This window comes from Ranitomeya variabilis, chromosome 4, assembly GCF_051348905.1.
Source record: "Ranitomeya variabilis isolate aRanVar5 chromosome 4, aRanVar5.hap1, whole genome shotgun sequence".
In the NCBI taxonomy this organism is placed as follows: domain Eukaryota; kingdom Metazoa; phylum Chordata; class Amphibia; order Anura; family Dendrobatidae; genus Ranitomeya; species Ranitomeya variabilis.
This window is the reverse complement of record NC_135235.1, coordinates 212,866,197-213,010,375: the sequence shown is the minus strand read 5'-3', so window position 1 is coordinate 213,010,375 and position 144,179 is coordinate 212,866,197. Positions and strand designations below refer to the sequence as shown.

Here is a 144,179-nt window from a genome sequence, read left to right as displayed (position 1 = left end):
GAGACTGACATAGCCTTCCAGTCCAGGACTGGATTATGGGTCTGTAACCATGGCAGCCCTAAAACAACCAAATCATGCATTTTATGTAAAACCAGGAAACGTATCACCTCGCGGTGTTCAGGAGTCATGCACATGATAACCTGTGTCCAATACTGCGGTTTATTTGCTGCCAATGGCGTAGCATCAATACCCCTAAGAGGAATAGGATTTTCTAATGGTTCAAGAGTAAAACCACAGTGCTTAGCAAATGACAGATCCATGAGACTCAGGGCAGCACCTGAATCTACAAACGCCATGACAGGATAAGACGACAGTGAGCAAATCAAAGTTACAGACAGAATAAATTTAGGTTGCAAATTACCAACGGTGACAGGACTAACAACCTTAGCTATACGTTTAGAGCATGCTGAGATAACATGTGTAGAATCACCACAGTAGTAGCACAAGCCATTCCGGCGTCTATGAATTTTCCGCTCATTTCTAGTCAGGATTCTATCACATTGCATTAAATCAGGTGTCTGTTCAGACAACACCATGAGGGAATTTGCGGTTTTTCTATCACATTGCACCGAATTAGGTGTCTGTTCAGACAACACCATGAGGGAATTTGCGGTTTTGCGCTCCCGCAACCGCCGGTCAATTTGAATAGCCAGTGCCATAGTATCATTGAGACCTGTGGGAATGGGAAAACCCACCATAACATTCTTAATGGCTTCAGATAGGCCATTTCTAAAATTAGCGGCCAGTGCACACTCGTTCCAATGTGTCAGCACGGACCATTTCCGAAATTTTTGGCAATACACTTCAGCCTCGTCCTGCCCCTGAGACATAGCCAGCAAGGCCTTTTCTGCCTGAATCTCAAGATTGGGTTCCTCATAAAGTAAACCGAGCGCCAGAAAAAACGCATCAATATCCGCCAATGCCGGATCTCCTGGCGCCAGCGAAAAAGCCCAATCCTGAGGGTCGCCCCGTAAGAACGAAATAACTATTTTTACTTGCTGAGCAGAGTCTCCAGATGAACAGGGTCTCAGGGACAAAAACAATTTACAATTATTCACAAAATTCCTAAACTTAAACCTGTCTCCGGAAAACAGTTCAGGAATCGGTATTTTAGGTTCTGACCTAGGATTTCTGATAACATAGTCTTGTATGCCCTGCACACGAGTAGCCAGCTGGTCCACACTTGTAATCAAGGTCTGGACATTCATGTCTGCAGCAAGCATAGCCACTCTGAGGTAAAGGGGAAGAAGAAAGAAAAAAAAAAAAAAAACTCAGAATCTTCTTTCTTATAATCCCTCTTCTGCAACGCATTAAACATTTAATACTGGCCTGGCAAACTGTTATGACCCCAATGGCGAGGGTCTCAGAGGTACGTGGAAGTCTGCAGAATACAAAAATCCAGCTCATAGGGCAGTGGTAACTGGGTTGACCATATATCTACTCCTAACGCCAACACTAGAAGTAGCCGGGGATCATTCCTACGTTGATTCTAGATGACACGCTCCAGCCGGAGAATCTAGCTACCCCTAGTAGAGGAAAACAAAAGACCTTTCTTGCCTCCAGAGAAGGGGACCCCAAAGCTGGATAGAAGCCCCCCACAAATAATAACGGTGAGGTAAGAGGAAATGACAAACACAGAAATGAACCAGGATTAGCACAGAGAGGCCCGCTTACTGATAGCAGAATAAAGAAAGGTAACTTATATGGTCAACAAAAACCCTATCAAAATCCACACTGGAAATTCAAGAACCCCCGAACCGTCTAACGGTCCGGGGGGAGAACACCAGCCCCCTAGAGCTTCCAGCAAAGGTCAGGATATAGATTTGGAACAAGCTGGACAAAAATACAAAACCAAAACAAATAGCAAAAAGCAAAAGGCAGACTTAGCTGATATAACTGGAACCAGGATCAGTAGACAAGAGCACAGCAGACTAGCTCTGATAACTACGTTGCCAGGCATTGAACTGAAGGTCTAGGGAGCTTATATAGCAACACCCCTAACTAACGACCCAGGTGCGGATAAAAGGAATGACAGAAAAACCAGAGTCAAAAAACTAGTAACCACTAGAGGGAGCAAAAAGCAAATTCACAACAGACCGCACCACCCACCAGGCTCCGTGTAGGCAAGGCACCGTCATAGCCTTTAGACTCCGTGGGGGTTGGGGCTTCATTAAGGAGCCAGGCCTGTATGCAGAGGTCTTTGTAAATTGGAGAGATGTGGAGTCCCACCTCAGAGAAGGCCACCCAGATCGAGATCTTTACCCGGGAGATGTGGTCACCTATACTAGGCATTTCGGGGAAAAGGGCTGGTTTGACCTGAACGTACACAAAAAGCAAGATCTTGTAGCACCTCCAACCAAAGCGCCAGTAAAATTGTCTCCAGTGGCAATGGTGCCCCCTCGTGGTCAGGCTACCGTCACTACAAAGACTACCATGGTTACCCCGACGTGCACCATCATTAAAACCACGACCTGTACCGTCGCCACTACTACCACTGTTGTGGCAAAAGAGTTGACCTCAAGGATGGCTAGTGCCCCAGCCATCTCAGGACAAAGAACTGTGGGTACCCAGACCCCCGTCTGGAGTTAGGGAGTTCCTAGTATGACACCTGGTGGCCGCAGATATCCGGGCAGATGGCCTCGCCCATTGCTACCTGCAGAGCTCCGGTCGCCAGAACAAGAATAAACCTCGGAACCCCCGAACCATGTATATAGTTAACTGTTTGTTTTTCTGTTTTGCTGCTAAAACCCGCTTAGGGTTATTCTTAAAGGGATCCCTTTGTTGACCCAGGATCCTTATTGTTTTTGAGTTTGCACAAGTTTTTCTATTTTTGCATCAAAGAACTGCTGGGATCATGAACTGCAAATGATTCACAAACTACTTGTACATAGTTTGCACCTTCTTAAGGGTGCCCCCTACTGGTTTTACAAAAAGAAGAGCTTTTTGAAGAGACTGTTCCTGAGTACAGCGCAGAGGTTCTTGCTTTAAACTGACTTGCAAATAATTTGCACTACCTCAGAAGAGACTTGGTTTCCTCTTAAAGGGAATGTCTAATTGTTGCACTGAGCCTAAACCATAGTGTGCCTTAAAGAAGTTAGATAGTAATAATGTTGATACATAGTAGTAGTATGTAGTTGGTAAGCCAATAATAAGAAATGTTTGATGATGTTGAGAAATAGAAACTGAGGACAGAAGAAAAGTTGAAAGCCGAATTTCAATGAAAGTGAACCCGTAGGGGTTAGTGAGTCCTCTAGAGAGCCATAGATAGATGGTTGATAAATCTTGCACTTAGGAACATAAAGAAGAGTTAATTTGTACTGTAGCGTTAGATAATATACCTTTAGTGGGTACTTGCCCTTACGCCCTTAAAGGAAAAGTTAAATTATTGTTCAAGAAAAGTTTGCACTTAGTAGAAAGTAGATAGTATGCCCGGTTGGGTAATGATAGTTATTTATAGTTAGTTAATTACAAGTGTTGTTTAAAATCTTAAGCACAATGTAATTATGTTTCTGTTTGCAACGTTCAAGTGTCCTCACCTCACATAAAGGGAAGCACTGTTAAATTTACTTGTTTACAGCATGCCAAAATTTTGTATGTCTTTTGCTAACATGTAGTGTTGTTCTTCTTTTCCCAGTCCGGGAGTACTGGATTTAACGGGGGGGGGGGAGTGCAGCACCCCAGAGTCCTGGTCATTGCAGTATTGTCGCTCTTCCACAAGGGGGAGTGATGGTACGTCTGATGGCACTAAAGGAGTTCACCTGACCGGGTATCACAGTCACACACTACACTTCACACTCCGGCCACCAGGGGGAGCAAAAGGTTCAATGTATTAGGCCACTCCTCACACTCTGGTAAAACTGGGAGTCGGATAGGAAGTTAGGAAGAAGCTGACTGGGCTTTGCCCAGGTAACATCCAGTGAGAGATAGAGTTGCTTGGGAAGACTCAGGGAGGTCCCTGTCAGGGGTGGGATCCTGACAGTGGCCTAGCACGAGACAGATCATTACGGAGCTGTGCCTGCACCTCATTGCGGTGGTATCCTAAGAAAGGACACGAAGCGAAGTATATTGTGAAGAAGTGAGAAACGAGATCACAGCACAAAGGAGATAGAACCAGGGGGAGACGTGCCCCAAGATCGGCAACATCCTTCTGAGGCGCGTAGCCGGCGGCCGGAACGCCGAGGAAGTAATAGACTACGCATTACTTTGAACTATGGCAGGGCAGTTAACTCTAGGTTGGCTGTCTCACCTTTACACCTAATGAAGACAACGGAAGCAATTGTGGGAGAGGGGCGTCTCTAGGGTCCCTATAAAATAACTCCAGGCCTACCCCGTCATACGGGTGCGTCCTATCCAAACCATCTGGGGGACGGAGAGAGAGAGAACAGAACATACATGACAGTTGTGAGGACTATCCCGTGGTGCTCAGCAGGGAAGTACTACAACACACAGGCGCTAGTAGGAAGGCTACTGATTTCCACCTGCAAAGGGAACTCCGGATGTGCCTTCGGACCGGCCGGTCTCAGCCAGCCCTCTTAGCAGTGCTCTGGATTGTGGATGCTGAAGCCTCAGTAAACAGGTAAAGAGACTGCAACCCTGTGTCCTCGTCATTTACTGCGACCTACACCATTACCATCTACTCATCAAGGGAAGCCCTGGGGACATACTTCACCTGTGGGAAGTTACAACATCTAGCTGCCATTCCATCACCCCATCGGACCCCTAGCAGCGTCGGTCACCCTGACCGAATACCACAGGTGGCGTCACGAACACTTGACAAACTCTCACCTACACATTTATTTGGGCGCCCCTGTTGTGAATTCCGTTCTCGAACTCCCTCCTGTGGTCATGAATGGTACTTCGGTGAGTTCTGTCCTTGGACTCCCTCTGGTGGCTGTGAGGGGAGCTGCTGGTTCTGAGATTCCTTCCCCAGCTGCCCTCGTTTAGGGCTAGGCTAGGATTCTCTATTTAACTCCACTCAGATCGTTACTCCATGCCAACTGTCAATGTTCTAGTACTGGTTCAGATCTCTCCTGGATCTTTCTGAGGACCTGTCTACTCCAGCAAAAGCTAAGTTCTGGCTTGTTCATTTGTTACTTATGGTTTTTCTTGCTAAGTTCTAGTCCAGCTTGCTATCATGAAACTGCCTGGCTAGCTGGAAGCTCTGGGGGTGCAGAGTGGCACCACCGCACCGTGAGTCGGTGCGGGGGTATTTTTTGCACACTCTGCGTGGTTTTTGTAGTTTGTTGTGTTGACCGCAAAGATCCCTTTTCTATCCTCAATCTGTTTAGTTAGACTGGCCTCTCTTTGCTAAAGCCTATTTCATCCTGTGTTTGTGATTTCCTCTTAACTCACAGTCAATACTTGTGGGGGGCTGCTTTTACCTTTGGGGAAATTTCTCTGAGGCAAGTGAGGCTTTGTTTCCTTTCTTTAGGGGTAGTTAGCTCCTAGGCTGTGAAGAGGCAACTAGGCAGAGTCAGGCACGCTCCACGGCTATTTCTAGTTGTGTTGATAGGAGTAGGGTTTGCGGTCAGCAGAGTTCCCATTTCCCCAGAGCTCGTCCCGATTCCGTGTTTAACTATCAGGTCATTCCTGGTGCACCTAACCACCAGGTCCATAACAGCCCCTTAGCAGGGCCACGGACCGGGTCGGGCCACCATGACACCCCTAGAATCGAGACCGAGGAACCCGGTACCGAGTACCCCGCTGCCCTGCGTTTGGGGGCTGCTCCATATCCATTTGAAACCAACTCCACCAAAATGGACACTGACTCCGACTCGACAGTCCTGCTGCTTATAACATGATACTGTATGGGGATAGATTGAGCTACTAGTGTTCTGTTCCTATTATTCTTCATTAGCCATTGTAAAGAGGTTGAGAAACAAAACCCAAACGACTTCAATATTGTCGATCACACTCATTGAACGGCCTGAACTCAGCGCATGTAAATACAACCAAAATATTTGAGTGTCATGGTGCAATATGTGAGTATTCGGGGCCTTATTTTATTTTTTGCCTAGGTCCCCAGTTTGTCTAAAACCGGCCCTGCCAGTAATTGATGCAAAAGGAGCCTCGACCAAGTACTGAGTGCATTTACTGAACATACATTTCAGTAGGCCAACATTTAGGGTTTTAACTCCTTAAGCCCCGAGGATGGTTTGCACATTAATGACCGGGCCAATTTTTACAATTCTAACCACTGTCCCTTTATGAGGTTATAACTCTGGAACGCTTCAACGGACCTTGGCGATTCTGACATTGTTTTCTCGTGACATATTGTAGTTCATGATAGTGGTAATATTTATTCGATATAACTTGCGTTTATTTGTGAAAAAAATTGAAATTTGGCCAAAATTTTGAAAATTTCGCAATTTTCCAACTTTGAATTTTTATGCCCTTAAATCACAGAGATATGTCACGCAAAATACTTAATAAGTAACATTTCCCACATGTCTACTTTACATCAGCACAATTTTGGAACCAAAATTTTTTTGTTAGGGGTTATAAGGGTTAAATGTTGACCAGCAATTTCTCATTTTTACAACACCATTTTTTTTTAGGGACCACATCTCATTTGAAGTCATTTTGAGGTGTCTATATGATAGAAAATAACCAAGTGTGACACCATTCTAAAAAATGCACCTGTCACGTGAGACCTAGGTAGGATAGAGCTAATAACCCGGGCCCCTGCGATTTCCCTCAGACTAGGGAAACCCTGACTGACCCTCTACCCAGAGTTTACACTGATGGTGTGCATGTCTGGGCCTCCACCCTCGCCCTATCTCCTGTTTCAACCCTAGGCTGAAACCACCACCCAGTGAAGAGATCACACTCCAATACCCACAGTTAGCACAGACAAGGATAAAGGAAAAATAAGCACCACGCCGCAGTCACTCAGGAATACACTAAAGTGCAAAGGGCAACACAAATACAAATATGGGAAGGAGAAAATAAGACAAAGGGAAATACACCACCAGCAACGATACTCCAACTACTAGCACACCACTCCAGACAGAGATAACCACGCACAAGACAGAAGCTATAATCGGCGACGCCCAATGTTCAGGAGAACTATTTAAAGGCAGTGGGCATGGCCCAGCTTCCAATCCGAGCACCAGGTAAATTAACCCCGGACCAGCTAGATAAAATCTAGCCGACGCCAATGAGCACATAGTGGACAAAAGTGGAATTACCGCTGTCTGTCGGACGACCTGGTCTGAACAGCGTCCGACATGACAGTACCCCGCCTTCTACGAGGGACCCCAGGGCCCTCACGGCTTATAGGACCCGGCTTGTCCGGATGGCGGCGGTGAAACAATCTGACCAGCCGATCCGCATGAACGTCCGAGGCTGGTACCCAGGACCTCTCCTCAGGCCCATAACCATGCCAGTGGACCAAGTACTGTAAATTGCGGCGCACTACACGAGAGTCAACCACCTTGGAGACTTCAAATTCCAAGTTACCATCCACCAAGACTGGAGAAGGCATTGGTGTCCCGTCCACAAGACCCACCACCTTCTTTAACAACGATCTGTGGAACACGTTGTGTATTTTATACACCGTAGGAAGCTCCAACCGGTACGCTACTGGGTTAATGACAGCGGCGACCCTAAATGGACCAATAAACCGTGGACCCAATTTAAGGGATGGTATTTTGAGTCTTATGTTTTTTGTGGATAACCACACCCTGTCATCCACACTCAGGTCCGGACCTGGCACACGCCTACTGTCAGCCACACGTTTGTACCTAGCACCCACACTCAACAGGCGCTGTTTAACTCTCCTCCAGACTGATGATAATTGTGCTCCTAACTGGTCTTCCTCCGGGACGCCGGAAGAGCCCCCCTGACTCAAAGTACAAAATTGAGGATGAAGCCCGTAAACACAAAAAAACGGAGACTCCCCAGACGACTCCTGGCGGTGATTATTGATGGCAAACTCAGCCAAAGGAAGAAACTTTGACCACTCCTCCTGGTTATCCGAAACAAAGCAGCGTAAGTACTGCTCCAAATTTTGGTTCATACGCTCGGTCTGACCATTTGACTGAGGATGAAACGCCGAAGAATGAGACAACTTGATCTCCAGCCGTGAACAAAATGCTTTCCAAAATTTTGCCACAAACTGAGACCCCTATCAGAAATGATGTCAGATGGAACCCCATGAAGTCTGACCACCTCCTGCACAAATACCTGAGCCAGAGTCTTAGCGTTAGGCAACGAAGGCAAAGACACAAAGTGCAACATTTTTGAGAACCGATCAACAATCACCCAGATGACCGTGTTCCCAGCTGAGGAGGGCAAGTCAGTGATAAAATCCATGGAGATTTCCGTCCATGGCTTACTAGGTACCTCGAGAGGAAGTAGTGTGCCAACAGGACGGGAGCGGGGCGTCTTAGTCCTAGCGCACGTGGTGCAAGCTGACACATATGAGACCACGTCCTGTCGGATCTTGGGCCACCAAAACCGACGTGACACCAACTCCAAAGTACCCCTAAGCCCTGGATGGCCAGCCAGGACAGTATCATGATGCTCCGCCAAAACCTTTAAGTGGAGATGAAGCGGTACAAATGTTTTGTTGATGGGAAGCTCAGATGGTACCTTCTCCTGGGCCTCGGCAATCTCAGCCTCAACCTCGGTAGTGAGAGCCGAAACCACAACACCCTTTTGGAGGATGGGTACTGGATCTTCCCGAGGCTCTCCTCCCGGAAAACACCTGGACAGAGCATCCACCTTAGTGCTTTTAGAACCAGGTCTGTAAGTGACAACAAAGTTGAACCGCTTGAAAAACAATGCCCAACGAGCCTGCCTGGGAGACAGACGCTTGGCAGACTCCAAATAAAGCAAATTCTTATGGTCGGTAATAACAGTAACCTGATGAATCGACCCCTCCAAGAAGTGTCGCCATTCCTCAAAGGCCAATTTGATTACCAACAACTCTCTGTTGCCGATATCATAGTTACGTTCGGCGGGGACAGTTTCTTGGAAAAATAGGCGCATGGACGCAAACCGCTCAAGGATGAGCCTTGTGACAGCACCGCCCCCACACCAACCTCAGACGCATCGACTTCCACAACAAAAGGTTTCGATACATCTGGCTGCACAAGAATGGGGACCGAAACAAACCTGTTCTTAAGAGATTCGAATGCGCACACAGCAGCCTCAGGCCAAACGGAGAAATTGGTACCCTTTTTAGTCATGTCAGTTAGCGGTTTAGCAATGATAGAAAAATCCTTGATAAACTTCCTATAGTAGTTAGAAAACTCAAGGAACCGCTGAAGTGCTTTTAGGTTATCAGGCCGTTCCCAATGCAATACCGCTTGCACCTTAGCGGCATCCATTTTAAAACCAGAAGCAGACACAATATAGCCCAAGAAAGGCAACTCCTGTACCGAAAATACACATTTCTCCAGTTTTGCATATAGCTTATTCTCTCTGAGAAGCTGTAACACCTGCCTGACATGATCTAAATGAGTATCACGGTCGCAAGAATATATGAGGATGTCATCTAGGCACACAATAACGAATTTCCCCAAAACATGCGAGAACACATCATTTATGAAATGTTGAAACACTGCAGGTGCGTTTGTCAACCCAAATGGCATCACCAAATTTTCAAAATGACCCTCAGGGGTATTAAAAGCCGTCTTCCACTCATCACCTTGACGGACTCTTATGAGGTTGTACGCCCCCCTGAGGTCAAGCTTGGTAAACCACTTAGCACCTGCCACCTGGTTGAACAAATCCGGTATCAATGGCATAGGGTATGGATCACGAATTGTAATCTGGTTTAACTCCCTGAAATCCAGAGACGGCCGTAGTCCGCCATCTTTCTTCTTAACGAAGAAGGACCCTGCTGCCACAGGTGAGGATGAAGGCCTGATGTGCCCTTTGCTCAAACTTTCAGCAATGTAATCCTTTAGCGCTTGTCTCTCCGGACCGGAGATGTTAAACATCCTTGCTTTAGGCAATTTAGCCCCTGATAGTACAGTCATAGGAGCGATGTGGTGGCAACTCTGAACAACCCTTCTCAGAGAACACATCCACAAAATCCAGAAGTGACTCAGGAATGCTTGAAGTCACAGCAGCAACACATGTGGCCAAGCAATTCTCCTGACAGAAATCACTCCACTGAATTATGTCCTGAGTTTTCCAGTCAATAACCGGGTTGTGTGTAGACAACCATGGAAAACCCAGAACCAATTGCGCCGGAAGACTCTTGAGCACCTTACATGTACCCTGCTCGAAATGAAGAACCCCAATGTGAAGTTTAACCTCAGCCACAAACTCAGTAATCTCCCCCTGTGGGAGAGGAGCAGAATTGATAGTGACCACGCGGATAGGATGAGGCAGTTTTTCGATCCTAAAACCAGCAGTGCGCGCAAACTCCTCATCAATGAGACAACAACTTTGGCAGGGAGCATGCACTGAGAAACCATCATGGAGGATATACATAAGCTCAGATTGGACTCCTCCACACCCTCTGAGCTTAGAAGTTTTTCCGCCGTTGCGTTATTCTTTGACAGCGGAGGACAGATATTAATAAAATGACCAGATTTACCGCAGAAAAAACAGGCTCCCTGCTTCCTGAGTACAGGAGCACGATGCTTAACATGTGATACCCCTGTGATTTGCATAGGTTCCGTGGGCTCACCTGCAGCAACCTCACGTGAACCTAAACCTCCTCCCACAGGTGGCGTCTCAAGCTCCCTCAGACACAAACGGCGATCAATGCGGACAACAAGACTCATAGCGGAATCTAGTGAAGTAGGAGTCTCGTACATCAGGAGGGCTTTTTTAACCCGATCAGAAACTCCATGAATAAAGTAACTCCGCAGCGGGGAATCATTCCACTGAGTGTCGACCGCCCAGCGGCAAAATTCAGAACAGTAATCCTCTGCAACACGCTCCCCCTGGCGAATAGTGCGTATCTTAGATTCTGCTAGCGCCATTCTGTCAGGGTCATCGTAAATGTGTGCAAGAGCAGAAACAAAACACTCCACTGAGTTAAATGCAGCAGGATCAGATGGCAAAGAAAACGCCCATGCTTGGGGATCCCCGCTTAATAATGACAACACCAGGCCCACACGCTGAGCCTCATTACCGGAGGAGATCAGACGCATCCGAAAATACAGTTTGCAAGCTTCACGAAAAGTAACAAATTTACTGCGTTCCCCAGAAAACTTTTCAGGCAAAGGAAACTTAGGCTCAGCAACTTTATCTGTAAGTCCGGCTTGCACATTAGATACTGCTAGTCCCTGTTGCTGCACTGCCCCCCTCAACTCAGTGACCTGTAGGGACAGCACCTCCAACTGGCGGGTTATGGAAATCATGGGATCCATGGAAATAATGTTGGCCGATTATAATGTCACGGGAGACCTAGGTAGGATAGTGCTAATAACCCGGGCCCCTGCGATTTCCCTCAGACTAGGGAAACCCTGACTGACCCTCTACCCAGAGTTTACACTGATGGTGTGCATGTCTGGGCCTCCACCCTCGCCCTATATCCTGTTTCATCCCTAGGCTGAAACCACCACCCAGTGAAGAGATCACACTCCAATACCCACAGTTAGCACAGACAAGGATAAAGGAAAAACAAGCACCACGCCGCAGCCACTCAGGAATACACATATAAAGTGCAAAGGGCAACACAAATACAAATATGGGAAGGAGAAAATATGACAAGGGGAAATACACCACCAGCAACGATACTCCAACTACTAGCTCACCACTCCAGACCGAGATAACCACGCATAAGACAGAAGCTATAATCGGCAACACCCAATGTTCAGGAGAACTATTTAAAGGCAGTGGGCATGGCCCAGCTTCCAATCCGAGCACCAGGTAAATTAACCCCAGACCAGCTAGATAAAATCTAGCTGACGCCAATGAGCGCATAGTGGACAAAAGCGGAATTACCGCTGTCTGTCGGACGACCTGGTCTGAACAGCGTCCGACATGACAGCACCCCTCAAGGTGCTCAAAACTACATTCAAGAAGTTTATTTACCCTTCAGGTGTTTCACATTAATTTTTGGAATGTTTAAATAAAAATGAACATTTAACTTTTTTTCACACAAAATTTATTTCAGCTCCAATTTGTTTTATTTTACCAAGGGTAACAGGAGAAAATGGACCCCAAAAGTTGTTGTACAATTTGTCCTGAGTACGCTGATACCCCATATGTGGGGGTAAACCACTGTTTGGGCGCATGGCAGAGCTCGGAAGGAAAGGAGCGCCATTTTACTTTTCAAGGCAAAATTGACTGGAATTGAGATGGGACGCCATTTTGCGTTTGGAGAGCCCCTGATGTGCCTAAACATTGAACCCCCCCCACAAGTGACACCATTTTGGAAAGTAGACCCCCAAAGGAACTTATCTAGATGTGTGGTGAGCACTTTGACCCACCAAGTGCTTCACAGAAGTATATAATGCAGAGCCGTAAAAATAAAAAATCATATTTTTTCACAAAAATGATCTTTTCGCCCCAAATTTTTTATTTTCCCAAGGGTAAGAGAAGAAATTGGACCCCAAAAATTGTTGTGTAATTTGTTCTGAGTACGCTGATACCCCATATGTGGGTGTAAACCATTGTTTGGGCGCATGGCAGAGATCAGAAGGGAAGGAGCGCCATTTGACTTTTCAATGCAAAATTGACAGGCAATGAGATGGGACGCCATGTTGCGTTTGGAGAGCCCCTGATGTGCCTAAACATTGAAACCCCCCACAAGTGACACCATTTTGGAAAGTAGACCCCTTAAGGAACTTATCTAGATGTGTGGTGAGCACTTTGACCCAACAAGTGCTTCACAGAAGTATATAATGCAGAGCCGTAAAAATAAAAAATCATATTTTTTCACAAAAATGATCTTTTCGCCCCCAATTTTTTATTTTCCCAAGGGTAAGAGAAGAAATTGGACCTCAAAAGTTGTTGTCCAATTTGTCCTGAGTACGCTGATACCCCATATGTGGGGGTAAACGACTGTTTGGGCACATGGTAGAGCTCAGAAGAGAAGGAGCGCCGCTTGACTTTTCAATGCAAAATTGACTGGAATTGAGATGGGACACCATGTCACGTTTGGAGAACCCCTGATGTGCCTAAACATTAAAACCCCCCACAAGTGACACCATTTTGGAAAGTAGACCCCCTAGGGAACTTATCTAGATGTGTTTTGAGAGCTTTGAACCCCTAAGTGTTTCACTACAGTTTATAACGCAGAGCCGTGAAAATAAAAATTCTTTTTTTTTTCACAAAAATGATTTTCAGCCCCCAGTTTTGTATTTTCACAAGGGTAACAGGATAAATTGGACCCCAATAGTTGTTGTCCAATTTGTCCTGAGTACGCTGATACCCCATATGTGGGGGGGACCACTTTTTGGGCGCATGGCAGAGCTCGGAAGGGAAGGAGCGCCATTTGGAATGCAGACTTAGATGGATTGGTCTGCAGGCGTCACGTTGCATTTGCAGAGCCCCTGATGTACCCAAACAGTAGAAACCCCCCACACGTGACCCCATATTGGAAACTAGACCTCCCAAGGAACTTATCTAGATGTGTTGTGAGAACTTTGAACCCCCAAGTGTTTCACTACAGTTTACAACGCAGAGCCGTGAAAATAAAAAATCCTTTTTTTCCCACAAAAATGATTTTTAGCCATCCAAATTTTTATTTTCCCAAGGATAACAAGAGAACTTGGACCCCAAATGTTGTTGTCCAATTTGTCCCGAGTACACTGATACCCCATATGTTGGGGTAAACCCCTGTTTGGGCGCACGGGAGAGCTCGGAAGGGAAGGATCACTGTTTTACTTTTTCAACACAGAATTGGCTGGAATTGAGATCGGACGCCATGTCGTGTTTGGAGAGCCCCTGATGTGCCTGAACAGTGGAAACTCCCCAATTCTACCTGAAACCCTAATCCAAACACACCCCTAACCCTAATCCTAACGGTAACCCTAACCACACCCCTAACCCTGACACACCCCTAACTCTAATCCCAACCCTAATCCCAACCGTAAATGTAATCCAAACCCTAACCCTAACTTTAGCCCCAACCCTAACCCTAACTTTAGCCCCAACCCTAACCCTAACTTTAGCCCCAACCCTAACCCTAACTTTAGCTCCAACCCTAACCCCAACCCTAACCCTAGCCCTAACCCTAACCCTAGCCCTAACCCTAGCCTCAACCCTAGCCCTAACCCTAACCCTAGCCCTAACCCTAGCCCTAACCCTAATGGGAAAAAGGAAATAAATACATTTTTTTTAATTTTATTATTTTTCCCCAGCTAAGGGTGTGATGAAGGGGGGTTTGATTTACTTTTATAGCATTTTTTATATCGGATTTTTATGATTGGCAGCTGTCACACACTAGACGCTTTTTATAGCAAAAAATATTTTTGCGTCTCCACATTTTGAGACCTATAAATTTTCCATATTTTGGTCCACAGAGTTATGTGAGGTCTCGTTTTTTGCGGGATGAGTTGACGTTTTTATTGGTAACATTTTCGGGCACATAACATTTTTTGATCGCTTTTTATTCCGATTTTTGTGAGGCAGAATGACCAAAAACCAGCTATTCATGAATTTCTTTTGGGGGAGGCGTTTATACCGTTCCACGTTTGGTAAAATTGATAAAGCAGTTTTATTCATCGGGTCAGTACGATTACAGCGATATCTCATTTATATCTTTTTTTATGTTTTTGTGCTTTTATACGATTAAAGCTATTTTATAGAAAAAATTATTATTTTGGCATCGCTTTATTCTGAGGACTATAACTAACTTTTTTATTTTTTTGTTTATGATGCTGTATGGTGGCTCGTTTTTTGCGGGACAAGATGACATTTTCAGCGGTATCATGGTTATTTATATCTGTTTTTTTGATCGCGTGTTATTCCACTTTTTGTTCAGAGGTATGATAGTAAGGCATTGTTTTTTGGCTCGTTTTTTTTTTTTTTTTTACGGTGTTCACTGAAGGGGTAAACTAGTGGGACAGTTTTATAGGTTGGGTCTTTACAGACGCGGCGATACTAAATATGTGTACTTTTATTGTTTTTTTTATTTAGATAAAGAAATGCATTTATGGGAATAATATTTTTTTTTTCTTTATTTAGGAATTTTTTTTTTTTTTACACTTGTGGCATTTTTTCTTTTTACTTTGTCCCAGGGGGGACATCACAGATCGTTGATCTGACAGTTTGCACATCACTCTGTCAGATCAGCGATCTGACTTAGAAAGCTGCAGGCTTACCAGCGCCTGCTCTGGACCCGGAAGTAATCCCTGCAGGACCCGGATGCAGCCCCGCGGCCATTTTGGATCCGGGGCCTGCAGGGATAGGAGGTAAGAGACGCTCGGAGCAATGCAATCACATCGCGTTGCTCCGGGGTTCTCAGGGAAGCCCGCAGGGAGTCCCCTCCCTGCGAGATGCTTCCCTATACCGCCGGAACACTGCGATCATGTTTGATCGCAGTGTGCCGTTGGTTAATGTGCCGGGGGTGGTCCGTGACCGCTCCTGGCACATAGTGCCGGATGTCAGCTGACACCCGGCCGCGATCGGCCGCGCTCCCCCCATGAGCGCGGCCGATCGCTACGACGTACTATCCCGTCGGTGGGAATTAAGGCCCATCCCACCTCGACGGGATAGTACGTCATATAGGATTAAGGGGTTAAAATCAGTTTTCAAGCTGGTGTTATAAAGTATTCTAATTTACTGAGATAATGACTTTTGGGTTTTCATTGGCTGTAAGCCATAATCATCAACATTAACAGAAATAAACAATTGAAATAGATCACTCTGTGTGTAATGGCTCTATATAATATGAGTTTCACTTTTTGTATTGAAGAACTGAAATAAATTAACTTTTTGATGATATTCTAATTTTGTGAGATGCACCTGTATATTTGGAATATGCCATGTCTAAAACAAAACTTTTAGCCTGAATTATTCAGATTTCCACCATTCTATATACTAATTTTTCAGGCTTTCACATGGTTAAAACAACATGACTTTGCGTAATCAAATTTTTAAGATAAAGGGGGTTGGGTTTTATTTCTCAGTATCAAGAGTGTTTTTGGTGCGGTTATTTATATCGCTACTTACCATACCATTTAATTTTTACGGTCTCTTTCATACTGTCAGAAATGATTACAATGTTTGTATTCAGATTTATTTGTTTGAAATTGACAGTTTTGTGTATCGTTAATATAGGCATTAACTGCTCTGACTTGATTTACATACTTGTCATTTCATCTACCTCCTTTGGCTATGAATATTATATTTGCACACGCTAGATGCCTCGATATTTATTATCTGCATTTTGGTTACTAAGAAACATACCTATGTGTCATACACGGCACGAGGGGGCGTGCTTGATAATGGGTGTCCTTCATGCTATTTTTTCCGTATGCATGCGTCATGAAGGGGCGTGTATGGGAGCTAGTTTCCTCCATTCTGTGTGTTCCGTGAGTATTGATTGGCAGGGATACCGGAAGCTCCCCTGTGACACGCATAACTGGCACGCATGTTAGATCATACCGCTCTGTCACTGATGGGCGGGCGCCTAAATGGGAGATTTTCCTATGATACGATCGCGAGAATCTATCCATATACTTACCGGAAGTTTTGTGCTGATACGCATAGTTGAGACGCACGCCAGTCTACATGATGGTTACTAGAGGGCGCGTGAACAAAATAACCCGGAAGCGGCACTGCTCTCAGGTTTACAGCTTATACGAGGTAATCAGTAGCGTACTTATTTAACGGGCGCAGGTGAACTGCTCTTCAGCATCATATCGGAATGGGGGATTGTCTCCAACAACTCTATCTTACCAAATCCATCCACCTTGGCTCGTATCTTGCAGCTATGAGATAAGTACCGTGGTTATACCTTTTCTCCTGATGAACCTCGGTAGAGGGGAAACGCGTTGAGTAATAACAATTGAACCTGGTACATGTATTAAAAGGTTTTTTCATAAATCTGGGAGTCGGTATTGGACTCAGATAACCAAATCGGTATATGATAGAGAGCCTTATGGGCTGTGTTTACTGTGAAACACCATTTTGGTTTTGTATGTTTTGTTTTTGAGGGTGATGGGTATTGTTTGGTTATATTTTGTTTCTTCAGCTGGCCGCTATATGTGTAGAGACCTCTATGCGGAGGAAGGAATTTAGTCTTGTGCCATATGTAGAGATATCAGTAACGTGGCACTATACTACGAATATGTATATACAGTATGTATCATCATTGTGTGGTCCAACTGATAGAGGTCACACATCAGAATTTCTACACATATGAAATGATAGGGAAGTGTGTAGTATACTTGTTTGTACACACTATCTAGTTTGTTTACATGCCTTCATTATACATAGGCCTCAGGATATTATCCATCTGACTATGTGTTCTAGATAGTTAGTTGTTTATTAGGCTACTTTTCTGTTACACACTATCTAGCTCAATTCATAATCCTTTACTATATATAGGCCTATTACATTATCCATCTAACTATGCATATTTTGTTTTCTAGTCAGTTGTTCATTAGGTTATTCATATGGAGTAAGGGCTAATAATCTCAGCTAGGAATTCTTTTCATAGCTATCAATAAGTAAATCCAGGATAGCGGTCTAATACAACAATTGTTGTCCTTTTCTATCAGATTCTTGCTAGTGTACGACATCTTATAAAAGAAAAAGATCCAAAACACCACTTACACACTTCTCTACTTTCTCACCTACTGTTTCATCATCTATTGCACCCCCTGCCACCACAGGGTTTGATAGGGTGAGCAGGGACAGCCGCCGACGAGTGGGGGCGCCAGTGCGCAGGTCTAGGGTGCCAACCTCCGCTGTTAGGTAGGTCGAGATAGGCCAGCTTAGGGGTAGGCACCCCCCCTGGTTATTTTCTGCTTTGGGTGTTGGTGTGATGCTTATGAGTTATGGTACTAGATTTTAATATATTATAAATAAAGATTTATTGTTTTAATTGTAAAAAACTGAAGGGATCTCTGTGAGCTAATTTATTTCTCACATGCAGCGTCCTCATTCTATATAAGAAATGAAAGCGAAACACGCAACAATCCATTATCTGCAATGAGGGGGTTTCTAATAACAGGTAAGAATTATACACACACCATTATATTATTGATATAATGATAATTTGCAAGTGACTGTCATCCACTAGCTACATATCTTTTCTATAAATAATTGAGTTTCATTTCTACAGAACCCCATACATGGTGATAATATAATGATGGCGCTCTGTGTTCAGCCGATGAGACAGAAGATACAAGTGTAAATGTCAGCCAGTTATTTTAGGTGTGGGCAATAGAGTAAACAGTGTTAGCGTTAGTTACAGTGAATTGATGAGAAAATATATTACTTCTTATATATTTTATACCAGTCTGAGGCCTTTTGAAAATAATTTTTATTCCATAAGCCACTCTTTTCTGTGCATCTTGGTGCCCTCATTTGCAAATGCTAAATCTGTTTTTGGTGCACTTAACAGTATAATTAGTACAGGAACTACCCTGAATCTCCTGTTCCATAACTTGCCATTTATACTCTTTTAAGTTAAAATTTAGAGGGGCGTCTCTAGGGTCCCTACAAAATAACTCCAGGCCTACCCCGTCATACGGGTGCGTCCTATCCAAACCATCTGGGGGACGGAGAGAGAGAGAACAGAAACATACACGACAGTTGTGAGGACTATACTGTGGTGCTCAGCAGGGAAGTACTACAACACACAGGCGCTAGTAGGAAGGCTACTGATTTCCACCTGCAAAGGGAACTCTGGAGGTGCCTTCGGACCGGCCGGTCTCAGGCACCCTGGTAGCAGTGCTCTGGATTGTGGATGTCGAAGCCTTCAGTAAAGAGGTAAAGAGACTGCAACCCTGTGTCCTCGTCATTTACTGCGACCTACACCATTATCATCTACTCATCAAGGGAAGCCCTGGGGACATACTTCACCTGTGGGAAGTTACAACATCTAGCTGCCATTCCATCACCCCAGCGGACCCCTAGCAGCGTCGGTCACCCTGACCAAATACCACAGGTGGCGTCACGAACACTTGACAAACTCTCACCTACAGATTTATTTGGGCGCCCCTTAGCAGGGCCACAGACCGGGTCGGGCCACCGTGACACCCCTAGAACCGAGACCGAGGGACCCGGTACCGAGTACCCCGCTGCCCTGGGTTTGGGGGCCGCTCCATATTCATTTGAAACCAACTCCACCAAAATGGACACTGACTCCGACTCGACAGTCCTGCTGCTTATAACATGATACTGTATGGGGATAGATTGAGCTACTAGTGTTCTGTTCCTATCATTCTTCATTAGCCATTGTAAAGAGGTCGAGAATCAAGACCCAAACGACTTCAATATTGTCGATCACACTCATTGAACGGCCTGAACTCAGCGCATGTAAATACAACCAAAATATCTGAGTGTCATGGTGCAATATGTGAGTATTCGGGGCCTTATTTTAATTTTTGCCTAGGTCCCCACTTTGTATAAAACCGGCCCTGCCAGTAATTGATGCAAAAGGAGCCTCGACCAAGTACTGAGTGCATTTAATGAACATACATTTCAGTAGGCCAACATTTAGGATTTTAACCCCTTAAGCCCAGAGGGTGGTTTGCACGTTAATGACCGGGCCAATTTTTACAATTCTGACCACTGTCCCTTTATGAGGTTATAACTCTGGAACGCTTCAACGGATCTTGGCGATTCTGACCCTGTTTTCTCATGATATATTGTACTTCATGATAGTGGTAAAACTTATTCGATATAACTTGCGTTTATTTGTGAAAAAAATGGAAATTTGGCGAAAATTTTGAAAATTTCGCAATTTTCCAACTTTGAGTTTTTATGCCCTTAAATCACAGAGATATGTCACGCAAAACACTTAATAAGTAGCATTTCCCACATGTCTACTTTACATCAGCACAATTTTGGAACCAACATTTTTTTTGTTAGGGGTTATAAGGGTGAAAAGTTGACCAGCAATTTCTCATTTTTACAACACCATTTTTTTTTAGGGACCACATCTCATTTGAAGTCATTTTGAGGTGTCTATATGATAGAAAATAACCAAGTGTGACACCATTCTAAAACATGCACCCCTCAAGGTGCTCAAAACCACATTCAAGAAGTTTATTTACCCTTCAGGTGTTTCACAGGATTTTTTTGAATGCTTAAATAAAAATGAACATTTAACTTTATTTCACACAAAATTTATTTCAGCTCCAATTTGTTTTATTTTACCAAGGGTAACAGGAGAAAATGGACCCCAAAAGTTGTTGTACAATTTGTCCTGAGTACGCTGATACCCCATATGTGGGGGTAAACCACTGTTTGGGCGCATGGCAGAGCTCGGAAGGAAAGGAGCGCCATTTTACTTTTCAATGCAAAATTGACTGGAATTGAGATGGGACGCCATGTTGCGTTTGGAGAGCCCGTGATGTGCCTAAACATTGAAACCCCCCACAAGTGACACCATTTTGGAAAGTAGACCCCCTAAGGAACTTATCTAGATGTGTGGTGAGCACTTTGACCCACCAAGTGCTTCACAGAAGTTTATAATGCAGAGCCGTAAAAATAAAAAATCATATTTTTTCACAAAAATGATCTTTTTGCCCCAAATTTTTTATTTTCCCAAGGGTAAGAGAAGAAATTGGACCCCAAAAATTGTTGTGCAATTTGTCCTAAGTATGCTGATACCCCATATGTGGGTGTAAACCATTGTTTGGGCGCATGGCAGAGCTCAGAAGGGAAGGAGCGCCATTTGACTTTTCAATGCAAAATTGACTGGAATTGAGAAGGGACGCCATGTTGCGTTTGGAGAGCCCCTGATGTGCCTAAACATTGAAACCCCCCACAAGTGACACCATTTTGGAAAGTAGACCCTTGAAGGAACTTATCTAGATGTGTGGTGAGCACTTTGACCCACCAAGTGCATCACAGAAGTTTATAATGCAGAGCCGTAAAAATAAAAAATCATATTTTTTCACAAAAATGATTTTTCACCCCCAATTTTATATTTTCTCAAGGGTAAGAGAGGAAATTAGACCAAAAAAGTTCTCGTGCAATTTGTCCTGAGTACGAGGATACCCCATATGTGGGGGTAAACCACTCTTTGGGCGCATAGCAGAGCTCGGAAGGGAAGGAGCGCCATTTTACTTTTCAATGCAAAATTGACTGGAATTGAGATGGGACACCATGTCGCGTTTGGAGAACCCCTGATGTGCCTAAACATTAAAACCCCCCACAAGTGACACCATTTTGGAAAGCAGACCCCCTAAGAAACTTTTCTAGATGTGTTTTGAGAGCTTTGAACCCCCAAGTGTTTCACTACAGTTTATAACACAGAGCCGTGAAAATATATATTTTTTTTTTTCACAAAAATTCTTTTTTAGCCCCCAGTTTTGTATTTTCCAAATAGTAACAGGAGAAATTGGACCCGAAAAGTTGTTGTCCAATTTGTCCTGAGTATGCTGATACCCCATATGTGGGAGGGAACCACTGTTTGGGCGCATGGCAGAGCTCGGAGTGGAAGGAGCGCCATTTGGAATGCAGACTTAGATGGATTGGTCTGCAGGCGTCACGTTGCATTTGCAGAGCCCCTGATGTACCCAAACAGTACAAAACTCCCACACGTGACCCCATATTGGAAACTAGGCCTCCCAAGGAACTTATATAGATGTGTTGTGAGAACTTTAAACTTCAAGTGTTTCACTACAGTTTATAACGCAGAGCCGTGAAAATAAAAAATAAAAATTTTCCACAAAAATTATTTATTAGCCCCCAGTTTTGTATTTTCCCAAGGGTAACAGGAGAAATTGGACCCCAAAAGTTGTTGTCCAATTTGTCCTGAGTATGCTGATACCCCACATGTGGGGGGGAACCACTGTTTGGGCGCACGCACGGCAGAGCTCGGAAGGGAAGGAGCGCCATTTGGAATGCAGACTTAGATGGATTGGTCTGCAGGCGTCACATTGCATTTGTAGAACCACTGATGTACCCAAACAGTAGAAACCCCCCACACGTGACCCCATATTGGAAACTAGACCTCCCAAGGAGCTTATCTAGATGTGTTGTGAGAACTTTGAACCCCCAAGTGTTTCACTACAGTTTACAACGCAGAGCCGTGAAAACAAAAAATCTTTTTTTCCCACAAAAATGATTTTTAGCCCCCCAAATTTTTATTTTCCCAAGGATAACAAGAGAACTTGGACCCCAAAAGTTGTTGTCCAATTTGTCCCGAGTACGCTGATACCCCATATGTTGGGGTAAACCCCTGTTTGGGCGCACGGGAGAGCTCGGAAGGGAAGGAGCACTGTTTTACTTTTTCAACGCAGAATTGGCTGGAATTGAGATCGGACGCCATGTCGTGTTTGGAGAGCCCCTGATGTGCCTGAACAGTGGAAACTCCCCAATTCTACCTGAAACCCTAATCCAAACACACCCCTAACCCTAATCATAACGGTAACCCTAACCACACCCCTAACCCTGACACACCCCTAACTCTAATCCCAACCCTAATCCCAACCATAAATGTAATCCAAACCCTAACCCTAACTTTAGCCCCAACCCTAACCCTAACTTTAGCTCCAACCCTAACCCTAACTTTAGCCCCAACCCTAACCCTAACTTTAGCCCCAACCCTAACCCTAACTTTAGCCCCAACCCTAACCCTAACTTTAGCTCCAACCCTAGCCCCAACCCTAACCCTAGCCCTAACCCTAACCCTTACCCTAGCCCTAACCCTAGCCCTAATCCTAGCCCTAACCCTAACCTTAGCCCTAACCCTAAACCTAGCCCTAACCCTAATGGGAAAATGGAAATAAATACATTTTTTTAATTTTATTCTTTTTCCCCAGCTAAGGGTGTAATGAAGGGGGGTTTGATTTACTTTTATAGCATTTTTTATATCGGATTTTTATGATTCGCAGCTGTCACACACTAAACGACGCTTTTTATAGCAAAAAAGTTTTTGCGTCTCCACATTTTGAGACCTATAAATTTTCCATATTTTGGTCCACAGACTCATGTGAGGTCTCCTTTTTTGCGGGACGAGTTGACGTTTTTATTGGTAACATTTTCGGGCACATGAAATTTTTTGATCGCTTTTTATTCCGATTTTTGTGAGGCAGAATGACCAAAAACCAGCTATTCATGAATTTCTTTTGGGGGAGGCGTTTATACCGTTCCACGTTTGGTAAAATTGATAAAGCAGTTTTATTCATCTGGTCAGTACGATTACAGCGATATCTCATTTATATCTTTTTTTATGTTTTGGCGCTTTTATACGATAAAAGCTATTTTATAGAAAAAATAATTATATTGGCATCGCTTTATTCTGAGGACTATAACTTTTTTATTTTTTTGGTTATGATGCTGTATGGCGGCTCGTTTTTTGTGGGACAAGATGACATTTTCAGAGGTATCATGGTTATTTATATCCGTCTTTTTGATCGCGTGTTATTCCACTTTTTGTTCAGTGGTATGATAATAAAGCGTTGTTTTTTTGGCTCGTTTTTTTTTTTTTTCTTACGGTGTTCACTGAAGGGGTTAGCTAGTGGGACAGTTTTATAGGTTGGGTCTTTACGGACGCGGCGATACTAAATATGTGTACTTTTATTGTTTTTTTTAATTTAGATAAAGAAATGTATTTATGGGAATAATATTTTTTTTTTCTTTATTTAGGAATTTTTTTTTTTTTTTACACGTGACATTTTTTCTTTTTTACTTTGTCCCAGGGGGGGACATCACAGATCGCTGATCTGACAGTTTGCACAGCACTCTGTCAGATCAGCGATCTGACTTAGAAGGCTGCAGGCTTACCAGCGCCTGCTCTGGACCCGGAAGTACACTGTGTTCCAAATTATTATGCACATAGAGTTTAGGAGTGATAAGGTTAGTATTTTTTTGTTTGTCATTTAAACTCATTGATGGTGATGTTTGTCAGGGCTCTTTCTATCACTGAAAGCAATTGCAGATACCTGTGCAAATTAGTTTGGCCATTCTGTTGACCACCTCTATCCACTGCAACAAGCAGAAACGGCTCCAGAGGGCCAAACGATACATGAAGACGACTTCCAAACTGTTTTGTTCACCGATGAGTGCCGTGCAACGCTCGATGGTCCAGATGGATGGAGTGGAGGATGGACACCCCATGAAAACACGGCTAAGGCGCCAACAAGGAGGAGGTGGAGTAATGTTTTGGGCTGGAATCATGGGGAGAGAGATTGTCGGCCCCTTTATGATCCCTGAAGGGGTAAAGATGAACCCCATAATCTATGTGGAGTTTCTAAAACAACACTTCCTGCCATGGTTCAAGAGGAAGAACCGTGCTTTCCACAGCAAGATCATTTTCATGCATGATAATGCACCGTCTCATGCTGCAAAAAAACACATCTGCATCTCTGGCTGCTATGGGCATAAAAGAGGACAAACTTATGGTGTGGCCACCATCTTCCCCTGACCTCAACCCCATTGAGAACCTCTGGAGCATCATCAAAAGGAATGTCTATGATGGCGGGAGGCAGTTCACATCTAAGCAACAGCTCTGGGAGGGTATTCTGTCCACATGCAAAACAATTGAAGCAGAAACCATCCAAAAACTGACAAATTCAATGGACGAGAGAGTTCAGAAGCTTCTTTTCAACAAGGGGTCCTACGTGCAAATGTAACATCACCTAGAATAAAGTTTTCACTTGAAAACTGTTTGATTTCATTTTGTAATAAGCTGATAATGCTTATAACTTCACAATTGACCATTTTTTTGTTCAAAATAAAAAAAAAAGGTTGAAAACTCTGCTGTGCATAATAATTTGGAACATGCATTTTGAGTGTTTATTTTTTTAAAAAAGATACTGTTTTCATAGGCAGTTTGTTCCAAAACATTGCAATTATACTAGAATAGTAGATGACTGGAAAATAACAATGACTGCAATTCAGATAGGTAATTTAGAGAAAATATGAGGAAATATTATTTGCATAATAATTTGGAACACAGTGTAATCCCTGCAGGACCCGGATGCAGCCCCGTGGCCATTTTGGATCCGGGGCCTGCAGGGATAGGAGGTAAGAGATGCTCGGAGCAACGGGATCACATCGTGTTGCTCCGGGGGTCTCAGGGAAGCCCGCAGGGAGCCCCCTCCCTGCGCGATGCTTCCCTATACCGCCGGAACACTGCGACCATGTTTGATCGCAGTGTGCCGGGGGTTAATGTGCCGGGGGCGGTCCGTGACCGCTCCTGGCACATAGTGCCGGATGTCAGCTGACACCCGGCCGCGATCGGCCGCGCTCCCCCCATGAGCGCGGCCTTTCGCCATGACGTACTATCCCGTCGGTGGGAATTAAGGCCCACCCCACCTCGACGGGATAGTACGTCATATGGGATTAAGGGGTTAAAATCAGTTTTCAAGCTGGTGTTATAAAGTATTCTAATTTACTGAGATAATGACTTTTGGGTTTTCATTGGCTGTAAGCCATAATCATCAACATTAACAGAAATAAACAATTGAAATAGATCACTCTGTGTGTAATGGCTCTATATAATATGAGTTTCACTTTTTGTATTGAAGAACTGAAATAAATTAACTTTTTGATGATATTCTAATTTTGTGAGATGCACCTGTATATTTGGAATATGCCATGTCTAAAACAAAACTCTTAGCCTGAATTATTCAGATTTCCACCATTCTATATACTAATTTTTCAGGCTTTCACATGGTTAAAACAACATGACTTTGTGTAACCACATTTAAGATAAAGGGGGTTGGGTTTTATTTCTCACATGCAGCGTCCTCATTCTATATAAGAAATGAAAGCGAAACACGCAACAATCCATTATCTGCAATGAGGGGGTTTCTAATAACAGGTAAGAATTATACACACACCATTATATTATTGATATAATGATAATTTGCAAGTGACTGTCATCCACTAGCTACATATCTTTTCTATAAATAATTGAGTTTCATTTCTACAGAACCCCATACATGGTGATATGGCGCTCTGTGTTCAGCCGATGAGACAGAAGATACAAGTGTAAATGTCAGCCAGTTATTTTAGGTGTGGGCAATAGAGTAGACAGTGTTAGCGTTAGTTACAGTGAATTGATGAGAAAATATATTACTTCTTATATTTTTTATACCAGTCTGAGGCCTTTTGAAAATAATTTTTATTCCATAAGCCACTCTTTTCTATGCATCTTGGTGCCCTCACTTCCAAATGCTAAATCTGTTTTTGGTGCACTTAACAGTATAATTAGTACAGGAACTACCCTGAATCTCCTGTTCCATAACTTGCCATTTATACTGTTTTAAGTTAACATTTCCTCTTCAACAGTATTCTGCCAGCACTATAGGTACCATAAGAATCTACCCTTTTCTTCACATTCATGCATTGCTCTTGCAATTGTCCAAAATTTTACCTTACCTGCTGTTAATTGGTGCCTGACGTCACACAGGCAGTGAGCTATGAATTACGGTAAGTTAAAGAAGGTGGCGATGGGTGAGGAAACAACTTGCAGAGGCTTGGAAAGTGCTCTGTCACACCCTGAGCACTTAATGCATATTGTACATATGAATTCAATCCTGATTACATGGGAATCTAGCAGATAAAATATATACAGTTGTCAATTAATTTAGCTTTGAGGGACCTTTTACCTTTAGGTTTTGAAAATATACAAATTCTAAATTAATGATTGTTTTGCTCCTAATGTATGCCCAGAAAATGTGTTCTCGAAGGTCAAGATTGACCTGATAGATGCCAAAGATGTTGCTTTATTCAACTTCAGGGGCGTATTGGTCAATGTACCTTTCTTTTAGTATAGTCAAATGAACACGGAGACTTTCTGTTAAAAAGATGTACTATACGACACACAGTTGACGGAGTCATATGTCATACGGAGGCTTCATCAGGGGCTGCTATCAGGTGTCTACGTCATGTGTATACGTCCAGGGTACACAGCAAATGGCTATGCTAATAATGATCGTTTATAATTTTATCAAAAGTTTTGTGTTAATGTAAAAATTACAACTCATGAGACTTTCTCTTTCAGTTCTCCTTGTCCTCATGATGAATGTGACCAGTGGACAGATCAGTATTCGGACGATCCCTCAGCATCTGCTTATTGATGGATCTGTCACCCTGAGCGTTACCGGGATTACCGAGGAACTTGAGCATGTGTCCTGGTATAAAGGACCAGATAAAAGTCTTCAGAATCAGATCCTGACACATGATCCTGGTAATAGTCCTCCCATATTAGCTCACGGACCTCTGTACAATAACCGAATCTCGGTTTTCAATAACGGATCATTACACATCAAAGATCTTCGTTTCACAGATGGAGGGAATTATATAGTGTCTGTACAGACGGTGACATCAGCAAAGGACGTAGGTGTGACCCTGACCGTCTATGGTGAGTATCACTTTCTATTCTCTCTCCGTCTGTTACATGTTCACACTGCGTCCCCCGTTCATGAGATTGAGGCCCCCAAAGTTAGGTCCTATACATATAATGGGGAAATGTGAAATCTGTAGTAGCCCACTCTATACAAATCCACAGCCCGATTTGGGTGAAATTTGGCATGCCCCCTCTCCACCCACAGGAGCAGAATAATGTGCACGTTAGTTCTCGCTAGCGTCGCCCCGTCATGAGATTGGGGCCCCCGAAATTAGGCCCTATACATATAATGGAGAAATGTGAAGGTGAAAGTAAAAGTGCTGAGGGGAAAACAACAGTTGTGACTGACAGGGATGGATTATAGCGACGGCGCCAAAGAGTGTTTCTATTCCCCTGGTAAATAATTGTGTGTCCTTACAGTGTTTAATTTTGCAGCTCACTATACTGCAGCTGTAGAGAGATAGGTAAAATTAATTTAGCCCTTGTTATTAAAAAATTAAAAAAAGTTTCCAGCTAGGCGAGCTCTTGTTCATACATATTCAAGAGGAATGAGAATAAGGTTACTACTAGTGATGAGCGAATATACTCGTTACTAGAGATTTCTCGAGCATGCTCGGGGGTCCTCTGAGTATTTTTTAATGCTCGGAGATTTAGTTTTTCTTGCCGCAGCTGAATGAGTTACATCTGTTAGCTAGGGAATCCCAACATGTACTTATGCTGGCTAACAGATGTAAATTATTCAGCTGCGGCAAGAAACACTAAATCTCCGAGCACTGAAAAATACTCGGAGGACCCCCGAGCATGCTCGAGAAATCTCGAGTAACGAGTATATGGATCGCCCCCAAGTTAGGGCAATGAGGTACTCGGCACCGGGTCCTTCGGTTTGGGGGATGTCATGGTGGCTGACCCAGTCCGTGGCCCTCAGGGGTGTCCAGCAAAAGAGTTTATATATATGGGAAAGGTCTTTAAAGGGGAAATGTTCGTGACACTACCTGTGGTATTCCGTCACAGTGACCGACGCTGCTTAGGGGTCCGCTGGGGTGATGTTATGGCAGCTTGATGGTATACCTTCCCACAGGAGAAGTGTATCCCCAGGGCTTCCCAGAGTGTAGATGGTGAATGGTGTGAGGCGCAGTGAATAACGAGGACACAAGGTTGCAGTCTCCTTACCTTTACTGAAGGCTTCAGTGTCCACAGTCCAGGGTACGGACCACAGGGTAGGCAGAGTCCCGTCAGTCTGAAGGCAAATCCAGTCCCCTTATCCAGGTGGAATGCAATAGCCTTCCTATGCGCACAGTAACACAGTAGGTCCTTACTTGCATAAGCTCCAATAAGGTCCTCACTGTTATTACTCCTCTCACTGTTCCCAGTGGTCGGATAGAACAAAACACGTATGACCGGTGACTTGAGACTTTGGTTAGGGACTCTAGCACGCCCCGGCCTCTTTAACCCCTTAAGCCCCGAGGGTGGTTTGCACGTTAATGACCGGGCCAATTTTTACAATTCTGACCACTGTCCCTTTATGAGGTTATAACTCTGAAACGCTTCAACGGATCTTGGCAATTCTGACAATGTTTTCTCATGAGATATTGTACTTCATGACAGTGGTAAAATTTATTCGATATAACTTGCATTTATCTGTGAAAAAAATGGAAATTTGGCGAAAATTTTGAAAATTTCGCAATTTTCCAACTTTGAATTTTTATGCCCTCAAATCACAGAGATATGTCACGCAAAATATTTAATAAGTAACATTTCCCACATGTCTACTTTACATCAGCACAATTTTGGAACCAACATTTTTTTTTGTTAGGGAGTTATAAGGGTTAAATATTGACCAGAAATTTCTCATTTTTACAACACCATTTTTTTTTAGGGACCACACCTCATTTGAAGTCATTTTGAGGGGTCTATGTGATAGAAAATACCCAAGTGTGACACCATTCTAAAAACTGCACCCCTCAAGGTGCTCAAAACCACATTCAAGAAGTTTATTAACCCTTCAGGTGTTTCACAGGAATTTTTGGAATGTTTAAATAAAAATTAACATTTAACTTTTTTTCACTCAAAATTTATTTCAGCTCCAATTTGTTTTATTTTACCAAGGGTAACAGGAGAAAATGGACCCCAAAAGTTGTTGTACAATTTGTCCTGAGTATGCTGATACCCCATATGTGGGTGTAAACCATTGTTTGGGCGCATGGCAGAGCTCGGAAGGGAAGGAGCGCCATTTGACTTTTCAATGCAAAATTGACTGGAATTAAGATGGGACGCCATGTTGCGTTTGGAGAGCCCCTGATATGCCTAAACATTAAAACCCCCCACAAGTGACACCATTTTGGAAAACAGACCCCCTAAGGAACTTATCTAGATGTGTTTTGAGAGCTTTGAACCCCCAAGTGTTTCACTACAGTTTATAACGCAGAGCCGTGAAAATAAAAATTCTTTTTTTTTTCACAAAAATGATTTTTAGCCCCCAGTTTTGTATTTTCACAAGGGTAACAGGATAAATTGGACCCCAAAAGTTGTTGTCCAATTTGTCCTGAGTACGCTGATACCCCATATGTGGGGGGGGGAACCACTGTTTGGGCGTATGGCAGAGCTCGGAAGGGAAGGAGCGCCATTTGGAAAGCAGACTTAGATGGATTGGTCTGCTGGCGTCACATTGCATTTGCAGAGCCCCTGATGTAAACAAACAGTAGAAACCCCCAACAAGTGACCCCATATTGGAAACTAGACCTCCCAATGAACTTATCTAGATGTGTTGTGAGAACTTTGAACCCCCAAGTGTTTCACTACAGTTTATAACGCAGAGCCGTGAAAATAAAAATTATTATTTTTTTCTTCACAAAAATGATTTTTAGCCCCCAGTTTTGTATTTTCACAAGGGTAACAGGATAAATTGGACCCCAAAAGTTGTTGTCCAATTTGTCCTGAGTACGCTGATACCCCATATGTGGGGGGGAACCACTGTTTGGGTGCATGGCAGAGCTCGGAAGGGAAGGAGCGCCATTTGGAACGCAGACTTAGATGGATTGGTCTGCTGGCGTCACATTGTATTTGCAGAGCCGCTGATGTACCCAAACAGTAGAAACCCCCCACAAGTGACCCCATATTGGAAACTAGACCTCCCAAGGAACTTATCTAGATATGTTGTGAGAACTTTGAACCCCCAAGTGTTTCATTACAGTTTTCAACGCAGAGCCGTGAAAATAAAAAATCCTTTTTTTTCCCACAAAAATGATTTTTAGCCCCCCAAATTTTTATTTTACCAAGGATAACAAGAGAACTTGGACCACAAAAGTTGTTGTCCAATTTGTCACGAGTACGCTGATACCACATATGTTGGGGTAAACCCCTGTTTGGGCGCACGGGAGAGCTCGGAAGGGAAGGAGCACTGTTTTACTTTTTCAACGCAGAATTGGCTGGAATTGAGATCGGACGCCATGTCGCGTTTAGAGAGTCCCTGATGTGCCTGAACAGTGGAAACTCCCCAATTCTACCTGAAACCCTAATCCAAACACACCCCTAACCCTAATCCCAACGGTAACCCTAACCACACCCCTAACCTTGACACACCCCTAATTCTAATCCCAACCCTAATCCCAACCGTAAATGTAATCCAAACCCTAACCCTAACTTTAGACCCAACCCTAACCCTAACTTTAGCCGCAACCCTAACCCTAACTTTAGCCCCAACCCTAACCCTAACTTTAGCCCCAACCCTAACCCTAACTTTAGCTCCAACCCTAACCCTAGCCCTAACCCTAGCCCTAACCCTAGCCCTAACCCTAACCCTAGCCCTAACCCTAACCCTAGCCCTAGCCCTAACCCTAGCCCTAACCCTAACCCTAGCCCTAATGGAAATAAATACATTTTTTTAATTTTATTATTTTTCCCTAACTAAGGGGGTGATGAAGAGAGGTTTGATTTACTTTTATAGCCTTTTTTATATCGGAATTTTATTGTTGGCAGCTGTCACACACTAAAAGACGCTTTTTATAGCAAAAAAGTTTTTGCGTCCCCACATTTTGGGACCTATAATTTTTCCATATTTTGGTCCACAGAGTCATGTGAGGTCTCGTTTTTTGCGGGACGAGTTGACGTTTTTATTGGTAACATTTTCGGACACGTGACAGTTTTTGATCAATTTTTATTCCGATTTTTGTGAGGCAGAATGACCAAAAACCAGCTATTCATGAATTTCTTTTGGGGGAGGCGTTTATACCGTTCCACGTTTGGTAAAATTGATAAAGCAGTTTTATTCTTTGGGTCAGTACGATTACAGCGATACCTCATTTATATCATTTTTTTATGTTTTGGCGCTTTTATACAATAAAAGCTATTTTATAGAAAAAATAATTATTTTGGCATCGCTTTATTCTGAGGACGATAACTTTTTTATTTTTTGCTTATGATGCTGTATGGTGGCTCGTTTTTTGCGGGACAAGATGTCGTTTTCAGCGGTACCATGGTTATTTATATCTGTCTTTTTGATCGCGTGTTATTCCACTTTTTGTTTGGTGGTATGATAATAAAGCATTGTTTTTTGGCTCGTTTTTTTTTTTTTTTCTTACGCCGTTCACTGAAGGGGTTAACTAGTGGGACAGTTTTATAGGTTGGGTCCTTACGGACGCGGTGATACTAAATATGTGTACTTTTATTGTTTGTTTTTTTTAGATATAGAAATGCATTTATGGGAATATTTTTGTTTTCTTTAGGAATTTTTTTTTTTTACACATGTGGAAATTTATTTTTTTTTACTTTGTCCCAGGGGGAGGACATCACAGATCGCCAATCTGACAGTTTGCACAGCACTTTGTCAGATCGGCGATCTTACTTTCATCGGAGCAGGTTGCTCTGCAGCCTGCTCCAGCTCCAGACCCGGAAGTACTCCCTGCAGGACCCGGATGCAGCCTCGCGGCCATTTTGGATCCGCGGACTGCAGGGAGGAGACACTCGGTACAAGGTAAGTACATCACCTTGTACCGATCGTCTCAGGGAAGCCTGCAGGGAGCCCCTTTCCTGCCCGATGCTTCCCTGTACCGCCGGTACACCGCGATCATGTTTGATCGCGGTGTGCCGGGGGTTAATGTGCCGGGGGCGGTCCGTGACTTCTCCTGGCACATAGTGCCGGATGTCAGCTGCGATAGTCAGCTGACACCCGGTCGCGATCGGCCGCGCTTCCCCCGTGAGCGCGGCCGATCGCATATGATGTACTATCCCGTCACTGGGAATTAAGTCCCAGGTCACCTTGACGGGATAGTACGTCATATGAGATTAAGGGGTTAAGGTTGCCACCTTGCCTCCTGTGTATAAAGGGCAGACAGGCAACTTGGAATCACCTGCCCTGCCGGTCTCTGAACCAAGGCGTAGAGCACTTACTCCCTCGGTATTCCGGCTACGGAATCGCGCACCACAAGGATGCCGCTTCTCTCAGCCACTATCCTCTCTGGTATGCACTTGTTGCTATGCCTTCGTTTCTCACTCACTGCAATACACTTCTCTTTTATATCTCTTTCTTGGATGCTGCCGCACGTGGGGCAGGCGCAGCTCCATGGACCCTCGTCCCCCTCAGACCACAGTCTGGATCTGACTGGAACTCACTCCAGCCAGCTCGGTCTGGAGACCGCTCTCCTCGGTCCCCAGCCAGAAACTCCCTAACTTTCCCTCCAACCCCCAGTTTTACCTAACTGTGAGGAGTGGCCTAGTGGATAGAACCTTTGCTCCCCCTGGTGGCTGGAGTGTGAAGTGTGTTGTGTGGTTGTTATACCTGGACAGAAGATCTGCTTTATTGCCTTCAGATGTAATATCGCTCCCCCTTGTGGAAGAACAATATTACTGCAACGACCTGGACTCTGGGGCGCTACATATATTCGCTCATCACTAGACACAACACAACTCCAAGAAAAAATGCTCAATGGTCTCAAGGATAATACAAGTTTTATCAATAACAAGCATATCAGGAAAAGTAACTAAAACTATAAAAATGTAGCGACTCATAGGTGACATTGTGGAATATGTGCAGTACAGGCCGTTAAACAATATGCTTGGAGTCATTACAGTGTAGTGAGCAGTGACTGTCACCAAACTGGCTCCACACTGATGACTAGAAGAGACCAGCTGCAGGGAGGATATAACTTCATTTTCCCCCTGTAACTGCTGATCCAATAATGCAGCCAAGCAGGATTTTAAAACACTATTTAACTCCACATTACTACTATATCTGCAGATAAATTTAGTTTTTGAAGATGACAGGATAACTTTAACCCATTTGTGACCAGTTATATGAAAGATCATATTCCAGTCCTTTGGTTGTGTCTCTGTCCTTTGATGGGGGCTCGAATGTCAAGTTCACATCTTTCCCGGAACATGATGGCTGATTTAATCAGCCATCATGTGCTTTTAAAAGCCTTGGGTAAGGTGAAGCTCTGTCTGCAGCTGTTAACCTGTTGAATGCTGCTTGAATGCTGCTGTCAATCTCTGTCAGTGGCATCTAACACGCATTGACAAGGGGGCATCTTTCCACCGGTCCAACAGCATACCCATTACATGATCGCAGGGCGCTGATGGGTTGCCATAACAGCACGGGTCTGCTGATTACCCCAATGCTTTTCATTATGATACTCCTTTGAAAGCCAATCTGTAGCTGGCGTTTATAGGGGATCTTCCTTTTCATTATATGCAGCAGTGCTGATGCACTGCTATGTAGTTATGGCCGAAAGTGTTGGCACCCATGAAATTGTTCCAGAAAATGAAGTATTTCTCCCAGAAAAATATAGCAATCACACATGTTTTGCTATACACATGTTTATTTCCTTTGTGTGTATTAGAACAACTTACAAAAAATAAAAACAGAAAACAGAGGAAAAAAGGCAAATTGAAAATAATTTCACACAAAATGCTCAAAAATGGGCCAGACAAAATAGTTGGCACCCTTCCAAAACTGTGGGTAAACAACTTTGTTAAAAGCATGTGATGCTCGTTCAAACTCACCTGTGGCAAGTAACAGGTGTGGGCAATATGACACCTGAAACCAGACAAAAAAAGTTATGAAGCTGACTCAATCTTTGCAATGTGTGTGTTAGGGGTCAAGTTCCCACCTCTGCACAGGGGAAATCTCGAACCATCTCCGCTGCGGTCTCCCATTCTTCTCCAGCCACAGTGGAGCCTGCTCAGTGGAGACGTCAGTCCCAGCGTCTGGCTCAGCCTGATACTGTGCGGATGGTTATTGCTGCCTTTCCAGGCTCAGCCATTGTAGCCAGTACTGGTCAGCGGTGAGCAGACGTCTCTGGGACTAAGTCCTGCTTTTCCCCTTCTGAGCATGCCCGGGGTAAGACCTCTCATTGGAGGTCGGGGGTCACATGCTCAGGTACTGTGGCAGCTCCCATTGGTCCTCTAGGAAGGTCCTGAAGTTGCTCAGGTACTGTAGCATCTCCCATTGGTCCTCTAGGAAGGTCCTGAAGTTGCTGCAGCTATAAAAGGTTCACATGGCCGCATGGCCATGCACTAGTATCAGCTTATGTTATGAGCTTTAGCTACTCAGTGTTCTTGTCTGTTTGTGGTCAGGGTCCGGCTGAAATAAGCCACTAGAATACCGGCACCTCTGGTGAGGAGTTTGTATGGTGAATTCAGGGCTGGCGTAAAGCCATTAGAATTCCGGCTCCACCGGAGAGGAGGTGTTTGTGTGTTTGCTACTTCCTGACCACTGATTGCTTTTGCTCGGTTAGGCTTCTTTCACACTTCCGTCGGTACTCGGCCATCACCAGGCATCGGCGCGACGTACCGACGGAAGCTTATGAAATTTTGAGTGATATGAGCAGCGGTCGCAGTGTTTCAATGCGTCCACTGCTCATCGTAAAGTCCCAGGGAGGAGGGGTTGGAGTTCCAGCCGGGCATGCGCATCAAAAAATGCAGGAGAGGACGTACGAAAAAACGTTCCCTTGAACGTTTTTTTGCAACGACGGCCCGCCAAATACCGACGCATCCAGTGCACGACGTATGGAACGTGGGTCCATATGTCGTGATGTGTCGGTAATACAAGTCTACGTGAAAAAAACGCATCCTGCGGTCAACTTTGCAGGATGCGTTTTTTTCACAAAATGATGCATTGTGACGGTGCAAGATAAACGGAGGTGTGAAAGAAGCCTTAGGCAGCTGTGTTCCCCTATGACGCTAACAGGGCACAGCGTTTTCCTATCTTTTCGACTCTGTGAAGTAACAGAGTTCGCCATATTGTGCCACCATTTCCTAGCAGCAGGTTGGTCTCATGCACGGTGGAACCCAGGCTGCGAACGCACCAATAATAATATTTAAATATACGTTCCGCCAGTTCTAACATAATACTAGAGCCGGGGTCTGGCTAGCAATGGTGGACACACAGCAATCCATGTAGTACATCCAGCAGCTGGAGGGCAGGTTGGCGGCTCTCGAGCGCACAACCTCAGCTGTGGATGTAACCGCAGTTGCTGTTCAGGCTGGTAGCATGGCTGCAGCAACCTTGTCCACTGCCACCCCTGTTCCGACTCTATCTCGCCTCCCGCTGCCAGAAAATTTTTCTGCTGATAGTAAGTCTTGTTGGGGTTTTGTGACCCAGTGCTCTATACATCTCGAGCTTCTGGCCACACGTTTCCCCACAGAGTGGGCTAAGGTGGGATTTATTTTGTCTCTCCTGTCGAACAGGGCGTTAGAGTGGGTTTCGCCGCTGTGGGAACGTGGCAATAATGTGGTGCAGAGTGCTTTGTTGTTCCTGTGCACTCTGAAACAGGTCTTTTTAGGACCTCATGTCACCCATGATACGGCGCTTCAACTGTCAGCCATTTTGCCATCCACTTTCGCACCCTAGCATCTGAGCTGGAGTGGCCGGATAAAGCCCTTATTCCGATATTTTGGAGGGGGCTGGCTGACCACGTGAAGGATGCGCTGGCCACTAGGGAGATTCCCACCACACTGGAGAAGTTAATAGCTGTGTCCACTCGTATTGACCTCCATTTTCACGAGCAGAGGTTAGAGCGAGCCCAGTGTAGGCAGAGGTTTTGGCTGGCTCCCACCTTCGCCAAACCTTTGGAATCTCAAGTCCAGGCCCCCGAGTCACATGAGGCCATGGTAGTGTCACAAGCGGGATCTAAGTCCCGGAACACTCATGCACTCCAGGTTTGTCATGTTTGCCACCAGTCAGGACATCTTGCCACCAGATGTCCCCAGTGGTCGAGGAAACGTCAGCGTCTAGTGGTAGTAGGTGGAGGTACACTAGGCACAGCAATGTTTGCCTCCAAATTGTCCTTTAAGGGGACAATTACTATAGGCTCATTTACCCACTCGGTAGAGCTCTGAGTGGATTCTGGGGCGGAGGGCAATTTTAAGTCTTCTGCCTTTGCCCAACATCACGCAATTTCCATGGTAATGTTAGCTCAACCGTACGAGTGGTAAATGGGTCGACACTGCCCTCACAGATAACACACCAGACCATCCCATTTTCTCTGTCCATGTTGCCATCCCATCAGGAAATTATATCTCTGCTCAGCATTCCTGAGGGAATTGATGAGGTCCTGTTAGGGATACCTTGGCTACGGTACCACTCTCCTCATATTGAGTGGTCCACAGGCAGAATTTTGGTATGGGTTGAATCTTGTGGGGGTAGATGTCAGAGGGAATGTGTTCTGGTTGCTACTACTGAGGTACCCACAGATCTATCCTCTGTCCCCAAGCAATATTGGCCCTATGCGGACGTGTTCTCCAAAAGAGCTGCGGAGATGTCAGGGAGAGACTTGGTGAGCGAGAACTAATAACCCGGGCTCCTGTAATTTCCCTAAGACTAGGGAAATCCTGACTGACCCTCTACCTGAAGTTTACACTGATGGTGTGCATGTTCAGGCCTCAAACCTCACCCTAGCTCCTGAGCTCAGCCCTAGGCTGAAACCTCCACCCACCACCCAGTGAAGAGGTAATACTTAAATTCCCACAGTTAGCACAGACAAGGATAAAGGAAAATATACACCACACCGCAGACACTCAGGAATACACTATAAATGTGCAGGGCAAAATAAACACAAATATAGGAAGGAGTAAATAAGATGAAGGAATATACACCACCAGCAACGAATCTCCAACCACCAGCTCTCCACTCCAGACCGAGATAACAACGCAAGACAGAAGCTATAATCGGCGACGCCCAATGATCAGGAGAACTATTTAAAGGCCATGGAAATGGCCCAGCTTCCAATCCGAGGATCAGGTAAATTAACCCCGGAACAGCTAGACAAAATCTAGCAGACGCCAATGAGTAAATAGTGGTCAAAAGCGGAATTACCGCTGTCTGTCGGACGACCTGGTCTGAACAGCGTCCGACATGACAGTACCCCGCCTTCTACGAGGGACCCCAGGACCCTCACGGCTTATAGGACCCGGCTTGTCCGGATGACGGCGGTGAAACAACCTGACCAGCCGGTCAGCATGAACGTCTGAGGCTGGTACCCAGGACCTCTCCTCAGGCCCATAACCACGACAGTGTACCAAGTACTGTAAAGTGCGACGCACTACACGAGAGTCACCCACCTTGGAGACTTCAAACTCCAAATTACCATCCACCAAGACTGGAGGTGGCATAGGCGCCGCGTCCACAGAACCCACCACCTTCTTTAGAAGAGACCTGTGGAACACATTGTGTATCTTATACACCGTAGGGAGCTCCAATCGGTACGCAACTGGGTTAATGACGGCGGTGACCCTAAATGGACCAATAAACCGTGGACCCAATTTAAGGGACGGTATCTTGAGTCTTATGTTTTTTGTGGATAACCACACCCAGTCATCCACACTCAGGTCCGGACCTGGCACACGCCTACTGTCAGCCACACGTTTGTACCTAGCACCCACACTCAACAGGCTCTGTTTAACTCTCCTCCAGACTGATGACAATTGTGTTCCTAACTGGTCCTCCTCCGGAACGCAGGAAGAGCCCCTCTGACTCAAGGTACAAAATTGAGGATGTAGCCCGTAAACACAAAAAAACAGAGACTCCCCAGACGACACCTGGCGGTGATTATTGATGGCAAACTCAGCCAAAGGAAGAAAGGTAGACCACTCCTCCTGGTTATCAGAGACAAAGCAGCGTAAGTACTGTTCCAAATTTTGGTTCATACGCTCAGTCTGACCATTTGACTGAGGATGAAACGCCGAAGAATGAGATAACTTGATTCCCAGCCGTGAGCAAAACGCTCTCCAAAATTTTGCCACAAACTGAGACCCCCTATCAGACACGATGTCAGACGGAACCCCATGAAGTCTGACCACCTCCTGCACAAATACCTGAGCCAGAGTCTTAGCGTTAGGCAACGCAGGCAAAGACACAAAGTGCGACATTTTCGAAAAACGATCAACAATTACCAAGATGACCGTGTTTCCAGCTGATGAGGGCAAATCAGTGATGAAATCCATGGAGATTTCCGTCCATGGCTTACTAGGTACCTCAAGAGGAAGTAGTGTGCCAACAGGACGGGAGCGGGGCGTCTTAGCCCTAGCGCACGTGGTACAAGCTGACACGTATGAGACCACGTCCTGTCGGATCTTGGGCCACCAAAACCTATGTGACACCAACTCCAAGGTACCTCTAACCCCTGGGTGACCAGCCAGGATGGCATCATGATGCTCCGCCAAAACCTTTAGGCGGAGATGAAGCGGAACAAAAGATTTGTTGACGGGAAGCTCAGATGGTATCTCCTCCTGAGCCTCGGCAATCTTAGCCTCAACCCCGGTAGTGAGAGCCGAAACCACAACACCCTTTTGGAGGATGGGTACTGGATCCTCCCGAGGTTCTCCCCCCGGAAAACACCTGGACAGAGCATCCGCCTTAGTGTTTTTAGACCCCGGTCTGTAAGTGACCACAAAATTGAACCGCGTGAAAAACAATGCCCAGCGAGCCTGCCTGGGGGACAGACGCTTGGCTGACTCCAAATACAGCAGATTCTTATGATCGGTAATAACAGTTACCTGATGGACCGACCCCTCCAAGAAGTGTCGCCATTCCTCAAAGGCCAACTTAATTGCCAACAACTCCTTGTTGCCGATATCGTAGTTACGTTCGGCGGACGACAGTTTCTTGGAGAAATAGGCGCACGGACGTAAACCACTCAAAGATGAGCCTTGAGATAGTACCACCCCCACACCAACCTCAGATGCATCGACTTCCACAACAAATGGTTTAGATACGTCTGGCTGCACAAGAATGGGGGCTGAAACAAAACTGTTCTTAAGAAATTCAAATGCGCGCACAGCAGCCTCAGGCCAAACAGAGAAATTGGTACCCTTTTTAGTCATGTCTAGTGTTGAGCGATACCTTCCGATATCGGAAAGTATCGGTATCGGAAAGTATCGGCCGATACCGTCAAAGTATCGGATCTAATCCGATACCGATACCCGATCCCAATGCAAGTCAATGGGACGAAAATATCGGAATTAAAATAAACCCTTTATACACTTGTAGGTTCATTCTACATGAAGGAAAACAACTAAGAATAATGTAGGATGTATTGGGGGACGTGGCGGAGATATTAAAGGCACAGAGGTTTAGCCCAATGTAATAGAATAGCAGGATTTTGCGTTTTTTTTTATGACGTTCGGCGTTAGAAAGAATTTGACTATGTTAATTTTTTTTTTAATGTCAGATATTGATGTTTCACTGCTTCCACGCCTTTCACCTTTTTTTTTTACTTCTCCCACGCTTTCTTCTTAATTATCCTCATCATCAGCTTCTTTGACATCAACTTCTTCACCTTATTCATCTTCTTCTTCATCTTCTACCTATTATTTTTTGGGTTACATTGTTCATATTGTTTTTAGTTTACTATTATCTTCATCATATTCTACTTCTTCATCATATTCTTATTTGTGACAGGCATTCCCGTAGTTGTTATCTATAAAAGTTTGAAGATTACACCTTCCGTTCTGCCTGTCACAAAACAGTTACATTTGTCCGCGTTCAGTTTGGCCTGCAGCATCAGGCTTTATCCAGGGGCACCACGAGGAGGAACGGACTCACCCCCATACACTGCTTAGTCTTCTTCTGCTTATAATTTACATAATATTTTTTGCTCTGATATTTTGTGTTATGCTTAATGTCCTTCTGCTCTTTGTTCTGCAGCCTCTTGTTCTTCTGCTTCTCGGTCTTCCAGGTCGTCGTCGTCTCCAGGGTCATCGTCTCCGGGGTCGTCGTCATCGGGGTGGTCTCCGGGGTCGTCGTCATCGGGGTGGTCTTCAGGGTCATCGTCTCCAGGGTCGTCGTCATCACGGTGGTTGTCGTCTCTGGTGTCGTCGTCATCTTAGGGGTGGTCTTCCGGGTCATCGTGTTTAGTCTCTTGAACTTGGAAATGTAGCAGAAGGTACAAGAAGGCTGAGAAAATGCCGAGAACCAGCTGATGGAACTGGAACTCGGATGGCTACCCGAAGGTCCAAGAGCCAATGGAACGACCGAGGACCAGCTGACGTTACTGGAACCCGGTTACTAAGCAGGAGGTACCTGTGCTGAAAGCACTACCAAGGACCACCTGACGTTGGTGGAACTCAGATACCCAGAGGGAGGCACCTAAGCCAAAGGCTCTGCCCGGAACCAGCTGACGGTACTGGAACCAGGATGGGGAGCAGAAGGTACAAGAGCAAAAGACACTGCCGAGAACCAGCTGACGGTGCTGGAACCCGGATGGGTAGCCGAAGGTCCAAGAGCCAATGGAACTACCGAGGACCAGCTGACGTTACTGGAACCCGGTTACTAAGCAGGAGGTACCCGTGCCTGAAAGCACTACCAAGGACCACCTGACGTTGGTGGAACTCGGATACCAAAGGGAGGCACCTAAGCCAAAGGCTCTGCCCGGAACCAGCTGACGGTACTGGAACCAGGATGGGGAGCAGAAGGTCCAAGAGCAAGTGTCTGCGTGGCTTTTGCAGGACACGTTGCCGGCTGCACAGCAGGGGAACAGCTGGCGGTGCTGGACCCCACTGACACATTGGCTGGTGTTTTTCTCTGTGCAGCTAGCACATCTGGGCCCCAACTGGCGGTTTGTTAGAGCCCAGGGTCAGCAGGAGGAGGAGGAGCAGGAGCAGGGGGAGGGGAGTGTAGGCCGAAGCCTGCACTGGCGGCAGCTTTGGGTCTGTTGTGTCTGCGTGGCGGTCGCAGGACACGTTGCCGGCTACACAGCAGGGGAACAGCTGGCGGTGCTGGACCCCACTGACACATTGGCGAGGTGTTTGGCTCTGTGCAGCCAGCACTTCCGGACAGCAACTAGCGGTGTTGGAGCCCGGGCTCTGCAGGGGGAGCAGAGTGTAGGCCGAAGCCTACTTGAACCAATTTCAAAGGTAACCTTTAACCCCCCCTCAGGGGTTAGAAAGTAGAAGAGCCACAGCTTATGCAGCAGTAGTGCTGCACAAGTCAAAGGTTGCTCTTTTAATTTCGCTCCTTGCACACGCTGAATGAAACACGTATAACATTTAGCCCTTTATACAGTCAAACTGTGTTGGAGGCGCGAGTTCCCTTTGTAATGAGACGCAGCACAGATGTCAAGAATCCCACCTTGGTGCTGGGTGCAGCCTCCTGAGCGTTGTTATTTGCTGTACAGGAGTCTGCGCTGTCGTGTTATCCCCTGGCCTAGCGCTGTTAGCGCTGCCCATCTTCTGACATCATTTAATGTCGGCCGGTGCGTTTCGCGATGACCATGAATCCCAGCCCCGCAGTGTCTTAACATTGTCAAAACACTGCGGGGCTGGGATTCAGGGCCTGGCGCAGCACATATGTTGGCCTCTCACACTCGGGTCCTTACACCCGCTTCAGACTGTGCGGCGTCATCTGATCCCTTATCGCATGCCACGGCCATGAAGCCGCACAGTCCGAAGAAGGCGGAAGGAGAGGAGGGACAGGCGAACTGATGCACTGATCCTGCCCATCAATCACACCCTCGCAGTCCCAATAAATAAGACACCGAGGGGCGTTGTGTGGGTCAGGGCGGCCGCAGAGGCGCAGCCAGCCAAACAATGATGCCAGAAGACGGGCAGCGCTACCAAGGGGGTTGCAGCGTGTCATTACAAAGGAAAGTCACACCACCGGGACGGTTAAATGGTCACACAGAGGACACATTGCAGACGTGTTTTCAGTTCCACATGTGCGAGGAGAATACGTTTCTGAGCCACCTTGCACACATGCAGCATTACCGCTGTACAAGGTGGCTGGATAACGTAAAAATGCCTGGGGGAGGGGGGACAGGTTCCCTTCAATTTCAGTTCTTGTGTCTGCGTGGCTTTTGCAGGACACGTTGCCGGCTGCACAGCAGGGGAACAGCTGGCGGTGCTGGACCCCACTGACACATTGGCTGGTGTTTTTCTCTGTGCAGCTAGCACATCTGGGCCCCAACTGGCGGTTTGTTAGAGCCCAGGGTCAGCAGGAGGAGGAGGAGCAGGAGCAGGGGGAGGGGAGTGTAGGCCGAAGCCTGCACTGGCGGCAGCTTTGGGTCTGTTGTGTCTGCGTGGCGGTCGCAGGACACGTTGCCGGCTACACAGCAGGGGAACAGCTGGCGGTGCTGGACCCCACTGACACATTGGCGAGGTGTTTGGCTCTGTGCAGCCAGCACTTCCGGACAGCAACTAGCGGTGTTGGAGCCCGGGCTCTGCAGGGGGAGCAGAGTGTAGGCCGAAGCCTACTTGAACCAATTTCAAAGGTAACCTTTAACCCCCCCTCAGGGGTTAGAAAGTAGAAGAGCCACAGCTTATGCAGCAGTAGTGCTGCACAAGTCAAAGGTTGCTCTTTTAATTTCGCTCCTTGCACACGCTGAATGAAACACGTATAACATTTAGCCCTTTATACAGTCAAACTGTGTTGGAGGCGCGAGTTCCCTTTGTAATGAGACGCAGCACAGATGTCAAGAATCCCACCTTGGTGCTGGGTGCAGCCTCCTGAGCGTTGTTATTTGCTGTACAGGAGTCTGCGCTGTCGTGTTATCCCCTGGCCTAGCGCTGTTAGCGCTGCCCATCTTCTGACATCATTTAATGTCGGCCGGTGCGTTTCGCGATGACCATGAATCCCAGCCCCGCAGTGTCTTAACATTGTCAAAACACTGCGGGGCTGGGATTCAGGGCCTGGCGCAGCACATATGTTGGCCTCTCACACTCGGGTCCTTACACCCGCTTCAGACTGTGCGGCGTCATCTGATCCCTTATCGCATGCCACGGCCATGAAGCCGCACAGTCCGAAGAAGGCGGAAGGAGAGGAGGGACAGGCGAACTGATGCACTGATCCTGCCCATCAATCACACCCTCGCAGTCCCAATAAATAAGACACCGAGGGGCGTTGTGTGGGTCAGGGCGGCCGCAGAGGCGCAGCCAGCCAAACAATGATGCCAGAAGACGGGCAGCGCTACCAAGGGGGTTGCAGCGTGTCATTACAAAGGAAAGTCACACCACCGGGACGGTTAAATGGTCACACAGAGGACACATTGCAGACGTGTTTTCAGTTCCACATGTGCGAGGAGAATACGTTTCTGAGCCACCTTGCACACATGCAGCATTACCGCTGTACAAGGTGGCTGGATAACGTAAAAACGCCTGGGGGAGGGGGGACAGGTTCCCTTCAATTTCAGTTCTTGTGTCTGCGTGGCTTTTGCAGGACACGTTGCCGGCTGCACAGCAGGGGAACAGCTGGCGGTGCTGGACCCCACTGACACATTGGCTGGTGTTTTTCTCTGTGCAGCTAGCACATCTGGGCCCCAACTGGCGGTTTGTTAGAGCCCAGGGTCAGCAGGAGGAGGAGGAGCAGGAGCAGGGGGAGGGGAGTGTAGGCCGAAGCCTGCACTGGCGGCAGCTTTGGGTCTGTTGTGTCTGCGTGGCGGTCGCAGGACACGTTGCCGGCTACACAGCAGGGGAACAGCTGGCGGTGCTGGACCCCACTGACACATTGGCGAGGTGTTTGGCTCTGTGCAGCCAGCACTTCCGGACAGCAACTAGCGGTGTTGGAGCCCGGGCTCTGCAGGGGGAGCAGAGTGTAGGCCGAAGCCTACTTGAACCAATTTCAAAGGTAACCTTTAACCCCCCCTCAGGGGTTAGAAAGTAGAAGAGCCACAGCTTATGCAGCAGTAGTGCTGCACAAGTCAAAGGTTGCTCTTTTAATTTCGCTCCTTGCACACGCTGAATGAAACACGTATAACATTTAGCCCTTTATACAGTCAAACTGTGTTGGAGGCGCGAGTTCCCTTTGTAATGAGACGCAGCACAGATGTCAAGAATCCCACCTTGGTGCTGGGTGCAGCCTCCTGAGCGTTGTTATTTGCTGTACAGGAGTCTGCGCTGTCGTGTTATCCCCTGGCCTAGCGCTGTTAGCGCTGCCCATCTTCTGACATCATTTAATGTCGGCCGGTGCGTTTCGCGATGACCATGAATCCCAGCCCCGCAGTGTCTTAACATTGTCAAAACACTGCGGGGCTGGGATTCAGGGCCTGGCGCAGCACATATGTTGGCCTCTCACACTCGGGTCCTTACACCCGCTTCAGACTGTGCGGCGTCATCTGATCCCTTATCGCATGCCACGGCCATGAAGCCGCACAGTCCGAAGAAGGCGGAAGGAGAGGAGGGACAGGCGAACTGATGCACTGATCCTGCCCATCAATCACACCCTCGCAGTCCCAATAAATAAGACACCGAGGGGCGTTGTGTGGGTCAGGGCGGCCGCAGAGGCGCAGCCAGCCAAACAATGATGCCAGAAGACGGGCAGCGCTACCAAGGGGGTTGCAGCGTGTCATTACAAAGGAAAGTCACACCACCGGGACGGTTAAATGGTCACACAGAGGACACATTGCAGACGTGTTTTCAGTTCCACATGTGCGAGGAGAATACGTTTCTGAGCCACCTTGCACACATGCAGCATTACCGCTGTACAAGGTGGCTGGATAACGTAAAAACGCCTGGGGGAGGGGGGACAGGTTCCCTTCAATTTCAGTTCTTGTGTCTGCGTGGCTTTTGCAGGACACGTTGCCGGCTGCACAGCAGGGGAACAGCTGGCGGTGCTGGACCCCACTGACACATTGGCTGGTGTTTTTCTCTGTGCAGCTAGCACATCTGGGCCCCAACTGGCGGTTTGTTAGAGCCCAGGGTCAGCAGGAGGAGGAGGAGCAGGAGCAGGGGGAGGGGAGTGTAGGCCGAAGCCTGCACTGGCGGCAGCTTTGGGTCTGTTGTGTCTGCGTGGCGGTCGCAGGACACGTTGCCGGCTACACAGCAGGGGAACAGCTGGCGGTGCTGGACCCCACTGACACATTGGCGAGGTGTTTGGCTCTGTGCAGCCAGCACTTCCGGACAGCAACTAGCGGTGTTGGAGCCCGGGCTCTGCAGGGGGAGCAGAGTGTAGGCCGAAGCCTACTTGAACCAATTTCAAAGGTAACCTTTAACCCCCCCTCAGGGGTTAGAAAGTAGAAGAGCCACAGCTTATGCAGCAGTAGTGCTGCACAAGTCAAAGGTTGCTCTTTTAATTTCGCTCCTTGCACACGCTGAATGAAACACGTATAACATTTAGCCCTTTATACAGTCAAACTGTGTTGGAGGCGCGAGTTCCCTTTGTAATGAGACGCAGCACAGATGTCAAGAATCCCACCTTGGTGCTGGGTGCAGCCTCCTGAGCGTTGTTATTTGCTGTACAGGAGTCTGCGCTGTCGTGTTATCCCCTGGCCTAGCGCTGTTAGCGCTGCCCATCTTCTGACATCATTTAATGTCGGCCGGTGCGTTTCGCGATGACCATGAATCCCAGCCCCGCAGTGTCTTAACATTGTCAAAACACTGCGGGGCTGGGATTCAGGGCCTGGCGCAGCACATATGTTGGCCTCTCACACTCGGGTCCTTACACCCGCTTCAGACTGTGCGGCGTCATCTGATCCCTTATCGCATGCCACGGCCATGAAGCCGCACAGTCCGAAGAAGGCGGAAGGAGAGGAGGGACAGGCGAACTGATGCACTGATCCTGCCCATCAATCACACCCTCGCAGTCCCAATAAATAAGACACCGAGGGGCGTTGTGTGGGTCAGGGCGGCCGCAGAGGCGCAGCCAGCCAAACAATGATGCCAGAAGACGGGCAGCGCTACCAAGGGGGTTGCAGCGTGTCATTACAAAGGAAAGTCACACCACCGGGACGGTTAAATGGTCACACAGAGGACACATTGCAGACGTGTTTTCAGTTCCACATGTGCGAGGAGAATACGTTTCTGAGCCACCTTGCACACATGCAGCATTACCGCTGTACAAGGTGGCTGGATAACGTAAAAACGCCTGGGGGAGGGGGGACAGGTTCCCTTCAATTTCAGTTCTTGTGTCTGCGTGGCTTTTGCAGGACACGTTGCCGGCTGCACAGCAGGGGAACAGCTGGCGGTGCTGGACCCCACTGACACATTGGCTGGTGTTTTTCTCTGTGCAGCTAGCACATCTGGGCCCCAACTGGCGGTTTGTTAGAGCCCAGGGTCAGCAGGAGGAGGAGGAGCAGGAGCAGGGGGAGGGGAGTGTAGGCCGAAGCCTGCACTGGCGGCAGCTTTGGGTCTGTTGTGTCTGCGTGGCGGTCGCAGGACACGTTGCCGGCTACACAGCAGGGGAACAGCTGGCGGTGCTGGACCCCACTGACACATTGGCGAGGTGTTTGGCTCTGTGCAGCCAGCACTTCCGGACAGCAACTAGCGGTGTTGGAGCCCGGGCTCTGCAGGGGGAGCAGAGTGTAGGCCGAAGCCTACTTGAACCAATTTCAAAGGTAACCTTTAACCCCCCCTCAGGGGTTAGAAAGTAGAAGAGCCACAGCTTATGCAGCAGTAGTGCTGCACAAGTCAAAGGTTGCTCTTTTAATTTCGCTCCTTGCACACGCTGAATGAAACACGTATAACATTTAGCCCTTTATACAGTCAAACTGTGTTGGAGGCGCGAGTTCCCTTTGTAATGAGACGCAGCACAGATGTCAAGAATCCCACCTTGGTGCTGGGTGCAGCCTCCTGAGCGTTGTTATTTGCTGTACAGGAGTCTGCGCTGTCGTGTTATCCCCTGGCCTAGCGCTGTTAGCGCTGCCCATCTTCTGACATCATTTAATGTCGGCCGGTGCGTTTCGCGATGACCATGAATCCCAGCCCCGCAGTGTCTTAACATTGTCAAAACACTGCGGGGCTGGGATTCAGGGCCTGGCGCAGCACATATGTTGGCCTCTCACACTCGGGTCCTTACACCCGCTTCAGACTGTGCGGCGTCATCTGATCCCTTATCGCATGCCACGGCCATGAAGCCGCACAGTCCGAAGAAGGCGGAAGGAGAGGAGGGACAGGCGAACTGATGCACTGATCCTGCCCATCAATCACACCCTCGCAGTCCCAATAAATAAGACACCGAGGGGCGTTGTGTGGGTCAGGGCGGCCGCAGAGGCGCAGCCAGCCAAACAATGATGCCAGAAGACGGGCAGCGCTACCAAGGGGGTTGCAGCGTGTCATTACAAAGGAAAGTCACACCACCGGGACGGTTAAATGGTCACACAGAGGACACATTGCAGACGTGTTTTCAGTTCCACATGTGCGAGGAGAATACGTTTCTGAGCCACCTTGCACACATGCAGCATTACCGCTGTACAAGGTGGCTGGATAACGTAAAAACGCCTGGGGGAGGGGGGACAGGTTCCCTTCAATTTCAGTTCTTGTGTCTGCGTGGCTTTTGCAGGACACGTTGCCGGCTGCACAGCAGGGGAACAGCTGGCGGTGCTGGACCCCACTGACACATTGGCTGGTGTTTTTCTCTGTGCAGCTAGCACATCTGGGCCCCAACTGGCGGTTTGTTAGAGCCCAGGGTCAGCAGGAGGAGGAGGAGCAGGAGCAGGGGGAGGGGAGTGTAGGCCAAAGCCTGCACTGGCGGCAGCTTTGGGTCTGTTGTGTCTGCGTGGCGGTCGCAGGACACGTTGCCGGCTACACAGCAGGGGAACAGCTGGCGGTGCTGGACCCCACTGACACATTGGCGAGGTGTTTGGCTCTGTGCAGCCAGCACTTCCGGACAGCAACTAGCGGTGTTGGAGCCCGGGCTCTGCAGGGGGAGCAGAGTGTAGGCCGAAGCCTACTTGAACCAATTTCAAAGGTAACCTTTAACCCCCCCTCAGGGGTTAGAAAGTAGAAGAGCCACAGCTTATGCAGCAGTAGTGCTGCACAAGTCAAAGGTTGCTCTTTTAATTTCGCTCCTTGCACACGCTGAATGAAACACGTATAACATTTAGCCCTTTATACAGTCAAACTGTGTTGGAGGCGCGAGTTCCCTTTGTAATGAGACGCAGCACAGATGTCAAGAATCCCACCTTGGTGCTGGGTGCAGCCTCCTGAGCGTTGTTATTTGCTGTACAGGAGTCTGCGCTGTCGTGTTATCCCCTGGCCTAGCGCTGTTAGCGCTGCCCATCTTCTGACATCATTTAATGTCGGCCGGTGCGTTTCGCGATGACCATGAATCCCAGCCCCGCAGTGTCTTAACATTGTCAAAACACTGCGGGGCTGGGATTCAGGGCCTGGCGCAGCACATATGTTGGCCTCTCACACTCGGGTCCTTACACCCGCTTCAGACTGTGCGGCGTCATCTGATCCCTTATCGCATGCCACGGCCATGAAGCCGCACAGTCCGAAGAAGGCGGAAGGAGAGGAGGGACAGGCGAACTGATGCACTGATCCTGCCCATCAATCACACCCTCGCAGTCCCAATAAATAAGACACCGAGGGGCGTTGTGTGGGTCAGGGCGGCCGCAGAGGCGCAGCCAGCCAAACAATGATGCCAGAAGACGGGCAGCGCTACCAAGGGGGTTGCAGCGTGTCATTACAAAGGAAAGTCACACCACCGGGACGGTTAAATGGTCACACAGAGGACACATTGCAGACGTGTTTTCAGTTCCACATGTGCGAGGAGAATACGTTTCTGAGCCACCTTGCACACATGCAGCATTACCGCTGTACAAGGTGGCTGGATAACGTAAAAACGCCTGGGGGAGGGGGGACAGGTTCCCTTCAATTTCAGTTCTTGTGTCTGCGTGGCTTTTGCAGGACACGTTGCCGGCTGCACAGCAGGGGAACAGCTGGCGGTGCTGGACCCCACTGACACATTGGCTGGTGTTTTTCTCTGTGCAGCTAGCACATCTGGGCCCCAACTGGCGGTTTGTTAGAGCCCAGGGTCAGCAGGAGGAGGAGGAGCAGGAGCAGGGGGAGGGGAGTGTAGGCCGAAGCCTGCACTGGCGGCAGCTTTGGGTCTGTTGTGTCTGCGTGGCGGTCGCAGGACACGTTGCCGGCTACACAGCAGGGGAACAGCTGGCGGTGCTGGACCCCACTGACACATTGGCGAGGTGTTTGGCTCTGTGCAGCCAGCACTTCCGGACAGCAACTAGCGGTGTTGGAGCCCGGGCTCTGCAGGGGGAGCAGAGTGTAGGCCGAAGCCTTCTTGAACCAATTTCAAAGGTAACCTTTAACCCCCCCTCAGGGGTTAGAAAGTAGAAGAGCCACAGCTTATGCAGCAGTAGTGCTGCACAAGTCAAAGGTTGCTCTTTTAATTTCGCTCCTTGCACACGCTGAATGAAACACGTATAACATTTAGCCCTTTATACAGTCAAACTGTGTTGGAGGCGCGAGTTCCCTTTGTAATGAGACGCAGCACAGATGTCAAGAATCCCACCTTGGTGCTGGGTGCAGCCTCCTGAGCGTTGTTATTTGCTGTACAGGAGTCTGCGCTGTCGTGTTATCCCCTGGCCTAGCGCTGTTAGCGCTGCCCATCTTCTGACATCATTTAATGTCGGCCGGTGCGTTTCGCGATGACCATGAATCCCAGCCCCGCAGTGTCTTAACATTGTCAAAACACTGCGGGGCTGGGATTCAGGGCCTGGCGCAGCACATATGTTGGCCTCTCACACTCGGGTCCTTACACCCGCTTCAGACTGTGCGGCGTCATCTGATCCCTTATCGCATGCCACGGCCATGAAGCCGCACAGTCCGAAGAAGGCGGAAGGAGAGGAGGGACAGGCGAACTGATGCACTGATCCTGCCCATCAATCACACCCTCGCAGTCCCAATAAATAAGACACCGAGGGGCGTTGTGTGGGTCAGGGCGGCCGCAGAGGCGCAGCCAGCCAAACAATGATGCCAGAAGACGGGCAGCGCTACCAAGGGGGTTGCAGCGTGTCATTACAAAGGAAAGTCACACCACCGGGACGGTTAAATGGTCACACAGAGGACACATTGCAGACGTGTTTTCAGTTCCACATGTGCGAGGAGAATACGTTTCTGAGCCACCTTGCACACATGCAGCATTACCGCTGTACAAGGTGGCTGGATAACGTAAAAACGCCTGGGGGAGGGGGGACAGGTTCCCTTCAATTTCAGTTCTTGTGTCTGCGTGGCTTTTGCAGGACACGTTGCCGGCTGCACAGCAGGGGAACAGCTGGCGGTGCTGGACCCCACTGACACATTGGCTGGTGTTTTTCTCTGTGCAGCTAGCACATCTGGGCCCCAACTGGCGGTTTGTTAGAGCCCAGGGTCAGCAGGAGGAGGAGGAGCAGGAGCAGGGGGAGGGGAGTGTAGGCCGAAGCCTGCACTGGCGGCAGCTTTGGGTCTGTTGTGTCTGCGTGGCGGTCGCAGGACACGTTGCCGGCTACACAGCAGGGGAACAGCTGGCGGTGCTGGACCCCACTGACACATTGGCGAGGTGTTTGGCTCTGTGCAGCCAGCACTTCCGGACAGCAACTAGCGGTGTTGGAGCCCGGGCTCTGCAGGGGGAGCAGAGTGTAGGCCGAAGCCTACTTGAACCAATTTCAAAGGTAACCTTTAACCCCCCCTCAGGGGTTAGAAAGTAGAAGAGCCACAGCTTATGCAGCAGTAGTGCTGCACAAGTCAAAGGTTGCTCTTTTAATTTCGCTCCTTGCACACGCTGAATGAAACACGTATAACATTTAGCCCTTTATACAGTCAAACTGTGTTGGAGGCGCGAGTTCCCTTTGTAATGAGACGCAGCACAGATGTCAAGAATCCCACCTTGGTGCTGGGTGCAGCCTCCTGAGCGTTGTTATTTGCTGTACAGGAGTCTGCGCTGTCGTGTTATCCCCTGGCCTAGCGCTGTTAGCGCTGCCCATCTTCTGACATCATTTAATGTCGGCCGGTGCGTTTCGCGATGACCATGAATCCCAGCCCCGCAGTGTCTTAACATTGTCAAAACACTGCGGGGCTGGGATTCAGGGCCTGGCGCAGCACATATGTTGGCCTCTCACACTCGGGTCCTTACACCCGCTTCAGACTGTGCGGCGTCATCTGATCCCTTATCGCATGCCACGGCCATGAAGCCGCACAGTCCGAAGAAGGCGGAAGGAGAGGAGGGACAGGCGAACTGATGCACTGATCCTGCCCATCAATCACACCCTCGCAGTCCCAATAAATAAGACACCGAGGGGCGTTGTGTGGGTCAGGGCGGCCGCAGAGGCGCAGCCAGCCAAACAATGATGCCAGAAGACGGGCAGCGCTACCAAGGGGGTTGCAGCGTGTCATTACAAAGGAAAGTCACACCACCGGGACGGTTAAATGGTCACACAGAGGACACATTGCAGACGTGTTTTCAGTTCCACATGTGCGAGGAGAATACGTTTCTGAGCCACCTTGCACACATGCAGCATTACCGCTGTACAAGGTGGCTGGATAACGTAAAAACGCCTGGGGGAGGGGGGACAGGTTCCCTTCAATTTCAGTTCTTGTGTCTGCGTGGCTTTTGCAGGACACGTTGCCGGCTGCACAGCAGGGGAACAGCTGGCGGTGCTGGACCCCACTGACACATTGGCTGGTGTTTTTCTCTGTGCAGCTAGCACATCTGGGCCCCAACTGGCGGTTTGTTAGAGCCCAGGGTCAGCAGGAGGAGGAGGAGCAGGAGCAGGGGGAGGGGAGTGTAGGCCGAAGCCTGCACTGGCGGCAGCTTTGGGTCTGTTGTGTCTGCGTGGCGGTCGCAGGACACGTTGCCGGCTACACAGCAGGGGAACAGCTGGCGGTGCTGGACCCCACTGACACATTGGCGAGGTGTTTGGCTCTGTGCAGCCAGCACTTCCGGACAGCAACTAGCGGTGTTGGAGCCCGGGCTCTGCAGGGGGAGCAGAGTGTAGGCCGAAGCCTACTTGAACCAATTTCAAAGGTAACCTTTAACCCCCCCTCAGGGGTTAGAAAGTAGAAGAGCCACAGCTTATGCAGCAGTAGTGCTGCACAAGTCAAAGGTTGCTCTTTTAATTTCGCTCCTTGCACACGCTGAATGAAACACGTATAACATTTAGCCCTTTATACAGTCAAACTGTGTTGGAGGCGCGAGTTCCCTTTGTAATGAGACGCAGCACAGATGTCAAGAATCCCACCTTGGTGCTGGGTGCAGCCTCCTGAGCGTTGTTATTTGCTGTACAGGAGTCTGCGCTGTCGTGTTATCCCCTGGCCTAGCGCTGTTAGCGCTGCCCATCTTCTGACATCATTTAATGTCGGCCGGTGCGTTTCGCGATGACCATGAATCCCAGCCCCGCAGTGTCTTAACATTGTCAAAACACTGCGGGGCTGGGATTCAGGGCCTGGCGCAGCACATATGTTGGCCTCTCACACTCGGGTCCTTACACCCGCTTCAGACTGTGCGGCGTCATCTGATCCCTTATCGCATGCCACGGCCATGAAGCCGCACAGTCCGAAGAAGGCGGAAGGAGAGGAGGGACAGGCGAACTGATGCACTGATCCTGCCCATCAATCACACCCTCGCAGTCCCAATAAATAAGACACCGAGGGGCGTTGTGTGGGTCAGGGCGGCCGCAGAGGCGCAGCCAGCCAAACAATGATGCCAGAAGACGGGCAGCGCTACCAAGGGGGTTGCAGCGTGTCATTACAAAGGAAAGTCACACCACCGGGACGGTTAAATGGTCACACAGAGGACACATTGCAGACGTGTTTTCAGTTCCACATGTGCGAGGAGAATACGTTTCTGAGCCACCTTGCACACATGCAGCATTACCGCTGTACAAGGTGGCTGGATAACGTAAAAACGCCTGGGGGAGGGGGGACAGGTTCCCTTCAATTTCAGTTCTTGTGTCTGCGTGGCTTTTGCAGGACACGTTGCCGGCTGCACAGCAGGGGAACAGCTGGCGGTGCTGGACCCCACTGACACATTGGCTGGTGTTTTTCTCTGTGCAGCTAGCACATCTGGGCCCCAACTGGCGGTTTGTTAGAGCCCAGGGTCAGCAGGAGGAGGAGGAGCAGGAGCAGGGGGAGGGGAGTGTAGGCCAAAGCCTGCACTGGCGGCAGCTTTGGGTCTGTTGTGTCTGCGTGGCGGTCGCAGGACACGTTGCCGGCTACACAGCAGGGGAACAGCTGGCGGTGCTGGACCCCACTGACACATTGGCGAGGTGTTTGGCTCTGTGCAGCCAGCACTTCCGGACAGCAACTAGCGGTGTTGGAGCCCGGGCTCTGCAGGGGGAGCAGAGTGTAGGCCGAAGCCTACTTGAACCAATTTCAAAGGTAACCTTTAACCCCCCCTCAGGGGTTAGAAAGTAGAAGAGCCACAGCTTATGCAGCAGTAGTGCTGCACAAGTCAAAGGTTGCTCTTTTAATTTCGCTCCTTGCACACGCTGAATGAAACACGTATAACATTTAGCCCTTTATACAGTCAAACTGTGTTGGAGGCGCGAGTTCCCTTTGTAATGAGACGCAGCACAGATGTCAAGAATCCCACCTTGGTGCTGGGTGCAGCCTCCTGAGCGTTGTTATTTGCTGTACAGGAGTCTGCGCTGTCGTGTTATCCCCTGGCCTAGCGCTGTTAGCGCTGCCCATCTTCTGACATCATTTAATGTCGGCCGGTGCGTTTCGCGATGACCATGAATCCCAGCCCCGCAGTGTCTTAACATTGTCAAAACACTGCGGGGCTGGGATTCAGGGCCTGGCGCAGCACATATGTTGGCCTCTCACACTCGGGTCCTTACACCCGCTTCAGACTGTGCGGCGTCATCTGATCCCTTATCGCATGCCACGGCCATGAAGCCGCACAGTCCGAAGAAGGCGGAAGGAGAGGAGGGACAGGCGAACTGATGCACTGATCCTGCCCATCAATCACACCCTCGCAGTCCCAATAAATAAGACACCGAGGGGCGTTGTGTGGGTCAGGGCGGCCGCAGAGGCGCAGCCAGCCAAACAATGATGCCAGAAGACGGGCAGCGCTACCAAGGGGGTTGCAGCGTGTCATTACAAAGGAAAGTCACACCACCGGGACGGTTAAATGGTCACACAGAGGACACATTGCAGACGTGTTTTCAGTTCCACATGTGCGAGGAGAATACGTTTCTGAGCCACCTTGCACACATGCAGCATTACCGCTGTACAAGGTGGCTGGATAACGTAAAAACGCCTGGGGGAGGGGGGACAGGTTCCCTTCAATTTCAGTTCTTGTGTCTGCGTGGCTTTTGCAGGACACGTTGCCGGCTGCACAGCAGGGGAACAGCTGGCGGTGCTGGACCCCACTGACACATTGGCTGGTGTTTTTCTCTGTGCAGCTAGCACATCTGGGCCCCAACTGGCGGTTTGTTAGAGCCCAGGGTCAGCAGGAGGAGGAGGAGCAGGAGCAGGGGGAGGGGAGTGTAGGCCGAAGCCTGCACTGGCGGCAGCTTTGGGTCTGTTGTGTCTGCGTGGCGGTCGCAGGACACGTTGCCGGCTACACAGCAGGGGAACAGCTGGCGGTGCTGGACCCCACTGACACATTGGCGAGGTGTTTGGCTCTGTGCAGCCAGCACTTCCGGACAGCAACTAGCGGTGTTGGAGCCCGGGCTCTGCAGGGGGAGCAGAGTGTAGGCCGAAGCCTTCTTGAACCAATTTCAAAGGTAACCTTTAACCCCCCCTCAGGGGTTAGAAAGTAGAAGAGCCACAGCTTATGCAGCAGTAGTGCTGCACAAGTCAAAGGTTGCTCTTTTAATTTCGCTCCTTGCACACGCTGAATGAAACACGTATAACATTTAGCCCTTTATACAGTCAAACTGTGTTGGAGGCGCGAGTTCCCTTTGTAATGAGACGCAGCACAGATGTCAAGAATCCCACCTTGGTGCTGGGTGCAGCCTCCTGAGCGTTGTTATTTGCTGTACAGGAGTCTGCGCTGTCGTGTTATCCCCTGGCCTAGCGCTGTTAGCGCTGCCCATCTTCTGACATCATTTAATGTCGGCCGGTGCGTTTCGCGATGACCATGAATCCCAGCCCCGCAGTGTCTTAACATTGTCAAAACACTGCGGGGCTGGGATTCAGGGCCTGGCGCAGCACATATGTTGGCCTCTCACACTCGGGTCCTTACACCCGCTTCAGACTGTGCGGCGTCATCTGATCCCTTATCGCATGCCACGGCCATGAAGCCGCACAGTCCGAAGAAGGCGGAAGGAGAGGAGGGACAGGCGAACTGATGCACTGATCCTGCCCATCAATCACACCCTCGCAGTCCCAATAAATAAGACACCGAGGGGCGTTGTGTGGGTCAGGGCGGCCGCAGAGGCGCAGCCAGCCAAACAATGATGCCAGAAGACGGGCAGCGCTACCAAGGGGGTTGCAGCGTGTCATTACAAAGGAAAGTCACACCACCGGGACGGTTAAATGGTCACACAGAGGACACATTGCAGACGTGTTTTCAGTTCCACATGTGCGAGGAGAATACGTTTCTGAGCCACCTTGCACACATGCAGCATTACCGCTGTACAAGGTGGCTGGATAACGTAAAAACGCCTGGGGGAGGGGGGACAGGTTCCCTTCAATTTCAGTTCTTGTGTCTGCGTGGCTTTTGCAGGACACGTTGCCGGCTGCACAGCAGGGGAACAGCTGGCGGTGCTGAACCCCACTGACACATTGGCTGGTGTTTTTCTCTGTGCAGCTAGCAGTACCGGGCCCCAACTGGCGGTGTTAGAGCCCAGGGTCAGCAGGAGGAGCAGGGGGAGCGGAGTGTAGGCCGAAGCCTGCACTCGAGCAAGTTGAAAGGAAACCTTAAACCCCCCCCCCCAGGCGTTTGTAGCTGAAAGAGCCATTGTGTACAGCACTAATGCTGGAAAAGGTAAACTTAGCTCTTTTAATTATGGTCCTTGCACATGCGGAACCTAACAGTTATGAAATGTGTCCCCTCACAGCGTTAAACCGTCCGGTAGGTGGAACTTTCCTTTGTCGTGTGACGCAGCACAGCCATCATTTTTACCCCCTTGGCGCCGTGCGCCGCCTCCTCAGCGTTGTTTGAATCTGTCCCGGAGCCTGCGCTGTTAGGTTAGCCCTTGGCCATGCACACATTTTGCGCTGCCCGTCTTCTGACATCATTTGGTGTCAGGCTGGCTGCGCCTGTGCGGGTGCGCTGGCCGAGATCCCGCCTCGCAGTGTCGTCTAATGTAATCCCACCGCGGGCCTGTGATCCGTGCCCGTGCGCAGTGCATATCCTCGCCTCTCACTCCCCTCCCTACGGCTTTTTCAGACTGTGCGGTGTCACGGCCGTGGCATGCTATTAGGGACCAGCTGACATCGCACAGTCTGAAGAAGCCGTAGGGAGGGGAGTGAGAGGCGAGGATATGCACTGCGCACGGGCACGGATCACAGGCCCGCGGTGGGATTACATTAGACGACACTGCGAGGCGGGATCTCGGCCAGCGCACCCGCACAGGCGCAGCCAGCCTGACACCAAATGATGTCAGAAGACGGGCAGCGCAAAATGTGTGCATGGCCAAGGGCTAACCTAACAGCGCAGGCTCCGGTACAGATTCAAACAACGCTGAGGAGGCGGCGCACGGCGCCAAGGGGGTAAAAATGATGGCTGTGCTGCGTCACACGACAAAGGAAAGTTCCACCTACCGGACGGTTTAACGCTGTGATGGGACACATTTCATAACTGTTAGGTTCCGCATGTGCAAGGAGCACCACGAAAAGAGGCACTTTTTCCCTTTGCATCATTACTGCTGCACAAGGTGGCTCCTTCAGTAACAAACGCCTGGGGGGGGGGGGGACAGGTTCCCTTAAAGTAAACTTGTTGTGACTGCGTGGCGGTCGCAGTACACGTTGCCGTATACACAGCAGGGGAACAGCTGGCGGTGCTGAACCCCACTAACACATTGGCGAGGTGTTTGGCTCTGTGCGTACAGCACTTCTGGACGGCAACTGGCGGTGTTGGAGCCCAGGGACAGGTGGAGGAGGAGGAGGAGGTTGGAGGAGGTAGGAGGGATTGCCACACACACAGCAGGGGAACAGCTGACGTTACTGAACCCCAATAACAGAGGAGGGACTGTTGACTGTGCGTACAGCACTTCTGGACGGCAACTGGCGGTGTTGGAGCCCAGGGACAGGTGGAGGAGGAGGAGGAGGTTGGAGGAGGTAGGAGGGATTGCCACACACACAGCAGGGGAACAGCTGACGTTACTGAACCCCAATAACAGAGGAGGGACTGTTGACTGTGCGTACAGCACTTCTGGACGGCAACTGGCGGTGTTGGAGCCCAGGGACAGGTGGAGGAGGAGGAGGTTGGAGGAGGTAGGAGGGATTGCCACACACACAGCAGGGGAACAGCTGACGTTACTGAACCCCAATAACAGAGGAGGGACTGTTGACTGTGCGTACAGCACTTCTGGACGGCAACTGGCGGTGTTGGAGCCCAGGGACAGGTGGAGGAGGAGGAGGAGGTTGGAGGAGGTAGGAGGGATTGCCACACACACAGCAGGGGAACAGCTGACGTTACTGAACCCCAATAACAGAGGAGGGACTGTTGACTGTGCGTACAGCACTTCTGGACGGCAACTGGCGGTGTTGGAGCCCAGGGACAGGTGGAGGAGGAGGAGGTTGGAGGAGGTAGGAGGGATTGCCACACACACAGCAGGGGAACAGCTGACGTTACTGAACCCCAATAACAGAGGAGGGACTGTTGACTGTGCGTACAGCACTTCTGGACGGCAACTGGCGGTGTTGGAGCCCAAGGACAGGTGGAGGAGGAGGAGGTTGGAGGAGGTAGGAGGGATTGCCACACACACAGCAGGGGAACAGCTGACGTTACTGAACCCCAATAACAGAGGAGGGACTGTTGACTGTGCGTACAGCACTTCTGGACGGCAACTGGCGGTGTTGGAGCCCAGGGACAGGTGGAGGAGGAGGAGGTTGGAGGAGGTAGGAGGGATTGCCACACACACAGCAGGGGAACAGCTGACGTTACTGAACCCCAATAACAGAGGAGGGACTGTTGACTGTGCGTACAGCACTTCTGGACGGCAACTGGCGGTGTTGGAGCCCAGGGACAGGTGGAAAAGCAGAGGAACACAATGTAGGCCGAAGCCTGAGAAAGTCGAAAGGGAACCTTTAACCCCCCCCCAAGGCGTTTGTAGCTGAAAGAGCCAGCTTGTGCAGCACAAAAGATGCAAAAGGAAAAGGTGGCTCTTTTCATCATGCTCCTTGCACACGCAGAACTAAACACTTATAAAATGTGTCCCCTGCAACCGTAAAACCGTCCCGGAGGTGGGACTTTCCTTCGTAATGTGACGCAGCACAGCCGTCATTCCTACCCCCCCGGCGCCGCGCACCGGCTCCTCAGCGTTGTTTTATTCCGTCCCGGAGCCTGCGCTGTTATGTTATCCCGTGGCCAGGCACACTTAGCGCTGCCCATCTTCTGACATCATTTGGTGTCAGGCTGGCTGCGCCTGTGCGGCCGCGCTGGCAGAGAGCCCGCCTCGCAGTGTCTTCTGATTTAATCCCACTGGGGGCCTGGGATCCATGGACATGCGCAGTGCATATCCTCGCCTCTCACTCCCCTCCCTACGGCTTCTTAAGACTGTGCGGTGTCACGGCCGTGGCATGCTATTAGGGACCAGCTGACACCGAACAGTCTGAAGAAGCCATAGGGAAATGAGTGAGAGGTGGAGGTTCAGATATGCACTGCGCATGTCCATGGATCCCAGGCCCCCAGTGGGATTAAATCAGAAGACACTGCGAGGCGGGCTCTCTGCCAGCGCGGCCGCACAGGCGCAGCCATCCTGACACCAAATGATGCCAGAAGACGGGCAGCGCTAAGTGTGCCTGGCCACGGGATAACATAACAGCGCAGGCTCCGGGACGGAATAAAACAACGCTGAGGAGCCGGTGCGCGGAGCCGGGGGGGTAGGAATGACGGCTGTGCTGCGTCACATTACGAAGGAAAGTCCCACCTCCGGGACGGTTTTACGGTTGCAGGGGACAAATTTTATAAGTGTTAAGTTCTGCGTGTGCAAGGAGCTAAACAAAAATAGCTACCTTTTCCTTGTGCAGCATTACTGCTGCACAAGGTGGCTCTTTCAGTAACAAACGCCTTGGGGGGGGGGGACAGATTCCCTTACATTTCAGTTGTTGTGTCAGCGTGGCGGTCGCATGACACATTGCCGGCTACACAGCTGGGGATCAGCTGACGTTACTGAAACCCAATAACACTGGGTCGTATGTTTTGACTGTGCAGACGGCACTTCTGAGCCTCAACTGGCGGTGTTGGAGCACAGGAATTTAAGTTCAGGTGGTAGAAAGATGAACACAACAGGAGACCTGGATAACGTATACAGTGACCTAATTATTTAATCAGGAGGAGGAGTGGCAAATTCCTGCGAGATCCAGGCCTTGTTCATTTTCAGGAAAGTAAGCCGGTCAACGTTATCGGAGGATAGTCGCATGCGACGGTCAGTTAGTACACCACCTGCAGCACTAAAGACACGTTCCGATAATACACTGGCCGCAGGGCAAGACAGCACCTCCAATGCATACTGGCTTAGCTCTGGCCATGTATCCAGCTTTGAGACCCAAAACTTGAAAGGGGAAGAGCCGTCTGGGAGTACAGCAAGAGGGCAAGACATGTAGTCTGTCACCATCTGACGGAACCGTTGCCTCCTGCTGACTGGAGCCGTCTGTGATGGTGTAGACTTTTGTGGGGGGCACAGAAAACTGTGCCACAGTTGGGCCATACTGGTCTTGCCTTGGGCAGAGGCACTGCTTCTGCTCCCTCTTTGTGCAGAGCCTCCACCACTGCCTGGACGCACTGAGCTGCTTTGGAATGCACTAGCAGCACTTCTCTCAGTTGGAATGGAGAAGATGATGGAATTGACCAGTGTGTCTTGGTACTCCCGCATTTTTCGCTCACGGTTCAACGGTGTGATGAGGCTTTCTACGTTGTCCCGGTAGCGAGGATCGAGGAGGGTGAACACCCAATAATCAGACATGTTGAGAATGTGGGCGATGCGGCGGTCGTTTCTCAGGCACTGCAGCATGTAATCCACCATGTGCTGCAGACTGCCAACTGCCCAAGAAACGCTGTCCCCTGCTGGAGGCGTGATCTCTGCCCGCTCGTCATCACCCCACCCTCGCTGTACACACTGAGTACTGGACAATTCGGTAACTCCCTCCTCTGGACGGACGTCTTCCTCCTCCATTGACTCCTCCTCATCCTCCTCACAAACTGTCCCCTGCCTAAGCGTTTGTGAGGAACCACGTGGCGCTGACTGTCCAGAAGATGATGGAAATGGTGAATCCTCATCCTCCACCTCTTCCACAACATCATCCCTTAGCGCTTGCAGTGATTTTTCAAGCAGGCAGATAAGGGGGACAGTCATGCTGACTAGTGCATCATCTGCACTCGCCATCCGCGTGGAATAATCAAAGGGACGCAAAACCTGGCAGACGTCATTCATAGTGGCCCACTCTGTGGTTGTGAAGTCTGTACGGCGCTGAGTGCGACTTCTTTGCGCCTGAAGCAGCTTGTACTCCATTACAGCTTGCTGCTGCTCACACAACCGCTCCAACATATGTAACGTGGAATTCCACCTGGTAGGTAGGTCACATATGATGCGATGTTCCGGCAGGCGGTGTCGGCGCTGCAGAGCCGCAATGCGCGCTTTTGCCGTGCTGGAACGCCGCAAGTGAGCACACTCTAGGCGGACCTTGTGCAGCAGTGCATCAAGATCCGGATAGTCCCTCAAAAAGCTCTGCACGACCAAATTGAGCACATGTGCCAGACATGGGATGTGAGTGAGGTTGCCGAGGCCCAGAGCTGCCACCAGATTTCGGCCATTATCACACACTACCATGCCTGGCTGGAGATTCGCTGGCACAAACCACACATCGCTCTCCTGCTTGATGGCATTCCAGAGCTCCTGCGCTGTGTGGCTACGATTCCCCAAAAAAATTAATTTCAACACGGCCTGTTGACGTTTGGCCACGGCTGTGCTCATGTCGGTCGTAACAGGTACACGTTCATCACGGGTCCATGTGGAGGTGGACTGTGACGGCTCCTGCAGCGATGATTCTGAGGAACTGGTGTAAGAGGAGGAGTCAATGCGTACAGAATGGATTCCTGCAATCCTTGGAGTGGGCAGGACACGTCCTGCGCCACTCGCACGGTCTGTACCCGGCTCAATGACATTAACCCAATGGGCAGTGAGGGAAAGGTATCGCCCCTGTCCATGTTGACTGGTCCACGCATCGGTGGTGAGGTGGACCTTGCTACTGACGGCGTTCAGTAGCGCGTGTTTTATGTGTCCCTCCACATGCTTGTGCAGGGCAGGGACGGCTTGCCTGCTGAAGTAAAAGCGGCTGGGCACATTGTACTGTGGGACTGCCAATGACATCAAGTCACGGAAGCTGTCAGTCTCCACCAGCCTGAATGACAGCATTTCCAGTGACAGAAGTTTGGCAATGCCTGCAGTCAGAGCCTGTGCTCGTGGGTGGTTTGACGAGAAAGGCCGCCTTTTCTCCCATGCCTGTACTACCGATGGCTGTAGACTGGGCTGGGAGTGTGTGGATGACTGGGAAAGTGGTGCTGCGGGTGGAATTACAGCGGGTCTCTGGACAACAGGGCCAGAGGTTCTTCCACGGCGATCCTGGGAGGAAGCCGAACCAGCTGCGTGTGAGCTAGAGGAAGAGGCAACACGAGCTGAAGAGGTGGTAGCTGCCGCTGTTGGTTGGCCTACCTCTTCAGTGTGTTTTTCTAACAACGCCGGGTGCCTGGTGCGCACATGTTTCCACATGTTGGAGGTATTGAGGCTGCTGACATTTCGACCTCTTTTGACTTTGTGATGACACACGTTGCATCTGACATAGCAAATGTCATCTGCAACTGTGTCAAAAAAGGACCAGGCACTGCAAGTCTTGGGAGCGCCCTTTTTGGCTTTTGGAAGAGACATGCTCCTAACGGGTGCCAAAGCGGAGGCTGCAGGATCCGCAGTCTTCCCCCTCCCTCTCCCTCTTTGGGCCGTACGGGGAATCTCTTCCTCAGAGCTGCTCCCACCACCTTCCTGTCCCTCACGCCAAGATGGGTCGAGGACCTCATCATCTACACTACCCTCTGCCCCCAACTGCTCCTCCTGGGTAGTCTCAGCAGCAGAGCACGCACCAGTAAGTGGCACCTGAGTGTCATCATCAGCTGATGCGGCCTGCGATGTGGTGACCGGAGCCACTGGCCCACCCGCCTCTTCAGAGGAAGACAGAAAAAGCTGTTGGGCATCACTGCACCCTGCCTCTTCTTCCATTTCTCCAATGCTGCTTGGCTGGCCCCCTGTTTCCAAGCCAAGAGATTCAGAGAACAGAAGTAGAGACGGCTCCTGTCCTGGGCTCTCTGTCTGCCTGGGCAATTTGGCAGGTGGTGAAGAGACAGATGGCTGCTCTCCAGTGCTCTGTGTCTGAGAGGATGTGGCACTAATGGAAGTTGATGCATTAGCTGCCATCCATCCGACAACGGCTTCAATTTGGTCTTCACGCAGCAGCGGTGTACGGCGCTCTGACACAAAGCTGCGCATGAACGACTGTTGCCTGGTGAAAGTGGGTGCTGATGAGTCACCGGTGCCCGCAGCAGGCACAGAATCCCCACGTCCCCTCCCTGCTCCGCGCCCACGCCCACGTGCCTTACTCACTGCCTTCTTCATCTTGGTTGACTGATAAAGATAAGCAGAAAAGTACTAACGGATTTGTGTGCTTATTCCTGAGCAACTCCTCCTAACAGGTATAAGAAACACTAATTTTCTAAAGTGTGGACTAGACTTTAATATGAGCTAATGTGGCCTACACAAATGTAAAGTGGTGTAACTGGTGTGTTTGGTGAACTTTATTATTTATTTCTTTTTTGGGGGCTGAACTGACAACAGATAGAGCTGCAGTCACACAGAGACCGTGCAGACAGACGTAAACGGCGCTGCAAGGCCCAAAAACCCTCCTCTACTTTATCCTATGTAGTGTTTTTCCACAAATTAGCTGGAGACGGGTGGAAAGACACTAATAGGATTTTTTTAAATTAATTAGCAGCAGACTACACTACTTGAAAAAAAATTAAAATTGATTTGGCGGTATGACGCAGTGAACAACCCTGAGCTGGAGACAACCAGGCTACGGCTGCTCACAGACTACAGGGCGAGCTGCAGTCACACGGAGACCGTGCAGACAGCCGTAAACGGCGCTGCAAGGCCCAAAAACCCTCCTCTACTTTATCCTATGTAGTGTTTTTCCACAAATTAGCTGGAGACGGGTGGAAAGACACTAATAGGATTTTTTTAAATTAATTAGCAGCAGACTACACTACTTGAAAAAAAATTAAAATTGATTTGGCGGTATGACGCAGTGAACAACCCTGAGCTGCAGACAACCAGGCTACGGCTGCTCACAGACTACAGGGCGAGCTGCAGTCACACGGAGACCGTGCAGACAGCCGTAAACGGCGCTGCAAGGCCCAAAAACCCTCCTCTACTTTATCCTATGTAGTGTTTTTCCACAAATTAGCTGGAGACGGGTGGAAAGACACTAATAGGATTTTTTTAAATTAATTAGCAGCAGACTACACTACTTGAAAAAAAATTAAAATTGATTTGGCGGTATGACGCAGTGAACAACCCTGAGCTGCAGACAACCAGGCTACGGCTGCTCACAGACTACAGGGCGAGCTGCAGTCACACGGAGACCGTGCAGACAGCCGTAAACGGCGCTGCAAGGCCCAAAAACCCTCCTCTACTTTATCCTATGTAGTGTTTTTCCACAAATTAGCTGGAGACGGGTGGAAAGACACTAATAGGATTTTTTTAAATTAATTAGCAGCAGACTACACTACTTGAAAAAAAATTAAAATTGATTTGGCGGTATGACGCAGTGAACAACCCTGAGCTGCAGACAACCAGGCTACGGCTGCTCACAGACTACAGGGCGAGCTGCAGTCACACGGAGACCGTGCAGACAGCCGTAAACGGCGCTGCAAGGCCCAAAAACCCTCCTCTACTTTATCCTATGTAGTGTTTTTCCACAAATTAGCTGGAGACGGGTGGAAAGACACTAATAGGATTTTTTTGAATAAATTAGCAGCAGACTACACTACTTGAAAAAAAAAAAAAAAAAAAGAACAGTATGAGGCAATGAACCACCCTCCCTGAACTGAATACAACCAGCTATGGATGGCCTATGTGGCTGCACTCAGACTAGAGAGTGGGCTGCACTCACACACACACACACACACAGACCTTGCAGATCGCTGTGAAAACAGCGCTACAAGGCAAAAGCAAGGTGAATAGTAGGTGAACACAGCGGTTGCTAAATTAGCCTTTGGAAAGCACAAAGAAGCAAATCGCTATCTCTAAACTGTCCCTCAGTCAGCAAACAGCGTCCTGTCACTAACTGAATTCACAGCAGAGTGATCGGAAAATGGCGCCAGCGACTTTTAAACTGCATCATGACATCATTTCAGCAGCCAATCACAGCCTTGCCAGTAGTTTCATGCCCTCCATGCTAAACAGGATGTGCCCACACTTGGAATCATTCTCATTGGCTGAATTTCTGAATTTTGAATCTTGGAACTTCCGATTCCGGTATCCGATACGCGGCAAGTATCGGAATACCGGTATCGGAATTCCGATACCGCAAGTATCGGCCGATACCCGATACTTGCGGTATCGGAATGCTCAACACTAGTCATGTCAGTTAGCGGTTTAGCAATGATGGAAAAATCCTTGATAAATTTTCTATAGTAGTTAGAAAACCCAAGGAACCGCTGAAGTGCTTTCAGGTTATCAGGACGTTCCCAATGCAGCACCGTCTGCACCTTAGCGGCGTCCATTTTAAAACCAGAAGCAGACACAATATAACCCAAGAAAGGCAACTCTTGAACAGAAAATACACATTTCTCAAGTTTAGCATACAGCTTATTCTCTCTGAGAAGCTGTAACACCTGCCTGACATGATCTAAATGAGCCTCACGGTTGCAAAAATATATGAGAATGTCATCTAGGTACACGATAACGAATTTCCCCAAAACATGTGAGAACACATCATTGATGAAATGTTGGAACACTGCAGGTGCGTTAGTCAACCCAAACAGCATCACCAAATTTTCAAAATGACCCTCAGGGGTATTAAAAGCCGTCTTCCACTCATCACCTTGACGGACTCTTATGAGGTTGTACGCCCCCCTGAGGTCAAGCTTGGTAAACCACTTAGCACCTGCCACCTGGTTGAACAAATCTGGTATCAGAGGCATAGGGTATGGATCACGAACCGTAATCTGGTTCAACTCCCTCAAATCCAAACACGGGCATAATCCGCCATCTTTCTTCTTCACAAAGAAGAACCCTGCTGCCACTGGCGAGGATGACGGCCTGATGTGCCCTTTGCACAAGCTTTCCGCAATGTAATCTTTTAACGCTTGTCTCTCCGGACCGGAGATGTTCCACATCCTAGCTTTAGGTAATTTGGCCCCTGGTTTAAACCTGATAGAACAGTCATAAGGACGATGTGACGGCAACTCTGAACAACCCTTCTCAGAGAACACATCCACAAAATCCTGAAGTGACTCCGGAACGCTTGAAGTCACCACTGCCACACATGTGGCCAGGCAATTCTCCTGGCAGAACTCACTCCACCGAATTATGTCCTGAGTTTTCCAGTCAATTACCGGGTTGTGCATAGACAACCAAGGAAAACCCAAAACCACCTGAGCAGGAAGATTCCTGAGCACCTTACATGTAACCCGCTCAGAATGTAGAACTCCAATGTGGAGTTTCACCTCAGCCACAAATTCAGTAATCTCCCCGAGAGAGAGGAGCAGCATTGATGGTGACCACACGGATAGGATGAGACAGTTTTTCAATCCTAAAACCTGCTGTGCGCGCAAACCCCTCATCAACAGTAATTGGCAGCTCACTGCCAGCAACAAAAACCTTAGCAGGGAGCATGCACTGAGAAACCACCATGGAGGATATACATAAGCTCAGACTGGTCTCCTCCACACCCTCTGAGCTCAGAAGTTTTCCGCCGTTGCGTTTTTCTTAGGCAGCAGAGGACAGATGTTAATAAAATGACCAGTTTTACCACAGTAAAAACAGGCTCCCTGCTTCCTGAGCTCAGGGGCTCGATGCTTGACATGTGACACCCCTGCAATTTGCATAGGCTCCATGGGCTCACCTGCAGCAACCTCACGTGAACCTAAACCCTCTCCCATAGGCGGTGTCTCATGCTCCCCCTGACGCAAACGGCGATCAATGCGGACAACCAGTCTCATAGCGGAATCTAGAGAAGTAGGACTCTCGTACATCAGAAGGGCTTTTTTAACCCTTCCAGAAATCCCATGTATAAACTTACTCCACAATGCTGCATCATTCCATTGGGTATCGATCGCCCAGCGACGAAATTCAGAACAGTAATCCTCTGCAACTCGCTCCCCCTGGTGAATAGAGCGTATCTTAGATTCTGCCAGAGCCATTCTGTCAGGTTCATCATAGATTTTCCCAAGAGAAGAAAAAAAACTCTCCACAGAGACAAATGCCGCAGAATCAGATGGCAAAGAAAATGCCCATGCTTGGGGATCCCCACTTAACAATGACACCAGGCCCACACGCCGAGCCTCATTACCCAAAGATATCGGGCGCATACGGAAATACAGTTTGCAAGCTTCATGAAAAGAAACAAATTTACTGCGTTCCCCAGCAAATTTTTCAGGCAACGGAAATTTAGGCTCAGTAACTCTTCCTGTCGCTCCAGCTTGCACATTGGACACTGCTAGTCCCTGTTGCTGCACTGCCCCCCTCAACTCAGTGACCTGTAGGGACAGCGCCTCCAACTGGCGTGTTATGGAATTCATGGGATCCATGACAAAAAAAACAAAAAACCCTTTTTTTTTTTCTTTGTTGCTGTTGGGCCGATTATAATGTCAGGGAGAGACTTGGTGAGCAAGAGCTAATAACCCGGGCTCCTGCAATTTCCCTAAGACTAGGGAAATCCTGACTGACCCTCTACCTGAAGTTTACACTGATGGTGTGCATGTTCAGGCCTCGAACCTCACCCTAACTCCTGAGCTCAGCCCTAGGCTGAAACCTTCACCCACCACCCAGTGAAGAGGTAATACTTAAATACCCACAGTTAGCACAGAAAAGGATAAAGGAAAATATACACCACGCCGCAGACACTCAGGAATACACTATAAATGTGCAGGGCAAAACACAAATATAGGAAGGAGTAAATAAGACGAAGGAATATACACCACCAGCAACGAATCTCCAACCACCAGCTCTCCACTCCAGACCGAGATAACAACGCAAGACAGAAGCTATAATCGGCGACGCCCAATGATCAGGAGAACTATTTAAAGGCCATGGAAATGGCCCAGCTTCCAATCCGAGGATCAGGTAAATTAACCCCGGAACAGCTAGACAAAATCTAGCAGAAGCCAATGAGTAAATAGTGGTCAGAAGCTGAATTACCGCTGTCTGTCGGACGACCTGGCCTGAACAGCGTCCGACATGACAGGAGACCCTTCTGCCTCACCACCCCTATGACTGTCCTATTGACCTCTTGCCTGGTGCTGAGCCTCCCCAGGGTCAAGTCTATCTGTTATCTCTCCCGGAGATGGAGGCAATGTCACAGTACATCCAGGAAAATCTGGCAAGAGGATTCATTAGGAAGTCAGTGTCACCTGCAGGGGCTGAGTTCTTCGGGCAGAAGAAGAACGGGGAACTACGTCCATACATAGATTACAGGGGTCTTAACACCATCACCATTAAGAATAAGAATCCTATGCCCCTGATATCTGGGGATAGGCTTCGGGGAGCAAGAGTATTTACAAAATTAGATCTGCGGGGTGCTTACAACCTGATTCGCATCCGTGAGGGGGACGATGGAAGACGGCTTTTAACACCAGGGTTGGGCACTATGAATATCTGGTGATGCCCTTCAGGCTCTGTAAAGCCCCAGCCGTTTTCCAAGACTTTGTGAATGACATCTTCCGGGATATGCTCTCTACCTCGATCATAGTCTATCTGGATGATATTCTCATCTACTCTCAAAATATTGACTCCCATCAGAGAGATGTTTGCAGAGTCTTTGACCTCCTACGGGCAAATTCCCTCTACGCATAGTTGGAGAAATGTGTGTTTGAGCAGGAGTCTTTACCTTTCCTGGGCTATATCATCTCCGCCCAGGGACTGGCTATGGATCCTGCCAAACTACAGTCTGCGATGGACTGGCAGGATCCCCATTCTCTTAAAGCGGTGCAGCGCTTTATGGGGTTCATTAATTACTATCGCCAATTCATTCCACACTTCTTAACTTTGGAAGCTCCCTTGGTTGCCCTCACCAAAAAGGGAGCAAATCCCAAATTGTGGTCTGAGGAGGTCTCCAAGGCCTTTCAATCCATTAAGTCACACTTCGCTAGCACTCCCATCCTACATCGCCCCGATGTAGATAAGCCATTTATAATGGAGGTGGATGCCTCATCCGTTGGTGCTGGAGCAGTCATTTTCCAAAAGGATGCTCAAGGTCAGAAGCATCCTTGCTTCTTCTTTTCCAAGACCTTCTCACCAGTGGAGAGGAATTATTCTATCGGGGACAGGGAGTTGCTAGCCATGAAGTTGGCCTTCTCAGAGTGGAGACATCTCTTGGAGGGGGCTCGTTTTCCCTTCCAAGTCTTCACAGACCACAAGAATTTGGTGTACTTGCAGACAGCCCAGCGGTTAAATTCTTGCCAGGCAAGATGGTCTTTGTTCTTCTCCCGGTTTCATTTCACCCCCATTTTCTTTCCGTGGAGAAGAACATTTGTGACGACTCTCTCTCTCGTTCCGTTGTATCATCTGAGGAGGAAGAGGAGCCTCGGCTTATTGTCCCCACAGAGAGCCTGAGAACTGTGGCCCCGGTTTTGCTAGAGTCTGTGCCTCTGGGCAAGACTTTTGTACCATCCAGTCTGCGTCCTGAGGTTCTCTCTTTGTCTCACTCGTCCAGGGTGGGTGGACATTTTGGGTTCAAAAGGACATCTGAGCTACTGGCGAGGACATACTGGTGGCCGCATATGGCTCGTGACGTCGCAGACTATGTTCGGGCGTGTGTCTCTTGTGCCAAGAACAAGTCTCCTTGGCAACGGCCAGCTGGGTGGCTTTACCCCCTGCCGGTGGCGGACAGGCCCTGGGAGATGGTTGTGATGGATTTTGTGGTGGGCTTACCCAAGTCTCATAGCTGCACCATTATCTGAGTGATCACCGACCAAAATGGTGCACTTGGTGCCTTTTCCATGGCTACCTTCTGCAGGGCTCTGGCAGCGTTGTTCAACAAGCATATCTTTCGCCTACACGGTATGCTGGACAAAATTGTCAGTGACCGGGGTCCCCAGTTTGCTTCTCGATTCTGGAGAGAGCTTTGTCGTCTACTCAGTATTGAGTTGAATTTCTCCTCGGCATATCATCCCGAGATGAATGGGTTGGTTGAGAGGGCCAACCAGACCCTGGTCACATATATATGACATTTTGTTTCTGCCAGGCAGGATGACTGGACATCCTTGCTACAGTGGGCGGAGTTTGCGCTTAACAACGCCGTAGCCGACTCCACCGGTCAGACACTATTCCTCCTAAATTACGGCCAGCATCCGCGTGTCCCTGTGCCCATGCCCGTGTCTTCCGCCGACTCCAGGGTGGCAGACTGGGCTGTGGAGGCTCGAGACATTTAGGACCGCACTCTGGATGCCATTCGGGCCTCCAAGGAGAGAATGAGGTTCTTTGCCGATGCACATCGGCGCCCCGCTCCGACCTTTGCTCCTGGCGACTTGGTGTGGCTCTCTGCCCGTAACATCAGGCTGCGAGTAGAGTCCACTAAGTTTGCACCTCACTACTTAGGTCCCTTCAAGGTCCTCGAACAGGTTAACCCTGTGGTCTTTCGTCTGGCCCTTCCCCCATACCTAGGTTTCACCGACACCTTTCATGTGTCCCTCTTGAAGCCCGTATACATGTCCCAGTTTTCCGAGTTATCTGCCGGGACATCGGGTTCGTCTACAGACGATTATGAGGTGAACGCAATTTTGGGGTGCAAGGTGGTGTGTGGCAAAAAATTCTATTTGGTGGACTGGAAGGGTTATGGCCCAGAAGACTGGTCCTGGGAGCCTGCTGAGCACATTCGAGCTCTGCAGCTCATTGCTGCTTTCAAGCGTAGCTAAAGGAGGGGGGTAATGTTAGGGATCGAGTTCCCGGCTCTGCACAGGGGGAATCTCGAACCATCTCCGCTGCGGTCTCCCATTCTTCTCCAGCCGCAGTGGAGCCTGCTCAGCAGAGACATCGGTCCCAGGGTCTGGCTCAGCCTGATACTGTGCAGATGGTTACTGCTGCCTTTCCAGGCTCAGCCATTGTAGCCAGTACTAGTCAGCGGCGAGCAGACATCTCTGGGACTAAGGCTAGTTTCACACTAGCGTTAACTGCAATACGTCGCAAATGCGTCGTTTTTGCGAAACGCCGCATCCAGCAAAAGTTTTTGCTGGATACGTTGTTTCGTCATAGAGTAACATTAGCGACGCATTTGCGACGCATTTGCGACGCATTTCCAAACGGTGAATGCGTTTGGCGGCGTTTGGGCGTATGGTAGCGGTCCGTCGGGAGAAAAAAACGTTACATGTAACGTTTTTTGCTCCCGACGGTCCGCTTTTTCCGACCGCGCATGCGCAGTCGGAACTCCGCCCCCACCTCCCCGCACTTCCCCGCACATCACAATGGGGCAGCGGATGCGTGGGAAATATGCATCCGCTGCCCCCGTTGTGCGGCGGAGACCACACTAGCGTCGGGAACGTCGGCCCGACGCGCAGCGACGGGTTGTTCCCGACGCTAGTGTGAAAGTAGCCTAAGTCCTGCTTTTCCCCTTCTCAGCATGCCCAGGGTAAGACCTCTCATTGGAGTGTGTCTGTGCATGCCACACTAAACATGGAGAACAGAAATTGCACAGGAAAAAGTATTGGGCTCTGTGCCCACGTTGCGGATTCATGTGCGGATTTTTCCGCACTGTTTTTGAAAAATCCGCAGGTAAAACGCAGAGATTTCCTGTGGTTTTCCTGCCTTTTTGCGCGGATTTCACCTGTGCTTTTACACCTGCGGATTCCTATTGAGGAGCAGGTGTAAACAGCTGCGGAATCCACACAAAGAATTGACATGCTGTGGAAAATACAGCGCAGCGTTTCCGCACCATGGGCACAGCGGGTTTGGTTTTCCATAGGTTTACATGGTACTGTAAACCTGATGGAAAACTGCTGTGAATCCGCAGCTGCCAATCCGCTGCAGATGTGCAGGCAAATCCGCTCCGTGTGCACATAGCCTTGAACACGCTTACTGAAATTTATTTAATACTTTGTACAAAAGCCTTTGTTGGTGAAGACAGCTTCAAGACACCTCCTGTATGGTGAAACTAGTCGCAGGCATTGCTCAGGCGTGATTTTGGCCCATTCTTCCACACAAACACTCTTAACATCCTGAAAGTCTCTTCTTGGGCTCCTTCTATGAGTTCTGATCTTTAGTTCCTTCCTCACATTCTTTATTGGATTCAGGTCAGGTGATTGGCAGAGCAATTCTGTCAGCTTTATTTTCTTTCTCCGAAACCAATTATTTCTAATAATTTGTTGGCTTTATGTTTGCAATCATTGGCTTGCTGAAATGTCCACCGTTGTTTTATCTTCTTCATCCTGGTAGATGGCAGCTGATTTTTATCAAGAATGTCTTGGTACATTCATCCATTCATCCTTCCTTTAACTACATGGCGTTTGCCAGAGCCATAGTCTGAAAAACAGCCCTTGATGTTCCCACTTCCACACTTCACTGTTGGTATGGTGTTTTAATATGGTATGCATTATAGCATCCAAACAGTTCAATTTTGGTCTTATCTGACCAGACTTTATTCTCCCAGGATTTCACAGGCTTGTCTAAACTTGAAACGCACTTGAATATACTTTTTTGCTTAGCAATATAGTCTTGTGTGGTGAGCCTGCATACAAGCAATGGAGGTTGCATGGTGATTGTGCAAACAGGCCATGGCGGTTGAGTGCATTACATATTGTTTTTTTTTTAAACAAATGCACCTGCTGATTCCAGGTCTTTTTGTAGCTCTCCATAGGTGGTACTTGGCTCTTGGACAACTCTTCTGATAATTATTTTTACTCTTCTGTCTGAAATCTTGCAGGGAGCACCTGCTAGTATATGAAGAAAATATGTTCTGTCCACTTTCGGATCATGGTCCCAACAGTGCTCATTTGACCCTTCAGTAGTTTAAAAATTCTTCTGTCAATGCCATCAGTATGTTTTGCAACAATAAGGTTGCAAAAGTATTGAGGCAGCTCACTGGTTTTACCCATCATGAGTTGTTTCTTGTGGGGCGCTTTGATAATGAAACACCTTTTTATAGGCCATCAGTTGAAGAAGCTCATATTATTTTTCACTGAGTTGCAGAATTGCATTCTAGTTACTGATACATTTCAGCTGGTGTCATGTCTTTTCATGTTTTTTTTGCACTTCTTTCTTCATGTGTTCAATACTTTTTCCCTGTGTCATTTCTCATTATTACTCATAACTTAATATATGGACATTGGACATCAATGGTTTGATTTCTTTGCTTGTGTGCATTTGATTGGTTGTTACCAACATCTGGTGAGAAGTTCATGTCAAGAGCTTCTTTAGAAATATATTAACTTAGAACATTTGTAATGTGTTCAATACTTATTTCACCCGCTGTATATGCAGGCAGCAACACACTGTGGAAAGAAGAACACTACTCCACGGTAGCATTAACAAACAAGTCTGGTTTCCACACTTCATAGTCATGAAATGTGCTGGAGCGCAGCAGAACTCAGTGTGACAAAGTGACAGATTTCAGTTTCATCTCCAGCAGTCAGTGTGAAAGAGGGGCAGTGCTGGAGAAGTGGAGTCTCATTTCAAACACTTCTAGTAGCTCTTCTGTCACATTTATTTTCAAATGAGCTTTATTGGCAGGATCAAATGCACATTAGCATTACCAAAGTGAGTGTAGACCTGCCAAATATGATGTACTGTCCACACTGACTGCTGGAGATGAAATCTGAAAGCTGTTAATCACACTCAGGTTATCTATGCACATGTAAACACTGTGCACTGAGGAGAGAAGACTGTCATTATGTCTCACACTGAGTGTGTTCTAAGCTATAGTGTGTTCTCTTGCCCCCTTTTATGTGGATATCTGTAAACGATTGGCAGAGCTGCCAGCAGTATGAGAGGAGAGCTACTAGAAGTGTTTGCAATGAGATTCAACTGACAGCTAGACATAAAAGCTATCAGTTAATCACACTCAGATCTGCTGTGCTAAAGCACGCCATCACTCTGTATTGAGGAGAGCAAACTGTTTGTGGTGGCATTTTCTTATTTCCCCAATGTGTTACTTCCTGTTTGTGATTGGTCCACATGAGACAGGAAGAAGTGCGCGCCCCCAGTGACATCTTTCTGTAAATTCCCCCTTGACTTAAAAGAAAGTTAACTGTTTAAGTGGAAAATAATTTGATTGCTAATATCTCCGCAACAGAGTGGCACATTTTTTTAAAAAAATGCTTTATTCTGCTCTGCAGCACTTTTTTATTGTGTGTACTGTTCAACATGAAAATTTTGGTTGAAAAGGTCATGTTTAACTCAGAATTCTCTAATATTACCTTAATTTTCTGAGAACTTGTTGCTTTTACTTTTTTTTACTTACATTCTACTCTTGATCTAAATAGGAAATTCTATAACTGTCTTCTATATTTCTCAATTTACAGACGTGGTCACTAAACCTAAAATCACAGCATCCATCAAACAACCTAATGAAAGTAATCCATTCACCTTAACATGTAACACCTCAAATGATACGACCATAAGCTGGACCAAGAAAGATGACAACATCTCCTCGGAAACTAAGTTATCTGAAGACAACAGGACTCTCATGTTCTCTAGTGTTAAGAGAGAAGACTCAGGAGAATACCAGTGTGAAGCTCAGAATATTGCCAGTAATGATGTCAGTGATCTGTATACAGTTACTGTACTCTGTGAGTAACCAGAATATTTGTATGGGTTTGATCATTAAAGACATTTTGTTGCATTCCTTTAAGACAAACAAGGGCGTATTGTAGGTCCCACTTTACTATGGAGCAGGGCCTCAATCAAATTCTTGCTGGAAGATCTGCAGATATGCAAGTGATAGCCGCATACACCTTCTAACTAGATATGAGCAAATCTTTTAAAATTCAAAATCACCAGCCTCAATCATGTCAAAATTTTCTCAAATTAAACTGAAAAGATGTGTATAACACTTTGAGGACTATTAAGACTGTCTTCAACCCCTTTTAAGCTCTTGAATATAATGTTAGCAATGCCCAAGTGACCTCAATGTATCTGGCTATGGGTAAACAAATGATATAACAAGAGATACCCAACAGTCTGTTCCACACACACTAATCTTCTTCACTGCTTTGCTGTCATACACTATCAGTACAGTGTCTAAAGTGTTTTATGGATTTTACTCCCCATCTCTATGGCTAAGCTGAGAGCTGCCATATTCTTTCACTATCCAGTTTCACCACAAAGTGGCTGCTGAATTCCTTGCCTCTGCTTTCATAGAGGATGTATTAGTGTCTTCTGATTAGCTGAGTTATACCATGTACCATGTGATGTGATAGCTGCAACGGAAATAATTTTAATTGCTGGTTCTACTATTTTAACTGTTTAGACAGATGTAAGTTAACTCTCACAGACCTGTAACTTCTTTTTAAGAGGCTCCTCTGTCCTCCACTCATTGCCTGTAGTAATGGCTCCTTTTTGAACTTGTCCACAACCACAAACAGTCACACTCCAAACTCCACTGTGGTGAAGACCAAAGAGCTGTCGAAGGACACAAAATTGTAGCCCTGCACCAGGCTGGGAAGACTGAATCTGCAATAGGCATGCAGCTTGGTGTGATTAAATCAACTGTGGGAGCAGTAAGAAAGTGGAAGACATACAAGACCACTGATAATCTCCCTCGATCTGGGGCTCCACGCAAAATCTCACCCCTTGGGGTCAAAATGATCACAAGAACGGTGAGCAAAAATCACAGCTCTGCAGCGATACGCATGGGGCTTCCCACATCACTCTGGTCCCAGGACTACTGTTCTCTTGACTTTTAGACCCCTGACGCCCTGCAGTGGACTGCCTCATATAGTGATCGCGATCTCAGCCTTCTTGTTTAATCCCTTGGTACATGCTTTCCTCCTCACTGCTCTATATGGCAGCTCCCTCTCTAACTTCATGCCTTAAGGGAGATTTTTTTCTTCTTACTTCAATGGGATATCTATGTTATTTTCCCCATAAGATTAAAAAGGGCTTATTGTGGCCTTTCAGAAGGGTTTTTTTCCATTGTCTGGTTTTCTGGGGACACCCAGAACAGGGTTTTGTCTATTTCATGTGCAACTCTTGTATGTATATGGGGTGTCGTTTTAGGTATGTTTCTGTCATTTGAATATGATATTGTATACTCTATAGTGTCATGGGACTACAAGTGATGTGTTTTGTCTTTTAAATGTTTTTATTGTGGGTTTGTCTACCAATAAACTTTGCATATATTTTTCTTCAATATCTTGGGTGTGCGCCTAATATGCATGGTTCTTTCCTTTTTTGATGCATTGCTTTATCCTGTGCATTGTGCAGTACCCCTATATATCTAAGACTCCAGCTATTTTTACGCCCGTTAGTGGTGCTCCCTGTTTATCTTTATTTACTGACATTACAAAGCTGACATCAACCCCACAACTATTACCCCACTGGCCACTGCACCAGGGAAAGTTGAAAGAGCGAGGTTAATCAAATAGATGCAACTTTTCTGGGGTGTCTGTGGGCTGCTATTATTAGGCTGGGGAGGGCCAACATCCATGGCCCCTTCCCAGAGAATACTAGCCCCAAAGAAGTCTGCTTTAACTTGGCTGGTTGTCAAAAATGGGGGGGACCTCACACTATTTTTTAAAATTATTTATTTAAATAATTTAAAAATATGGTTTGGTGACCCCTCTATTTTTGATAAACAGCCAATAGAAAGCATCCACAGCTGTCGTATTTGCCTGCTCTGGTTACCAAAAATAGGAGACCCTACGTCTTTTTTTAAATGTATTTATTTCACAGGTGCCGGCTGATGATTACTCTCATCAGACTCGCCTGCACTAGCTGCTATCAGCGAGAGCAGTTGTAGGATGATGAGAGTAGTACTCTCATAAGCCGGTCATCTGATAGCATGGGAATCGCAGCGCTTTGACCGGAGGTAACAAACTTACCGCCAATCAGAACTGCCAGTTTTTCACAAATGACAGCTTGAGAAACACCTGTATCACCAGGTAACATCAGTACATGTTTATGGGTCCATGCAGAAGTCCGTGTTTGTGGTCCATGCACGGACACTAAGTGTTCGGTACGGACCTCGAACTCTACTGCTCCGGTTCGCTCATCACTAGTGAGGACCCTATTCCATTATTACACTAAATTATCTCATTGGCAGCTTTAAGGTACCTTCACACGAAACGACGCTGCAGCGATAGCGACAACGATGCCGATCGCTGCAGCGTCGCTGTTTGATCGCTGGAGAGCTGTCACACAGTCAGCTCTCCAGCGACCAACGATGCCGAGGTCCCCGGGTAACCAGGGTAAACATCGGGTTGCTAAGCGCAGGGCCGCGCTTAGTAACCCGATGTTTACCCTGGTTACCAGCGTAAAATGTAAAAAAAACAAACAGTACATACTTACATTCGCGTCCCCCGGCGTCTGCTTCCTGACACTGACTGACTGACTGAGCGCCGGCAGTAGCAGGGCACAGCGGTGACGTCACCGCTGTGCTGTGCTTTCACTTTCACTTTGCGGCGCTCAGTCAGTGTGGGAAGCAGACGGTGGGGGATGCGAATGTAAGTATGTACTGTTTGTTTTTTTTACATTTTACACTGGTAACCAGGGTAAACATCGGGTTACTAAGCACGGCCCTGCGCTTAGTAACCCGATGTTTACCCTGGTTACCAGTGTAAAATATCGCTGGTATCGTTGCTTTTGCTGTCAAACACAACGATACACGGCGATCGGACGACCAAATAAAGTTCTGAACTTTATTCAGCGACCAGCGACATCACAGCAGGATCCTGATCGCTGCTGCGTGTCAAACTAAACGATATCGCTAGCAAGGACGCTGCAACATCACGGATCGCTAGCGATATCGTTACAAAGTCGTTTCGTGTGAAGGTACCTTTACCCAATGTAACTACTGTCCTCTTGTTTTGCAGATGGCCCAGATAAGATACAAATAGAAGGAGAATTACTTGTGAAGCCTGGATCTCCCTTCACTTTAACATGTTCTGCTGATTCTTTCCCACCTCCTGAGTATCAATGGAAAATCAATGGCGCAGACTTAGAGGGAAAGACAAGCAAATATAATATTAGTAGTGCTGCACCTGAGGATCAAGGACTGTACACATGTGTGGCGAGGAACCCGGTGACTCTCCTGTCTGCTACAGGCTCTACATATGTGATTGTGACTGCAGGTAAAGGCATAAAGTAATGGTTTCATTGTTAATGCAACCGTTTTACAGTTTCAGATAGTTGAAGTATTACCAGATTTAATATATGTGTTTACAGTATGGTTGCAAAACCTAGAGAACCTCTCTGTCCATTACTTTTGGATCTACTAAACCTGATGTAGATCATTACAGATGAGCAAATGTTTTGAACTTCAAATTTGCCAGCTTGGATGAATTTTGCAAGTAAGCATGATTGGCGGCTTATCAATTCACCGCAAATCAAAAGCATCTCAAATCTTAAAATTGCCTTTAAAAGATGTCTGTAGGACTCTTTCCGATCCCTTTCAAGCTCATTAATGCAAACACAGCCTTAGTAATGTCATTGTGACTTCAATATATATGGCTGAGGGTCAACAGATTGTAACCAACAGCCTGTTAAATAATGCAATGACTTTTTTTGTTTTTTTTTTAATTAAAAAGTATTTAAAAAATAATGTTTTTTGGATGGAAAATGCCGGCTATCTTGCTATTTATCGACATGCTGTGTAGTTGGAGCAAAAATTATCCCTTTTTTATGAAATAGCAACATGATGAGTATTTATAAACTAGAATAGCAATGGTTCGTTCTTTGTTAGCCATCAAAACCGTATTATCTCTTTTTCTGGAGTAGCAACAGGTTTTGTATTTTTTTGTAAAGGTTATAAACAATGATGAACCACCTGGGCACAGACAATATAGCAAAAAAAAAGAGGAATTAGAAAATAACAGTCCAGACAAAATGATCCATCAAAAACAATGGTTTACTGTTTTAGCCATGGTCCTCTAATAAAATAGGTTTGTCACATTTTATTTCCTTTCCCCAACCTAAAATGATTGAAGAAAACAATATTGTCATGCATTTTGGTATAAACCCGAGCCTGTGCTTTTTGGTCGGCTTCTCTGTTAGCCGAGCTACATCAGATACACCTTTTCTCTGGGTGTTCTGTTATCCTTGCTGCTGTCTTTTTAGGATAAAAATGTGTTTTCATTTACTCATTTGTCTGCCCTATCACCATTCGGGTGCAACTTTATATGCTTCTCCCCTGCTGGTATTTCCTGCTTGTGATAGTCTCATTTGTATGTCCATGTCCAGCCCTACTAATGTAGTTAAAGCCTGTCAATGAAAGACCAGCTAGGGTTTATCTTTTTGCTGATGTATTCATTATCCTGCACCTTTCTTCTGTTTCCTGTTAAGAAATAGTTTATTAGTTAACAACAAAACCTATATCAATCTCCCATATAGAAAAGCAACTTCCTTAAACTGCAACAAAGCATTTAGAATATATAACCAAAAAAGGGAAAAATAGTCTCACAGAGTCAAAAACCATACAGCACCCATGTGCCTACGTATATAGCATAAATATGAGAGAATTATAAAAATATCAGAAGAAGCAAATAATAATAAATCAGACTTTATTAGTATTATATAAAAAATGATAAATAACAGACAATATCAGAAAACAGATTTGAGGACAAACAGAGACAATAAAAAATGAAAACAGTCAGGTTTGCTGAAATTACCTGTCCCTTTAAGGCTCCTGACGAAGCCTAGTGGGCGAAACATACGTCGATGTGCAGCACAGTGAGGTGCAGAGATGAATATCCGTCCCTTTGTAGAGGAACTATGACCTCAGGTACAGTTTAGTGATATAATAATTGATTGCACAATGAACCTTTACCTATGGATTGATTATAACTATTGACACTGTTATTTCCTCCAGAAATCTGATGGGAATGTTTAGGTTAGCAGACCAGGTTTACCTATGATTGACTGTACCTGTTACTCTTTTTGGTCATTTGGGCACACCTATATTATTTTACAGGGGTGTAATTGCTATGATTTTGGTGCCTTTCAATAGACTCTTTATCTAAGAGCCTTAAAGGGATGGGTAATTTTGTCAAACCCGACTGTTTTCATTTTTTACTGTCTCTGTTTGTCCTCATTTGGTCCTCAAATCTGTTTTCTGATATTGTCTGTTATTTATTCTTTTTGATATAATGCTTATTAAAGTCTAATTGGTTATTATTTGCTTCTTCTGATATTTTTATAGTTCTCACATATTTATGATGTATACGTAGGCACATGGGTGCTGTATGGTTTTTGACTCAGTGAGACTATTTTTCCCTTTTTTGGTTATATAATAGTTTATTAGTTGTTAAGAAGAAGTTTATTTTCTAACAGTACATATTTAATCCTTTATTTTGTATTTCATAATTTGTTTTACTCACTCTGGGATCTTTTCTATTTCAGCACACTTTCCTTTTTGTAGGTAATTTGCACTCTGCCCTGTTTTCTGGTTCTTTAGGAGGAATGTGAAGCTCTCGGCAGTCGTTCAGGCAGCATTGGTATGAGTTACCATAGTGTAGTCCAGTGTTTCCCAAACTCCGGTCCTCACGGCCCCCAACAGTTCATGTTTTAGGGATTTTCTTAGTATTGCACATGTGAGAGATCCTATGGCAATTTCTGATGTGTTGATACTAATTCCATCAAGTGTGCAATACTATGGAAATCCTGAAATCAAGATCTGTTGGGGTCTATGAGGATCAGAGTTTGGGAAACACTGGTGTAGACTATGGTTAGGGCTATATCAACTCACACAGTTACCACTAAGGACTGCAAGGTCAGGATCCTTAGTCTGCACTGAACTGGCAGAGTTAGTTGCTCTTTTTAGTGTCTTATCTTTTTCCTCAACTGAGTTACTACACTATCATAACATATAGTAGGGAAATTAAGTATTTGATACACTGCTGATTTTGCCAGTTTTCACACCTACAAAAAATGAAGAGGTCTGTAATTTTTATCATAGGTACACTTCAATTGTGAGAGACGGAATCTTAAAAAAATCCAGAAAATTCACATTGCATGATTTTTAAATAATTAATTTGCATTTTATTGTATGAAATAAGTATTTGATAAAGTAGAAAGCAGAACTTAATATTTGGTACAAAAATCTTGGTTTGCAATTATAGAGATCAGACGTTTTGTGCAGTTCTTTGCCAAGTTTGCACACACTGCAGCAGGGATTTTGGCCCACTCTTTGATACAGATCTTTTCCAAATCTTTCAGGTTTTCGGGCTGTCGCTGGGCAACATTAAGTTTTATTTCCTTCCAAAGATTTTCTATTGGGATCAGGTTTGGAGACTGGCTAGGCCACTCCAGGACCTTGAAATGCTTCTCACTGAGCCAGTCCTTAGTTGTCCTGGCTGTGTGTTTTAGGTCATTGCCATGCTGGAAGACCCGTCCACAACCCATCTTCAATGTTCCTACTGAGAAAAGGAGGTTGTTGGCCAAAATCTCACGATACATGACCCCATCCATCCTATTTTCAGTATGGTGCTGTCGTCACATCCCCTTTACTGAAAAGCACCCCCAAAGTGTGATGTTTCCCCCACCATATATAACGGTTGGGATGAGGTTCTTGGGGTTGTATTTCTCCTTCTTCCTCCAAACATGGCAAGTGGAGTTTATACCAAAAAGTTCTATTTTGGGCTCATCTGACCACAAGACCTTCTCGCATGTTTCCTTTGGATCATCCAGATGGTCACTGGTGAACTTTAAATGGGTCTGGAAATGTGCTGGCTTGAGCAGGGAGACCTTGCGTGCCCTGCAGAATTTTAATCCATGATGGCGTAATGTTTGAGACTGTGATCCCAGCTTTCTTCAGGTCGTTGACCATATTATCCTCCCATATAGTTCTGGGCTGATTCCTGACCTTTCTCAGAATCATCCTTACACCACAAGGAGAGACCTTGCATGGAGCCCCAGATTGAGGAGGAATGACAGTCATCCTGTGTTTCTTCCATTTTCTAATAATTATGCCAACAGTTGTTGCCTTCTCAGCAAGCCACTTGCTCATTGTCCTATAGCCCATCCCAGCCATGTGCACGTCTACAATTTTGTCCCTGTTATCCTTAGACAGCTTTTTGGTCTTGACTATGGTGGAGAGGTTGGAGAGTGATTGAGTGTGTGGACAGGTGTCTTTTATACAGGTAATAAGTGCAGAGTAGGAGGCTTCTAACAGAAAAACGAAAAGGCCTGTAAGAACCAGAATTCTTGCTGGTTGGTGACCAAATACTTATTTCATGCAATAAAATGCAATATAATTATGTAAAAATCCTACAATGTCATTATCTGGTTTTTAATTTTAGATTGTGTCTCTCACAGTTGAAGTGCACCTGCGATACAAATTGCAGACCTCTCCTTTCTTTGTAGTTGGGAAACTTGCACAATCAGCAATGTATCAAATATTTATTTTCCCCACTGTGTATATTATGATTGTAAGGGTACTTTCTGGCCAATGTGTACCTTGTGCACTCTAAACACCATATACAGGGGTCCCTGGGTGTGTGCACATACATTTTCTTTCATTGCTGTCACTCTCAGACTGACGGCTGCCATATCTTGGAGTAATTGGGAACCCTTTGTTATCGTTAAGAATGAGGCAGACATATTTAATAAAAATAACTCTTGTTTATTTGATCTTGAAACCATGTACAACATGTAGTAGGTTAAACAGTGGAATTATTCATCTGCATTGCATAACAGAGGTCCAAAGATTTTGGTTATGGATGGCGTCACATAACTTGGGAAGAACATTGCTGACGTATAACAGGTTAAGTTGACGACCTCCATCTTCCTAGTACAGGTCCACATGGGTTGATGTGTCTCGCTGTGAACTCTTTACCCAGTACACTACTCTGTGGAATATTTAACCCCTTTCCGACATCGGGCGTACATTTACGCAGATGTCAAACATCCTCCCTTTGATGTGGGCTCCGGCGGTAAGCTCATATCTTTCCCAACACCTGGCAGCTGTTTTGAAAAGCTGACATGTGACCGAAACAGCTGCGGGTGGAATCGCGATCCACCCTCGCTATTAACCCACTGAATGCCGCTGTCAAAAGCTGACAGCGTCATTTATCTCCCCCGTTACGTGATCGCAGGTCACCGGTTCAGTGGCATGACAACTAGAGGTCTCCTGGAGATCTCTATGGTTGTCACTGCCAGATTGCTGTGAGCGCCACCCAGTGGTCGGTGCTCATAGCAAGTGAGTAATTCTACTACATAGAGGCGACCTGTTCATCGCCTCTATGTAGCAGAGCCGATCGGGTTGTGGCATCTTCTAGTCTCCCATGGAGACTATTGAAGCATGCCAAAAGTAAAAAAAAAGTTTTTTAAAAACATAAAAAAATATAAAAGTTCAAACCACTCCCCTTTCGCCCCATTCAAAATAAAACAATAAAACAATAAAAAAATCAAACATGCAAATATTTGGTATCACCGCATTCAGAATCACCCAATCTATCAACAACTGATCGCTAAATGGCGCAGCGAGAAAAACAAGGAAAAAGCCAGAATTAAGTTTTTTTGGTCACCGTGACATTGCATTAAAATGCAATAATGGGCGATCAAAAGATCATATCTGCACCAAAATTGTATCATGAACGCGTCAGCTCCGCACGTAAAAAAATAAGCCCTTACCCAACCCGAGATCACGAAAAATGGAGACGCTACGGGTATCGGAAAATGGCGCAATAATGACCTGGAAAATCACAGTGGCATGTCAATTTTAGCATTTAGAACCTAGTAAAAAATCCAAACAAAAACAAGTGTGGGATTGCACTTTTTTTTGCAATTTCACCACACTTGGAATTTTTTTCCCATTTTCTAGTACACGACATGATAAAACCAATAGTGTCGTTCAAAATTACAACTCATCCCGCAAAAAACAAGCCCGCACATAGCTATAATGATGGAAAAATAAAAAAGTTATGGCTCTGGGAAGAAGGGGAGCAAAAAACGAAAACACAAAACCGAAAATACCTCCCGAGGTTAAGGGATTGAGGGAGCTCTTCTAGCTTCTATACCTTTTCGACGTGTCCCAGCCTTGCTGATTCCATATTCCTTCTCTAAAACCTCCAAGTTTGGCAAACACTATTTGTCTTCCACTAGGTGCCCCAATTTGCCTGCTAGAGGTGAAATGCTTTCATAATCACTTGAAACTGAAGGATAGTACTAACTTCTGAACGTCTGTTCTCCTGCACGCACCCTATATGGCTGAGACTACGGAGAGTATCATCTTTCTCTGAAACTGAACTTGAAATAACCCATAAAACAGGAGTAACTCACTCCTAGTACCCACTTACTCCTCCCCAAACCATGGGCTGGCCTTACAGTTAACCCTATCAACCCTGAATACAGGAAAACTGCAGCCTACATGAAGATAACATACACAATAATATACAGGTCACACAAGATAATAAATTAGAAGCTTTCAGAGTAGAAGTTCATCATCTTCTCCACCTTTACATGATAAAGAAATGTACAGGGTGGGCCATATATGGGGATAAACCTGGGTGGGCCATGCATATGGATACACCTAAATAAAATGGGAATGGTTGGTGATATCAACTTCCTGTTTGTGGCACATTAGTATTTGGGAGCTGGAAAACCTTTCAAGATGAGTGGTGACCATGGTGGCCATTTTGTAGCTGGCCATTTTGGATCCAACTTTATATATGGCCCACCCAGGTGTATCCATATAAATGGCCCACCCTGTCTTAATCATCAACCCTATCCTAAAACTTAATATCGACCTTTCAAAGATCCCTGCCATTTAAACTGATAAGGAGCAAACTCCTTAAAACATGTGTATGCAAGTGGACAGCTCGGTTTGGCTTCTTATGCTATGCCATGTGCTAATGAGACTGAATGAAAAATCGAAATTCAATGATTATAATGTGTGTCTTATTAGTTTTTTTTCATATAGTGTATTCTTATTTATTTCCACCTTTTCTTTTTCAATTATAGCGTCGTTGATATGTGAACAGCCCACTGGACTTATACTTGGACTTACCTTTGCTCTAATCTTAAGTGTTGTACTAAATATAATTTCAAATTTCTACTGGCAAAGGAAATTATTGAAAATAAGGAGAAATGGTAAGAAAAATCCTGGAATATATATATCTTTATCTATATATATCTTATATAAAGAGAGGAAATAATTACTTGTCATCAAAGGTTTATGCCGATTAGCAATGACAAGCACAGGGGTCTTCTGCAGACTCCCGGTTGTCATACCAACCCATCGACTCCCTTTCAATCATGTGGCAAGGGCGCTGATGGCTGGGGTTTGTGATATACTTCTGACTCGGTTATATTACATGCCAGTGTCAGAGATTGACAGCGGCATTTCACATGTTAACAGCCGCAAGTGGATTGCAATTCCACCTGCGACTGTTAGGGACACATGACAGCTGATTAAATCAGCTGTCATGTGCCAAAGACCGAATCAAAGGGAAATACAAGACCTATGATGATGTATACATAGGTCATAGGTCGTGAAGGGGTTAAAGTGATTCATAATGATAAAAAGTCATTAGGTTAAAGTACAGTTCATATTATGGTCTCTTCATATTATATATTTTTTTATCCTCAGAGACAGAGACACCACAGACTAGACATGAATACAATAATTATTTTGTAAATATGCAGGTAGGTGACAATGTTCTAACAAAGGCATAGAAACACAATTACATGGAAATATTTACTGAAAATCCATTATATCCTCTTTTTTTTAATACCTGGCACCAGTAACTCTTGGGAAATTATTATATATAGCTGGAATACTTATAGCTCTATATTTAACAGTATATAGTAAAATCACTGATGGTAGAACACTGCACGGATGTTTATATGACACCCAGAGGCTATGCGCACATACCTAAAGGCCATGTACACATACCCTAAAAGCTATATGCACATACCCAAAGGCCATGTATACATACCCAAAGGCCATGTACACAAACCCAAAGGCTATGTGCACACAGAGGACCTAATTCATCATTACCATTACACTTTGTCTAGTTTGCACCTTTTTTTGTTTGCACCCAATCTATCCTTCTATTTTTACCCTTTTTGAAGTCTGTTGCATAAGTGCTGTTTGTCTTGTTTGTTTTTTGTTTTCTGCTCAGTGGGTGGAGTTTTGTGATTTCAGATATTTTTTGCCTGATCCATAAAATAACGTTAGTATTAACCTATAAAAGGATTTAAAGCATGTACTTCGAGACGGCATTATAAATCTCAATAAAGAAATGAGTGGTTATGTTTACATTAATCCAATGATTCCAAATATATCTAAAATAATAGCTCCAAAATACAACAATTGATATAGTGTTACATGCCAAATTAAAATAGATATATGATAGTAGATTTGGGGAAAGATGACTTCCTTAAATATGTTCCTAATGTAAAAATTCTATTCTGCAATATCAGAGTGTCACCACTAACAGAGATAGATATAAAGGGAAAAAAGTGCTTATATGCCCCCTGATGAAGCTAAGGCAAAACATATGTCAAGTGCAAATATCTGAGTGATTTTTTTATCCAGTCTTATTATGTTTACTGTTTCTTATCTTTTTCCCCCTGTGTGGTCTCTTGTGAGACTGTGTCAGGAAGGGCTCATCTATTACATGCTTAGGGGGAAACAGTGATGTATGTCATAGTTTGCAGCATATTCTATGTAGCACTCCTTTTGCACTTTGCATACATATTATTCCACTTTATTGGATAATTGCATATAGTTTAATATATATTTTTCATAATCAATCTGAGTCGCCCAGCCAGGGCAGTGGGGTACTCGGTACCGGGTCTGGTCTCAAGGGGGGATGTCACGGTGGCTGCGACCTGGTCCGTGGCCCTCGGGCTCAACGTTAAAGGAGAACGGTCTTTAAAGGGGAAAATGTTCAAAGTCTGTTGTGATGCCACCTGTGGTGTTCGGTCAGTAGCGGGACCGACGCTGCATTAAAGGGGTCCCCTGGGGGATGTTGTGGCAGCACGGGTGTTACACTTCCCACAGGTGAAGCGGGGTCCCCAGGGGTCCTATGGTGTGTGGCCAAGATGATGGTATGTCCTGATGAATAAATGGAGGAGACAAGTTGTAAGTCTTTACCTGGTTTGCTGCAGATGGTAGGCCACAGTCCAGGGCTCCGGCAACAGGTACATTAGGAGTCCAGGCAGTTCAGAGACAAGTGGAATCCCCTTGGCAAGTCAGGTTGGGGGCCTTCCACTCTGCACTTGCTGTGTCTGAGTTCCCTGCTGCCACTAAGTGCTCAAAACAGGGTCCTAGTTGTTTCCCCTGTCCTGGGACAGGTACCTGTATGGTAGGCAGCTTGAGCCGTCCCTTCTGGGGGCCTCCGCACGGTGACTCCAGGCTCCAGGGTGCTGCTGTACCACATGTGCGAATGGGCTATGTCAGTGTAATCCTATGCCCTCCGGTTCTGCTCTGTGTCTTAGAATTCCACAAAAGCTTCAGGTTCCCTGTACCCGGTATCTGCGCACTGACTCCTTGGAGGCCTACTCATAGCCTTCTTGACTCCTGTACCTCTCCTCACTGCTCCCTTCCTGTCTGTCCTCGCTCACAATCTGTCTGTACAAACTAATCTGACTCCTCCTCCAAACCAGGATCTTTATTGAGGGAAGCTGCCCTAAAACAGGGTTTTGAGCTCCCCCTCCTGCCCTGGATTTGGACGGTGTTGCGTGTTTGATAACCTGTCAAAGGGAATTTCACTTGTCTCCAGGCATAGCAGTACCCTGCCCGAGAGGAAGGCAGCACTACTGTGGTACCCGAACTCCTGGGGTGCCACATTCCCCTTCCCCTGTTAAATCCAGTACTCCTGGACTGGGAAAATGAAACATAAACAACAGGTTAAAAAAATACATTTTTGTAAATACATTAGAAATACATTAGAACAAGTTAATGACTTTTCATTCCTTACGGGAGGCACGGTTCTTGAATGTTGCAAACAAAACATTTTATAAAAGTATATCTGGCCTTATACCAGGGTGTCATGTTCATAAATTTAACAGTACTGACGAGAGGGACCCGTCATAAACCCCCAACATAGTTCTTGGGCAGAACCAGGGTGCACCTTGAGGGTGCCAAACTATTTACAATGAACATTTTTGGGTAATCACTGTCCATTACCTCAATGTCCATTATAAACCTGTAACGGAATATATGCAAACATTTTAAACAGGTAACACCAATTATTGACAGTCCCTGTAACGGGCTGGGATTTGACCCTTGGTGCTATGAGTAGACCTACGTAATTCCTGGTCTAACATATTTGCTGTTGTGTACCCACTAGTGCATGTACCATTTGTCGGCCTGCATTTGTAGGTAAACTGGGTAAGTGCCTGCGACTTCTCAGATTCACCATAGGTCTGACAGTTTTACCAATAGCAGAGGGTGGATTTTCTGGTTCCACTGCTGGGGTGACATTTGCTGCTTGAACCTGCTGGTGTAAAGTCTCTTCTGGTTCAGGATGGTCTGGAATCACATTTTGTTCTGGTATTTCCAGCTGGGGAAAAGTCAAGACAGGTATCACTATGGCCTGATGTACTTGAGTCCAAGACTGGGGAAAATCTCCAACAACAGTATGGATCTTCTTTTCTTCTTCCTCCATAGGTTGAGAAGTTCCTGGGTTAATTTATTTGTTCCTCAGTTTATCAGGGCATACTTTGAGATGATCTCTGAATACTGCAGTCAAAGTTTCGCCTCCATCTTTACTTATTAGGCATACTTTTGTGTTGTCGAAGTTTGAGGGTAGGATAGTATACGGTTCTGCTTCCCACTAGTCGTCTAGTTTGTGCATTCTTCTTTTACGTTTTAGCACTTGTTCACCTGGTGCAAGGGAATTGCAGGGGCACGTTGGTTATAGTCTCACTCTTGTTTTTGTCTCGCTTGTGATAGACTTCTTTCTACGCACTCTTGTACTTGGCAGTACTTTTGTTGTCTCTTAGTATCTCAATCTGTTTCGGGTGAGGTATTTTCTGGGGTTAGGACTCCCATGTCTAGATCAACAGGTAGTTTACTATCTCATCAGGTATGCTGGAGTGCAGTTGATGGAATTCACTGGAATGTGGTTGTACAATTCTACCAAGTCTGGTAACTTTTCTGACCATAAGTTTCTTTCATGTAAAGGCAAGGTCTTCAGTAAGTCAATCCCTACTTGGTTAATCTTTTCACACATTCTGTTGGTGTGCGGGTGGTACGGTGTTGTTCTGATCTTTTTGCATCCGTACAGGTTGCAGAATTCTTGAAACACTTCCGTTTCAAAGGCTGGTCCTTGGTCAGTACGTACCTTCTCAGGATATCCATGTGGTCTACAGAAGTGCTGTTGGAAGGCTTTGGCTGCGGTCTTTGCTGTCTGTTCCTTGACAGGTACAACTACCAGGAATAGTAAAAGTGTAGACATAGCCTGACTGGCTTGGAGTTAGCTTCATGTGGCCTAAGGCCACCAGTTCAAGTGGCTGTTTGGTGACTATGGGCTGTAGGGGAGCCCTCTGGCTGTCACGATCCTTTCTGCGCAGGTTACATGGTCCACACTCTCAGCACCACTTTTCAATGGCTTTTCTCATGCCAATCCAGTAAAACCTTCCACGTAGCAGGATCTCCAACTTCTTCCATCCGAAGTATCCTGCTCCATCGTGGTATGTTTCCAAAACCATTGGCACATCTTGTCTTGGGACCACTATCTGCCAGACTAACTCGTGAGTGCGTGGGTCGATGTTTCTCCGGCACAGCTTACCATCATAGATAAATAATTTGCCTTTTTCCTTCCACAGTTGTTGCGTCTCTTGTGGATCATCTGGACCAGGGTGTGAATCTGCCTGCATCAGCAGCTCTTTCACCAGACGGACCGCGGGGTCAATGTCCTGGGTCTCTGCCCATCCATGGTGGGGCAATGGGTTCAGTGTGGCTTCTTGTTTGTTATTGTGCCTGTTCCTCCCATAATGAGAGTACTGAGTTGATCCAGGGCGAAGGAAAGCTGGTAACTCTACCTCTTCCAGTACCTCTGGATCCTCTTCCATCTCGGGTAAGTCGGCGTTGGCATTCTTGCGCTCTCCATGGTATTTGATGGTGAATTAATAGTTGAACAAACGGGCCATCCATCGCTGCTCCAAGGCACCTAGTTTTGCCGTCTCCAGGTGAGGCAGCAGATTGTTGTCCGTGTAGACCGTGAATCTTGCTGAGGCCAGGTAGTGCTTGAACCTCTCTGTTACCGCCCAGACGATGGCGAGGAACTCCAGCTTAAAGGAGCTGTAATTTTCATGGTTCCTTTCTGTAGGATGAAACTTCCTGCTGGCATAGGCAATTACCCTTTCTTTGCCCTTCTGGACCTGGGACAGTACTGCTCCCAATCCCACGTTGCTGGCATCCGTGTACAGCACAAACGGTTGGTCATATTCTGGGTAGGCCAGTACCTCATCTCCCATGAGAGCCAACTTCAACCGAGTGAAGGATCCTTCCAGCCTGTCATTCTAATCAAACGTGGTATTCTTACCATTGGTTTTCTTGGATTGGCCCACTAACAGGTCTTGCAGTGGTGTGGCTATCTTGGTGAAGTCTTTAATAAATCTTCTGTAGTAGCCTACCAACATGAGGAACTGTCGGACTTCATGGATGTTACTGGGTTTCGGATAGTTCTTGATCTCGGTGACCTTGTCAGGGTCTGGTGCCTGTTGTGAAATTGGATTCTGGGCTCCCCCGGTGGCCACTGGTGGAATTGAACTTGTGTGCATCATCCCCTCTGTTCACCTGCTCCCATCAGGATGTGGGAGTCGCTATATAACCTTGCTCCTCTGTCAGTTTCATGCCGGTCAACAATGTAATCAGAAGCCTTTCTGTGCATGTTCCTGCTACCAGACAACTCTCAGCTAAGTTGGACTTTTGTCCTTGTTTGTTTTTGCTTTTTGTTCCAGTTCACAGCTGCTGTTTCGTTGCTGTGTCTGGAAAGCTTTTGTGATCGGAAATTGCCACTCTGGTGTTATGAGTTAATGCTAGAGTCTTAAAGTAATTTCTGGATGGTGTTTTGATAGGGTTTTCAGCTGACCATGAAAGTGCCCTTTCTGTCTTTCTGCTATCTAGTAAGCGGACCTCGATTTTGCTAAACCTATTTTCATACTACGTTTGTCATTTCGTCTTAAATCACCGCCAATATATGTGGGGGCCTCTGTCTGCCTTTTGGGGAAATTTCTCTAGAGGTGAGCCAGGACTGTATTTTCCTCTGCCAGGATTAGTTAGTTCTCCGGCTGGCGCTGGGCATCTAGGGATAAAAAAAACGTAGGCATGCTACCCGGCTACTTCTAGTTGTGCGGCAGGTTTTAGTTCATGGTCAGTATAGTTTCCATCTTCCAAGAGCTAGTACTTATATATGCTGGGCTATGTTCTCTCGCCATTGAGAATCATGACAGTTTGACCGGCCCAAAAAGGGTTAAATTACTGCTGAGAAAGGAGAGAGATAAGAAGTCTGCTAAAATTTTTTTTTTTTTTTCCCTCTAGTTCTGAGTGTGCTCATAATTGAATCACTTGCTAGTCTGCCTATACTGCAGCCTTCCTCTCTTTCTCTCCTTCTAATCCTTGAATGGCTCTGTGTTCACCTGTTTGAAATGGATCTTCAGAGTGTAGCTACAGGTTTGAATAATCTTGCCACGAAAGTACAAAATTTGCAAGATTTTGTTGTTTATGCACCTATGTCTGAGCCTAGAATTCCTTTGCCCGAATTCTTCTCAGGGAATAGATCTCACTTTCAAAATTTTAAAAATAATTGCAAATTGTTTTTGTCCCTGAGGTCTCGCTCTGTTGGAGACCCTGCACAGCAGGTCAGGATTGTAATTTCCTTGCTCCGGGGCGACCCTCAAGACTGGGCTTTTGCATTGGCACCAGGGGATCCTGCGTTGCTCAATGTGGATGCGTTTTTTCTGGCCTTGGGGTTGCTTTATGAGGAACCTCATTTAGAGCTCCAGGCGGAAAAGGCCTTGATGTCCCTATCTCAGGGGCAAGATGAAGCTGAAATATACTGCCAAAAATTCCGCAAATGGTCTGTGCTTACTCAGTGGAATGAGTGCGCCCTGGCGGCGAATTTCAGAGAGGGTCTCTCTGATGCCATTAAGGATGTTATGGTGGGGTTCCCTGTGCCTGCGGGTCTGAATGAGTCCATGACGATGGCTATTCAGATCGATAGGCGTCTGCGGGAGCGCAAACCTGTGCACCATTTGGCGGTGTCTACTGAGAAAACGCCAGAAAATATGCAATGTGATAGAATTCTGTCCAGAAGCGAGCGGCAGAATTTTAGACGAAAAAATGGGTTGTGCTTCTATTGTGGTGATTCAACTCATGTTATATCAGCATGCTCTAAGCGTACTAAGAAGCCTGACAAGTCTGTTTCAATTAGCACTTTACAGTCTAAGTTTATTCTATCTGTGACCCTGATTTGTTTTTTATCATCTATTACCGCGGACGCCTATGTCGACTCTGGCGCCGCTTTGAGTCTTATGGATTGGTCCTTTGCCAAACGCTGTGGGTATGATTTGGAGCCATTGGAGGCTCCGATACCTCTGAAAGGGATTGACTCCACCCCATTGGCTAGTAATGGACCACAATACTGGACACAAGTGACTATGCGTGTTAATCCGGATCACCAGGAGATTATTCGCTTTCTGGTGCTGTATAATCTACATGATGTTTTGGTGCTAGGATTGCCATGGCTGCAATCTCATAACCCAGTCCTCGACTGGAAAGCTATGTCTGTGTTAAGCTGGGGATGTAAAGGGACTCATGGGGACGTACCTTTGGTTTCCATTTCATCATCTATTCCCTCTGAGATTCCTGAATTCTTGTCTGACTTTCGTGACGTTTTTGAAGAACCCAAGCTTGGTTCACTACCTCCGCACCGGGAGTGCGATTGTGCCATAGACTTGATTCCGGGTAGTAAATACCCTAAGGGTCGTTTATTTAATCTGTCTGTGCCTGAACACGCTGCTATGCGAGAATATATAAAGGAGTCCTTGGAAAAGGGACATATTCGTCCTTCGTCATCTCCCTTAGGAGCCGGTTTTTTCTTTGTGTCTAAGAAAGACGGCTCTTTGAGGCCGTGTATTGATTATCGGCTTTTGAATAAAATCACGGTTAAATATCAATATCCGTTACCACTGCTTACTGATTTGTTTGCTCGTATGAAGGGGGCCAGGTGGTTCTCTAGGATTGATCTCCGTGGGGCGTATAATTTGGTGCGAATCAAGCAAGGGGATGAGTGGAAAACCGCATTTGATACGCCCGAGGGCCATTTTGAGTATTTGGTGATGCCTTTTGGTCTTTCAAATGCCCCTTCAGTCTTCCAGTCCTTTATGCATGACATTTTCCGCGATTATTTGGATAAATTTATGATTGTGTATCTGGATGATATTCTGATTTTTTCGGATGACTGGGACTCTCATGTCCAGCAGGTCAGGAGGGTTTTTCAGGTTTTGCAGTCTAATTCCTTGTGTGTGAAGGGTTCTAAATGCGTTTTTGGGGTTCAAAAGATTTCCTTCTTGGGATACATTTTTTCCCCCTCTTCCATCGAGATGGATCCTGTCAAGGTTCAGGCTATTTGTGATTGGACGCAACCCTCTTCTCTTAAGAGTCTGCAGAAATTTTTGGGCTTTGCTAACTTTTATCGCCGATTTATTGCTGGTTTTTCTGATGTTGTTAAACCATTGACTGATTTGACTAAGAAGGGTGCTGATGTTGCTGATTGGTCCCCTGATGCTGTGGAGGCCTTTCGGGAGCTTAAGCGCCGCTTTTCTTCCGCCCCAGTGTTACGTCAGCCTGATGTTGCTCTTCCTTTTCAGGTTGAGGTCGACGCTTCTGAAATTGGAGCTGGGGCGGTGTTGTCGCAGAGAAGTTCCGACTGCTCCGTGATGAGACCTTGTGCTTTTTTTTCCCGTAAATTTTCGCCCGCCGAGCGGAATTATGATATTGGGAATCGGGAGCTTTTGGCCATGAAGTGGGCTTTTGAGGAGTGGCGTCACTGGCTTGAGGGGGCCAGACATCAGGTGGTGGTATTGACTGACCACAAAAATTTAATTTACCTTGAGTCTGCCAGGCGCCTGAATCCTAGACAGGCGCGCTGGTCGTTGTTTTTCTCTCGGTTTAATTTTGTGGTGTCATACCTACCGGGTTCTAAGAATGTTAAGGCGGATGCTCTTTCTAGGAGTTTTGAGCCTGACTCCCCTGGTAATTCTGAGCCCACAGGTATCCTTAAGGATGGAGTGATATTGTCTGCCGTTTCTCCAGACCTGCGGCGGGCCTTGCAGGAGTTTCAGGCGGATAGACCTGATCGTTGCCCACCTGGTAGACTGTTTGTTCCTGATGATTGGACCAGTAGAGTCATCTCTGAGGTTCATTCTTCTGCATTGGCAGGTCATCCTGGAATTTTTGGTACCAGGGATTTGGTGGCAAGGTCCTTCTGGTGGCCTTCCCTGTCACGAGATGTGCGAGGCTTTGTGCAGTCTTGTGACGTTTGTGCTCGGGCCAAGCCTTGTTGTTCTCGGGCTAGTGGATTGTTGTTACCCTTGCCTATCCCGAAGAGACCTTGGACGCACATCTCGATGGATTTTATTTCGGATCTGCCTGTTTCTCAGAAGATGTCTGTCATCTGGGTGGTGTGTGACCGTTTCTCTAAGATGGTCCATCTGGTTCCCTTGCCTAAGTTGCCTTCTTCTTCCGAGTTGGTTCCTCTGTTTTTTCAAAATGTTGTTCGTTTGCATGGTATTCCGGAGAATATCGTTTCTGACAGAGGGACCCAATTCGTGTCTAGATTTTGGCGGGCATTCTGTGCTAGGATGGGCATAGATTTGTCTTTTTCGTCTGCTTTCCATCCTCAGACTAATGGCCAGACCGAGCGGACTAATCAGACCTTGGAGACATATTTGAGGTGTTTTGTGTCTGCGGATCAGGATGATTGGGTTGCTTTTTTGCCTTTGGCGGAGTTCGCCCTCAATAATCGGGCCAGCTCTGCCACCTTGGTGTCCCCGTTTTTCTGTAATTCGGGGTTTCATCCTCGATTTTCCTCCGGTCAAGTGGAATCTTCGGATTGTCCTGGAGTGGATGCTGTGGTGGAGAGGTTGCATCAGATTTGGGGGCAGGTGGTGGACAATTTGAAGTTGTCCCAGGAGAAGACTCAGCTTTTTGCCAACCGCCGTCGTCGTGTTGGTCCTCGGCTCTGTGTTGGGGACTTGGTGTGGTTGTCTTCTCGTTTTGTCCCTATGAGGGTCTCTTCTCCTAAGTTTAAGCCTCGGTTCATCGGCCCGTACAAGATATTGGAGATTCTTAACCCTGTGTCCTTCCGTTTGGACCTCCCTGCATCCTTTTCTATTCATAATGTTTTTCATCGGTCATTATTGCGCAGGTATGAGGTACCGGTTGTGCCTTCCGTTGAGCCTCCTGCTCCGGTGTTGGTTGAGGGTGAGTTGGAGTACGTTGTGGAAAAGATCTTAGACTCTCGTGTTTCCAGACGGAAACTCCAGTATCTGGTCAAATGGAAGGGATACGGTCAGGAGGATAATTCTTGGGTCACTGCCTCTGATGTTCATGCCTCCGATCTTGTCCGTGCCTTTCATAGGGCTCATTCTGATCGCCCTGGTGGTTCGGGTGAGGGTTCGGTGCCCCCTCCTTGAGGGGGGGGTACTGTTGTGAAATTGGATTCTGGGCTCCCCCGGTGGCCACTGGTGGAATTGAACTTGTGTGCATCATCCCCTCTGTTCACCTGCTCCCATCAGGATGTGGGAGTCGCTATATAACCTTGCTCCTCTGTCAGTTTCATGCCGGTCAACAATGTAATCAGAAGCCTTTCTGTGCATGTTCCTGCTACCAGACAACTCTCAGCTAAGTTGGACTTTTGTCCTTGTTTGTTTTTGCTTTTTGTTCCAGTTCACAGCTGCTGTTTCGTTGCTGTGTCTGGAAAGCTTTTGTGATCGGAAATTGCCACTCTGGTGTTATGAGTTAATGCTAGAGTCTTAAAGTAATTTCTGGATGGTGTTTTGATAGGGTTTTCAGCTGACCATGAAAGTGCCCTTTCTGTCTTTCTGCTATCTAGTAAGCGGACCTCGATTTTGCTAAACCTATTTTCATACTACGTTTGTCATTTCGTCTTAAATCACCGCCAATATATGTGGGGGCCTCTGTCTGCCTTTTGGGGAAATTTCTCTAGAGGTGAGCCAGGACTGTATTTTCCTCTGCCAGGATTAGTTAGTTCTCCGGCTGGCGCTGGGCATCTAGGGATAAAAAAAACGTAGGCATGCTACCCGGCTACTTCTAGTTGTGCGGCAGGTTTTAGTTCATGGTCAGTATAGTTTCCATCTTCCAAGAGCTAGTACTTATATATGCTGGGCTATGTTCTCTCGCCATTGAGAATCATGACAGGTGCCACTCCTTCAGAGCTCACCACATGGCCCAGGTACTGCACTTTGGATTTCAACAGGTGACATTTAGTTGGTTTTACCTTCAAGCCAAAGCTGGAGAGGGCTTCAAACACCTCGGCCAGGTGCTTCAGGTGATCTTCGTACGTCTTGGAGAAGACAATGACGTAGTACAGGTACAGCAAGACAGTTTCGAAGTTCTTGTGCCCGAGACAGCACTCCATCATTCTCTGAAATGTTCCTGGGGTGTTGCACAGCCCAAACGGCATGTAATTAAATTCAGCGAGACCCATTGGTGTTGTGAAGGCCGTTTTCTCCTTGTCCGCCTCTGCTATGGGGAACCTGCCAGTACCCACTGGTGAGATCCAAGGTGGAAAAGTAGTTAGCATATTTTATGGCAGCTAATGACTCTTCTATTCTAGGCAATGGGTATGCATCCTTGTGTGTAATGCGGTTTATCTGCCTATAATCTACACACATTCTCATAGTGCCGTCCTTTTTCCTGACGAGGACTAATGGAGCTGCCCAGGGGCTACAACTATCTCGGATTACCCCAGCCTCCTTCATCTCTCACAACATACTTTTGGCACACTGGTAATGAGCTGCAGGTACAGGCCGGTACCTCTCTTTAATGGGTGGATGACGTCCCGTGGGGGTATGATGTTGTATCCCTTTTACCTGCCCAAAATCTAGTGGGTGTTTACTGAATACCCGTTCATACTCATGGACCATCCGGTAAGCCCCTTGTTTCTGGTGTGATGGGGTAAAGTCAGTGCCCACATGTAATTTCTGACACCAATCTTCCATTTGTCCTGCAGAGCAATTGTCCTCCGCATGGTTGGATGTGACCAAGGGTTCTGTTGCCTGTATCACATTGTTGTCAACAGTAAACAGTTTGGCAAGTGTGGCATATCTGGTTAAGTGAACCTCCTTCTCTCTACAGCTGAGAATACGTACTGGAACCCTCCCCTTGTGGACTTCAACCACCCCTCTGGCTGTCAGGATTGTGGGCCTACTATCTGAATACACAGGTTCTACCAGGGCCTGGTAGTCTTTACCTCTGATACCTATTGGTTCACTCACTGTGACTGCCAATTTCTCCACCAGATACTTCTACCTGTTGTCTCTGCACCAGGGCTCTGATTTCCTTTTGCAGGGATCTCTGCTCACTGGAACCAGCAGTTTCAGCCACCTGTTGTAACAAGACAATAACCTCAGCATGACAATTTTCAATAACATTAGTACCAATGGTCATCATGCGGTTACATTCACGTCGGGCAATATCAACAATCACCATTCCTTGGTGTTAGGGCTAGCGGAACGCATCAAGTAAATATAGATGTTTATTGTTATTGATGCGTTCGCAGCCTGGGATCCACCGTGCAGGGGAACCTGCTGCTAGTAAATGGTGGCACTATTTGGCGGTATAGACTAGCTCTGTTACCTCACAGAGTAGCCAAGAAAGGAAAGCCCTGCACCCTGTTAGACTACACAGGAGCACAGGTTAACTGCCCATCAGAGAGCAGTCAGTGGTCATGCAAACATACAATCTCCTCACCGGAGGAGCCGGTATTCTAGGGGCTTATTTCAGCCGGGGCCCTAAATCCATGCACACAATCTCCTCGCCGGAGGTGCCAGCATTCTAGGGGCTTATTTCAGCCGAGTCCCTGAACACACATAAATGACCACACTGGCGCATGCACGTAACAGATTCAATACTAGCGCATGGCCGTGCGGTCATGAGAGCCTTAAATAGCTGCAGCAAGTACAGGACCTTCCTAGAAGGACCAATGAGAGGCTGCTACAGAGCCTGAGAACCTTCAGGACCTTCCTGGAGGACCAATTGATTTAGCTGCAGTATCTGAACATGTGACCCTCGATCTCCACTGAGAGATCTTACTCTGGGCATGCTCAGAACGAGAAAAGCAGGACTTAGTCCCAGAAGCGTCTGCTCGCCACTGCCCAGCACTGACTTCAATGGCAGAAGCTAGAAAAGCAGCAGTAACCCTTTGTACAGTCAGACTGAGCGAGACGCTGGGACTGACGTCTCTGCTGAGCAAGCTCCACTGTGGCAGGAGAAGAATGGTAGACCGCAGCGGAGATGGCCCGAGATTCCCCCTGTGCAGAGGTGGGAACTTGACCCCCAACATTATCCCCCCTCCCAGGGCCCCCCTCCTTGGGCCTCGCTATGCTCGAAGGCAGCAATGAGCTGCGGAGCCTGAATGTACTCAGCAGGCTCTCAGGACCATAACCCTTCCAGTCCACCAAATAAAATTTTTTGCCACATACCACCTTGCACCCCAAAATAGCGTTCACCTCGTAATCATAAGTAGACGAACCCGATGTCCTGGCAGATGACTCAGAAAACCGGGACATGTATACGGGCTTAAGGAGGGACACATGAAAGGTGTCGGTGATACCTAGGCGTGGAGGAAGGGCCAGACAGTAGACCACAGGGTTAACCTGTTCGAGGACCTTGAAGGGACCCAAGTAGCGAGGTGAAAACTTAGTGGACTCAACACGCAGCTTGATGTTAAGGGCGGAGAGCCACACTAAGTCGCCAGGAGCAAAGGTCAGAGCAGGGCGCCGATGTGCATCGGCGGAGGACGTCATTCTCTCCTTGGAGGCCCGAATGGCATCCTGAGTGCGGTCCCAAATGTCTCATGCCTCCACTGCCCAGTCTGCCACCCTGGAGTCAGCAGAAGACACAGGCATAGGCACAGGAACCCGCGGATGCTGGCCATAATTAAGGAGGAAAGGAGTTTGACCGGTGGAGTCGGCTACAGAGTTGTTAAGCGCAAACTCTGCCCACGGTAGCAAGGATGACCAGTCATCCTGCCTGGCAGAGACAAAATGTTGCAGATATGTGACCAGGGTCTGGTTGGCCCTCTCTACCAACCCATTCGTCTCGGGATGATATGCTGAGGAGTGATTCAACTCAATGCTGAGTAGACGACAAAGCTCTCTCCAGAATCGAGACGCAAACTGGGGACCCCGGCAGGGCCGTATTTGCCACTAGGCACTTGAGGGCACGTGCCTAGGGCGGCAAGAAGCAGGGGGGGCGGCACCTGAGCAAGGCAAGGTGTTTTTTTTTGTTTTTTTAATAGTCCGGGTCCGCCCGCGATCCCTCCGCCCTCCTTCCGCCCTCATCCCACCCTCCTACCACACTCATCCCACCCTCCTACCGCCCTCCTAAGTCTTCTGGCTGCTGTGGGGGTCTCAGATACAGCGCCATCACGTGTACTGCACAGGGATCCGGAAACGGAAACAAGTCACAGTGCAAGCCCTACCCCCTCCTCGCTAAGGCGCCAAGTTCAGTTTCTGCCTCAGAGTCCTGTGTCGGCCCGCCCACCCACTTGTCTTCCGGCTGCTGTGGGGGTCTCGGATCCCACCAGGGGCAGGCTGGGCTGAGGCGCAGGGTGCAGATGCCCCTGGGACGGTCCCCCAGCTTCTGGCTGCTTGCTAAGCTAAAGGCCGGGTGTCGGCAGCTGCATCCCTGCACTGCAGACACGCCCACTCTGTGTGCAGACCTGACTGGAAGGAGGAGAAGATCCAGAGCGGCACAGCGCCCCCAGTCCAGATCGCAGCTGGCTAGGACGTTCCTGGGATCTGACAGGTAAGTGGAGAACACTGGGCCAGAGCGAGACCTCGGCTTGAAGTCAGGCGCTCATGCCGGCTGGTGGCACACTGCTGCGGGGTTATCCTGCTGAGGCTCTGCTCTACTGCTCTCTGGAGACTGCTGGGTGCCGGTGGCACTGGCTTCTGATGGGTGTGTGTGCATACTGTGCCCCCCTGTGCTGTCTATGTACTGTACTGTATATGTGTGCATACTGTGCCCCCCTGTGCAGTCTATGTATATGTGTGCATTCTGTGCCCCCCCTGTGCAGTCTGTATGTGTGTATACTATGCCCCCCTGTGTACTCTTTTACAACCGTAATCAATAAGCCCCAATGTGTCATGTAGCTGAGGGTATAATTCCCTCCCTAAACACCCCAAGTGTGCCCAGCCAAAGGAACAACTCCAACAATGCAGAACCAAAAAAGAAAGGAGTACAAATGTCCACAGAACCATAATTAAAACAATAATAACTTTTATTACACAAACTCAAATAACAAACAGATCCATAATAATAATAAATATATATGCAGTAAGCATTATATATTAACAGAGGTATTAGAGGGAATAACACGGTAAGCCAGGTAAAGTAGGGCCGCTGGGTGAAGTGTGGGTCGCTCCCCCTACATTTACTCTGGGTAAGTTTGCAAAATATTGATTTGTTATTGGCGTTTTTTTGGCACCATTTTTCGTTTTTTAGGGACCATTTGACCTTAATTATTGAGTTCCATATGCCGCCATAGTTATATCTATTGCTGTTTTTCCCTGGGGATGTACTTTGATGACCTACTTTACCTGGCTTACCGTGTTATTCCCTCTGATACCTCTGTTAATATATAATGCTTACTGCATATATATTTATTATTATTATGGATCTGTTTGTTATTTGAGTTTGTGTAATAAAAGTTATTATTGTTTTAATTATGGTTCTGTGGACATTTGTACTCCTTTCTTTTTTGGTTCTATACTGTGCCCCCTTGTGCAGTCTGTGTGTGTGCATACTGTGCCCCCTTGTGCAGTCTGTGTGTGTGCATACTGTGCCCCCTTGTGCAGTCTGTGTGTGCATACTGTGCCTCCTTGTGCAGTCTGTGTGTGTGCATACTGTGCCCCCTTGTGCAGTCTGTGTGTGTCTGTGTGTGTGTATACTGTGCCCCTCTGTGCAGTCTGTGTGTGTACTGTGCCCCCCTGTGCAGTCTGTGTGTGTGCATACTGTGCCCCATTGTGCAGTCTGTGTGTGTGTATACTGTGCAGTCTGTGTGTGTGCATACTGTGCCCCCTTGTGCAGTCTGTGTGTGTATACTATGCCCCCCTGTGCAGTCTGTGTGTGTGTGTATACTGTGCAGTCTATGTATGTATGTGTGTGTGTGTGTGCATACTGTGCCCCCCTGTGCAGTGTGTGTGTGTGTGTGTGTGTGTGTGCATACACATGTCCCTGCCCTGTAATAGCGTCCCTGGTCCAGTAATAGCGGTCTCCTGTCTTGTAAGCAGGATCACAGGAGGCCGAGTCCCGTCCTCTGGAAGTCTGCAGTGGCAGAAGTGGGACAATGCAGCGGGCCCTGAATGGGAGGAGGGGGTGTCCCAGCGGTGGAATGCTGCAGGCCCAATGTTGGCGGTAAGAGCTAAGTGGAGTGCATTGCTTTCCTGCCGGCCATATTTCCGAAGCTGTGGGCCACCGAAGGTGGAGACTCGGATCTTGGTCCAGATGTGATCTCAGTCTGCACATGCGCCGCCTGTGGCGGCCGTCTTCCAGAATCCCTCCACAGGGAAAACAATGCACTTACGCCGTAGCCTGGAGCCCTCATTATCGTAGGAATATGTCAGTTAATAAATTGTTTTTCTAAGCTTTATAGTGTAGTTTTAGGTCAGAGAGGGATGCTAGGGATGAGCTAGCAAGGTGCAGGGACAGGTAGTGATGGCTACTTGTGGACATGTGCGGCACTTGCGGTTTTGCACTTGTGGTGAGACAAAAAAACACTGCTAGCAACTTTTTATTCCATTGCTGCAAGTACCGTATTTTCCGGATCGTTGCAAAACCGTAAGTGCCGCATATGTCTGCAAGTCCCATAGGGAATGAATGAGGCTGAACGCAGTGCTGCCGTAAGTGATCTGCTACGTGGCAGATGCATAAAAACTGCCGGATCTTCCGCGAATGGCAAAAATCGCTGATGTGAAAGTAACCTAAGTCACTGCCGACAGGGTCTGCATTAGTCATACTCACCAATGGGGCGGGGGAGGCACCACGAAAAGTGCCTAGGGCAGCAGATACTCTAAATACGGCCCTGGACCCTGGTCACTGACAATTTTGTCCGGCATACCGTGTAGACGAAATATGTGTTTGATAAACAACGCCGTCAGAGCCCGTGCAGAAGGTAGCCGTGGAAGAGGCACCAAGTGCACCATTTTGGAAAAATGGTCGGTGATCACCCAAATAATGGTGCAGCTACGAGACTTGGGTAAGCCCACCACAAAATCCATCCCGACCATCTCCCAGGGCCTATCTGTCACCGGCAGAGGGTAAAGCAACCCAGCTGGCCGTTGACGAGGAGACTTGTTCTTGGCGCAGGAGACACATGCCCGAACATAATCTGCGACGTCACGGACCATATGAGACCACCAATATGTCCTCGCCAGTAACTGAGATGTCCTTTTGGTCCCAAAATGTCCACCCACCCTAGACGAGTGAGCCCAAGAGAGAACCTCCGGATGCAAATTGGATGGTACAAAAGTCTTGCCCGGAGGCACAGACTCTAGCGAAACCGGGGCCACAGTTCTCAGGCTCTCGGAAGGGACAATAAGCCGAGGCTCCTCTTCCTCCTCAGATGATGATACCACAGAGCGAGAGAGAGCGTCGGCACGAATGTTCTTCTCCCCGGAAAGAAAATGGAGGGTTAAATGAAACGGAGAGAAGAACAAGGACCATCTGGCCTGGCGAGAATTTAGCCGCTGGGCGGTCTGTAAATAAACCAAATTCTTGTGGTCTGTGAATACTTGAAAGGGAAAGCGAGCCCCCTCCAAGAGATGTCTCAACTCAGAGAATGCCAACTTCATGGCTAGCAACTCTCTGTCCCCGATGGAATAATTCCTCTCCGCTGGTGTGAAGGTCTTGGAGAAGAAGAAGCAAGGATGCTTCCGACCTTGAGCATCCTTTTGGAAAAGGACTGCTCCAGCACCAACGGATGAAGCATCCACCTCCATGATAAATGGCTTATCTACATCGGGGCGATGTAGGATGGGAGCGCTAGCAAAATGCGACTTAGTAGAAGAGAAGGCCTTGGAGACCTCTTCAGACCACAATTTGGGATTTGCTCCCTTCTTGGTGAGGGCTACCAAGGGAGCTACCAAAGTGGAGAAGTGGGGAATGAACTGGCGATAGTAATTAATGAACCCCATAAAGCGCTGCACCGCTTTAAGAGAATGGGGTTCTTGCCAGTCCATCACAGCCTGTAGTTTGGCAGGATCAATAGCCAATCCCTGGGCAGAGATGATATAGCCCAGGAAAGGTAAAGACTCCTGCTCAAACACACATTTCTCCAACTTTGCATAGAGGGAATTTGCCCATAAGAGGTCGAAGACTCTGCCAACATCTCTCCGGTGGGAGTCAATATCTGGAGAGTAGATGAGAATATCATCCAGATAGACAATGACCGAAGTGGAGAGCATATCCCGGAAGATATCGTTAAGAAAGTCTTGGAAAACGGCTGGGGCATTACAGAACCCAAAGGGCATCACCAGATATTCATCCCTGGTGTTAAAAGCCATCTTCCATTCGCCCCCCTCACGGATGCGAATCAGGTTGTAAGCACCCAGCAGATCTAATTTTGTGAATACCCTTGCTCCCCGAAGCCTATCAAAGAGCTACGATATCAGGGGCAGAGGATACTTATTCTTAACGGTGATGGCGTTAAGACCCCTGTAATCTATGCATGGATGTAGTTCCCCGTTCTTCTTCTGTACGAAGAAGAACCCAGCCCCTGCAGGTGACACTGACTTCCTGATGAACCGTCTTGCCAGATTCTCTTGAATGTACTGAGACATTGACTCCGTCTCCGGGAGAGATAATGGATAGACTCGACCCCGGGGAGGCTCAGCACCAGGCAAGAGATCAATAGGACAGTCATAGGGGTGGTGGGGCGGGAGGGTCTCCGCCGCCTTTTTGGAGAACACGTCCGCATAGGGCCAATATTGCTTGGGGAGAGAGGATAGATCTGCGGGTACCTCAGTAGTAGCAACCTGAACGCATTCCCTCTGACACCTACCCCCACAAGATTCACCCCATCCCAGAATTCTGCCTGAGGACCACTCGATATGAGGAGAGTGGTACCATAGCCAAGGTATCCCCAACAGGACCTCATCAATTCCCTCAGGAATGATGAGCGGAGAAATAATCTCCTGATGGGATGGTGACATGGACAGAGTAAAAGGAATGGTCTGGTGTGTTATCTGTGAGGGCAGTCTCGACCCATTCACCACTCGTACCGTCACTGGCTGAGCTAGCATCACCAGGGGTATTGCGTGACGTTGGGCAAAGGCAGAAGACATAAAATTGCCCTCCGCCCCAGAATCCACGCAGAGCTCCACCGAGTGGGTGGATGAGCCTATAGTAATTGTCCCCTTAAAGGACAAATTGGAGGCAAACGTCGCCGTGTCTAGTGTTCCTCCACCTACTACCACTAGACGCTGACGTTTCCTCGACCGCTGGGAACATCTGGTGGTAAGATGTCCTGACTGCTGGCAAATATGACAGTCCTTGTGTGCACAAGCGGTCTGGGACTTAGATCCCGCTCGTGACACTTCCATGGCCTCATGTGACTCAGGGACCAGGACTGGAGATTCCAGAGGTTTGGCGAAGGTGGGAGCCAGCCGAAACCTCTGCCTACACTGGGCTCACTCTAACCTCCGCTCGTTAAAACGGAGGTCAATACGAGTGGAGACAGCTATTAACTCCTCCAGTGTGGCGGGAATCTCCCTAGTGGCCAGAGTGTCCTTCACGTGGTCAGCCAGCCCCCTCCAAAATATGGGGATAAGGGCTCTATCCAACCACTCCAGCTCAGATGCTAGGGTACGGAAGTGGACGGCAAAATGGCTGACCAAGGACGAACCCTGAGTCAATGCCAGCAGTTGGAGCGCCATATCATGGGTGACTCGAGGTCCTAAAAAGACCTGTTTCAGAGTGCTCAGGAACAGCGGAGCACTCTGCACCACATGCTCGCCACGCTCCCACAGTGGCATAGCCCATTCCAGTGCCCTGTCCGACAAGAGTGACACAATAAATCCCACCTTTGCCCGCTCTGTGGGAAAACGTGCAGCCAGGAGCTCGAGGTATATAGAGCACTGACTCATGAAACCCCTACAAGATTTACTATCTCCAGAAAAATTTTCTGGCAGCGGGAGGCGAGATAATGTCGGAACAGGGGTGGCAATGGACAAGGTTGCTGCAGCCACGCTAGCAGCCTGTACAGCAACTGCGGTAACATCCACAGCTGAGGTTGTGCTCTCAAGAGCCACCAACCTACCCTCCAGCTGCTGGATGTACCGCAAGGACTGCTGTATGTCCGCCATTTACTAAGTATTCTGTTAGGGCTAGCGGAACGCACAAGTAAATATAGATGTTTATTATTATTGATGCGTTCGCAGCCCGGGATCCACCGTGCAGGGGAACCTGCTGCTAGTAAATGGTGGCACTATTTGGCGGTATAGACTAGCTCTCTTACCTCACAGAGTAGCCAAGAAAGGAAAGCTCTGTGCCCTGTTAGACTTCACAGGAGCACAGGTTAACTGCCCATCAGAGAGCAGTCAGTGGTCATGCAAACATACAATCTCCTCACTGGAGGAGCCGGTATTCTACAGTAGGGGCTTATTTCAGCCACGGCCCTAAATCCATGCACACAATCTCCTCGCCGGAGGTGCCGGCATTCTAGGGGCTTATTTCAGCCGAGTCCCTGAACACACATACATGACCACACTGGCGCATGCACGTAACAGATTCAATACTAGCGCATGGCCATGAGGTCATGAAAACCCTAAATAGCTGCAGCAAGTACAGGACCTTCCTAGAAGGACCAATGAGAGGCTGCTACAGAGCCTGAGCACCTTCAGGACCTTCCTGGAGGACCAATGGATTTAGCTGCAGTATCTGAACATGTGACCCTCGATCTCCACTGAGAGATCTTACTCTAGGCATGCTCAGAATGAGAAAAGCAGGACTTAGTCCCAGAAGCATCTGCTCGCCGCTGCCCAGCACTGACTTCAATGGCAGAAGCTGGAAAAGCAGCAGTAACCCTTTGTACAGAGTCAGATTGAGAGAGACGCTGGTACTGACATCTCTGCTGAGCAGGCTCCACTGTGGAAGGAGAAGAATGGGAGACCGCAGCGGAGATGGCCCGAGATTCCCCCTGTGCAGAGGCGGGAACTCGACCCCCAACACTTGGGCCTTTAATTCCACCTGCCCCACTTTAATGGTGACCTCCTTGTATACCACCTGTGGGAAAGGCTGACCATTACTGGTAACTATGGTTAAATCATTATCTGGATCACGGGTAATTTCTGTGTCAGCCCAATAACGCTTATAAAGAATGTAAGGCATAGTTGTAAACTGACAACCGGTGTCCAACAAAGAATTCATCGAGATGCCGTCGATCACAATGGGGAGAACTGGTCGTTCTCCGACATACTTGGCTCACAAGTTGTGTGGGCCTGGTCATCCTATTCCTGGGGGTTGGCCCTCTGACCCAGGGGTCGCTTGTTTAAATGACAGTACCTTTCAATATGTCCTGCCTGGTTGCAGCAGCGGCAGATGGGTCGTCCATCCTGGTGATAGCGGTCGTCGTCTCTCCCTCTAGTCAGCGGGATCCTCTTCTGTCGTCGAGAGGGGACGTCCTCTGGTCTGTAAGCCAGCTTGATCTTCTCCTTAGGGGATTCCTGTAGAGACTGTACGGTCCGGGCTAATGCAGCAACACTTTTGGTCGGCTCTTGCACCTTGAGGCGTAGTCCTGTGGAAGAATCATCATCTAGGACCTGTTCATCGGCCTCAACAGGGGCCTGTGGATATGATGCCACCTCCTGGTAGTGCATGAGGGCTGGATGCTTAGGGGGCACTGTGCGGCTGGCCTGAGGTTCGTGCAGCACCCAGATGGTTCTGTCCTTAAATTGCGCAAAGTCCAGGTCAGGGTTTTGCAAGGCCAGGAGGCGTAACTGAGTCTTGTGGGTGCTGGACAGGAGTCCCTCAATGAACTGCTCTTTTAAGAGTTTATCTCTATCCTGTACACTGTTAGGATCTACTTGGTTAACAGCCCGGAGTGCCTCCTGCAAATTAAGGGCATAGTCCCGTATGCTGTCTTGTGCTTTTTGCTTACACCCGAAGAACTTCATTTTTATCTCTGCAGCGGTGCGGGTGTCAAAGGTGACCTTGCGTTTAGCAAAGATCTGCTGCACAGTCCTTTTTTCCACATCTGGCCAGGATTTTACATCTCTTAAGGCCGCACTAATCAGTTGGCCAGTTAAGATGTTAATTTTCTGATGCTCTGTCAGGGGATAAACTTCAAATAGGCTGCAGAGCCTTTCCTTAAAGTCATTTAATGTATGGGGCTCTCCGGAATACTGTGGGAGCCATGCTGCTCCAGGTATATACGGCATGGACAGGGGCATGATGGGCACTGTAGCTGTGGCGGTGTCCGGCCGACTTGTTGAAGCTGCACGCTCTGATGGGCCTGTGGCTGCGTCCACCGCGGGGCCTGAGGGCATCACTGGGCCTGCGGGTGCATCCGCTGTGGGGCCCGGGGGTACTATGGGGCCTGTGACTGCGACCGCCGCCAATTCCCCTCCCGGGTCAGACATGGCTCTTTCCCCTCGCTATCCCTGTAGAGGCTGGGTCTCCCCTCAGAGTCTGCAGTGGTTTATCCTGTGCACCGCTCAGCACGCTGCAGCGTCTTCACTTCTGGCTTCGCTATACGGCGTCTTCACTTCCGGCATTCCTCAGCAGCATGGCACCCGTTTCTCTTCTGCTTTGCGCTCTTTCTGGTCGTCTCCGCCCATGAAGGTACATCTCCTCCTTCCCCTCACGCTCCACGCGGTGCAGCAATGGCGATTTTTGGCGGCAAACTGTCAGTCTCTGGCACACAGTACCTGGCGATGCCAGGGCACGAGATCCTGTTTGTGATGCCAAAGTTGAGTCGCCCAGCCAGGGCAGTAGGGTACTCAGTACTGGGTCCGGTCTCAAGGGGGATTTCACGGTGGCTGCTTCCCGGTCCGTGGCCCTGGGGCTAAACGTTAAAGGGGAACAGTCTTTAAAGGGGAAAATGTTCGAAGTCTGTCATGATGCCACCTGTGGTGTTCGGTCAGTAGTGGGACCGACGCTGCATTGAAGAGGTCCCCTGGGGGATGTTGTGGCAGCACGGGTGTTACACTTCCCACAGGTGAAGCGGGGTCCCCAGGGGTCCTATGTTTTGTGGCCAAGATAATGGTATGTGCCGATGCATAAATGGAGGAGACAAGTTGTAAGTCTTTACCTGGTTTACTGCAGATGGTAGGCCACAGTCCAGGGCACCGGCAACAGGTACATTAGGAGTCCAGGCAGTCCAGAGACAAGTAAAATCCCCTGGGCAGGTCAGATTGGGGGCCTTCCACTCTGCACTTGCTGTGTCTGACGTCCCTGCAGCCACTAAGTGCTCCAAACAAGGTCCTAGTTGTTTCCCCTGTCCTGGGACAGGTACCTGTATGGTAGGCAGCTTGAGCCGTCCCTTCTGGGGGTCTCCACACGGTGACTCCAGGCTCCAGGGTGCTGCTGTACCACAGGTGCAAATGGCAATGTCCGTGCAATCCTATTTCCTCCGGTTCTGCTCTGTGTCTTAGAATTCCAAAAAAGCCTCTGGTTCCCGGTACCCGGTTTCTGCGTACTGACTCCTTTGAGGCCTAGTCGTAGCCTCCTTGAGTCCTGTATCTCTCCTCACTGCTCCCTTCCTGTTTGTCCTCGCTCACAGACTGTCTGTACAAACTAATCTGACTCCTCCAAACCAGGATCTTTATTGAGGGAAGCTGCCCTAAAACAGGGTTTTGAGCTCCCCCTCCTGGCCTGGATTTGGAAGGTGTTGTGTGTGTGATAACCTGCCAAAGGGAATTTCACTTGTCTCCAGGCATAGCACTACCCTCCCCGAGAGGACGGCAGCACTACTGTGGTACCCGAACTCCTGGGGTGCCACAAATCTAAATCATTTTTTATGAACTATTGTATGAACCAGGCACTTATTTCCCTACATATCTACCTTTGTTAGTGGTGACATTGTGATATTGCATGAACGTGTTTTAAATGCTTTTATTTGTTAATTAATAATACAGTCATGTCTTTGAAAATTTTATGGTATGTGCTGTCTTTCTTTATAGGTTTAATAATCATATATTTGACAACAACCAGTATCCTTGGTTCACCCTTGGCTCGGTGGCTTCAGCCAAATTCTGTAGGTTTTTTTTTTTTTTAAAGTTGCAAAATTTAGCACAAAACCCACTCCGGCTCTCCCCTGGTGTAGTCTTCTGCATGTTTTTCACAAGTCACATCTGTTACAACATTTTGAAAAAAAACTGACTTTTTGAGCAAAATGGTTAACGGCAGGAAAAAAAAACTTCACATCAAATTTATGTATTGTGTGAAATATTTAGATTTGAGAGTCCTCCGTGGTTGATACCTTTTAATGGCTAACTGAAAAGATGGTAACAAATTGCAAGCTTTTGCGACTACCGTATATACTCGAGTATAAGCCGACCCGAGTATAAGCCGACCCCCCTAATTTTGCCACAAAAAACTGGGAAAACTTATTGACTCGAGTATAAGCCTAGGGGGGAAAATGCAGCAGCTGCCGGTAAATGTAAAAAGTAATAATAGATACCAATAAAAGTAAAATTATTTGAGACATCAGTAGGTTAAGTGTCTTTGAATATCCATATTGAATCAGGAGCCCCATATAATGCTCCATACTGTTCATTATGGCCCCATAAGATGTTCCATATTAAAATATGCCCCATATAATCCTGCATAAAGGTTAATAAAGGCCCCATAAGATGCTCCATAGACACATTTGCCCAATATAATGCTGCACAAATGCTGATTATGGCCCCATAAGATGCTCTATAAAGATATTTGCCCCTTATAGTGCTGCACAAACGTTATGGCCCTATAAGATGCTCCATACAGACACTTGCCCCATATGCCGTAGTGCCCTACAAACGTTAATTATGGCCCCATACAGACACTTGCCCCATATAGTGCTGCACAAACATTATGCCCCTATATAGTGCTGCAGAAACGTTATGGCCCCATATAGTGCTGCAGAAACGTTATGGCCCCATATAGTGCTGCAGAAACATTATGGCCCCATATAGTGCTGCAGGAATGTTATGGCCCCATATAGTGCTGCAGGAATGTTATGGCCCCATATAGTGCTGCAGAAATGTTATGGCCCCCATATAGTGCTGCAGGAATGTTATGGCCCCATATAGTGCTGCAGGAATGTTATGGCCCCATATAGTGCTGCAGGAATGTTATGGCCCCATATAGTGCTGCAGGAATGTTATGGCCCCATATAGTGCTGCAGGAATGTTATGGCCCCATATAGTGCTGCAGGAATGTTATGGCCCCATATAGTGCTGCAGGAATGTTATGGCCCCATATAGTGCTGCAGGAATGTTATGGCCCCATATAGTGCTGCAGGAATGTTATGGCCCCATATAGTGCTGCAGGAATGTTATGGCCCCCATATAGTGCTGCAGGAATGTTATGGCCCCCATATAGTGCTGCAGGAATGTTATGGCCCCATATAGTGCTGCAGGAATGTTATGGCCCCATATAGTGCTGCAGGAATGTTATGGCCCCATATAGTGCTCCAGGAACGTTATGGCCCCATATAGTGCTGCAGGAACGTTATGGCCCCATATAGTGCTGCAGGAACGTTATGGCCCCATATAGTGCTGCAGGAACGTTATGGCCCCATAGATGCTCCATACAGACACTTGCCCCATTTGCTGCGATAAAAAAAATAAATCACATACTCACCTCTCCGTCGCTCAGGCCCCCGGCACTTTCAATAGTCACCTGCTCCTCGTTCCGGCGCCGATCTGTCTCCAGCACTGACGATCAGCAGAGGGCACGCACTGACCACGTCACCGCGCCCTCTGACCTCAGCGTCACTGCTGGAGACAGATCGGTGCCCGGAACGAGGAGCAGGTGACTATCGCGCAGCGCTGCGCTCCCCTCCCCGTACACTCACCTGGTCCTGCCGCTGTGTAGATCCTGCTTCCCCGACGCCGCAGCGCTTCATCCTGTACTCAGCGGTCACATGGTACCGCTGATTACAGTAATGAATATGCGGCTCCACCCCTATGGGAGGTGGAACCGAATATTCATTTACTGTAATGAGCGGGACCATGTGACCGCTGAGTACAGGAAGAAGCTGAAGCTGCTGCTGCCGGCGCCGGGGAAGCAGGGACCGCACCTGGACTAGGTGAGTATTTTTAGACAGCCCATGCTCCCCCTCCCCTGCCGACCCCTGGTATGACTCGAGTATAAGCCGAGAGGAGCAATTTCAGCCCAAAAAAGTGGGCTGAAAATCTCGGCTTATACTCGAGTATATACGGTACTCAGGTCTCTTTATGAGGCATAGACTAAGAGAAATTTTGGAGAATCACATATTGTTGGGCATAAATATGTGATTCTCCAGAATTTCTTTTAGTCTATGCCTGATGAAGAGACCTGAGTAGTCTCGAAAGCTGCAATTTGTTACCATCTTTTCAGTTAGCCATTAAAAGGTATCAACCACTGAGGACTCTCAATTCTAAATATTGTTTTATCTACTTGCTAACACGGTACCAAGATATATTTCTTTCCTGTATCGTGTGAGTCAGTTTGATGAATTTGGAGCAATAGTTGTCAACAAATATCATAATTAAAAAAAAAATTGACTTAGAAAAAATCACAAATATTGAATGGGGGGGGCAGAGTCTTTTTGAAGAGTTTTCGGCGCAAAAACTGAACAGAACCTGGAATTTGCTCAGGAGTTTGTAGTTTTTGAAAAGGTTATGGAGAGTGTCTCTCTGTTTCTGCTCCAAAATCTCTTTTAAAAAAACTACCGTTAGCCTATATGCTCATGAAGATTTTAAGGAGATTTTCAAGAAGTCTGTTTGCTGGGGTTTTTGTAGCAAAACCTAAGTGGAAACTCAAAGCTTTTGATAAGTTTTGAGATTTTGAATTTTCTGGAGAGTTTCTGCTTAGTTTCTACTCAAAAAAACTCTGTGTGCACATAACCAAAAGGCCAAACTTTATGACCACTGTAATGTTTCTCATTTTTTTTGCAATTATTTTGCCAACTCATTTTTTGCATCAGGCACATGCTGTCACGCTGCTGCAATGCAGGTTGCTGCAGGCTCCACTAGATGGCAGTAGAGTGGAAGCAGGACTGCACCTATACAGAGCTGACCTGCAGTAGAGCAGTGAGGCTACCACAGGTGGCAGCAGAAAGTCAAACAAGCTGGGTCAAATCCTAGACTGTAGCGCAGTACCAAAGGAATAAGCAAACTCACAGTCAGAGACAAGCCAGGGCATCAGTAACGGTCAGTAGCGGATAAGCCAAAAGACAGAAGCTGGTGGGGATACAAGCCAAGTCAAAACCGGGGAGTCAGCACACTAACCGGAAACACTGAGTCAAGACGAGAACAGTGGAAAACAGAGACACGGATTCAGACAGCAAATGCAGCAGGACGAATCAGAGCAATCAGAGTCAGCTACAGCAGCACTAGACAAAAACTATAGCTGACATAGTCTGCAGGACACATCGGGGAGAAATAGCGAACCTGAGACCAGACTCAGGCTTAGAAAAGATAACCCCGGACATGATCAGACCAGGATAAGGGAAAAGCAGGACTCAAAACCCAGTCTGGATCATGACACTTGCTAATCCAAGTGAATATTATTTGCACCATTTTATATTTACAGACAGACCTCTTAATAGCAGTGGAAACATGTAAACTACTTTCAACTGCAAGCCCCAATCTAGACAATTTCCATTCAGAAGGATGGGAAATCTCTTTAGGAAAAAAGTTGGTGGTCTTTTTCCTGAAGTGTCTTCACTAGCTATTTTGTCATCATGTTTCGATATCTTTCTGCCATTTACTTTACTATTACTTTTTTGTGGTGGGTTTGCGGCACTTGTTTAAGGTGGATTACATACAGGATCCACCAGAAAAAGACATGTACATATGCTGAAAAACTATTCCAAAAACTTCCCAGGGAAAGATCAGTTTCTTATCCAGTTTCATTTGAAAAACTTGTCCCCCATAAACTCAATCTACACATACCCTAAAAGAAATGGCATGCATTAGTGTCTGAGCACATTGTGAAGTTTCACTATCTTGAAGAGGTTGTCCATTACTTTATCATTGATGACTTATCCTTAGCATAGGTCATCAATGTCTGATCGGTCGGGGTCTGACACTTGGCACTCCCGCAGATCAGCTGTTCTCGGTGTCGTTGTCGGCCGCCGACCAGTACTACTCAATTGAGGAGCTACTCAGTCTTCTAATAGTGGCCATGGCTGGGTGGGTACTGCATATCCGCCTCCTTTTGATTTGAATAGGAGGCGGATGTGCAGTACCCGGCTGCGGCCATTATCCGAAGATGGAGCAGCTCCGCTATTCAGTTCTGGTCAGCTGCTGCCACCGACACTGAGAACAGCTGATCGTCGGGAGTGCCGGGTGCCAGACCCCAACAGATCAGACATTGATGACCTGCCTTAAGTCTTCCCTAGCTCTCTGCTTCTATGTTCACCTTTTCCGTAGAAGATACAGAGTCCCAGGATCTCAGGACATCTTCAGGACAGACTTGGCAGCTGACTAATGCAACAGCTAAAATGCAGAAATATTCACTTATTTTATAAATTCCTATAACCAATGCTTAAACCTTCATGAAAGATGTTAACCCCTTCATGACAGGAGCTTTTTTCGGTTTTGCGTTTTCGTTTTTCGCTCCCCTCCTTCCCAGAGCCATAACTTTTTTATTTTTCTGTCAATGTAGCCATGTGAGGGCTTATTTTTTTGCAGGACAAAATGTACTTTTGAAGGACTCCATTGTTTTTATCATACCGTTTACTGGAAAACGGGAAAAAAATTCCAAGTGCGGTGAAATTGCAAAAAAAGTGCAATCCCACGCTTGTTTTTTGTTTGGAGTTTTTGCTAGGTTCACTAAATGCTAAAACTGACCTGCCGTTATGACTCTGCAGATCATTAGGAGTTCATAGACACCAAACATGTCTAGGTTCTTTTTTATCTAAGTGGTGAAAAAAAATTCCAGACTTTGCTAAGAAAAAAAAAATTGCGCAGTTTTCCGTTATCCATAGCATCTCCATTTTTCATGATCTATGGTTGGCTGAGGGCTTATTTTTTGCGTGCCGAGCTGACGTTTTAAATGATACCATTTTGGTGCAGATGCGTTCTTTTGGTTGCCCGTTATTGCATTTTAATTCAATGTCATGGCGACCAAAAAACGTAATTCTGGCATCTTGACTTTTTTTCTCGCTATGCCGTTTAGCGATCAGGCTAATCCTTTTTTTATTGATATATTGGGCAATTCTGAATGCGGAGATACCAAATATGTGCAGGTTTTATTTTTTTTATTGTTTTATTTTGAATGGAGCGAAAGGGGGGTGATTTAAATTTTTATATATTTTTATTTTTTTCATATTTTTAAAAACTTTTTTTTATTTTGGCCTGCTTCAACAGCCTCCAAGGGAGAATAGAAGCTGCCACAATTTGATTGGCTCTGCTAGATAGAGGCGATGATTAGATCACCCCTATGTAGTAGAATTGCAGCATTGCTATGAGCGCTCATAGCAATCTGGCATCAACAGCCATAGAGGTCTGCATCTGTTACGCCGATGCACCGATGACCCCCGATCATGTGATGGGGGTCACCGATGTGCGCATTTCTGGCCAGATGGCTGGAAGCGCTTGTTAAATGCCGCTGTCAGAGTTTGACAGCGGTATTTAACTAGTTAATAGGTGCGGGCGGATTGCGATTCCACCCGCGCCTATAGCTGGCACATGTCAGCTGTTTAAAACAGCTGACATGTTCCAGCTTTAATGCGGGCTCACCGCCGGAGCCTGCATCAAAGTGAGGGTTTTGCCATCGGACGTACTAAGCCATCCGATGGCAGAAAAGGCTTAATACTTCTCCATTTTTTCAAGAATTTACTGTTTTGCTTTGCTTCTGTTTTTGGTGTAAAATGTATTAATAAATTTGCAAACTGCAGTAATGTACAACAAATTAGTGATAAGAATGTAGAACTTTGTCTGCCACTTTTTTTAAGTAACTTTTTTGAGCCTCTTAGGACTCGTGCAGACAACTACATTTTTGGATCCCAGCGCGATTCAACAAAACATTGGACTGCACTCAGACAGTTCCATATTTGCCACTAAACACTTGAGGGCTCACCAGTCACTACTTCCCTCAGACTCCTCAGCCTCATTTCTGCATGGAGGCTGGAGCACACACACAGCAGCAGCACTGGAATGTTTGATGTTTGTTCCCAGGAGTCGGTCCCAAATAGAGTGAGTGGGGTTAGGGTGTATAATACACCCCCACTCACTCTATCTGGGTCCTGGGAGCAAACATCAAACATTCCAGTGCTGCTGCTGTGTGTTCTCCAGCAAATCTGGTCTGGACACTATAGTATTGATTTGCCTGGAGCACACACAGCAGCAGCACTGACAACGTTTGCTCGAAGATAGAGTGAGTGGGGGTGTATAAGGCTATGTGCACACATTGCGTATTTTTGATGCGGATCCGCAGCGTTTTGGGATGCGCAGAATTGCATCAAATCCACAGTGCAGTGCACAAGCAATGTTAGTCTATGTGAATTTGACATTTGGTGTGTACATGCTGAGGAAAAAAAAGTGCGGAATCGCAGTGTTTTCTTTCTGCAGCTTGTCAATTTTTTTGCGGATCTGCAGCATTTCTGCACCCATTGATTTTCATTGTGTCAGGACAAACCGCAGCAAAACAGCAGGTTTAAAAAAGATTTGCAGTTTTGCTGCGGATGTGCCTGCAAGAAACGCTGTAGATCGTAAGGCGGAAGAGCATGTGGGTGGATACTGTGTGTGTGAGAAGATGTGCGGGGTTGTGCATGGGCTGTATGTGTGTGTGTGTGGGGTTGTATGTGTGTGTGTGCGGAGCTGTGTGCGGGGCTGTGTGCGCGTGCAGGGCTGTGTGCGGGGCTGTATGTGTATGTGTGCGTGGCTGTGTGCGGAGCGGTATGTGTGTGTGGGGAGCTGTATGTCTGTGTGTACGGGGCTGTGTATATGTGTGGGTTGAGTGCGGGGCTGTGTGTGTGTGTGGGGCTGTGTGTGTGTGTGCAGGACTGTGTGTAGGTGTGAGGGGCTGTGTGTGGGTGTGCATGTGGGTCTGTGTGCGCGCTGTATGTGTGTGTGTGCGCATGGCTTTGTGTGTGCATGGGTGTGCATGGCTGTATGTGTGTGTACGGGGCTGTGTGCTCGGCTGTATGTGTGTATATGCGAGGCTGTGTGCAGAGCTGTATGTGTGTGTGTGGAGCTGTATGTGTGTGTGCGGGGCTGTGTTTATGTGTGGGTTGGGTGCGGGGCTGTATGTGTGTGTGTGCTGGATTGTGTATGTATGTGTGTGGGTGTGCGGGGCTGTATGTGTGTGTGTGGACTGTATGTGTGTGTGCGGGGGTGTATGCGGAGCTGTGTGCGGGGCTGTATGTTTGCGTGCGGGGCTGTGTATGTGTGTGTGTGTGCGGGGCTGTATGCATGTGCGGGGCTGTATGTGTGTGTGTGGAGCTGTGTATGGGTGTGCGGGGCTGTATGTGTGTGTACAGGGCTGTGTGCGTGGGTGTGCAGGACTGTGTATGGGTGTGCGGGGCTGTATGTGTCTGTGCAGGGCTGTGTGTGTCTGTGCAGGGCTGTGTATGGGTGTGCAGGGCTGTGGGTGTGCGGGGCTGCATGTGTGGGTGTGCGGGGCTGCATGTGTGGGTGTGCGGGGATTTATGTGTGGGTGTGCGGGGATGTATGTGTGGGTGTGTGGGGCTGTATATGTGGGTGTGCGGGGCTGTATGTATGTGTCAGGCATCATCCGATGGGACTACTAGTCCCATCCGGTTATGCCTGCTACAGTGACAGGTAGCCGGATGATGGGACAGTAGTAGTCGTAAAGTGAGAGGCCATTGAACCCTCAGTGATAACACTGCAGGACTAGTGTTGAGCGATACCGTCCGATACTTGAAAGTATCGGTATCGGAAAGTATCGGCCGATACCGGCAAAGTATCGGATCCAATCCGATACCGATACCCGATACCAATACAAGTCAATGGGACTCAGGTATCGGACGGTATTCCTGATGGTTCCCAGGGTCTGAAGGAGAGGAAACTCTCCTTCAGGCCCTGGGAACCATATTAATGTGTAAAAGAAAGAATTAAAATAAAAAATATCGCTATACTCACCTGTCCGACGCAGCCGGGACCTCAGCGAGGGAACCGGCAGCGTTGTTTGTTTAAAATTCGCGCTTTTACTTGGTTACGTGAGGTCCCGGCTTGTGATTGGTCAGGGCGGCCATGTTGCCGGGACGCGGACCAATCACAGCAAGCCGTGACGTAATTTCGTCACGGCTTGCTGTGATTGGTCCGCGTCCCGGCAACATGGCCGCCCTGACCAATCACAAGCCGTGACGTCACGGGAGGCTGGACACGCGCGCTTTTCAAAATACGCGCATGTCCAGCCTCCCGTGACGTCACGGCTTGTGATTGGTTAATGGCGGCCATGTTGCCGGGACGCGGACCAATCACAGCAAGCCGTGACGTAATTTCGTCACGGCTTGCTGTGATTGGTCCGCGTCCCGGCAACATGGCCGCCCTGACCAATCACAAGCCGGGACTTCACGTAACCAAGTAAAAGCGCGAAATTTAAACAAACAACGCTGCCGGTTCCCTCGCTGAGGTCCCGGCTGCGTCGGACAGGTGAGTATAGCGATATTTTTTATTTTAATTCTCTTTTTTACACATTATTACATTAATGTTGTTGCGATACCCGATACCCGATACCACAAAAGTATCGGATCTCGGTATCGGAAATTCCGATACAGCAAGTATCGGCCGATACCCGATACTTGCAGTATCGGAATGCTCAACACTATGCAGGACTCATTGTCTCCTGTCAGTGTGTCACTGGAGGCCTATAGAGCTGTTACATCTCCTGATGTGACAGCTCTATAGGGGAGATCGTTGTGGGCCTCGTTATTAATTGGACTGCGTCAGACAAGGGAGTATACTGTTGGTTTATGATTTTTTATTTTTTGCAGGTGATCATTGGCTTTGGGGAATTAGGCGTGGTTGTAAGTATGGTGAAATTAAGAATATTAAAATACTTTTTTCTGGCTGTGTCTTTATTTAACCCTTTCACTACTATAGGATTAGTAATGGATAGGTGTCTTATTGACACCTCTCCATTACTAACCGGGCTTAATGTCACATTACAATCAAAGGTGACATTAACCCCTTATTACCCTATATGCCACCGCTACAGGGCAGTGGGAAGAGAGGGGCAAAGTGCCGGATTTGGCGCATCTCACAGATGCGCCATTTCTGAGGAGGCTGGGAGCTGGTGTTTGTAGCCAGGGGGGCCAATATCCATTTCCCCTCTCTAGGCTATGAATATCAGCCTGAAGCTGTCTGCATCTCCTTTCTGGCTATTAATTATAGGGGGACCCCCACATCATTTTTTTGGGGGTTTTTAACCCCTATTTTTAACCCCTTTACCCTCAAGGGTGGTTTGCACGTTAATGACCGGGCCAATTTTTACAATTCTAACCACTGTCCCTTTGAGGTTATAACTCTGGAGCGCTTGGATCCCCGTGATTCTGACATTGTTTTCTCGTGACATATTGTACTTCATGATAGTGATAAAATTTCTTTGATATTACCTGCGTTTATTTGTGAAAAAAATGGAAATTTTAAAATGCGCGCGTGTCCAGCCTCCCGGCTTGTGATTGGTTGACCGCGACGCAACCAATCACAAGCCGGGACGTCACGGGAGGCTGGACAAGCGCGCATTTTAAAATGCGCGCGTGTCCAGCCTCCCGGCTTGTGATTGGTTGACCGCGACGCAACCAATCACAAGCCGGGACGTCACGGGAGGCTGGACAAGCGCGCATTTTAAAATGCGCGCGTGTCCAGCCTCCCGTGACGTCACGGCTTGTGATTGGTTGCGTCGCCCATGTGACTGCGACGCAACCAATCACAAAGCCGGGACGTAATTTTAAAATCCTTAAGGACCTGAAATTACGTCACGGCTTGCTGTGATTGGTTGCGTCGCCCATGTGACTGCGACGCAACCAATCACAAAGCCGGGACTTCACGTAAGGAAAGAAAAGCGCGAATTTTAAGCAAACAACGCTGCCGGTTCCCTCGGAGAGGTGAGTATGGCAATATTTTTTATTTTAATTCTTTCTTTTACACATTAATATGGTTCCCAGGGCCTGAAGGAGAGTTTCCTCTCCTTCAGACCCTGGGAACCATCAGGAATACCGTCCGATACTTGAGTCCCATTGACTTGTATTGGTATCGGGTATCGGTATCGGATTGGATCCGATACTTTGCCGGTATCGGCCGATACTTTCCGATACCAATACTTTCAAGTATCGGACGGTATCGCTCAACACTAGTTATAAGTTGACCAGCAATTTCTCATTTTTACAACACCATTTTTTTTAGGGACCACATCTCATTTGAAGTCATTTTGAGGGGTCTATATGATAGAAAATAACCAAGTGTGACACCATTCTAAAAACTGCACCCCTCAAGGTGCTCATAACCACATTCAAGAACTTTATTAACCATTCAGGTGTTTCACAGAAATTTTTGGAATGTTTAAATAAAAATGAACATTTAACTTTTTTTCACAAAAAATTCAGCTCCAATTTTTTTATTTTACCAAGGGTAACAGGAGAAAATGGACCCCAAGAGTTGTTGTACAATTTGTCCTGAGTAATACCCCATATGTGGGGGTAAACCACTGTTTGGGCGCATGGTAGAGCTCGGAAGCGAAGGAGCGCCATTTGACTTTTCAATGCAAAATTTACTGGAATTGAGATGGGATGCCATGTTGCGTTTGGAGAGCCCCTGATGTGCCTAAACATTGAAACCCCCCACAAGTGACACCATTTTGGAAAATAGACCCCCTAAAGAACTTATCTAGATGTGTGGTGAGCACTTTGACCCAATAAGTGATTCACAGAAGTTTATAATGCAGAGCCGTAAAAATAAAAAATCATATTTTTTCACAGAAATGATTTTTTGCCCCCAGTTTTTTATTTCCCCAAGGGTAAGAGAAGAAATTGGACCCCAAAAGTTGTTGTCCAATTTGTCCTGAGTACGCTGATACCCCATATGTAAAAGTAGACCCCCTAAGGAACTCATCTAGATGTGTTGTGAGAGCTTTGAACCCCCAAATGTTTCACTACAGTTCATAACGCAGAGCCGTGAAAATAAAAAAATGTTTCCACAAAAAAATTAGACTCCAAAAGTTGTTGTCCAATTTGTCCTGAGTACTCTGATACCCCATATGTGGGGGGGGAACCACCGTTTGAGCTCATGGCAGAGCTCGGAAGGGAAGGAGCGTCATTTGAAATGCAGACTTAGATGGATTGGTCTGCAGGCATCACATTGCGTTTGCAGAGCCCCTAATGTACCTAAACAGTAGAAACCCCCCACAAGTGATGCCATATTGGAAACTAGACCCCCCAAGGAACTTATCTAGATGTGTTGTGAGAACTTTGAACCCCCAAGTGTTTCACTACAGTTTATAACGCAGAGCCGTGAAAATAAAAAATCCTTTTTTTTCCACAAAAATTATATTTTAGCCCCCAGTTTTGTATTTTCCCAAGGGTAACAGGAGAAATTGGACCCGAAAAGTTGTTGTCCAATGTGTCATGAGTACGCTGATACCCCATATGTTGGGGTAAACCCCTGTTTGGGCACAAGGGAGAGCTCGGAAGGGAAGGAGCACTGTTTTACTTTTTCAGCGCAGAATTGGCTGGAATTGAGATCGGACGTCATGTCGTGTTTGGAGAGCCCCTGATGTGCCTAAACAGTGAAAAACCACCCAATTATAACTGAAACCCTAATCCAAACACATCCCTAACCCTAATCCCAAAGGTAACACTAACCACACCCCTAACCCTGACACACCCCTAACTCTAATCCCAACCGTAAATGTAATCCAAACCCTAACCCTAACTAGCCCCAACCCTAACCCTAGCCCCAACCCTAACTGTAGCCTTAACCCTAGCCCTAACCCTAGCCCTAACCCTAGCCCTAACCCTAACGGGAAAATGGAAATAAATAAAAAAAAATTATTTTTTAGCGGATTTTTATGATTGGCAGCCGTCACACACCGAAAGACGCTTTTTATTGCAAAAAATATTTTTTGCGTTACCACATTTTGAGAGCTATAATTTTTCCATATTTTGGTCCACAGAGTCATGTGAGGTCTTGTTTTTTGCGGGACGAGTTGACGTTTTATTTGTAACATTTTCGGGCACGTGACACTTTTTGATCGCTTTTTATTCCGATTTTTGTGAAGCAGAATGACCAAAAACCAGCTATTCATGAATTTCTTTTGGGGGAGGCGTTTATACCGTTCCGCGTTTGGTAAAATGGATAGAGCACTTTTATTCTTCGGGTCAGTACGATTACAGCGATACCTCATTTATATCTTTTTTTTTATGTTTTGGTGCTTTTATACGATAAAAACTATTTTATAGAAAAAATAATTATTTTTGCATCGCTTTATTCAGAGGACTATAACTTTTTAATTTTTTCTTTGATGACGATGAATGGCAGCTCGTTTTTTGTGGGACAAGATGTCGTTTTCAGCGGTACCATGGTTATTTATATCCGTCTTTTTGATCGCGTGTTACGCCACTTTTTATTTGGCAGTATGATAATAAAGCGTTGTTTTTTGCCTCTTTTTTTTTTTTTTACGGTGTTCACTGAAGGGGTTAACTAGTGGGACAGTTTTATAGGTCGGGTCGCTACGGACACGGCGATACTAAATATGTGTACTTTTATTGCTTTTTTTAATTTAGATAATGAAATGTATTTATAGGAACAATATATATATTTTTGGGGGGAATTTTTTTTTTTTTTTACACTATAACATTGCCCCGGGGGAAAGGGGGGGGGGGGGGCGCATCATGTTATAGTGTGAGATTGCTGATCTGACACTTTGCTGTGCACTGTGTCAGATCGGCGATCTGACGTGCACAGCTCATGGAGGCTTCCCGGCGCCTGCTCTGAGCAGGCGCAGTGAAGCCACCTACCTGCAGGACCCGGATGCCACGGCCATCTTGGATCCGGGCCTGCTGCAGGGAGGAGGTAAGAGACCCTCGGAGCAACGCGATCACATCACGTTGCTCCGGGGGTCTCAGGGAAGCACGCAGGGAGCCCCCTCCCTGTGCGATGCTTCCCTATACCGCCGGAACACTGTGATCATGTTTGATCACAGGGTGCCGGGAGTTAATGTGCCGGGGGCGGTCTGTGACCGCTCCTGGCACATAGTGCCGGATGTCAGCTGCGATAGATCGGCCGCGCTCCCCCCATGAATGCAGCCGATCGCGCTGGACGTACTATCCCGTCGGTGGTCATACGGGCCCACCCCACCTCGACGGGATAGTACGTCCGATGTCAGAAAGGGGTTAATAGCCAGTAAAGGCTAAATATACAACTGCAGCCTGAGATTCATAGCCTGGGAAGATCAATGGGTATTAACCCCTTCCCAGGCTATAAACAGCCCACGCCATTTTCTTTTTCAATTTTTTTTTTTATCTATCTATCCATACAGTAAATAAATCTATCTATCTATCTATCTATCTATCTATCTATCTATCTATCTATCTATCTATCTATCTAACTGTGTAAGCATTATTCTTCAATGGAGTGTGTAAATGAAGAGGTTGGACAAGAAATGACATCACAATTTTTTTTTTTTGTTGTTAAATAATAGATCTTTATTTAGCCTACAAAAACATATACAAATCTGCATGAAAAAACGCATGAAAAACAACATCAAAAACACACAAAAAACGCACAGATTTTTACCTGTGTTTTACGCCAAGAGATGCAAATTCTGTGCAGAAAATTCTGCAGACAAATCTGCAATGTGCGCACATACCCTAAGTCTATGTTTCCACGTTCAGGAAACACTATGGAGAGGAAACAGCTCCGCCCAAAGCGCTGCCCCCTGTTGAACCATGCGAAATCACCGCATCCTATTCATAGAACTGTGTTATTTATCGAGACTGAAGCATGTCTATATACTGTGTGTTGACTTTGTCTCTGCAAGATATATAGACATGCTGCAGTCTAGAAAAACGCGCCGCATGTCCATTTACGTAGGTCTGCCCGTTGTGTCTTTGAACACATAGTGGGGATGGGATTTCATAAAATCCCATCCTATGCTGTAACATCTGGAAACTGCGGATTGGACGCTGCGGCTGTACACAGTGTCCAACTTCCAGTGTTTCCTGACTGTGGAAACACACTCCAAATATATCTCTACCGCCGGACATTATATAGTATAGATTTGCCTGGAGCACACATGCAGCAGCAGCACTGGCAATGTTTGCTCCAAGATAGAGTGAGTGGGGGTGTATTATGTATCAATATATCTCTGCCTCTGGTCGGGACATTATCTAGTGGGCACTAGACACCTGTACATTATATATTATTTATCGACTACCTGAGCATTATATATTATAGATCACCATGGACATTATACATCATAAATGTCACTGGACATTATGTATGATAGATTGTTCATAATACTGTATATTACAGATAATTGTGGACTTTTTATACTATAGGTGTCCTTCTACAATATATATTATAGATAGATCTATAATATATAATGTCCAAGTAGATCTATAATAAATAATATACAGGGAGATCTATAATATAAAATGTCCAGATTTATCTATAATATATCATGTATATGGATATCTAAAATATACATTAATAATATATTTAACATTGCAAAATGTAGGATATTTTTTGTCATTTATTTATATATCCATCCTTGAAAAACACTTATTGTAAAATCTGACACACTGACCATACACTAATGACACCGATACAATTTTTTCAAGTATGTGTTTAAACATGGACATATGAATAAGGCCTTAGTCAGAGACTGGGCAGTAAGGCTACGTTCACATTTGCGGCCAGCGCCGCAGCGTCGGGCGCCGCAGCGGCGCCGCATGCGTCATGCGCCCCTATATTTAACATGGGGGCGCATGGACATGCGGCGCACTTGCGTTTTGCGCCGCATGCGTCGCTGCGGCGCCCGCGTCGGGGCGCAGAGGACGCAGCAAGTTGCATTTTTGCTGCGTCCAAATTCAATGAAAAAAACGACGCATGCGGCGCAAAACGCAGCGTTGTGCATGCGTTTTGCTGCGTTTTTGTTTGCGTTGTGCGCTGCGGCGCCGACGCTGCGGCGCACAACGCAAATGTGAACGTAGCCTAATAGAGTAATAAACTCCATATAGTAATCCTACAATGTCTGCTGGACATGGTATGGGGAGAGTTTATAGTTCAGTTAGTACACAGACCCCATACTTGTTGTTAACCAGTTGATGCTCTCTTGTCTTCCACACTGCAGCGTCAAAAGAAGACGACAAGACAGACAGCAACATCGCATCAGGGAACTCTTGACGTCGAAACAGAAGAGTCTCAGATCCTGGTATTGTGACATACAGTAATATTAAGAAGAATATTTATAGTGCTTTGAAAAAGCACTATATTGTAATCCAAACGTGGTTAACTTCTTCTTCTTCTTATTCAGTTTGTTTACGCAATTAATGCGGCCCGAACCGCTGCACTCACAGACTCCAGTGAGGCGTCATTTCGAAGCCAGCGTCCACGAGAGGTGTGCTAAGTATTTTTCCCGTCATTGGAATGCATTGTCTCAATGTATTTCAATAGGGAAATTTTCCCATAGGGTTATAATGGCCTGATTTCTGAGGCAATTTGAAATGTAACTGCCACCTGGGCTGATAACTGCCACCTGGGCTGATTAGCTCATTGATATGCGCAGTCAGACCCAGTTACTATGCCAACGCCTACGAACTCTACATGACCCCACCAGGACACAGGTTTTGCCAGATAATATCAGCTCTTAAAGTAACCCGCCCACCAAATTGGCACCTGAGGTGCCCAGCCCACCAAATCGGACCCTGAGTGACCCCGCCCACCAAATCGGTCCCTGAGGTGCCCCGCCCACCAAATCGGTCCCAGAGTGACCCCGCCCACCAAATCGGTCCCAGAGTGACCCCGCCCACCAAATCGGTCCCAGAGTGACCCCGCCCACCAAATCGGTCCCAGAGTGACCCCGCCCAATAAAATCGGACCTAGAGTGATCCCGCCCACCAAATCGGACCCAGAGTGACCCCGCCCACCAAATCGGACCCAGAGTGACCCCGCCCACCAAATTGGACCCCGAGTGGCCCCGCCCACCAAATCGGATCCCGAGTGGCCCCGCCCACCAAATCGGACCCCGAGTGGCCCCGCCCACCAAATCGGACCCAGAGTGACCCCGCCCCCCAAATCGGACCCAGAGTGACCCAGCCCACCAAATTGGTCCCAGAGTGACCCCGCCCAATAAAATCGAACCCAGAGTGACCCCGCCCACCAAATCGGACCCCGAGTGGCCCCGCCCACCAAATCGGATCCCGAGTGGCCCCGCCCACCAAATCGGATCCCGAGTGGCCCCGCCCACCAAATCGGATCCCGAGTGGCCCCGCCCACCAAATCGGACCCCGAGTGGCCCGCCCACCAAATCGGACCCAAAGTGGCCCCGCCCACAAAATCGGACCCAGAGTGGCCCCGCCCACCAAATCGGACCCCGAGTGGCCCCGCCCACCAAATCGGACCCCATTGGCGCCCCGCCCACCAAATCGGACCCAGAGTGACCCCGCCCACCAAATCGGTCCCAGAGTGACCCCGCCCAATAAAATCGGTCCCAGAGTGGCCCCGCCCACCAAATCGGACCCCGAGTGGCCCCGCCCACCAAATCGGACCCCGAGTGGCCCCGCCCACCAAATCGGACCCCGAGTGGCCCCGCCCACCAAATCGGACCCCGAGTGGCCCCACCCACCAAATCGGACCCCGATTGGCGCCCCGCCCACCAAATCGGACCCAGAGTGACCCCGCCCACCAAATCGGTCCCAGAGTGACCCCGCCCAATAAAATCGGTCCCAGAGTGACCCCGCCCACCAAATCGGACCCACAGTGACCCCTCCCACCAAATCGGACCCAGAGTGACCCCGCCCACCAAATCGGACCCCGAGTGACCCCGCCCACCAAATCGGACCCCGAGTGGCCCCGCCCACCAAATCGGACCCCGAGTGGCCCCGCCCACCAAATCGGACCCCGAGTGGCCCCGCCCACCAAATCGGACCCCGAGTGGCCCCGCCCAACAAATCGGACCCCGAGTGGCCCCGCCCACCAAATCGGACCCCGAGTGGCCCCGTCCACCAAATCGGACCCCGAGTGGCCCGCCCACCAAATCGGACCCTGATTGGCCCAGCCCACCAAATCGGACCCCGAGTGGCACCGCCCCCCAAATCGGACCCAGAGTGACCCCGCCCCCCAAATCGGACCCAGAGTGACCCCGCCCACCAAATCTGTCCCAGAGTGACCCAGCCCAATAAAATCGGACCCCGAGTGACCCCGCCCACCAAATCGGACCCCGAGTGACCCCGCCCACCAAATCGGACCCCGAGTGACCCCGCCCAACAAATCGGACCCCGAGTGGCCCCGCCCACCAAATCGGACCCCGAGTGGCCCCGCCCACCAAATCGGACCCAGAGTGGCCCCGCCCACCAAATGGACCCCGAGTGGCCCCGCCCACCAAATGGACCCCAAGTGGCCCCGCCCACCAAACGGACCCCGAGTGGCCCCGCCCACCAAATCGGACCCCGAGTGGCCCCGCCCACCAAATCGGACCCCGAGTGGCCCCGCCCACCAAATCGGACCCCGAGTGGCCCCGCCCACCAAATCGGACCCCAAGTGGCCCCGCCCACCAAATCGGACCCCGATTGGCCCAGCCCACCAAATCGGACCCCGAGTGGCCCCGCCCACCAAATCGGACCCCGAGTGGCCCCGCCCCCCAAATCGGACCCAGAGTGACCCCGCCCCCCAAATCGGACCCAGAGTGACCCAGCCCACCAAATTGGTCCCAGTGACCCCGCCCAATAAAATCGAACCCAGAGTGACCCCGCCCACCAAATCGGACCCCGAGTGACCCCGCCCACCAAATCGGACCCCGAGTGGCCCCGCCCACCAAATCGGACCCCGAGTGGCCCCGCCCACCAAATCGGACCCCGAGTGGCCCCGCCCACCAAAGGACCCCGAGTGGCCCCGCCCACCAAATCGGACCCCGAGTGGCCCCGCCCACCAAATCGGACCCCGAGTGGCCCCACCCACATTTTCTGAAGATCAAAATAAAATGGGCCCAAGGAGGCACAAGTGGCCTCAGCAGGTCCCCAGGGGTTAAGCTCAACCCTGAGGAGCTACAACTACCAAACCGGCACCTGAGGGGCACCCAGGTGTGAAAGTCTTACAGGGGCAGCCCGGGCACCATTCCAAAGCACTATCTGTAGTTCCTTCAGGAAATATCCATCTAGTTATTCAGTTTTTTTCCACAATTAATGCGGCCCAAACCGCTGCACACAGACTCCAGTGAGGCGTCATTTCGAAGCCAGCGTCAACGAGAGGTGTGCTAAGTATTTTTCGTGTCGATCCGATTTGTAGTTTTTTTAAAAATTGCATTTAAAAAAAAAAATTTCCCATAGGAAATAATGGCGAACTTTCCATTACCCCCAACTTGACCTTCCAAAGATGGCAGCTATGCAAATATCCGGTGTCCATTTTAGGACATGATCATTTATCAAAGTCAAACATCATAATAAAGTGACTATAACACCCTCTCGTCCCGTGTGTGAAAAGTGCACCCCCGGTTCCGTGTGTGAAAAGTAAGTGCACCCCTGGTCCCGTGTGTGAAAAGTAAGTGCACCCCAATCCCATGGGTGAAAAGTAAGTGCACCGAGTGGCCCCGCCCCCCAAATCGGACCCCGAGTGGCCCCGCCCCCCAAATCGGACCCCGAGTGACCCCGCCCTCCAAATCGGACCCCGCCCATCAAATCGGACCCCGAGTGACCCCGCCCACCAAATCGGACCCCAGTGACCCCGCCCACCAAATCGGACCCTGAGGTGCCCCGCCCACCAAATCGGACCCTGAGGTGCCCCGCCCACCAAATCGGACCCTGAGGTGCCCCGCCCACCAAATCAGACCCTGAGGTGCCCCGCCCACCAAATCGGACCCTGAGGTGCCCCGCCCCCCAAATCAGACCCCGAGGTGCGCCGCCCCCCAAATCGGACCCTGAGTGGCCCCGCCCCCCAAATCGGACCCCGAGTGACCCCGCCCCCCAAATCAGACCCCAAGTGACCCCGCCCACTAAATTGGCACCTGAGGTTCCCCACCCACCAAATTGGCACCTGAGGTTCCCCGCCCACCAAATCGGCACCTGAGGTGCCCCACCCACAAAATCAGTCCTGAGGGGCATCCAAGTGTAAAACTCTTGCAGGGGCAGCCTGGGCACCATTCCAAAGCACTATCTAGTTCCTTCAGGAAATACCCATCTAGTTATTCATTGATATTACACTATTAACTTCACAGCACTTTACAGACATCATCAAAACTGTCCCCATTGGGGCTCACAATCTAAACATCCTATTAGTAGGTCTTTTGCGTGTGGTAGGAAACCCACACAAACACGGGGAGAACATATAAACTCTTTGCAGATGTCATCCTTGTTGGGATCTGAACCCTTTCAATCCCTTTCTCCCTTATTCAGAAATCAGCATTTCGATTGATATATAAATAATGCCTAACGACTATGGTGGATCTTAACCCTCTATCACTCCAGCTCTATTTCCTGCAGAGTGCCACCTCCTTTTGCTTCACTGACGGCCTCTATGCTGTGTTTCCTTCTGGAAAAAAGAGCTGTAAGTCGATCAGGAAGAGGTTGCACTGAGCGAGTATAGAGGTGAAGTCACAGATCTACTCCCTCATTTGCATATGTATGCAAACCGATTTCAGATGAATGGACTGAACATGTAAAAATATTGCTGGAATTGTCTTTGAAAGCGCTACATGGGCATATAAATAGATTCGGACCCCTTATTCATTCCCTATGGAACTTGTGGACATGTGCGGCACTTGCGGTTTTGCACTTGCGGTGAGACAAAAAAACACTGCTAGCAGCTTTTTTCTCCACTGCTGCAAGTACCGTATTTTCGGGATCATGGCAAAACCGCAAGTGCCGCACATGTCTGAAAGTCCCATAGGGAATGAGTGAGGCCGAACGCAGTGTTGCCGTAAGTGATCCGTTACGCGGCAGATGCGGAAAAACTGCCGGATCTGCCACAAAATGGCAAAAATCGCTGATGTAAAACTAGCCTATGTCACTGCCGACAGTGTCTGCATTAGTCATACTTACCAATGGGGGAGGCAGCACTAAAAGTGCCTAGGGCAGCATACAGTAAACTCTAAATACGGCCCTGCACTCAAATCAATGTTATTCTATGAGGCCGTGCACATGTTCGATTTTTTTTTTGTCCTTGGGTACATTCTGCGTGACTAGAAAATCGTAGCTTGTATGATTTTCATCTGGAAATCGGATCGCACTCGCCCATGCAAGTCAATGGGTCTGTCGAAAAAATTGACCACACTGGGATGATAGCTGAAGGCAGTCTGAATTTCAAGGACTTACAGAATGGAGAAGATGGATAATTTTAATTCCATCTTCTCCGCAGTCAAAAATCCTATCACACTCTGACCAAACTCTGATCACAATGTAATAAGCATAATTGGACCAATTTCCTCGGTTGAGAGAAAAGACAATATTGTGACCCTAGCTTTACCATCATCAATATTTTTAGGCACTTACGCACACAGTTTTTGAGGAAACTTGGCAGGGATAGGATTATCCAAACATCTTGGAAAACTGACCCCAGATCTTGAATGTCGCTTGTGCAAATCCTTCTGTCTCTTCATGTTATCCCAGACAGACTGGATGATGTGAGATCAGGGCTCCATGGGGGCCGGATCATCACTTCCAGGACTTCTTGTTCGTCTTTAATATGAAGATCATTTTAATGATGTTGGCTGGATGTTTGGGGTCGTTATCTGGCTGAAGAATATGTTTGGAGCCAATAAGTTGCCTCCTTGGTGGTATTTAATGATAGCTAAAGAGACAGAGGTTAAGCCATATTTAGGATTGTGTGTACCAATAGTGCTTTTTTGAAAAATGCTGCGATTTTTGTCATGATTTTTCTTGCATTATCAGAGCCAAAACAAAGGTGGATTCAAAAGGTGTGGCTATGCCATAGATGTCCAACATGGTAATAATCACTCTGCCCTCACAGCATTGATTTTTTTCAGCAGGTTGGGTATAATTTTGGGGATTCTCCTTTTGCTCCTGAACATCATTTATGATATGGCACGGTCCTTGTCTTGTTGAGGTTTGTGGAATTTATAGTGTCCCCTAAGAGTCTGTTGTCCTTGGCTTCAGATTATTGGGTTGTTGTGGATGTGACCAAAAAAATACCCTGATGAGAATATGTTACCTGGTGTACTTATTCACCAATCAAAATCCCAACCAATAATGTAATCAGCAGGAATCTCCATCAAATGTAGACGGTGTGACTATTATGGCTCTGCAGGTATGTGGAGATGGTGTCCATAGAGATAGGGCCAGGTTGAGTCTGTAACTAACTGTAAAGTTTTAGGCTATGGTCACACTATCAGTATTTGGTCAGTATTTCTCATCAGTATTTGTTAGCCCAAACCAGGTGAGGAACAATCAGAGAAAATGTGTTATACAGGGTGGGTCATTTATATGGATACACCTAGGTGGGCCATTTCTAAAGTTGGATCCAAAATGGCCAACTTCAAAATGGCCGCCATGGTCACCACTTATCTTGAAACATTTTCCCTCTCCCATATACTAATGTGCCACAAACAGGAAGTTGATATCATCAACCATTCCCTTTTTATTTAAGTGTATCCATATACATGGCCCACCCAGGTCTATCCATATAAATGGCCCACCCTGTAGAAACACGTCACCAATTCTGCATTTTTGACCCACTCCTGGTTTTGGCTTAAAAATACTGATGTGAAAAACTGACCAAATTCTGATAGTGTGACTAATCAGAGAGCCTCCTGATGCATCAAACTATGTACAAGCAGGATCCTACATGAAACATACATTTCTTTATACAGGTCCTTCTCAAAAAATTAGCATATAGTGTTAAATTTCATTATTTACCATAATGTAATGATTACAATTAAACTTTCATATATTATAGATTCATTATCCACCAACTGAAATTTGTCAGGTCTTTTATTGTTTTAATACTGATGATTTTGGCCTACAACTCCTGATAACCCAAAAAACCTGTCTCAATAAATTAGCATATCAAGAAAAGGTTCTCTAAACGACCTATTACCCTAATCTTCTGAATCAACTAATTAACTCTAAACACATGCAAAAGATACCTGAGGCTTTTAAAAACTCCCTGCCTGGTTCATTATTCAAAACCCCCATCATGGGTAAGACTAGCGACCTGACAGATGTCAAGAAGGCCATCATTGACACCCTCAAGCAAGAGGGTAAGACCCAGAAAGAAATTTCTCAACAAATAGGCTGTTCCCAGAGTGCTGTATCAAGGCACCTCAATGGTAAGTCTGTTGGAAGGAAACAATGTGGCAGAAAACGCTGTACAACGAGAAGAGGTGACCAGACCCTGAGGAAGATTGTGGAGAAGGACCGATTCCAGACCTTGGGGAACCTGAGGAAGCAGTGGACTGAGTCTGGTGTGGAAACATCCAGAGCCACCGTGCACAGGCGTGTGCAGGAAATGGGCTACAGGTGCCGCATTCCCCAGGTAAAGCCACTTTTGAACCATACACAGCGGCAGAAGCGCCTGACCTGGGCTACAGAGAAGCAGCACTGGACTGTTGCTAAGTGGTCCCAAGTACTTTTTTCTGATGAAAGCAAATTTTGCATGTCATTCGGAAATCAAGGTGCCAGAGTCTGGAGGAAGACTGGGGAGAAGGAAATGCCAAAATGCCTGAAGTCCAGTGTCAAGTACCCACAGTCAGTGGTGTGGGGTGCCATGTCAGCTGCTGGTGTTGGTCCACTGTGTTTCATCAAGGGCAGGGTCAATGCAGCTAGCTATCAGGAGATTTTGGAGCACTTCATGCTTCCTGGCACCTGCTCACAGTGCCAAAACCACTGGTAAATGGTTTACTGACCATGGTATTACTGTGCTCAATTGGCCTGCCAACTCTCCTGACCTGAACCCCATAGAGAATCTGTGGGATATTGTGAAGAGAAAGTTGAGAGACGCAAGACCCAACACTCTGGATGAGCTTAAGGCCGCTATTGAAGCATCCTGGGCCTCCATAACATCTCAGCAGTGTCACAGGCTGATTGCCTCCATGCCACGCCGCATTGAAGCAGTCATTTCTGCCAAAGGATTCCCGACCAAGTATTGAGTGCATAACTGAACATTATTATTTGATGTTTTTTTTGTTTGTTATTAAAAAACACTTTTATTTGATTGGACGGGTGAAATATGCTAATTTATTGAGACAGGTTTTTTGGGTTATCAGGAGTTGTATGCCAAAATCATCAGTATTAAAACAATAAAAGACCTGACAAATTTCAGTTGGTGGATAATGAATCTATAATATATGAAAGTTTAATTGTAATCATTACATTATGGTAAATAATGAAATTTAACACTATATGCTAATTTTTTGAGAAGGACCTGTATATAGAATTTTATTTCTGGACAGAACATTTTTCATTTTTGTGCTTTCAGTATTTTTTTCGACCCTTTTTCCAAGAGCCATAACTCTTTTAATTCCCATCAAAAAAACCATGCGAGGACTTGTTTTCTGAAAGATGAGTTGTGGTTTTGAAGATGAGAAAAAATTCTAAGACAGTTTAAGTGTTGAAAATAAAACCACACACATTTTGCCATTTTGCTTTTTTTTTTGTTTCACAACATTCATTGTGCGTAACAAATGGCCAATATATAAGATTCTTCAGGTCAATACAATTGCAATGGTAACAAACTTTTATAGTTCTTTTCAACGGTTTTAAAAAATTGAAAATAAATTACTTTGTGCTGCCACTTTTCGAGAACATTACATTTTTTATTTTTCAGTTAATGGATCTGTATGACGGCTTGTTATTTTGCTTGGCAAGCTGATAGTTTGTAGATACCATTTGGGGTTTACAGTGGGGCAAAAAAGTATTTAGTCAGTCAGCAATAGTGCAAGTTCCACCACTTAAAAAGATGAGAGGCGTCTGTAATTTACATCATAGGTAGACCTCAACTATGGGAGACAAACTGAGAAAAAAAAATCCAGAAAATCACATTGTCTGTTTTTTTGTCATTTTATTTGCATATTATGGTGGAAAATAAGTATTTGGTCAGAAACTAAATTTCATCTCAATACTTTGTAATATATCCTTTGTTGGCAATGACAGAGGTCAAACGTTTTCTGTAAGTCTTCACAAGGTTGCCACACACTGTTGTTGGTATGTTGGCCCATTCCTCCATGCAGATCTCCTCTAGAGCAGTGATGTTTTTGGCTTTTCGCTTGGCAACACGGACTTTCAACTCCCTCCAAAGGTTTTCTATAGGGTTGAGATCTGGAGACTGGCTAGGCCACTCCAGGACCTTGAAATGCTTCTTACGAAGCCACTCCTTCGTTGCCCTGGCGGTGTGCTTTGGATCATTGTCATGTTGAAAGACCCAGCCACGTTTCATCTTCAATGCCCTTGCTGATGGAAGGAGGTTTGCACTCAAAATCTCACGATACATGGCCCCATTCATTCTTTCATGTACCCGGATCAGTCGTCCTGGCCCCTTTGCAGAGAAACAGCCCCAAAGCATGATGTTTCCATCACCATGCTTTACAGTAGGTATGGTGTTTGATGGATGCAACTCAGTAAGTTGTGTTTCTACCAAACAGTTCCAGTTTGGTTTCATCAGACCATAGGACATTCTCCCAAAACTCCTCTGGATCATCCAAATGCTCTCTAGCAAACTTCAGACGGGCCCGGACATGTACTGGGTTAAGCAGTGGGACACGTCTGGCACTGCAGGATCTGAGTCCATGGTGGCGTAGTGTGTTACTTATGGTAGGCCTTGTTACATTGGTCCCAGCTCTCTGCAGTTCATTCACTAGGTCCCCCCGCATGGTTCTGAGATTTTTGCTCACCGTTCTTGTGATCATTCTGACCCCACGGGGTGGGATTTTGCGTGGAGCCCCAGATCAAGGGAGATTATCAGTGGTCTTGTATGTCTTCCATTTTCTAATTATTGCTCCCACTGTTGATTTCTTCACTCCAAGCTGGTTGGCTATTGCAGATTCAGTCTTCCCAGCCTGGTGCAGGGCTACAATTTTGTTTCTGGTGTCCTTTGACAGCTCTTTGGTCTTCACCATAGTGGAGTTTGGAGTCAGACTGTTTGAGGGTGTGCACAGGTGTCTTTTTATACTGATAACAAGTTTAAACAGGTGCCATTACTACAGGTAATGAGTGGAGGAAAGAGGAGACTCTTAAAGAAGAAGTTACAGGTCTGTGAGAGCCAGAAATCTTGATTGTTTGTTTCTGACCAAATACTTATTTTCCACCATAATATGCAAATAAAATGACAAAAAAACAGACAATGTGATTTTCTGGATTTTTTTTTCTCAGTTTGTCTCCCATAGTTGAGGTCTACCTATGATGTAAATTACAGACGCCTCTCATCTTTTTAAGTGGTGGAACTTGCACTATTGCTGACTGACTAAATACTTTTTTGCCCCACTGTATATGCATTTTGATTGCTCATTATTGCATTTTTTGTGGGAGGTACAGCAACTGAAAATGAGAAAGCGATTAGACCTGGCATTAGTGCTGAACCTATTCACTTATTTTCAATACTTGATGTTGCCACACTGTACATTACGATCCCGAACAATGCAGTAAAGGGTCTTGGCAGTGGCGTAACTACAAAGTTATGGGCCCCGGTGCAAACTTCCAAATGGCCCCCCCTATCCCCCCCCATCCCCCCATCTCCCCCCCATCCCCCCCTATCCCCCCCATTCCCCCCCTATTCCCCCCCCCATCCTTCCCCCTATACCCCCCCCACCTTCCCCTAGATACGCCTCGGACTGTTGTAGGAATCTCCTGCACTGCAACATGGTGTTGGGTGCCAGCACAGCCCGCACAGTGGTATATCCAGCCCAGCCCGCACAGTGGTATATCCAGCCCAGCCCGCACAGTGGTATATCCAGCACAGCCCTCACAGTGGTATATAGAGCACAGCCCGCACAGTGGTATATAGAGCACAGCCCGCACAGTGGTATATAGAGCACAGCCCGCACAGTGGTATATAGAGCACAGCCCGCACAGTGGTATATAGAGCACAGCCCGCACAGTGGTATATAGAGCACAGCCCGCACAGTGGTATATAGAGCACAGCCCACACAGTGGTATTTAGAGCACAGCCCGCACAGGGATATATACGGCACAGGGGTATATCCAGCACAGCCCTCACAGTGGTATATCCAGCACAGCCCTCACAGTGGTATATCCAGCACAGCCCGCACAGTGGTATATCCAGCAGAGCCCGCACAGTGATATATACAGCACAGCCTGCACAGTGGTGTATATACAGCACAGCCCGCACAGTGGTATATCCAGCACAGCCCGCACAGGGGTATATAGAGCACAGCCGGCACAGTGGTATATACAGCACAGCCCGCACAGGGATATATACAGCACAGCCCGCACAGGGGTATATACAGCACAGCCCGCATAGTGGTATATACAGCACAGCCCGCACAGGGATATATACAGCACAGCCCGCACAGGGGTATATAGAGCACAGCCCACACAGGGATATATACAGCACAGCCCACACAGGGATATATACAGCACAGCCCGCACAGGGATATATACAGCACAGCCCGCACTGGGGTATATAGAGCACAGCCAGCACAGGGGTATGTACAGCACAGCCCGCACAGGGATATATACAGCACAGCCCGCACAGGGATATATACAGCACAGCCCGCACTGGGGTATATAGAGCACAGCCAGCACAGGGGTATGTACAGCACAGCCCGCACAGGGATATATACAGCACAGCCCGCACTGGGGAATATAGAGCACAGCCAGCACAGGGATATATACAGCACAGCCCGCACAGGGATATATACAGCACAGCCCGCATTGGGGTATATAGAGCACAGCCCGCACAGGGGTATATACAGCACAGCCCGCACAGGGATATATACAGCACAGCCGGCACAGGGGTATATACAGCACAGCCCGCACAGGGGTATATACAGCACAGCCCGCACAGGGATATATACAGCACAGCCGGCACAGGGGTATATACAGCACAGCCCGCACAGGCGTATATACAGCACAGCCGGCACAGGGGTATATACAGCACAGCCCGCACAGGGGTATATACAGCACAGCCCGCACAGGGGTATATACAGCACAGCCCGCACAGGGGTATATACAGCACAGCCCGAACAGGGATATATACAGCACAGCCCGCACAGGGGTATATACAGCACAGCCCGCACAGGGGTATATACAGCACAGCCCGCACAGGGGTATATACAGCACAGCCCGCACAGGGATATATACAGCACAGCCGGCACAGGGGTATATACAGCACAGCCCGCACAGGCGTATATACAGCACAGCCGGCACAGGGGTATATACAGCACAGCCCGCACAGGGATATATACAGCACAGCCGGCACAGGGGTATATACAGCACAGCCCGCACAGGGATATATACAGCACAGCCGGCACAGGGGTATATACAGCACAGCCCACATCTCATCTCCCCCCCCCCCCCGATAATGGCCTCACAGTCCCGTTAAAAAGAAAAAAAAAACTCTCCTCACCTTTCCTTTTGCCCGCGCTGCTCCTGGCGGCTGAAGTCTGCCCAGGACACAGCAGGTGCGCGATGATATGACGTCATCGCGCACCTGCAGTATACTGTCAGAGGCAGAGCGGGGAATGATGGGAGAGGGAGCGTCAGGTGACGCTCTCCTCCATCATTGCATTGAACTATACCGGTGTCATAGACGCCGGTATAGTTAAATGCGGCGGCACTGGGGGGGGTTCCGGGGGAGGAACAGTGCAGCGGCCCACTACTGGCATCGGCTCTTCTGGCATTTGCCAGAAGTGCCCGATGGCCAGCCCGGCCCTGCTCTGACCTGCCGGCCCGGGGCCCCTGACCTGCGGGGCCCGGTCGCAATGGCGACCGCGGTCGTTACGCCCCTGGGTCTTGGTCCTACATTGAGTAAAACATCTGGATTGCTAGGTCCTCCACTGATGTTACACTGAAGGTTTTGAGGGAAAACAGGACTCAAAATCTGGTCTGGATCATGACAGGTATAACTTCTAAGTAAGTCACTTTTAAGTCCACTTTTTACCAATCCGACCATTTGAAGGGTTAACACAAGTGAGATATTTCTTAAAGGGCCACTGTCACCCCCCTCCAGCCATTATAAACTAAAAGAGCCACCTTGTGCAGCAGTAATGCTGCATTCTAACAAGGTGGCTCTTTTAGTTTTTGGTTCAAGTATTCCCAAAATAAAGCGTTTTGAAACTTATCCAAAATACCTGTCTTTAGCCAGGGAGGCGGGTCCTCACTCCCCAGCTTCAACCGCTACTCTGCCGTCACTCAAATCTTCAGGGGCTTTCGGCGCCGCCCCCTCCGCGCTTTTTTCTCTTCAAAACCGGCGCCTGCGCTGTGTGTAAGCTCTGGCCGTGTGACGTCCCAGCCAGGCTTGCAGACTGCGCCTGTGCGGGTATTGCGGCCACCCGCCTTGGGAATCCCAGCCCCGCAGTGTGTTATGCATTATGCACAGTGCGGGGCTAGTATTCCTGGGCATGCGCACTGCGTGTGTCAGACGCTTCCCCAGGTCCCCCGCCTTCCAGCCCCCCACTGTGCATAATGCATAACACACTGCGGGGCTGGGATTCCCAAGGTGGGTGGCCGCAATGCCCGCACAGGCGCAGTCTGCAAGCCTGGCTGGGACGTCACACGGCCAGAGCTTAAACACAGCGCAGGCGCCTGTTTTGAAGAGAAAAAAGCGCGGAGGGGGTGGCGCTGAAAGCCCCTGAAGATTTGAGTGATGGCAGAGTAGCGGTTGAAGCTGGGGAGTGAGGACCCGCCTCCCTGGCTAAAGACAGGTATTTTGGCTAAGTTTCAAAATGCTTTATTTTGGGAATACTTGAACTAAAAACTAAAAGAGCCACCTTGTTAGAATGCAGCATTACTGCTGCACAAGGTGGCTCTTTTAGTTTATAACGCCTGGAGGGGGGTGACAGTGGCCCTTTAACTGAATTTACACAAGAGCTTGCCGTGGTTTGTCTGTCACACACAACTTCCTTATTCTTCATTAGATCTACAGAGGAGTCAACCAACAACCTGCTATCTGCATTTAAGGTATTAATGAGGCCAGGTAAGAGTCATGTACACAAAATGCAAAGTTTATATTAAAGTGATAATAAGCAAGTGACTGTTCTGCCATTAGCTCATAATCCTTAGTAATAAAAATATGGCGTTCTGTTCACATGACTGCATACGGATAGTACAGCTGGTGCAAGGTCTTGGTGTAAAAATGTCTCAAGTTGGTCTCAATAACTAAATAATTTCAGATAACAAAAACAGTTGAGAGCTGAGGATGGCGACTTCTGAACTGTTCTTTGCTTGTTGGTTGAAGACTCAGTTACAGAGCCGTGCCTATCCCATAAGGGATTTCAAGAGATTTTCCTTTCCTACCGATCTAATTGAAACCTTCAAAAAGAACCTGAAGACCCACCTCTTCCGGCAAGCCTACAACCTGCAGTAACCACCGATCGACCAAACCACTGCACGACCAGCTCTATCCTCACCTACTGTATCCTCACCCATCCCTTGTAGATTGCGAGCCCTCGCGGGCAGGGTCCTCTCTCCTCCTGTACCAGTTGTGACTTGTATTGTTCAAGATTATTGTACCTGTTTTTATTATGTATACCCCTCCTCACATGTAAAGCGCCATGGAATAAATGGCGCTATAATAATAAATAATAATAATAATAATCTACACCTTGGCAATATAATAGTATAATTTTATAGTTTAATTTTAAGCTAATTTTTTCACTGTTTCTAAGATCTTTGTATGTATTCATTATAATAATAATAATCTTTATTTTAACAATAATAGTAATAATAATAATTCATTACATAATTAAAAAAATCATTATTTATATATGGAGGATAAAAACCTGAATTACACAGTTCACCGTTGAAATGGCAGCACCAAGATGGAAAAGTCATGAAATGATGGAAAATGGAAACAAAATTTTCAGAACATAATAATCTTTATTTTTATATAGCGCTAACATATTCCGCAGCGCCTTACAGGTTGCACACATTATCGTCACTGTCCCTGTTGGGGCTCACAATCTAAATTCCCTATCAGTATGTCTTTGGAATGTGGGAGGAAACCGGAGTACCCGGAGGAAACCCATGCAAGCACAGAGAGAACATACAAACTCTTTGCAGATGTTGTCCTTAGTGGGGCTTGAACCCAGGACTCCAGCACTGCAAGGCTGCTGTGCTATCCACTGCGCCACCATGCTGCCCTATTGAGTATTGAGTATGAGCGCCACATGTTGAAATCCCTGCACTGCTCCCCTTCCCTTCACAAGGTCATTATGAAGGCAGGGGGAGGAGGTGAGATGTGATATCACCTAGCAAGAGTGTCTTAAAAAAAAGAACTGTGGTCAGAGTAAATATTACCATTTTTTAAAAAAAATAAACATGGACATATGAAAAAAAATTACAAAATTATTTTATATAAACCTCTTCTTGACCTGGCAATTTTCCATTATAGCGGTTTCATTTTTTTAGTTCCCTTCTTACCAGAGTTATAACTTTTTTTATTTTTCTGTCCACATAGAGCTTATTTTTTGCAAGACCAGATGTACTTTTGAATGACACAATTTATTTTACTATTTCATGTAAAGGAAAACAGGAAAAAAAGATCCAAGTGCACTCAAATAATGCAATTTTGCAAATTTTGGGGAGTTTTGCTTTTACTGTGAAAATGACCATGTAAAAGGATTCTTTAGGTCAATATAATTTTGTCAATATTAAATCTTCTAAAAAAAAATTAGCTTGTGTCGCCATATTCTGAGACCCCTAACGTGTTCATTGTTATGTGGACGAAGCGGTGTGATAGCATGATGTTTTGCATAGCAATCTGCTGCTTTTATTGGTACAACTTTTGAGTACTTTTTATTGCATTTTTGCGATATTGTAGCAACCAAATAAAGTCCTCTATTCTGGCGTTTAACATAGTAACATAGTTAGTAAGTCCGAAAAAAGACATTTGTCCATCCAGTTCAGCCTATATTCCTATATTCCATCATAATAAATCCCCAGATCTACATCCTTCTACAGAACCTAATAATTGTATGATACAATATTGTTCTGCTCCAGGAAGACATCCAGGCCTCTCTTGAACCCCTCGACTGAGTTCGCCATCACCACCTCCTCAGGCAAGCAATTCCAGATTCTCACTGCCCTAACAGTAAAGAATCCTCTTCTATGTTGGTGGAAAAACCTTCTCTCCTCCAGACGCAAAGAATGCCCCCTTGTGCCCGTCACCTTACTTGGTATAAACAGATCCTCAGCGAGATATTTGTATTGTCCCCTTATATACTTATACATGGTTATTAGATCGCCCCTCGGTCGTCTTTTTTCTAGACTAAATAATCCTAATTTTGCTAATCTATCTGGGTATTGTAGTTCTCCCATCCCCTTTATTAACTTTGTTGCCCTCCTTTGTACTCTCTCTAGTTCCATTATATCCTTCCTGAGCACCGGTGCCCAAAACTGGACACAGTACTCCATGTGCGGTCTAACTAGGGATTTGTACAGAGGCAGTATAATGCTCTCATCATGTGTATCCAGACCTCTTTTAATGCACCCCATGATCCTGTTTCAATCTTTTTATCTTTATTTAGTATATCAATCAGGTTAATTAATTTTATACTTCAATAGAATGGACTTTTATGGATGTATAGTTGTTTTTTTTTAGGATATTAGAATGATTCCAATTTTTATATTTTTTTCAAAAACCTTTTCTTACCTTATTTTTTTAGTCCCCTTAGGGGACTTAAACCTGTAAAACTCACAGTCTCCTATGAACACCAGCCAGAGGCTGGGTTTCGATAGAGAACCCTCACGGCAGCAGGCAATTGTGCCTTCAGCAGACCCACCATCGCCCCATGATTGCGTTTCTGGGGTAGAGTGATGGGTGCATGGAACGGCCTTCCGGGCATGAGTAGGCACCAAGTATGCACAGTGTGTCACAGACAAATTTCCAGTCCCAGGACAGAGATGTGGAGAACCGGACAGAAGACAGGGAGCACCAGACTGAAGATGTGACGCAATGGAGACAAGTAGAGCTGGACAAGAAACATGTCCATTTATGTTTGTATTTTCAATATAACTGCAGCGTTCAGGGCGCCAGGTGTGTTTGATGCCCAAGGTGAGAATTTTACCTTACAGTAAACTGATTGTTATTTTGGTAACTGCACTATTGCACCCCTCTCTTTACCCTTTCTTCTCCTACTGTATATTGGGATAGGATCTTGAAGATGGAAATATCCTTTTAAACCCTTAATGACCAGGCCATTTTTTTTTTTTAAATCTGGCCCTTGTCAATTTACATAGCATTAACTCTGGAATGCTTCAAAATATCCCATTGATTTAGATATTGTGTTTTTGTGACACATTATACTTTATGATAATGGTAAACTTAGGTTGATATGTTTTATTGTTATTTATAAAAAGATCATAAAGTTGGCAAAAATAAAAAAAGAAATATCAATTTTCAAACTTTGAACGTTTATCCCTTTAATACAGATAATATTTACCGTATATACTCGAGTATAAGCCGAGGCACCTAATTTTACACAAACAACTTGGAAAACTTATTAACTCAAGTAAAAGCCAGGTATGCACTGTCCCCTCATCTTTATCCTGGTATGCATTGTCCCCTCATCTCTATCCTGGTATGCATTGTCCCCTCATCCCTATCCTGGTATGCATGGTCTCCTCATCCCCATCCTGGTATGCATGGTCTCCTCATCCCTATCCTGGTATGCATTGACCCCTCATCCCTATCCTGGTATTCATGGCCCCCTCATCCATATCCTGGTATTCATGGCTCCCTCATCCCTATCCTGGTATGCATGGCCTCCTCATCCATATCCTGGTATACATGGCCTCCTCATCCCTATCCTGGTATGCATGGCCCCCTCATCCCTATCCTGGCATGCATGACTCCCCATCCCTGTCCTTGTATGTATAGCTCCTCATCCCTATCCTTGTATGCATGGCTCCCTGTTACTGTCTTTGTATGCATGGCTCCTTATTTCCTATCCTTGTATGCATGGCTCCCCATCCCTGTCCTGGTATGCATGGCTCCCTGTCCCTGTATGCATGGCTCCTATAAAAAAAAAAACACATCCTACTTACCTTCCCTGCGTGCTCTCGCTGCATCTCGTTCCAGCACCAGCAGCTCTTCTGGCCAAGCGATCACATGTCCTGGCTCATTAAGGTAATGAATATTCACTCCACGCCTATGGGAGTGGAGAGTATATTCATTAACTTAATGAGCAAGGGACATGTGATCACTTGGCGGAAGAGCTGCTGGCACTGAACGAGATGCAGCAAGGGAGCGCAGAGAAGGTAAGTAGGAAGTGTGCTGGATGCCAGCGGCTGCAGCTGTAACTGTGCGTGCTCTAAGGCTACGTTCACATTTGCGGTCAGCGCCGCAGCGTCGGGCGCCGCAGCGGCTCCGCATGCGTCATGCGCCCCTATATTTAACATGGGGGCGCGTGGACATGCGTTGTGCTGCGTTTTGCGCCGCATGGCCGCAAGCGTTGGACGCAAGAAACGCATCAAGTTGCATTTTTTTGCGTCCAACTTTCGGCCAAAAACGACGCATGCGGCGCAAAACGCAGCGTTTTAGCGTGCGTTTTGCCGCGTTTTTGTTTGCGTTGTGCGCTGCGGCGCCGACGCTGCGGCGCACAACGCAAATGTGAACGTAGTCTAAGAGAAATGAATATTCATTGCCAGTGCAGTGAATAATAATTTCTCTTTAGCAGCGGGTACAGGCTTTAGCCGCAGCCGCCTGCTCCTGCCTCTGTGACCCGCTGCTCCGCAGCTCCCCCTCCATCTTTCTGGGACAATGACTCGTGTATAAGCCGAGGGGGGCGTTTGTAGCACAAAAAAATGTGCTGAAAAACTCAGCTTATACACGAGTAAATACTGTAACTCATATTCTTTACATCAGCACCATTTGTAAAATTTTGTTTTATTTTATAAGCATTTTAGAAGGTTTAAAAATGTAGCAGTCATTTTTGATTTTTTTTTCAAGGAAATTTACAAAACTTATTTTATTAGGGACCAATTGTTAGGGGTTGAGTTCCCGCCTCTGCACAGGGGGAATCTCAGGCCATCTCTGCTGCGGTCTCCCATTCTTCTGCCGCAGTGGAGCCTGCTCAGCAGAGATGTCACCCAGCGTCTCGCTCAGTCTGACTCTGTACAAAGGGTTACTGCTGCTTTTCCAGCTTCTGCCATTGAAGTCAGTGCTGGGCAGCAGCGAGCAGACGCTTCTGGGACTAAGTCCTGCTTTTCTCGTTCTGAGCATGCCCAGAGTAAGAACTCTCAGTGGAGATCGAGGGTCACATGTTCAGATACTGCAGCTAAATCCATTGGTCCTCCAGGAAGGTCCTGAAGGTGCTCAGGCTCTGTAGCAGCCTCTCATTGGTCCTCCTAGGAAGGTCCTGTACTTGCTGCAACTATTTTAGACTCTCATGACCGCACGGCCATGCGCTAGTATTG

The 144,179-nt window shown here is 47.4% G+C and overlaps 1 protein-coding gene across 5 annotated transcripts; it reads left to right on the top strand.

Moving 5' to 3' along the window:
• The first annotated feature begins 25,796 nt into the window (after nucleotides 1–25,796).
• LOC143768640 (cell adhesion molecule CEACAM1-like) lies at nucleotides 25,797–140,576 on the top strand. Of its 5 annotated transcripts, none has more exons than XM_077257282.1 (10): nucleotides 25,797–25,870; nucleotides 27,056–27,415; nucleotides 74,430–74,696; nucleotides 77,940–78,197; nucleotides 85,024–85,152; nucleotides 85,652–85,707; nucleotides 124,772–124,852; nucleotides 124,955–125,038; nucleotides 138,680–138,722; nucleotides 138,935–140,576. In XM_077257282.1, exons 1-9 carry the CDS (start codon nucleotides 25,849–25,851, stop codon nucleotides 138,719–138,721), a joined length of 1,299 nt encoding a protein of 432 aa, XP_077113397.1. In that variant the 5' UTR covers nucleotides 25,797–25,848; the 3' UTR covers nucleotide 138,722; nucleotides 138,935–140,576. The 5 variants fall into 5 exon arrangements, with proteins under 5 accessions (XP_077113397.1, XP_077113396.1, XP_077113400.1 ...); XM_077257281.1 differs by having other exon boundaries at nucleotides 138,680–138,738; XM_077257285.1 differs by lacking the exon at nucleotides 124,955–125,038.
• The last annotated feature ends 3,603 nt before the right edge of the window (nucleotides 140,577–144,179 follow it).

Excerpts from the sequence above, each read along its gene's own strand:
- LOC143768640 (XM_077257282.1), top strand. The coding sequence starts at position 25,849 with ATGAGGGGGTTTCTAATAACAG. Across the intron at positions 25,871-27,055 it reads GAGGGGGTTTCTAATAACAG|TTCTCCTTGTCCTCATGATG; the intron begins GTAAGAATTATA and ends TTTCTCTTTCAG. Across the intron at positions 78,198-85,023 it reads ATATGTGATTGTGACTGCAG|CGTCGTTGATATGTGAACAG; the intron begins GTAAAGGCATAA and ends TTTCAATTATAG.